General features: G+C 44.0%; 3 protein-coding genes and 1 long non-coding RNA gene across 17 annotated transcripts; 1 reads left to right on the forward strand and 3 right to left on the reverse strand.

The window, feature by feature from the left end:
• Positions 1-16,949: 16,949 nt before the first annotated feature.
• Positions 16,950-23,820, reverse strand: ING1 (inhibitor of growth family member 1). Of its 2 annotated transcripts, none has more exons than XM_048328254.1 (2): positions 22,592-23,820; positions 16,950-18,589 (listed from the first exon to the last, which is right to left on the reverse strand). In XM_048328254.1, the coding sequence occupies exons 1-2, from the start codon at positions 22,731-22,733 to the stop codon at positions 17,886-17,888; spliced, it is 846 nt and encodes a 281-aa protein (XP_048184211.1). In that variant the 5' UTR covers positions 22,734-23,820; the 3' UTR covers positions 16,950-17,885. The 2 variants fall into 2 exon arrangements, with proteins under 2 accessions (XP_048184211.1, XP_048184220.1); XM_048328263.1 differs by lacking the exon at positions 22,592-23,820 and adding an exon at positions 19,037-20,844.
• A 240-nt stretch (positions 23,821-24,060) lies between these two features.
• On the forward strand, positions 24,061-68,410 carry CARS2 (cysteinyl-tRNA synthetase 2, mitochondrial). Of its 4 annotated transcripts, XR_007208159.1 has the most exons (17): positions 24,061-24,164; positions 24,620-25,019; positions 32,884-32,934; positions 37,063-37,180; positions 39,721-39,792; positions 40,386-40,491; positions 41,233-41,316; positions 43,775-43,904; positions 46,199-46,332; positions 49,374-49,441; positions 52,110-52,176; positions 56,804-56,942; positions 58,914-59,037; positions 60,940-61,038; positions 64,410-64,670; positions 65,397-65,623; positions 67,415-68,410. XR_007208159.1 is itself a non-coding variant. In XM_048328217.1 (16 exons), coding segments are annotated over exons 2-16 (1,530 nt in total). In that variant the 5' UTR covers positions 24,062-24,164; positions 24,620-25,017; the 3' UTR covers positions 67,490-68,410. The 4 variants fall into 4 exon arrangements, 3 of the variants coding, with proteins under 3 accessions (XP_048184174.1, XP_048184183.1, XP_048184196.1); XM_048328217.1 differs by lacking the exon at positions 65,397-65,623 and having other exon boundaries at positions 24,062-24,164; XM_048328226.1 differs by lacking the exon at positions 65,397-65,623 and having other exon boundaries at positions 24,077-24,164; positions 24,623-25,019.
• LOC125337967 lies at positions 28,206-28,786 on the reverse strand. Its single transcript, XR_007208162.1, has 2 exons — positions 28,638-28,786; positions 28,206-28,521 (listed from the first exon to the last, which is right to left on the reverse strand). It is a non-coding gene; the product is annotated as an uncharacterized LOC125337967 (long non-coding RNA).
• A 201-nt stretch (positions 68,411-68,611) lies between the features above and the next one.
• Positions 68,612-121,036, reverse strand: NAXD (NAD(P)HX dehydratase). Of its 10 annotated transcripts, XR_007208151.1 has the most exons (13): positions 120,155-120,261; positions 118,932-119,521; positions 117,349-117,720; positions 113,773-113,923; positions 112,672-112,717; positions 111,005-111,093; positions 98,129-98,237; positions 82,781-82,831; positions 82,595-82,699; positions 82,111-82,231; positions 79,029-79,148; positions 73,745-73,907; positions 73,448-73,538 (listed from the first exon to the last, which is right to left on the reverse strand). XR_007208151.1 is itself a non-coding variant. In XM_048328171.1 (12 exons), the coding sequence occupies exons 2-12, from the start codon at positions 119,500-119,502 to the stop codon at positions 70,740-70,742; spliced, it is 1,887 nt and encodes a 628-aa protein (XP_048184128.1). In that variant the 5' UTR covers positions 119,503-119,521; positions 120,854-121,036; the 3' UTR covers positions 68,612-70,739. The 10 variants fall into 10 exon arrangements, 7 of the variants coding, with proteins under 7 accessions (XP_048184128.1, XP_048184099.1, XP_048184137.1 ...); XM_048328171.1 differs by lacking the exons at positions 73,745-73,907; positions 79,029-79,148; positions 120,155-120,261 and adding exons at positions 68,612-70,890; positions 120,854-121,036 and having other exon boundaries at positions 73,418-73,538; XM_048328142.1 differs by lacking the exons at positions 73,745-73,907; positions 79,029-79,148 and adding an exon at positions 68,612-70,890 and having other exon boundaries at positions 73,418-73,538; positions 120,155-120,257.
• Between the last annotated feature and the right edge of the window lie 22,425 nt (positions 121,037-143,461).

The raw sequence follows: 143,461 nt of genomic DNA on the forward strand, positions 1-143,461 counted from the left end.
TTCACCTGGCAATTCCTGCTTCACACTCTCCTCATACCAAAATTGCATCACACTTTCAAGCTGGGCACTTGGCTCTGAACACCCTTTTGGGACAGTGATTTTCTCTCTCCTATGAGCTGAAAGAACAAAATCACAAACAAGTATATGAGAAAATTATTGCCTCAGCAATAACCTCTCCATAACCTAGTGGAGAGGAATAATGTGCAAAAGAGAATTTGCAGTAAGATACAACAGTTGCCAATAAAAGCTTCAGGCCATGTCACTGAAGCTGTATATTATCCATGCAATTTACTGAATCTATTCTAATTTAGCCACTTTCTCAAGAATATGAAAGAGGCAAATAAAAGGCTTCATAGGAGCAGAAACAAAAGTGAAGCTACGGAGGTGTCCGAGTAGGGACTGGCAGCTCAGGCTTCAGGCAAGATGACAAATAACCCAAGACCCAGAGCCCAGCAGCGTGTGGTTTCTCCCAGGTGCCCCCTACTGCAGCATCACTCCTTGCAGGAGAGCCACAGCCACATGAGGAGGGCAGGTGATGGCTGCCTGTATGGGTAAGGCTGGGCAGTGTGCATGGAGAAACTGTCCCCAGACTGAGGGACAGGGCATCGCTCCCTAGGGCTGCCAGCCACCCCTGTCCATAAGTGTCCTGATTGCTAAACAGTGTTTTAAATAATAAAAAAACAGAGTTGAAATTTAGCCAACCTTAAGATAAAGAGGAATAGTAACCACAGCCCCATTTAAGGATACATTGGCTGCCAAAATGTCACCTTCTGCTCTGCCCTCCTCAGAACGTGCTACAAGTTCCCAGTTTGCTCCATCCATGCTTTCCATCAGCTTGCTGTGACACTTGAACCCATTGATACCTCCTGTCTCCTTCAGCCTTCACTTTCACATAGGGATGGTGTGACAAACTTGTTTTTGCAGACCACACTGGAAATTCTCAAATAACAACTTGTTGGTCTTTAAAAGCAAGTATTGATATTTTTCAACTCTTCTAAAAATACAGATTTCAATTTTTCTAACTGGTGCTATTTTTAAAATTTTATTTTCCAAGCACTTTTCAGAGAAGACTTAGTGTGAGAAGCTGCTTGAGCAAAGATGGACTGAGAACATCAGTGTTCAAAGGGGGACCGGTTCATTTAAACCTCGACCTATTCACATTCTATTAAAGCACCCCTTCTAATACTGCATGTTTGCTGATTTGCTTATTTCTAAGAGAGAAAAAACTTACATAATACCTAGTACAGACAAAAAAAAACCTAAACAAAAACCCCTGTACAAAAAATTTATGGGTCTACAACAGTAGCCAACAACTACATCATGGAAAGCTGGCCTGCAATTAATTAGCTTACCAGTTGCACTGCCCAGCTGAACCAGGCTCCAGTCAGTACATGTACTCATTTGGATCAATGGTTATCCCAGGTTGCAGAGATCCCACATGACACCAGCATCCTGGTGTCAACTTTCCACTCATAGAGACCTTTTTTTAAATCTCCCTTTGTTTCCTTCTCTTCCTCTGCTACTAGCTGCTAGCTGTCTCTTTTATTTCATATCTCCCTTAAGGCTGAGCAAGACATAACCCTTGTAGATCTCATTCCTGCACCATGGGGAGGAGAGACCACGCTAGTGCTACTACCCTAGCTCCTGATGCCATTCCTTCACTGTCTTGCCAAAAGGACCAGCTCATCATCTGCAAGATAAACACAGGGTCTGCTGGGGAAGTGACAAGAAAATGTGTAATAGGGCTCGTAGTCACCATGCCTCACCTACACTTACTCATCTGGCTCCTGCAAAGCAGAGCATGGGTGGCCCCATGGGAAGGGACTGGGGGCAGCCAAAAGCTTTTCCTTTTGGGTGTCTCCAGACTCTCTTTGTGTGTGAATGGGGACTTCCATGGGCTCAGCATGGACTGCAGGCAAATCTGCTCTGGACAGAGGTCTGGCTTTGAGCTGCAAACTTCAGCAGAGGGGTAGCTGCTATTCCCTGGATGGCATCATGGGAAAAGGTGTGGGATTCCCTGAGCAGCGTGGCTCAGGTCAGGTCAGTGTCTGGTCTTTCAGGGTGAAAATTTAGGTCTTGGATCACAACATGGTGATAACTGGAGAGGTGTTGATGCTGATCCTGGAAGTGGATCTGATGTAAGGCAGGTGAATGCAGACAGGTCTTTGCTCGAGCGGGTAACAGGACACAGGAGCAGAGAAGTGTTTTGATATGAGTGTCTCAAGGTTTCTATCCATATTACTTCAATCTCTGCTTCTGTCCTTTTGTAAACAGTCACATTTTCGAAGGGCCACCATCCTATAACATAAATATTTTTAACATTTTAACAAGCAATTTCAACTTACAGACACCAATTTATTTTCCTTGTTGGTCTGTTTAGCAGATTTCTTTTACTTTCCCCATAGTATGATTAGAAAATCTGCACTTACCCAGTTATTGTGAGCAAGACATTTCATGATGACAGAGGGAATCATAAGGACCAATTTAATGTGTCCAATCTCATAAAAGCCCAGCAACATTTGCATTGTGAAAAATCAAGATATGCTAATACAACAAAATGAATTCCCAGTTGTACTGAACCTTGTGAAAACAAGACTTCTACTTAAAATATAATATAAAACATATTGTAAATTCCAGTTGGCTTTGGTGAAAACTGTAGGAATTTATTTGACAGCAGATTTGGTCACAGAAGATGGAAAGGATAGCAACGACAGGGTGACAAGACACTGTGTGTATAGATAGTAGAGATGTAAGATATGAAATCAGTAGGAATTGTGCTTGTGCATATGAATGACAGTTTAGTCCCAATTCCCAGTCTTCTACAGCAGCATCTGTTCTTTGGGTTCATTTATGTTCATCTTCACTCTTGATTCTTACAGTAGGCTTCCAGTATACACAAGAGAACTAGCTGGTCTTGCTTTGGGCTAAATAAATTCAAAATTTGCAGAAACAGCTCTCTATTAGCATAAAGCAGATAAGTTGCAGCAAACCAATAAACTGTGGCTTCACAGGCACACTACCACAATCAAGAAAAACACCCCTTGAAGGTCTACATGTTCTCTGGGGCTGGACATGACCCCTTGACCCTCTGGAGCACCTGCCCCATGTCCTTCCAGGGCGTACAAAGGGACAGGGACTTGCTCATTCCATCCTTGGCTCATGCTAACCCTCCACAAGGCTCAAAGCTGCTACTTTTGCAACAGGATTAAAGTCTCCTGCTCCATGACTTTGCCAGATACTTGCACCTCTCTTCTGGCATCCTGAAGCAAAAGTGAGACATAATGTCCAGGAACATCTTGCTGCTACAGAGGGCTATTTCCCAAACCAGTCCCAAACACAACTGTGCACCTAAATAAACCTGCTGTATGGGACCCCCTCCCCAACTTCTCAGACATACTTTGGAACACAAAAGTGGACATGCATCACCAGTGCTTGAGTCTTTCAGGTCCCAGGACATGAAGCCTTGTGCACTTAAGCAAGTGGCATCCCATAGATGTCTCTTGGACCAGGTTCAGCTCCATTGGAAAAATTTCATTTTTTCCTGTAGCCTATAACATCACCGTAGTTTGGGTAGGTGTGGTGGTGCTGCTGTGCCCACCACACACCTCCAGACATCACAGAGGCAGCCAGCACAGCCATTCCAGGCTGGGAATTCACACCTTGCACAGAGGGCAGAGTGGCAGAGGCATCAGCTCACAGTCCACAATATAGGCCTGTGTGCAATTCTATGCTGTCTTCTCTCACCCTTTTCATGAAAAATTTCACCTTCCTTTCTGATAAATATGGTATCTTCGCTGGAAATCTCCTGTTTCCTAAGTTACAGGATATATAGAAAGAAAATTGCAAAGGTGAAAACACCACTCCAAGACCAGACAAGTACCGTGTTGCTCCAGTCATATGGATGGCTAAACTCAGAAAATCCCATTGCTGTGGAATTTTATTTAAGAAACTCAGAAGTAGTCTTCTGGCATGGAACTTCTTGTTACCACTGTGAGCATTTCAAACAGCTCTGTTCACTTCCAGGTGCTGAAGTAGTAACAAAAATACAGCAGCCTGAAATAGTTGTCAAGTTTTAAATTTGTCTAAAATTTATCATAAACAAGATGTGGGGAGCTGTGAACTTGCCTGAGGCACAGCAAAACTAAAACATAAATACTTACATAATGAATTACATAATCCAAGGATTCCCTTCTCCTTCATCCCAATTAAGGAAAAGGTTTAGAAAAGCTGGTGATATATTTTCATCCATTTGTATTTGACAGAAATCACCATGGAATATCTTTGTCCAAGGGAGAAACCAAACAAGGCATTTTGCAGAGCTGTAAACTTGTGTCAGGATCATTTAAGCGTGGGCTAATGGGGTTACTCTGCTTATTTGCTTTTTCTTTATGGTGCTGATCCCCACGGATGGAATAACAAGCTTGTCTCCAGTGCTTCAATGGATTCTTATCTCTGAAATAAGAGTTAGCACGTGTTTCCCTGTGGACTTCTGGAGAGCCGCATGAATTCAGCTGTCCTTGTTGAACTGTGCAAGATTCCTGCCTGACGCCCACGCCGGCCTGTCCAGGTCCCTCTGGATGGCAGCATCGAGCCTATTGATGGTACCACCATTCCAGCTCGGTGACACTGGCAGCCTTGTCAAGGTAAAGGGCTCTACATCACTTCCTCCAGGGTAATGGTGTCAAACAGGACAGGTCACAGCACAGACCTGCAGCGCTCCACTCGTGACCGGCTCCCAGGAAGAAGGTATATTACCCATTAACCATGGTCCTCTGAGCCCAGCCATCCAAAGAGCTGCTTACCCGTCTAGATTCCCACCCATTCAGACTACAAATTCCAAATTTAGATGCATGAATATGATGAGAGACAACATTAAAAGCCTTGCTAAAGTTTACACGAACTGCACCCACATCATTAAAGCTGAAGTAAATGAGATCCAGTGCTCTCCCTACATTCACAGTTGTGGTCATTTTATCACAGAAGGCAAACAGGCTGGGTGGGTATGATTTGCCTGTGCAACGCTGTGCTGAGGGCTCTCATTCTTCTTCATGTGCCCAGAAATGGACTCTGTGATTTTCCCAGAGACTGAAACAAGGCTGATTTGCCAATCATTCCCCAAATTTTGCTTCTGGCTTTTTTTAAGACAATAATATATAACAGCCTCTTCCACATGCTACTACTACAAACAGTCATCTGCACACCTGGCACAGTTTATGCAAAATCCTTTCATCTCTCTCCTGTGGTCATCTTTTTGATTATCCCAGTTTACCTAAAATTATTTGGGGGGAGCGGAGGCGTGGAATGAGAAATGCTCATGTCCCTTTGAAGGGAAATGCTCCTTCAGACAGCTGGGAATTCCAATCCTATAACAATCCTTTCTGCTTCTAGTGAAGAAACCCAACCCTGTCCCCTAAAGTCTGTCCAAGTTCAGTAGTGCTGGACAAGGAGAAGTGGCTCTGTTGTTACCGTCATCTCATGCTGCAAGCATGTACAGAATTTGCCAATCCACAGTGTGCATCCACTGCCACAGACTGTCCAACAGAAGCAACTGACAGGTAAGGAGAAAGATAAGCTTTCAAAGGTTCATTCAGTATATTGCAGAAAATGAAACACATCCACTCATCTTGTCTACGACATCCCTCTGACACACACACCCGCACACACACAGAGAGTGAAAAAAAGAGTGTGTGTGAGATCCTTGTCTACCTACCAGGAGGATGTGTCCTAATTGGTTTCCATAAAAGTACAGAGATCCCAGACAAAACCAAACTTTGTTGACCAGTGTTTTCATGGTACTAATAAAACAGTCTCCAGCAGCTGCTTGCTACAGAGTAGAGATGCCTGACCTATATTTTCACTGGGGGAAATCTCAGCTGTCCAAGAACATTCAGGTGAAGGCCCAGCATAGAAAGGAGCCACCCACACTGATAGCATATCTGAGTCTGTGGCTCTAGTTTTTACTTCAAGCAAGAAATTGATCTAAAAAGCCCTGTGTTAGAAAGGAAGGGGCAATGAACCCTCCTAAAGTTAGATGAAACCTAAAATAATATTTACATCAGTTTTACAAATAAAGATACACCTGTTCTTTCTAACCTTTTGTACAAACCTTTTCAACTTGTCCTCCAGAAGTTCCTTTGTTTTCATCTTTTATCACTAATAGCATTAGATAACAGATCTCTTCACCTAATATTTCCAGAAATACAAGTGTCTGACATTTGCCTCAGTCACCTATAGAAAACATGAACAGTTTACTCATGGAAGTTAATATTTGTGCTTTTTTGAGAACCTTGCTTAGCTATGGCTTGACAGTGAGTTGTCAAATATAATTTTGCCTGTTTCTGCTCTGTCAGACAGAATAAGACAACCCTTGGCCTCTGACTTGAACAGTGAAGGTTCCTTGGCTCCCCTTGAAAACTCCAAGGATGTGAGTGCTACCTTCTGGCCAATGGTGCCTTCCATAAAATAACAACTATAGATGGTAGGACACCCTGGAAACCCACTTCCAACAGTTCCTCAGTATCCTCTTGTGCAGCATGACACAATTCTGGCTTTGCAAAATGTCACTACTGCCCTGACATGTAACAGCCTCCAGTCCCTTCATCAAAGCTAGCAGGAGTGTCACGTAATTTGTGTTTATCTTTTTTTTTGGAAATTCGATGTTCTATTTCCCTTGAAGCCATTTAGATAGAATTCCTTTGAATCTATTATAGCCCAGGGAGGATTACTTTTGATAGCAAAGTGCCACTGTTTACCTTGGTATTGTAGCCTTACTTCCACTCTTTACAAGTCTCTCCCTTTTGTAGAAGTTCCTTTGTGCTGATTCTAAGGGCTCAGCATTAAGGAGCTCTCACCACATCTTCTACATTCCCAGAAAAAAAAAATATTAGTGTGGATAACAAAGATTGAGAGCAGTATCAGTAATTTTAATTTTAAAATAGTACTTTTGTCTTCTTGAAGCTGTCTCCAATCCAAGCAGAATAGGGTCAGCAGATAAAAAATTGAGACAAAACATAAAATAAATAAAATCCTGATAAAGCATGGAAATGAAAAATCAGGGCATTCCAAAAATCGTATTACTCTTCTGCAGTGACACTATGCCAAAATGATATGATCACAATCAAAGTTTTAAAGTAACTCTGACCATAGATTAGAGTTGATTAAAGTTTAAGACACGTTACATTTATTTCCCTCTACTTCCAATGTCCTCCAAAGACACCTACAAACTGAAGCATTCAAACTCAGGGGACTTTCCTGAAAGGATTGCCCTTAATCTTTTAGCTGTTGAATAAAATCACTGTGTGGAACATGAATCTAACAATTCATCTTTTACTGATAGGGCTCTCTCTAAATTGTCTGTTCCCAAAGTTATGAGACTGAAGAAGCTATTATGAGAACAGAGCATTTTATTTCAGACATAACCACACAAATCTCAAGGAGAGAGGAGGCTGGCAGAAAGAACAGTCCCCTGATATATATCTTTTAATTAACATTGCAAAACATTCCTTTCTATGTGCAGGTGAATAATTTACGCACAATTCACTTGTATTTCTAATCCTTATCACTAAATACCTTTTTTTTTCTTCCAAGTTTGATTTATTTTGAAAAAAAAATCGAACTAGTGGAGTGTATTGTATGATGAGGGCGTTCAGGATGTATACCACTGAAGGGACAACAGCCACCTAAATTGCACTAATTCTTCCACAAAGTGAGAGCATAAAGGTGATTCTATCTGTCTTGCCCACGTTTTGCATTATTCACTTAATGGATTCAAGTTTATTTTAAGGTTTTTGGGGTTTTTTGGTTTTGGTTTTTTCCCTAATGCTGAGCTATGAGCTTGGGATATGTCAACCTTTTAGGGCCCCACTTGTCAGCAAGCCAAATGCAAGAGTCAACTCCCTATTCTTTGCATCAGGATCCTTTCCCCAGAGCAAGAAGCACAAGCAGAAGTTCAGGTCTAGTTCAGCCAGCATCAATGTGGGCAACAGATGTACCACCATCATGAGGGCACCTACTGCCTGCATCCCCTGTGGACCCCACAGAGTGTGTTCCAGCCCTCAGTCTCAGCTAATGGCCACAGAAGAAAGCTGACTTATTAAAGTAAGCTATGGAAAATAAAACCAATAACTTAAAGCAGCTTAAAAGTTGGTGTTACTGTTACTGTCCATAGGACTACATGGAGGAATTGCCTTGAAACATTTTTTGAAGGGGACAGACTCAGTGCACAGGCACATATAAACTCAAATTACTGTACTGCAAGGAATTCTGACATTTCAGACACATCTTTTGCTCCCTACATCACTGGTTTCCTAAAATTTGGATGGAGGTTAGATTTTCACCCTGACAACTGAAAAGAATTTTGGCTTCTGCAAAGTGTCCATCCATCTGGGTGGGATTAATTTTACACTCTTTGTTACTGCAGTATCTGTAGGAGTCATCTACTGTGACTACATGTATAGTATGCAAGTTCTTTAAAATGGTTACCCTGAACTATCAAGGTATTGGAGAGGACAGCAAAGCCAACAGTCCTTCTCAAGGGTGTGTAGGGGATTGACCCAGGCTGGATGCCAGGTGTGCCCACCAAGCCACTCTATCACACACCCCCTTCTCAGCTGAACAGGGGAGAGAAAATAAGATGGAAAACCATTCATAGGTTGAGACAAGGCAGTTTACTAAAGCCAAATAAAAGGCGGTGTGCATACAAGCAAATGCAAAAACCCCAAAGATTTTATTCTCTACTTCCCATCAGCGAGCGATGTCCGGCCACTTCCCAGGAAGCAGGGCTTCTTCATATGTACAGGTTGTTCTGGAAGGCAAACGTTGTAAATAACGAATGCCCCCCGCTTCCTCCTCCTTTTCTTAGTTTTCATATCTGAGTAGGCATCATATGGTATGGAATATCCCTTTGGTCAGTTTGGGTCAGCTGGCCTAGTTGTGTCCCCTCCCAAGATCTTGCCCACTCTCAGCCTACTGATGTGGGGGACAGAATGTTGGAGAGACAGCACTGAGGCTGTGCCAGCTCTGCTCAGCAGCAGCCAGAACACTGGAGTGTTATCAGCTCCTTTCTAGCTCCCAATGCAATGGGGAAAATGAACTCCATCTCAGCCAGACTGAATACAATCTCCACCCCTTATCCCATACCATTTGTGTCATACTCAGATCCCACAAAATTTAATCTTCTAACTATTCCACTGTATTTACTTCTCATTACTGAAATCCCTTTTTACCAACACTTACACCTTAAACCACAACCTTAAACCATCTTTATACCCAACATACAACTTCATACATTTTCATTAACTATTATCCCCAGTCCTTTCACAGGTACATATCATTTTCCCATTCCACGGGCTTCCTCTGCCCCTCCAGATGTTCAGAAACAGTCCATGACTTGGATTCCTCTCCCTCAGGATGGGTGCTCAGGACAGGAGAAGCAGCACACTTGATCACTGGGCACCAACACCAGCCTGGCTCGGGTTGTTGTCACACTCGGTCCCTGCAAAATTCACTCTTCACCAGTTCATGTCACTCCTGCTGCTTTACCTTCTGCAACATACAACTCACACCACAGATTATTTTTCCCCCAAGGTCAAATCTCCCTGAGGCAGACACCAGCTCTCCCCATCCTCCCGCATCACCCACCAAGTACACCCAGGTCCTTGGGCAAAGACAATCCCATGAATGGGTTTGCCTTTTCCCATGGGAGGAGAAATCCACCCTGACTTCCCCAGCCTCTTCCCTGTGTGTAGTACAGGGACCTTATCTCCTCCCACAGTGTGTATGGGTTTAGCTTGGGCAGGACCAGGGCGGTTAGCAGATCCCCTAGTGTCAACCAGCCAAGTGGCTTCTGCTAAATTTGCATCCCAGTGCTTCCATGCCCCGTTGCCCAACACTCTCAACATAGTCTTCAGCGGTCCATTATACTTCTCAATCTTTACAGAGGCTTGTGGGTGATAGGGAATGTGATATACCCATGACAGATAATAGGATTGTGTTTCCAACCCCTGGGGCAGTCAATTCCAGGTTTATTTGACACTCTCCACAGCTGGAGTTCTAACATGTCTGATTCAGCAGCACTCAGGGGTGCTTTGACTTCATTTAGGCCACAATAGCCTATGCTAACCTCCATTCTCCATCAGACTTTTGCACTGCCATATGGGACTGTTACAAGGTGATCGAGGCTTGCTGCTGGCTCCTTGGCTCTCCAGTTGATGAATCAGCTCATGGATGGGAGCCAGGGAATCTCAGTTGGTGTGATACTGCTGCTGGTGCACTGTCTTAGCAACTGGCACCTGCTGTTCTTCACCTTGCAGCAATCCCACGAGGAAGGGATGTTCTAAGAGGCCAGGCGGGGTGGACAACGGTTTGATCTTCTCTGTGTTCACTGTAGCTACACCAAAAAGCCATTGGTACCCCTTTAGGTCCTTGAAGTACCCTCTCCTGAGGCAGTGAATTCCAAGGATACAAGGAGCCTCTGGGCTAGTCACAATGGGGCACTTTTCCCACTTGTCCCCTTTTAAGCTCCCTTCAGCCTCCAAAACAGACAATTCTTGGCATCCCCTATCACTCCAGAGATCCAAATGGGTTCTGAACCCCAATGGCACCAGCATGCACTATGCACCAGTATCTACCAAAGCCTTATATACTTCTGTGGGTCTGATGTGCCAGGCTATCAAATCCAATATACTCAGTCATCCCTTTCCTCCTCCTGGCAGAAGGGAGGAACCCTCTATTCCTGTTCCTGGTTAGAGCATTCACTGTCTGACCCTCGCAGTGCCAGACCAGAAGTCTTCTCACCAGGATCAAGAGAGGTAATGTCAGTTCTTCTATGTCTGGGAGGTTGCTGATTGCTGTCTTGTATCTGCAGAAAGTAAACTCACAACTTTCTTGGGTGGCCCCTTCGTAACAGCCCTCTTCTCTCTCAGTTCACAGGCACGGGCTTCCAGCTTAAAGGTGGGTTCACCATCCCACTTCCTCATGTCCTCCCCCTGATCACACAGAAAGTACCAGAGTGCACCACGTGTCATGCGTCTGGGGATCTCTTTCCCTCTGATGAGGGCAGGAGAAGACTGATTTCTTGGACTACCCTTGACAGCTGAGGTGCTGGCCTGTAGGGATGAGGAGGTACAAAGAGTTTCTTCTAAGTTTTGGAGCCAGAAAGACACTCTCTCTACAGTTGGTGTATCCATTTCTGGGTAATACATTGCTGCCAAGCTGTTAGAATATGATGCAGGGGCACTTTGAATTACCTTCCTCCACATGGCCATTGTGCAAGGGACATCCTCTGGATCTTTAGAGATGTTATCATTTTTTAGATCACTATAGATGATTTCCAGCACTGCTAATTCTCTCAGGTACTGGATACCTTCATCTGCAGTGGTCCACTTTCTTGGGGAGTTCACAAGACCTTCCTTAAATGGATGTCTTGCCTTCACACCTGAGAGGAGTCTTCTCCAGAGACTGCAAATTGCTGTCTCTTTTCCAATTCCTCTTTCAATTCCCCGATCTCTAGCAAGGGATCCCAGCAGTTGGGCTTCCCTACCTACCAGTAGGTGACCATCAGCCCCATAATCCCAGCATCGAAGCAGCCAGGCTGAAATCCGCTCATCTGGCTGGCGACTGTAATTTTTCTGCAAGTCTTGAAGTTCTGATGATGTCAGAGACCGGATAATTTCTGTTTCTTGTTTGAATTCTTTCACTCCTTTCTTTGATTTATTTGTTGAAGGACTGGTTTCTTGATCAGACCCTTCCTTTCCTGATGATTCTTCTCCTTTTTCTTCTTCCTTTTCTTCTTTTTCTTTATCTTCTTTTTCTTCTTTTTCTTTTTCTTCTTCATTTTCTTCTTTTTCTTCTTCCTCTTCTTTTTTTTCTTCTTCCTTTTCTTCTTTTTCTTCTTTTTCTTCTTCCTCTTCTTTTTTTTCTTCCTCTTCTTCCTCCCTTTCTAATTGATGATAAGGACTTGTAATTATCCTTGTCCACTTTTTCTTTTCCATTACAGGCACAGTTACAGTAATTGTTGTGGTCTGGGTCCCTATCTCAACCATCGTGTCCTCGAACACAGTTTGTGTCCCTGCCTCAGTCACAGTCCTCTGAGAGTACTGAACTACGGCTCGGTAGGCACAGGCCAGGCCCCAGCACAGGGCGAGAAGCTGCTGGTTTTCACTGGGTTGGGCAAGGCACCCCTCTATCAGCTGATGGGTCAGTTTGTCAGGGTTGATCACCTGCTCAGGTGTAAAGTCCCAGGCAACGGGAGGTGATAACTGCCCTAGGAACCTGCCCAAATCCTTCCATGCACCGTGCCACCCAGGAACTGACCTCTTCAGGGAACATTTTGATATCACCTCACTCAAAATTTGTTTTCTCATACACCAGCAAGACATCAGATTCCACAAACCCCATGATATGCTTACAGTACTAATTAAACAGATCATGTAAGGATGAACAAGGACCACGGGAGCCTGCATAATGAAAGCACCCGCATCAGTTCCGGGTAGGAAGAGAGAGATGTATTCCCTCATTGTCTCCACAGGATAGCTCCCCCAGCACAGCAAGGCCATCAATGCCAGGGAAAAGCACAGAGCCGTTGTTTGTATTAACATGTTCCCAAACTCAGCAAAATAAAGAGATAAGCAGTGCAGCTGACAAACTGTGCTCCACACAGGAGCTTGCTACTGGATAACTAATATTACCATAGCATGTGATGTATATCAATAGGTGCTGTTTTCTCACCCCACATCAGGCAGTAAAAAGGACTGTGGTGGGTTGACCCAGGCTGGATGCCAGGTGCCCACCAAGCCACTCTATCACTTCCCCTTCTCAGCTGGTCAGGGGAGAGAAAAATAAGGGGGAAAAACAGCTCGTAGGTTGCGATAAGGCAGGTCAGCAAAGCAAAAGCGAAAGGTTGTGCATGCACAAGCAGAGGAAAAAAGCCCAAAGATTTTATTCTCTACTTCCCATCAGCAAGCGATGTTCGGCCACTTCCCAGGAAGCAGGGCTTCAGGACACGTAGCAGCTGCTCTGGAAGGCAAATGTTGCAAATAACGAATGTCCCCCACTTCCTCCTCCTTTTCCTACCTTTTATATCCAAGCAGACGTCATATGGTATGGAATATCCCTTTGGTCAGTTTGGGTCAGCTGGCCTAATTGTGTCCCCTCCCAAGATCTTGCCCACTCCCAGCCTACTGATGTGGGGGCAGAATGTTGGAGAGACAGCACTGAGGCTGCCAGCTCTGCTCAGCAGCAGCCAGAACACTGGAGAGTTATCAGCTCCTTTCTAGCTCCCAATGAAAAGCACAGCACTGTGAGGGCTGAGCTCCATCTCAGCCAGACCCAATGCAGGATCTTAAGCCACAAAATTAACCCACAATTCTCAAGTAAGAGAAATTTAAATACTGTTACCTGTTTTTAAAAGTTTGTTATCACCCACCTTTCTTCTCCTTCCACCATTGGCAAGCTGTTTATAAAGTGAACTGAAGGAATAATTTAACCTGCAAATCCTGCCTGCAACTGGGGAGCACCACCAGCCCCCACACAACTGTCCTGGCCACTAATGCAGCTTTTTCTGCTCTGAGACAGGACAGAGATTCCTTCAATTTTTTTGACTACCAACAAAAATAAATGCCTACTGGGAAAAGTAATCTTGGAAATGTAATCCTAAACTCAGGAGAAAACCTTACTACTGTTTACAGCACTTCCTATGCATACTACATTTGCTTTGCTGCTCTTCCTTACTGTATCATTCCTCCTGTTTTTTATATTTGGGATTTCAGTAACAGCTGGGAAGGTAGGAAACTGCATGGACCATTATTAGCTTGATTATTTTTTGACATTACAGTACTCACATTACTCTTTTGATACTCACACTACTTTTGCTTGCACTACTTTTCATATGCAGAAATTATTAGCTCTTTTGAGCTATTCCTGCACAAGGGTGGGGGGCTTTTAGGTACATACAACAAATAGGCCATGAGAATGACGATAAATCTAACTAAAACAACAGACTTCACTACAAAGATATTGATTTGAAGCATTTCTCTTACAGAATTTTAAAATTATATTCTGTGAAACAGTTTACAGTATTTTTATCTCTTTCATTATTATTACAATTTAAAAGATTAACTAAAAATACCCTATGAAAAATTAAAACAGTGGAACAGTTCAATTTGATTGTATTTTTTCTGCACACTCCAAGAAATTAGGATACAGTTTATCAGCAACTGTGCTTAATTAGTAAGAAACCTATTTAAACCTAATGATATGCATGGCAAAGGTTGCTGCTGTTCAGTGGAGACAGAAGTTCTGCTTAATTGGGATGGTTTCAGATGGTACAATTGTTGAAACTGATGCTCTGCTCTGCTGGTTCAGGCTTGCAGTGGTTCTCTCGCTCTCTCTCCAACTTGTTGGGAACATTTTGCAATTGGAACTGACATAGCACCCAAAGGGCTCCCTGACTGATGCCTTTTACTTCCCAGCTCATGCCTCTGGCACCAGCTCTGCACTGCCAGCTGCCCCACTGCACAACAAATCTGCTGCCAAGGACAGGGACGACTCAGGGGCAAGGTCTGCTGTCAGCTCCCTTGAGTGTTGAACTGGCGCTTTTCAGTAGCTGGAAGGACTTTACCATCAGCTCAAGGGTTCAGCAACACAACACAGACATACCTGCTACACCTACCACACAGAGGAGCAGCAGTTACAGCTGCCTGAACAATGATTTCAGTGAGAAGTTTAACAGGTTTGTGACTCCTGCTGCTGTGACTTCCTCCTCAGCAAACGCCTGATGATTTTTATACTTTGCATTACTGCTACAACACCTGAGAGCTGCTCACTAACCTGTGGGAAATGGAGATGAAGCCTTAGCTCAGCTCCTAGAAGAGCCTCACTCAAACCTTTTGTTGGCAGCTCCAGTGGGAAAGGGTCACCAAGAGAGTCACATATTTTCTCAAATCTGCAGATGATCTCCCCAAAACACTCTGCTGGCCAATATAAGGAAGCTTGCAAAGCAGCTGATCTGTCACTCAGAAATAACAAAAATTGGCTCAAAAGATGGAAGTTTCTTGTGGCCATTAAATTCACTCTGAATAACTAAGGCAGCATTTTAGACAAAGTACCAAAGCCAGGACAAAGTTTGCACAGTCTGCAGCACTTGGCAGTGTGTCAGTATAACACGAGATGGCTCCACTTCCATCGACAAAGAGCTTAGTGCCACTGCAGAGTCCCTTGCATCCAACTAATCGTGCCCATCGACTGAAACCAGACCTGTCAAACTGTCCCGTGCCAGTCCACTCAGCCCTCAGGGCCAAGGAGCAGAACACTGTTGCAGCCTGTAACAGGGTGAGTTGGGGAGGTAACACAAGCCTGGGAAAAAAATGTGGAAATGGACGTAACTCCAAGCTGCTTTACAGATCAGCAGCTGTCTTCAGCAACAGACTGAAATACGGGAGACCACATACGGGAGCCAGCCTGCGGTAGCTGGAAATATTTAATGGCAGTATATGTATGATCCATCTTTAGCTGAACATTCTTACCATCCTCTTTTGCACTTTTGTTGTTTCCTTCTGGCTTTTCATATTCAAAATATCCTGCAGAATCAATGCAGACATTTTGTGGAAAAGGCTTGGTTTGAAACCATGTCTGCACTAGTTCCTATACAAAGTTTCACTGGGGTTTTGCTAGTACAGTCCTGCTGCTTTGTATTGATGTTCTCAGCACAGGCTGGTGGGAGGATGACAGAAGAGCTGAAGCAGAAAAGACCAGAAACATCAGCATTAGCCACAACAACAGCAGGTGGAGGGAGGGAGGAGTGGGAAAGACCAGTAAGTGTGTAGGGAGAATGGAAAACCAGAAGGCTTTAGAGAAAAGAAGGAAGGGTAAGAAAGTAGAAAACCGGGCACAGTGTAACATGACAGTCTGTAGGGACTGGAAACACAAATGCAGATGTGCACACTTAGTGCACCTATTTAGAAGTAAAACAGGACTTCTACTTGCCACTGTGAGCATGTCTGTCTGGCAGGGAATATCCATGCAAGATGATGCAGCGCATTTTAGCGCCTGTCAGTACCTCTTTAGAAAACACTGAGCCCCTTCAGCTGTCTCATGTTTGGCTAGATCCAAACCCCTACTTCCAACGGAAGGATCTTCTGGAATATATGGGGGGTAAAGCATCATTTCAGTGGTATGATTCCACTGTTCAGGAAACAAAACAACACCAATATACAGAGAGAAGGCTGTGTTCTAAAAAGTACCAACCCCAGGCTCCCATGTTTTTATGCAAGATTGTTGCCTGACCCACTGGATTTAACAACCTGCACTTCCATGGCCTTCCTACTGCTGGTCCTGTTCCCTTCTCACCTGGATAAAGGCCAGCAGGGTGACGGGGAAGTGAAATCTGCTCAGCCAGAATGGCGGCCCCTCCAGCCACACTGGTGAAAGAAACAGCCTGACCAAGCTTCACTATCCATCCAAGGGACAGAGGACTGGATATCTGGCATAGCACCTGGGTCACAGCAAGTGTTTTTGTATGGGGTGACCATGAAGAATAAAAAGGCCTGGCCTGGAACAGCTGCAGTAATACTTTGAAAATGCAGAAACCCAAAAGATCCTGATAACAAACATGGAGTCATTTATATCCATAGTGAAAAAGCATGAAAAGAATTGAACAAGACCAGCTCTGTACTATTGATTTTCAGATAAATGTATGGGTCTGGAAGCAACTGCAAGCACAAAATGAGAGAATTTGAATGAAAAGTTAAATGCTATTTTGGCTCTCCTCTGACCTTGCTGGCCATACGCTCTATGAAGATTCATTATCAGAACTGTAATTTGGTTACCACTGCAACAGTTTCAGGCATCCCAGCAGCAGCTTGCTGGAGCTGCTGAGGTTAAAGACAAATTTCTTCTAATTTTTTTGAGCTATATGAATGACCATTAAACAAGATTGCTAAAGAAGCAAACTGTCAAAGTCATTTCATTTATTTCTTAATATCACATCTGTACAATTTTCATACATACAGCAGGAAATGCACATTGATTACACAATGGCATTTGGCTGCATTTCCAAGTATAATACAGTAAGTGCAACTCCACTTAAAATGTACATTTATACAACTTAAACAAATTAAAGATTGCTACACCACTATCTGTGACAGTATAAAGCTTCATTTATGTTATGTCTCATTGCTAAACCACTTCCCAGTTAAATATAAAACATATTCAATCATTTTAAAATGGCCTTTGTGGTACCTGGCCAGCATATAAAATATTTGTTGTTTAAAATTTAACCATTAACTTTTTGTTTTAAAAAATAATCCTCTAAGCCTATTTAAACATTTGCTATTGAACTGTTACACTGACACTTTGTAGCAGGAACCAAATTTTACTCTCCTTTTGTTTGCTCTTGCATATCACCAAAAGAAGTTACATTTGCAATGTATTGCAGCTTTATTCAGATACAGCCAGGTGGTTAAACTATTTAACCATTTTGCTCAAAAGGTAAATAACATTTTTTATTAAAGAAAATAAAATTACATTTCAGAGATATTTGTCAAAATTTTAATGGGTAGAGTGCTACTAGCACTAAAAAAAAAAAAAAAAAAAGAAAAAAAGGAAAAAAAAAAGAAAATAAAGAAGATTATTAATTTATCTTTTAAGTAACACCTGAATATTCTTATAATTTTACTTTTGGAATACATTGGTCCACAGACCACATTCTTGTTACAGCTTACCAAATGAAAACCAAAATTGCTTATTGCCATCCCTGTAACAGGAATGGTTCAGTTTTAAACCTCCTTTAAAAATATACATTTTACAACCCTTTCACCTCAACAAAGGCGACACTGACAATAAATACACTGGTTTGGTGGGTTTTTCCTTCATTACGAAAAGTCTACAAACTACCTATTGTATGCCCTTTCTTTTTTAGATTTCTCCAATGCCTTGTCCATAGTTTTCTCGTTTTCTCCTCTACATTTGGGGCAGTACCATTTGCCCTTTGGTTTATGGTTGAGTCCCACACAAGAAAAGTGAAACCATTCAATGGGGCACTCATCATTATCACATCCTATCATTTCTCCGTAGGAGACTTGGTTGCACAAGCAGTATGTTGGCTCGTTAGGGTCAATAGGAAGGTCAGGCGGAGAAGCTTCCCGCTCCGCTTTAGCCTTGGATCGTTTCTTCTTCTTGGATGTTTTTGCTTTCTTCTCCTTTGGTGTTCCTGATGTGATGTCATCATGGTCATGATTATTTGAGGCATTTTCTCGATTCTCATTATTCCTTTGCCTCCTCGACCTCTTGTTGTTGGGCTTTTCAGCCTGTGCGATTGTCTCATTCTTCGACTTATCCTGGCTGGCTTTCCCGCTGTTTCCAGTGGTGTCATTAGTCTCTTGACAAGTCTCAAACAGTTCCACGTGGCTGTCCACTTGCCTTGTTCTGTTCTCAACGAGCTCCACCATCTGACTGACGATTTGGATCTTCTCGTCCCCCAGTTCCTGACTTCGAATCAAGGCTCTCTGTATGCAGTGCAACATTCTTCTCTTCTGCACAGCATCTGTCTCTCGTTTAAATTTTTCATAGTAATCATCCAGGTCCTTCAGAATCTCTGCAAAGAAGAAATAAAAACTATAAATATTTTTGACAGGGAGAATGGCAAAACAAAACCTCCCATTTTTCCTTCCACACAGCAAAAACTTCTTGTAACACGCAACGCTGATCAAAGACAGATTCCCTGAAGCTTGTATCTGACAAGCAGCTCATGACTCCACTGGATTACTTCTGTTCTAGTTGGTCCCACAGGAATGGAATGCAAATGCTGATTTAGAAGAAAAAAATTACTAAATATATTTTTACATATGTTGATAATCCTTCCCTTTAAGCTTTTCAGTAATTAAAAAGAACTAACTAAAGAAATACACATACTATCAAAAGTTCCAAAATTAACTGCAAAATTAGAAGGGAAATTAATTATCATTTTCTGTGTAACAACATTAACATTTTTAGTGAATGACAGACTGGGAGAAAGACAATGGGACAGAAAGAAAGCACAAACCAGTGTAGAAGCACGTTGCTGGGTTACTTGACAAGAGATGCAGAAGCACCAAATACATGGTCTGGACCCAAAGCTATTTCATCCAATACCGAGCTTTTCTGCTGAAAATATGAGGCCATGTAAATCTCTGGATTGCAGAACTAGGATTACAATATCCAGGATGTTTAGATTATTTCCTACCTATACTTTCCGTAAAATACATGTTGCTACTTTTTAAAACACAGAAGTATTACCTTCATTAAATATCAGAACAGGAGATAAAGTTGAAAGACAACATTAAAGATAATAGGCGCCAATGGGAGCAGCTAGAGCTTCTACTTTAAAATGCTGGCACTGAAAATATGTTAGATCCTGAACTGCACCTCAAGGATTGTTCTAACAGTTTATAAGAAACAACAATGCACAAAGTCTAGAGTTTCAAGAATGGCTCTGGAAACCTATTTTATGATAGATGTTTTTGAGTTTCATCATGATACACAAATCAACTAAAGCATACAAGACACTCAGCATTCCATATTAACTCCTCAAAAACACACGGAATGTTTTTCCTGCATCTCCTTTCTTCTCTGAATTTTCCCTTTCTCACAGGTTAGAACATTCTGTCTTAGAGAAGCAAAATATGCTGAGATATAAAATCTGACCTCAATTCATCTAACAGAAACCAGGATCTCTCATATGTGCAACTGGCATTACCAAAACTTTTTAAAAGTTACATTTATTCATTAATAGGAGAATGTGACACATATGCAAACCAAGAGTTACCCTGTGGTTTAGGTTTTGTCTTGCCTGGGCAGAGTTTTTAAACACGTATCATTTCCAGTGAAGACATGGAAATATTACGCAAGCTTTACTTTAGATTTTAGAGCTGCAGCTTGTCCTTCACATGCTGGTTAAGCACGACCTCTCAGCTGGTACTGCAATATAACCTATGTGACCAAATCAGTATTCTGATATGTTATTAACCATCTTAAGCAACTGTTGTGGTTTCTTTCTACCTACAAAAAAATGCCAAAACAAAACAACAACAAAAAAATGTCAAAAAGAAAGCCAAACCCAAAATGCCACCAAAAGACCCTTCAAACATACAGCAGATTCCACATTCAGAAAGGCTGAAAAAGCTGTGTTAATTATTTTCAGCCGCTGAAAAGCAAAAGTTTTATGCTTTAAGCTTTGGCACTTGAGTGATGCCATCAGTTTAACCCATCTGAATTCGGTGGGTGGGCATCTTCCATGAAGAACAGCCTGTCTCAATAGCACGAAACAATTACTGACTGAAGTTCGGCGTTAGGAAAACTTCGGTTCTAGCACTGCACGCTGCCATTCCCGCCCGGCAGCAGCTGCCGGCCCGGCGCTGTTCTGCGGGAGAAGCCCTGGCTGCAGGCTGGGATCCTGCAGAGCGCGGCCCGGCACGGGCGCGTTTGGTATGTGAGACACGGAGCGGGAGCTGCCGCAAAGCCAAGGATGCTCAGCACGGGCGTCGGGAGGGCGCTGCTCGCTCGGTGCAGCGGCCGAGAGAAGCATCGGGGCGGCGGTGCTGCGGCCCGGGGGGGCTGGCTGGGGCTGTCCGCCTCGGGAGCCCGGCTTCACGGGAATTCCAGGAAACCGCGCTCCCGCGCCCTGCTGCAACAGCGGGAGCGGAAAGCTGCATTCTGGGCGACTTGCGAACGCACACTCCCGGCATCACAAACGCCGCTCAGCCGAGGGGAAACCATGCCGCCAGAGCTCTACTCTCAGCGCAGCGCCGCAGCCTCACGGGGGCTGAGACACCGCGGAACGACGGCGAGCGGGACACGGGCGAGAGCCCGGCCCCCTCCCCGCCCCTCTGCGGCGCTCGGGGCCGCCCCGGAGGTGACGGAGCCGCCATTGTTCTCGGGCAGGAAACCGGGGCGTCCCCGCGGAACCCGCCGTGGGACCGGGGGGGGCGGAGCGGCCCCGCCCCCGCCGTCCCGAGCGGAGCCGAACGGACCCGCCTGGAGCAACAAACAAGTGATTGACAGGGAACAGCGACCAATCACAGCGGGCGGGAGCGCGCTCGCGCCCGCCCCCTCCGGCCATTCACGGGCGAGGGGCGGAGGAAGGAGCGGCACCGCCTCCCGGACACGTCAGTCACCCTCCGGACGGCCAAGGTTGCCCCGCCCCCTGCTGCGGCTCCGGCCAATCAGAGCGCGCCGGCCGGGGCCGACCGAGATATTCAAATCAGCCCCACGGAAAAGTTGCTTCTCGAAACGTCACGAGGGGGCGGGGGCGCGAGACGGGACGGCCCGGCCCGGGAGCCAATCCGCGTGCGGAGGCGGGGCGCGGCCGGCCCGTGGGGACGCCCCCGCCCTATCAGCGCCCCCGATGGGCGTGGCGAACAGCGATATGCTAACGAGCGGTGTCTATAAAAGGAGCACGGACGCCCCTTCCCCGCACAGCGCGGAGGTGCCCGCTGAATGTGGTTTGTCGGGGCGCGGTGTCCGCCCTGTCCTTTTCTCCCCTCCCACCCCGACCAGCCCCCCGCGGGCTCCCGAGGAAGTTTCCCCTGGACCCTTTCCCCGGGAGCTGCCGGGCTCTCATGGCGGGCTGCCCGAGGAGCGGCTCAGGGAACGGCAGTCAGAGCTCGCTGCCCACCGCCCCTAAAGCCACATGCACGGGGGCGCGGGCAGGAAGAGGGGGTCCCCCCCCTGTCGGCACCCCGGCTGTCACCGCTACCTGCGGCACAGAATAAAGCGCCCCTCCTCCCCCTCCCTTCCCGAGCGGACGCCAGCGACCAAGTGACAAAGCTGCCCCGAGTCCCGCAAACCGGCCTCCCCTTCCTTCCCTCCGCCCGTGGGGACGGGGACGGCGTGCCCCGAGCGCGGGGAGGGGAGGGGGCGCTTCAGCCCAGCCGTAAACGCGACCGTGTGGTTCCCCCCCCTCACAGCGCACACGCCGGTCCTGCCCCCTCGGCCCCCCCGCCCCGCGGAGCGGGGCTGTTTCACCGGGTGAAAGGAAACCCACCGAGGAGGGAGCGAAGAAAGCACACCCTGCCCCCCACTCTCGCCTAACCCCCCTCTCCTCTTCTCCCTCCCTCCTTCCCTCCCTCCCTCACTAGCTGCCTCTCTCCCCTACTACAGCCATAATGAATACTGTACATTCCTAAATGTTGTGCTGTAATCTCTCCCCCTCTATCCACCCAGCACTTTCTTCCGTACCCCCAAACCCTTCCACCTCAGCCCCACAGCCAGGGACGGCCCCCCTTTGTGCACCGCACACCCCACTTCCCTGCCCCCGCCTTCTTGGCCAGCAATTTACACAGAAAAGCAGAGTCCTTGCTTAATAAGAAAAGCCGGAGACCTTTTGTTCCGCCCCATGACAAGAGCTAACGCTGCAGATCAGTCCCTCTCTCTCCTCGGATCTTTCCTCCCGGCTTTCTTCCTCCTTTTACCTCCCAAAAATAAAACTACCATCCCTGTGGGGTGCAGAGGGGCAAACGGAGCCGAGGCTCAGCTCTAAAGAAAAGAAAGGGAAAGACACCCTTCCCCCCTGAGCCCCAAACCACACACACGGACACACACATATATAGAAAGCACTTACCTTGATATTTGGCGTCAATTTCCCTCATCAAGGAGACATTTCTCTGCAGATCGAAGGGCATAGACTCGATGGAGTCCAGATAATCCTCCACATAGTTCACTAGGTGAAGCTGGTCTCCGTTTGCAGGACTCAACATTTTCATCCGGCAAAGAAAAAAAATCCTTCCCCACACCTCTCTGTGTGAGAGCAAGTGCTGCTCCCTTCAAAGACAGTAACCCCGATGAAGGTCTCACTCCCTGCCCACCTCTCTCGGTAGCTCCCCCCAAAAAACAGAGGGAAGCTACATCTGACTCCTCTTGTATGAAAAAGAGGGAGAGAGAGACACACACACACCCTCCGCTAGTCCCCTACAGCCAGCAGCAGCTGATTGAATGGCTGTCGTTGTGGGTAATTCACGAAGGAGGTGGTAAGAACAATCAGAGGGATTTGTGTGTGTGTGTGTGGGGAGGGGAAGGGGGGAGGAGGAGGAGGAGGAGGAGAAAGGAGGGGGGCTTAAACCAGCTCCTCCGAAACAATCTGGAAACAAAATGTGCTCTGCAAAGTGTCTGTCAGAGGCAGCGGCAGCCCCTCTGCCTGCGCCAGCGCCGCTCTGCTCCGCTTCTCCTCCGCTCCCCCCTTCCCCGCTCTCCTCCTCACCGCCGCCGCCGCCGCCGCTCCCCGGCGATATCAACGCAGCCTCCTCGCTCCCATACGCCGCGCTAGATCCAACGTGGAAAACCCAAATACCAGTTTCAAACACTTGGGAAACATTCGGCCCCGCCAGGCAGGGCGCATGCGCTCCCTCCCAGCGCTGTGTACACACACACACACACACACACACACACACACACTCTCACACACTCACCGCACACACTCAATCCCTTCCCCCGCCCGGAACCTCCGCATATCCATCGTCCCGCCTCCCTTACTCACGTTTGGGGAGGGAGGGAAGGCGGCAGGGATGCGGGCCAAGCCAGGGGGCGGGCGGCTCAGGGCCGGCGTGGGCGTGGGTAGAAGGAAGCCCCGGGGAAGGCGGAGGCTCCGGTGAAGTTGTGCGGAGGCTGCGAGGCGCGCGGCCCGCGTGGAGGCTAGGGGAATCGCGGGGGCAAGTGGATGTTTTTGCGGTAGGGCACCGGGACTTTGGAGGAGTCTCGCCTCCTGCCAGCTCGCCTCGGGATGGAGCGCCTCTGAGTGCTTTCCTGGGAGAGGGGAACACTGAGAACCATGCGACACCACCCCGCACTACGGGCAGGGCTGTACCCGGCGCGGCGCCGGACGCCGAGGGGAAACGGGGAGCGTTCCGTCCCTCCCTCCTCAGCGGGCACCCGCATCCATCACCCCGCGGCGCCTGACAGCCGCCCCAGCCAATCACCGTGCGCCTCGCGTCCCGCCCCGCGGCTCCCTCGGCCAATCACCGCTGTGATACCGCTGCCCGGGATACCGCGCGCCGCGGCAGAGGGGGCGGTAACGCCCGAAGGGAGGGGGCGGGCCTGCGCATGTGCAATTCCTCCGGCGACGGGGAGAAAATGGAGCCGTTACGGACGCAGCGCGCCTACGTTTCCCAGTGGTCCCTGGGCGGTTGCGCATGCGTGAGGTAGAGCTGGCTGGAAGGCGGGAGGGGAGGAAAAGGAAAGGAGGGAGGGTGGCTGAGCGAGCTTGTTGCGGCCCCCTTGTTCCGCACAGTGGTGAGGGAAGGGTCACCGGGGGACGCCGCCGAGAGCTGCGTTGTAGAGGAGGCTGGCGCCGGAGCGCCCGCGCCCCGCATGGATGCTGGCGGAGAGGGCTCACTGCCGGGGAGGAGGAGAAGGGGCGCCCGGCTACAGCCGTGTGCCGCCCGCGCTCTCCCCGCCAGAGTGACCCGGGGGTCGTGAGGAGGAACCCGTCTGTCGGTCAGCGTTGCCTCTGTGTCATAGAGTCGCTGCCATGTCCCGGAGCCCGCAGGCATCCGGCTCTGCCGGGATCGAGGAGCGGGGAAGGCGGGGCTGGAGAGACCTACCCCTGCTCTGGCGAAGCAAAACAACGTACGCTTTCTGCCTCTTGTTTTTTTAGCAGACGTCACTGGCAATCCCCTAATTTAGGGGAGACTGAGTCATCACTTCTGAGCGCCCAGACTCGCTGGTGCAGTCGCTGCTCGGTGAGGCCCTGACGTTCTGCTCGCTGGAGGGAGCGGCGGCCTGGCTGGGGACCTCCGCGTCTCAGCCCCTCTGAAGTGTTTTCGCTGCTGCCATAGGCTTGGTGTGCGAACGCCCAGAGTTGGGGTTTTCGGGGAAGAACAGGCAGCTGTTTACCAATACTTCCAGTATCCTCCTACCCTCCAGTGGGAGACGTGCACCCAAATAATTTCTGAGGAGTGGAGACGGTATCATAGACCAAACCTATTTTGAACTGATACCAACCTGCTGTTTAGGGCAGATGTCAGAGGGCACGTCCTTGTTTTCTGAAGATCTATGTAAGTTCTCCCGTTATTTTCTTCCTCTTATTTTCTGTTTCCATGAGTTGCTGTAAAAAAACGAGCTGCTGAAGTAAACCTCACACACACAAGATCTCAGGTTTTTAACTTACAAGCACCATGGCATCTAGGCAGTGTTCCAAGTCAGTGTTTCTGAACCTGTGTGCTCTGTTTTACTGTGGCATAGAGAGGGAGTTGTCTAATGGCAGCACTAGCCTGGGAATACCTATTCTAGATTGTCGGCACCAACTTGGTAGTTAGAGCCTGTTTCACCCTTGCCTTCAAGAAGGTGAGCCACTGTCAGCAATTAAAAGTAGTTAACAGTCCCCTGGGTAGTGTAAGAATCCAAGCCAATAATTAACTCAGTAGAGGCAAGACATCTGAAAAGAATATAGATGAGTCCTAAAAAGAGTCATTCTTGCAAGAAAAGGTAATCATTCTAGACACACATAAGTAATTACACATGAATAAGAAATGAATTTGTAAAAGTACCTGCTAATTTACTAAACAGGAACTTTTGTCCCTCCTCTTTATAGGCAAAAAAATTAGGAAGGGAAGCTCCAAAGTGCACCTGTAGCCTGCTAAGTTTCAGTAATCCACTCAAAAGTATTGATAGTTTGGATGTGCTGAGGTTAGAGAGCTTGGTATCATTTGCTCTTAAAAGTGCTGTCTACTAGATCCTCCTCTGTTAGCTTCTCATATATTAGTAGAAGAGTGACAGAGAGAAAACCATCATGGGACTTTGCAGAAGTCCCTGGGACAGGGAGGGACTGAGCTCACCTGAGAATGCATTTGGTATCCACTGTGAAGGTCCCCTTTTACAGCTCTCAAAGATGATGCTTAGTGCTTTGTATAGTGCTGTAATCAATTATATACATGTACCCAGAAATACCTATTCTCTGCACACCCCTCTAGGCTCAGCAGCAGGTCAGCCATTGGTTTAGGAAGCTGGGGGGGGGGAGGGAACAATAAAATCAGGTGTATGTGTACATCTCTAGGGTGGAAAGTTTTAGAAGGTGTGGAGCTGATGCCCGCTGCCCATCTCTCCTTTTCCTCCTTCTCTGCCTCTTATTTTGGCCTCTTGCCTCTGAACTACAGTAGGTGAGAGATGGGAGATTTTGAATGAAGTTTCAGATGTTTTTTTTCATATTAGGGGCCCATTTTTTACCGTGGAGAAGAATTCACAAGTAGAAGTGAATGTCACATGTCAAAGAAAGATACTTTTATCCTCTAGTCAAATATAGGAAATAGGAAGAAAATGAAGCCCAGGAGTCTCTATCTCTCCTCCTTTGGCTCCCAAGCCCCTTTGCTCTGTTTACAAGAAATCTTTCCTATTTAGAACCCCAAATCTCTGTGGTTTTCAGAAGTTTCTTGAAGCTGTTGCCTTACTAGAGATCTAAACTCAAGCAGCTGGAATCAAGGGAACTTATAACCAGATCGACAGCTTGCACAACTACTGTGTAATATACATACTTTGTGTATGTATATATAAAATACTATCTACTTCATATAATATAAATGCTTTAGTAATTACAGTTGTTCCCATCATTATGGTTATTCCAGCTAATCAGCACAAAGTTCAGAATACTTGATATGAGGAACATAGAATCCCAAACCTCTGAATATTCCACAAATGCAGATACTGCATAGCTGGTATGAGGAATTCTGTCTGCCTCCTTTCTCTTCCTCTGCCTTAGCTGAATATTGCTACATGAAATACTGTTTAATCATTGTGGCTGCATCTCTGTTTACTAGAAAAGATAGTGTCTTCTGATCGTTTATCATTATACTTTATAGTACGGACAAATCAGATGAGTTATTCCTGCTAATGAATTGCTGTTTCTGCACCATTTAATAGCTCAATCCCTCTCCTGTAGTTACATATGCTTGGAGGGTTTTTTCCTTGCTTGTTTGTCTATTTATTCTTTGTGAGGCTAAATTCATGCTTACGTGGATGATGGTAATAGAATTTTACAAGTCTGTTCATTTTGCTTGTAGTCGAAGGTTTTGAAACAAAGTAGAAACAGTTAACATGCAAGATGAGCAGAGCTGAGGTTTGCAAGTACGAAGACCAGCAGAGAAGTCACGGTTCATCCTTTCATGCACTATGCACTGGCTGTGCCCTGGATAGTATATCATGTTTACAGATATTTAGGCCAGAAATACCTGTTCATGTCAACAAATGATGGTGGATGAATGGATTCTAAAATATGGAGAACAAATCTAGTTGAGTTTGTCCTTTTCCTGCTTCGCAGTAAAGGCTCAAGAACTTTGTGAGCTTTCCACTAACATTGGCCTGCCATTCTAAACGTCTCCTTTTTATTTATCAGTCAAGTTCTATTTAAGATATTTCTATTTAAGATATTTCACTGGATACACCTCATCTCCTCCTCTGCTTGCCCCAAGGCACTTGCACCCACTGCCTCTTCTCACACTTGTTTTCTGGCTACTGCCATCTCTTTGTTGCACCTGCTGCACCAGTGTGCTTCCAAAGCACTAGTGAGCTTAAGCAGCATTACGCTGGCATAAAAGGCGAGCAAAAGATTCTGACTGGAACAAGTAAATGTGCATTGCAGTAGAAGGCCAAAGCAGAGGTACATCTGAGTTGTCCCAGACTGTCCATGGAATGAGCACAGATCAAGGGCAACATATTCCATGGGCTCCACATTCCTTTAGTGAATTCAAGAGAGATACACCTCAACAGTTGGAAACCACTGACAAAGACACCAGTGTGAACCCTGGCTGAATTCACACCAGCCCTCAGACTTGTTTCTGTCAACTGTGGTGCAGGACCCAAACACTTCTGATGAAAAACAGGCAATGTTTGTCAGAGCAGTTGGTGGGTAGGTTTTCTGAACAGTAGTAGGTGGTGTTAAAAGCTAATAGGCTTTTGGTAAGAGCAGGAAAGTTTATATGGTTCTTTATGTCCACCAGTGAAATTTCTTTTGCAGTTCTTTTGCAGACTCCCTGTCCTCAGAATTACTCTTTTCAAATAGGTTCCTCAAGATGATTTCTCTTTTATAAAACATACTCTTTCCTTTATGAATATTTGGTGGAATGTCCATTCAACATTTACAGTATTTCTGAGCCAAGCATTTGTAATAAGATTGAGGCAATTTTTAGTCTCCTTTTAAAAGTCACACAAGATTCTGAAACAAACCAATAAGCACCAATAAAAGGACTATAAAAGGTAAATCACAATGTGTCTGCAATTACAGATTACTACAGAGCACCAACAGAAATTCAGAACACTGCAGTGGATTTAGCTCATCTTCGCTTCTGGTTTGTAACTTGTCTTAATAACCTTTCCCCCTGTATTTTCTCAGGTTCAGCTTCCTTGCCAGGTTTCCGAACTAGAACTTGATGAGAAGGGCCACAGATACTGGAAACATGCTCTTGATAACACAGCAAATGCAGCCTTTTTCCTCTGTCAGCAATTCTAACATGTTGTGGTTGAATTTTTTAGAAGAAAAATACAGCACCTTTAGCAGTAGGGGGAAACCTGTAAAACAGTACAAAGCATGTGTTTCCTAATAATAAAAGGAAATGAAAAATTACTTTTTAGCTTTATTCATGTATGATACAAAACATGCTCTGGGATTTGTGCACTGATCTTACCTCTGGGGACAAATCCTATACTCCTGGGACTGGAAACTGGAAAATAGAGAAGCCAGGTGAGCCAAAATCCCCAAAGATCCTCCCTGCCCACCATAGAAATGTTGCCAGTGCTGTTGGTGGACAGCACACACAGCTGTGCTTCTAACAGATTTTTCCTTCTTGATCAAGGATAGAGGGGAAACACTGCCTTCTTACACATGCAGATAAAGGGACAGAAAACATACAGACCCCTTGTGAGGTGTTCAGGAGCCACTACTTTACTTTAGAGTTTCAGTTTTTAATTTAAAGGAAGTTTTAGCTGTAATGACTCCTAAGAAAAACATGAGAACATGACCTGACAATACTAAATACATGTGTGTCCCCTTGGAACAGCAGTTTACCTGAAGCTCGGGCAGACATGCCCCAGTGGGATTGTGACTAAGAGCTGTACTACTCTGCAGATCACATTTCCTCCTGGGTATTCAGCAAGTACAGAAGTAACAGGAGTACAGCAGGCCCAGGCCTGGCACTGATCATGTGTACCCTGGCTCCAACTGCTGGCAGCCTCTGAAGGCATCTTCTACTCCAGATGGAAGCAAAGGTCTCTTGATGGCATAAAGTCCTTTGCTGCTATTGTGCCTCTCTGGTAGATGACTGTTGTGTCACACACATGTCCCACACAAGTCTCAGAGCAGGAGTAAGGGTACCAGGATAGGTGACATAAAGTAGAGGTGTGCTTACGGCCACAGACTGATTGATTCTGAGAATGCTGGTATTTTTAACATGAATAATTTATGGTTCTAATCCACCAGCATTAGTTTCGTTTTTATTTGAAATTAGATTCTTTTTGTACTTCAGTGCTTGAAGAACACTTTCCACCATTCCACTGGATGTATTCTACTGCATTAAATCTCAAGAACAAATGATGTTAGCTGTTTATTTCAGGCATTTAATAATTGTGCCCTTTCCCACCATCATAAAATAACATTTTAAAGCAGGACATAGAGGTTTCTGGACTAAATGCTAAAAGCAAGTCTGGCTAGCAGAGACATTAAGCCTTCTGAAACCAATGGGAAAGAAAAAGCTCTTGCATTCTTCTGATCTGTTGGCAGTTCCATCCATGATAGCTAAACCTGGAATTAAGGCTCAAAAACATCCATTGTTACTTAGTATTGATTTGAACTCTGTCAAAGTGCTTGGAACCATACAGAACAAAGACAACAGAGTTAATGACAACTCTTAACTAGATGTGTGTTGAACAGCAAGATGTCAAAACCAGCTCATTATGGAAGCTGAAATAATTGGCTTGTGAAGCTTCCTGAGAAACATATAAAGCAAACATTTACAAAGGTTATTGGATGGTGTCTTCAATTTCATCCTAGGTAGTCTTAAATTAACAAGCCCATAAAACAGGTTTCTTACTTGATCAAAAAGTTAAGATTGTTAAATGACAAATTTTATGGAAAGTACCTATTAAAAGAAAAAGGAAACGTGCCACTGGCAGGGCTTTATATCTGATATGCTCTAAAATGAAGTAAGGTGTAGACAGACATCAAGTACTATATAAAAGCAGTGGTTTTAAATGATCTTGTTACTTATGAGAAAAATCTGTTAAAATCATCCCTGGCAGATAGACGAGGAAACAATACAAAGACTTTTGTGAGGCAGCTCACCACAGGCAGACCTGCAGCATCCAGTCAAGAAACACTGTGATCGTTCAGTATTACCTTCCTCCCAAAGGCCAGCAAGGTGCTTCAGCAGGTCACAGTGGTCTGAGAAACCTGAGAAGCCTCCACTCCAAACAGCCTGTTTAAAGGCTCATGTGGAAGACAGTCAGGAGCAGGATAGACAATGTGCTGGCACTGACAGTTCACTCTCTCTTCTCATACAAGAGCAAGGGTGGCCACAATTGGAGCTCACAAGCCTTGACTTCAACACATGCCAAGAGGGTGCTTCCTAAAAATGGCAGTAGACCTGCAGTACACCTTGTCAAAGGCTGGGATTGATGTGGGTTCACAGAGGATGGAGAAATTAATGGTACAGCAATCTACTGAGGATGGGTACAAAAACTTGGGGGTGTGAGGCAAAAAAAATCCCAAGGCATTCAGTGGAGGATGTCATCTGGTTGGAAGCTGGAAAAATATTTGGGAAAATATTCACAGAATCATAGAAAGGCTTGGGTTGGAAGGGACCTTAAGGATGATCCAGTTTCAACCCCTCTTTCATGAGCAGGGACACCTTTCACTTTGACCAGGTTCCTCAGAGCCGCATCCAACCTGAACACTTCCAGAGATCAAGCATCCACAGCTTCTCTTAGCAACTTGTTCCAATACCTCCCTACCCTATGAGTAAAGAATTTCTTCCTAACATCTATCTAAACCTCTCCTCCCTTAGTTCAAAACTGTTCCCCCCTTGTCCTGTCACTATCTGTACATGTAAAAAATTGCTCTCCCCTTTCTTTGTAAGTCCTGTTTAGGTACTGGAAGGTGCTATAAGGTCTCCCTGGAGTCTTCTCCAGGTTGAACAACCCCAACTTTCTCAGACTGTCTTCATAGGATAGCTGTTCCATTCCTCTGATCATCTTAGTGGTTGGAAGTTTGTGGAATTCTCACTTGTTTCCTTGGTACCTGCTCATAGTCACTTTTGGAAACAAGGTACTCGTTTAAAAATACTTTTGGCACCCTTATGTCTGTTCCATTACACTGTTACTCTAATTTAGTAGCTTAGTTTCTCAAGTGGTTCAAGGCACTGCAGCCAGTTAAGCTCCATTTCCTCGATATGCTCTGTAAGAAAGAAAAAAAAAAATCCACAATGAGGAAGCAGACCTTGACAGTCAGCTGGCTAAAGGCCATGGTAGCCGGCAGCACTCTGTATAATTTTTGAAAATATCCAGGTCAGGTAAGACAAGTACGTGGGAGTCAGGGGAGTGCGTGTTTTCTGAAACTCTGATTTATTAAGTCCAGTTTGGGAATAACACGACATGTTTTATTTTCAGAAGCTAACAGAGTGCCAGCCGTTCTCTGACTTGAAAGGCAAAGCAAAAATAGGTTCACTCCTAAACTGACCGAATTGACTTGACACAATGGAGACCACTTTGGTAAATTAGTCACACATTTCCTACAAACATCTCCCTTAAAAACCTCTCTAAGAAGAAGCCGCGCTGGGGTTATTCCGGAGCACAAAGCTGGGTACGCGCTGTTTCAAGGGGGGCCTGGCCAGCCCAAGCCCCGCACCGCAGGCTCACCACAGCACCGCTCCGAGGGACGCGCCGGGACCGGTCCGAGCGGAGCGGCGGCGCTGGCCCGGCGGGAGGCGGTGGCGCCCGGCCCGGCCCCGCCCTCAGGCGCCGCCTCTTCCTGCGCCCCGGCCGCGGCGGCCCCGCTCTGCCGCCGGTCCCGAGCAGGCGGCGCGGCTGTCGCGGCGGGTTCTGCCCGCTCCCCGGCCGGGGCCGGGCGCTGTGAAGGCCATGCTGCGCGGGGCGGCGGCGGCCCGGCGGTGCGGGCTCGGCCTCGGTCCCGGTTCCGGCCGGGGGCAACCGGGGGCGCGGCGGTGCTCGGGCGCGGCGCGGCGGCGGCAGTGGGCGCGTCCGGCGGGGCGCGACAGCGGGATCGTGGCTTACAACAGCCGGAGCCAGAGCAAGGAGCCGCTCGTGCTGGGCACGGAAGGAGTGGCGACCTGGTAGCGCCTTGCGGCGTGGCGGGCGGGCGTGGGGGTGGCGAGGGTGGCAGGTGCGGTTTGTGTCCAGAAACGGCTCCTGTCTCCGGTTCTGGGCTCCTCTGTACACGAAAAACATGGAGCTACTGGAAAAGGTCTAGCGAAGGGTCGCGAAGGTGATTAGGGGACTGGAGCATCTCTCTTGCGAGGAGAGACTGCTGGAGCTGGGCCTGTTTAGTCTAGAGAAGAGTGAGAGGAGATCACATCAACACATATAAATATCTCAAAGGTGGGTGCCAAGAGGATGGTGCCAGGCTCTTTTCGGCATTGCCCAGTGACAGGACAAGGAGCAGTGGCCATTAACTAAAACACAAAAAGTTTCACCTCAACATGAGGAAGAACTTCTTTACATTGAGAGTGACAGAGCACTGAACAGGCTGCCCAGGGGGCTCGTGGAGTCTCTCTCTCTGGAGACGTTCAAAACCCACCTGGACACATTCCTGTGTAATCTGCTCTAGGGGACCCTGCCTTGACAGGGGTTTGGACTGGGGGATCTCCAGAAGTCCCTTCCAACCCTAACAGTTTGGTGATTGTTTGTCTCCCCTCTCCGCAGGTACAGCTGTGGACCGACGGTGTATGACCATGCACACCTCGGGCACGCCTGGTGAGTTGTGGATTGTAGCGTGGGGGCATCCAGGCAGGTATACAGTGCCGGACATCCCCACGCCTGTGGTGCCAGGGATCCAGGCAGATACACGGTGCCGGACATCCCCAGGCTGCAGTGTGTGACCGAGTGACAGAACTGTGACTGGTGACATGAGGCCGAGGCCCAGCCCTTCGCCTCCTGAGCTGTGCAAAGGGCAAAAGTCTGTTTGTTACGTGTTTTTTCCTCTTGGGCTGGGGTAGTACGTAAAGGGGCTGTTGGTTCTGCTGCCTGGCTGAGGCAGAGACAGAGTGCGTGTCTGTGTCTTGGGAAGAAGCATTAGGAACGTGTGCATTTTGTTTGTGTAGGGCGAGTTGTTTCAAATCGTACCAGCATAACATGACCTCTCATGCGGAGGAGTTGTGAGCCTGGAGCGGGGCCTCTCGGCTGTGTGAAAAGATAGTATCGCCTCAGATTTAGTTCGGACATTGTTGGCACCAAGGAAAAGCCTTGCAGGGTTGGCTGATAGAAACGTTCTTTCAAGGTTTACAGATGAACACATCGTATCTTAAATCTCAGAAAATCCAGGTAGCTTAAAGGCCTTTTTGCATGTGGCCTGTTTTACTATGTTAAACATTTTTACTATGTTTAAAAATAAAAAGCCAATCCAGAACAGCACAGGTTTTTCTCTGTAGTTCATTAGGATTGTTACAACAATAAGCTAGCTTCATTATAAGTAACTTTGAAAAAGTGCTTTAAACCACTTGTTTCAAAACAACATACCTGATGAATAGACATGCAGGGTGTCTGCTGTTCCTGTGAAACTGAGAGGAGTTGCAGCAGCTCAGCCTGCTCTTAAGGCTCTGTCTCCTCATTCTTAAAAAGCAAGTTATGTTGTGCTCTTTGGAAGAGCAGGGGTTTATCAGATAATTGCCGTCTGTATGAAGATCAGATATTGTGCATTTCAGTAACTGAATAATTCCCTTTCAGTGTAAGGGATTTCACAGCTTCTTGTCCTGTCTCAACTTCATTCAGAAACTTCTGTTGAATCTTGCTCATGTTGAATTGATCCATTGCAGTACTGCACAAGTGCTGCTTTGTTCTGTAAAAAGGAAGACTTAAAATTATTATACAGAAGTACTGTTGTCAGTGCTAATGTTAATGCTGCTGTACTGTTGTCTATATGTGGTGGTGTCTTTTTCCTCCTTGCTTTTGTCAAGCAGAAAGCTGACCTAGCTTTTTACAGGTGACCTAAAAATCAAGAAAATGATATCTTGGACTTTGTTTGTACTTAGTGCCTTCAGGGGAACTTTTTTTATTTTAACGTCATAGTAATTTGTGTATTTAAAGCTACAGTTGTTGTGATACAGGCTCCATTACAGTTTACCTTGAAATAATTACGATTTAAAATCATTACTTGAAAGTAACTGTGTAAAAAGATGGTTATAAGTTTCTTGTCTTTATCCCTCAGTCGAGGTTCTCTAGTCTGGTAGGGCCTGTCCTGCCTGACATGGTGTCATAAGGGAATTGGAGAGGTGCTTCTGTCCTAAGGGGTATAGTTGATCTAGACCACAAAATGTTTATAGAGGTGGAGAAGTGGTTTCTCTTGCCTTCAGACTCTTTTGATTAAAAGAGGGAGTAGAAAGGCCTTGTTCACTCTTGGCTGGTTTTTTTACCCATCTTCTTACCCTGTGTCTAAACTAGCAATTTCAAGCTTTCCCGTTGTGGAGGTTTGCCATACATCTGTGTCACCTGGGTTTGACCTCTTCACTTGCTGATTTAAGAAAGAATGGCTAGTGCTGAATATTGCCTTTGGTGTATCATGCAGACACACCAGGTATAACTCTCTTTTTCAGCACCTCTTTAAGCACCTTCACGTGTTGTTCCACAAGGTGTCTGCAGCGAAGACCTTTTGCTGTCTTTACTCATCAGTTAAACCCTCCAGTGTGGGAGGAGCTGGCTGTTCCTTTCCAGTATCTCTGGTCTTACACATGTCAGTGTTGACATCCTGTTGGTCAGCTGATTTGTTCAGGATGCTGGAGTACTCTTGGTTCTATTTATTTATTTATTTTTTTAATGGTATTTTTTTTTCCCCAGTAGCTAGGTCCGACCACAGAACAGCTGAAATGTGTGCTGCTGCTGAGGGCTAGGAGATGCGCTGGGAAACAGCATAAAGTCAAACGGGATGGTGGCTGTTGCTACTCTGCCGCTCTTGTTAAATACCATAATTTTGTTGTACTCCTGCCACATGTTCTCTTCTCACTAGAATTCCTTTTTTCCCCCCTCTGTCTTACATTTGACTTGTGTCAAGTACAACAAATGCAGCAGGTAATAATGCAGAAATGGATCATGGAAATGAGTTTGAGATCCTTGAGGAGAATTTGGAAATAATGGCATTATTTTTCTGCTGTCCTCTTTCCACTCAACAAGGAGTTCTTACTTCTCTAAATAATTTAACATTCTCTACCATGTTGTGCTTCCAGTCTTAAAAACAGATGCTCTGTCTGCCTCCATATGACATCCAACACCCATTCTATATTGAAAAAAGTAAGACAGGCAAATAATAGTATTTTTTTCCCCAGTTCTGGGTCTGACCTTGATTGTACTAGTTTGAGCTGCAGCCTGGTTGGCATCCAGGTTCCTGGCCGAGTGCTTGGAAATAAGAGTAGAACCAAGCACAAGAGATTTCTCTTGTGCATGCTCTGTTACCCCGTGATTTTGACTGTCTGTTTTGTCTCTTTTTTTTCAGTCCTGAAGTGGTAAAGACCCTGCTTTCTGAGGTGTCAGGAAATCTGCTCTGGCTCTTGCAGAGTTTCTTCCATTAATTCAGTTGGAAGATGAGAGGGAACAGTGTGAAATTTGTGTCTGCTCTGGGAGCAGTGACTGCAGGGCTGTTAAATCTAATATCAAGCTTTTGATGCTGCCGTTGTTCTCTGAACAGGATCCAAAGACCAATTAAATATTCTTATGGAATTGTGTCACCACATTAGATGAACCTTACTCCCAGTGAGCTGCTATTGATTAAAAACTATCTCCCTGGCAGCAAGGCTTTCAAAAAGTCTTTTTTCATCACGGGCATGGTGCAAACAACAGCAAAATATCTTTTTCTTCATCAAGATATCTTTTTCTTCATCAAGATATTACGCATCCATAAATCAGTACCTTAGTATCACCTGGCACCTGAAGGGAAGGGTGCAAATCCATTTCTAGTAGTTGTTTACATTTCTTTGTTCTGAGGGCCATGGGAGTTGCAGTTTGTGTGATGCTGTGGGTGAAATGGGAACATGCAGGTCTGTGAATCTCCTTGCTGGCTTTGGAGAAAACACAGCCCAGAAAGGCTGAGGATTCCCATCAGCTTGCAGGGCAGACTCAGAGTTTTTATTAACCATCTAGTATCCCTCCTAGTAATTGGGTTTAACTCAGTCTAAGTGTGTTTTGAGAATTACAAATGGAGAGTCTGTGAGCAGAAGGAGCTGCAGCAGCCCTATACAGTTTGTCAGTCTGTCAGCATTCAATACTCTGCTTTGTGACAAAAATCTTGAATAATTTTCAGAATAACTTTTATTCTCAAATGTAAATAAAACGAAATTACCTACAGACCATCTACTCTTTGCTGTCAGAAAAGGTATGTGGTGGTGTGTGAATGAAATAGTTTATTGTTTTATTATTATTGGTTTTCTTAGGGTTTATCAACCCTAATAAAAGTTCATTTGAATCGTGCTTTATTTCTTCCTGTTCTTCTGCCCCATGACTTTTGAAAACCTGTTAGAATATACAAAGCCCAAGGGATGTATTTCAGTACTATCTGATCTCTGTGTCTTATTTTGTCCTGTTGGGTTTGAAAGAGTCTCCTGGCTCATGTAGCTTGTGATGCTCTTCTGTACTTGAATAAAGAGATGCAACAAAAGAAAACTCAGAAAATTTGATGTAATGTGTCACTAATGCCAGAAGAGGGTAGGCCAGTTCAAGAGAAATGTGCTTGACTTCTGTGCAGGTAGCAACTGATTTTGGGAAAACACCTTATGTGCTGAAGATCTTTTCATTGCAAGTGTTGGGGTATTTAGATTGTCCCTGTGGCTGTTGGTTATTTTTATTTAAGTTTATTCTTACTACTGCATGTTCAAAAGCTTACATTTCTTTCTCTTCCAGCTCCTATGTTAGGTTTGATATAATTCGAAGGATAATGACAAGGTTTTTTGGAATTGAAGTTATCATGGTGATGGGGATCACAGACATAGATGACAAGATAATAAAAAGAGCCAGTGAGGTAGGTGTTTGCTGCAGTCTTTGACTAACCTTTTGGTATTTTCTGAGCTGCTTACATAGGAAAATTAGCCTGGGTATGGGGATCTTTTGTTATGTTTCTTTTAATTAGTAGATTTAATTAGAGATTTCTGGTCATCTGGTGCGGCTGTAATGGGTCTGGGAATGAGGAGGCCTAGGTGTCAAGAGTTGTGTGATGGAGAGAGGCACAGAGGGGGGCTACATTGCAGCACCCACAGGTGGGATCCTCCTGCCCTCTCCCACTGCCTGGGAAGCTAGCAGGGAAAAAAAAGCCCTGTGTGAATCTTCAGCACAGTGAAACTATCCCAAAACTTAACAGCCAGAAGGGTTCTGACAGTTCTGGAGAAGTGGTGTGTGCTGTGACCATGAAAGGCAGTACAGTACGTGCAGCACTGCCACGTGAGGCTGAGGGCAGTTCCTGGAAGGTGCCGAGCACCATCTAGCTGCAATATCAGCACCTTGGAAAGCCTTGTCAGGCCTGTCTGTCACCTACAGGAAAGTTAACATTGTGTGTAGGGGTAAGTCTTGATAAGACTGGGGCTGTAAGTGGTTCTCGGTTGAATTTTATTCTGACCTTTTTTACCAGAGGAGCTTGGTGAATAGTTATTGCAATTCTTTTTTTTTTAATTGTTTTAAAAACACCTTTTGAACCCTGAAGCACTAAGAGTGTGTTCTGTGTTTTATTCTGTATTTTGAGTCTTTTGTTTTATTTGTTTTTAGAATCTGTAATTCTTGTCTTTGGAATCATAAGTGAATGTGTTGGATTGAACTGCAGTTGCAAGCTTTAAGATAGTTTCTTGTAGCCAGAGAATTTGACAGCTGTCCCTTTTGCTTAATTTTTAAGTAAACAGATACTTTTGCAGTTAAATATAGGGCACTGCATTCAAATGAATACTAGCACACCACTCCTGTAGAAATATGTCTGTTCCCTTAGTCCATTTACTTCCAGTTTTCTAAGGCAGTAAACAATTTAAAAACAAACAACCCCCCTCCAAAATTCAGGCATCTTAAAATTTTTCCTTAGTGTCAGAACATCTTAGAGATTTTATGTTTGAGGAGGGGGAAATGGCATGCTCTTAAAAGATGTGTTGATTTGCTATACTCTTTGGTTCTATAAAGTCATCTTTTCACGGCTTTTTTTTTTTGGTGACTTTTTGAAATGTTTGCTCAACCATTTTGTTTGGATGGCCAAGGCCCCTACCTCAGTAGCCTGCTTTTGTTGTTGGAACCTGTGCACCTGAGGCATTACAGTGGTAGAATCAACATGCCTAAGCTTGTTGTTCATCCTCTGGGGGAAACCTGAAAGATGGGTATCTAGTTTATGACGAATGTGCTCGGTGGTCCTTTGAGAGAGACATGAGTCTCTTAGTGTGTTGAACGTCCATCTGGATGGGAGGAAATAACCCATCTTCTTTCTGTAGGCACATTTGTTTCTGTCTTGATCAAAGAAGCAGCTGAGCTGTGTAGGGAGATGAATCCAGTCACTGGTCTGTAGGCAGAAGCATGTGTTTGTTTTTCAGTGCTGAGCATTGTCCTCATTTCACTGCTGCATGAACATCTGGACTGTCTTCACCAGAACTCCTGCTTTGTTCAGGAGTTTGTACAAACAGTGGTACCCACCTGCACTCTGAAAATCGGAACCCATAAAGATGCTCCAGTAATGAATTGGAAGTGATGAAATGGGATTTATGTTGTTCATGATTCAGTTACCTGCAAGCTGGAGAGACTGACAGTATGCTGTCTTCTCCCCAGCAATTTATTCTCAGAGAAGATGTAAAAGCATGCATTTGAAACACTTTGATACCATGCTGTTGCTTGCTAGGGCAGGTTTTGCTGTCATGCATCTTTTAATCCCTGGCCTCTTCTGAATATTTGAGAGCAAGTACCTTATCATGTGTGAGTTTCCTTTCCTTTTGGGTTGGATTTTTTTCATCCCCTCTGCAAGAGGAACCTGTTCCTGTCCCATGAATGAAAAATGCAGAGAAGGTGCTTGAGAAACATTGGACTTGACAAAGCGTGGAATTGACTTTCACTATTGAGATCTATGAGTACCCATGATCTGCTGAAATAGCTTATTTTTCCTAATCACTGAAAATTAATATCTTGTGTCATCCTGCAAGTCTCTTATCTGCCTTTCTGACATGTAGGTGGAATCAGTGTTTCCTGTCAGTAAGTTGAATGGATTTTATGTCCTATGTATGGTAGTATATTTTATCACTGGACATGAAAGACCCTCTCAAGAGGAGAATAATAAGAGAGGGAAGGAGTTTGTTATTTTAGTCTTTGGTTGCTTTCTCTTAAAAGATATGTAATAATATTTTGGAAATTGAGACGCATAAATGAAATACTACTGAGTTATTTATAACTTACATCTCTTCTCTGTCAATGTTAGATTAATAAGCCTTTCTGACTCTTTACCTTGGGGGCTCTCTAAGTCTTCCAATTAGCTGTCTGAGAAAAGATGGCCATATTTTATATTATTACTCTGATTTATGATTTGCTTGTCTGCTTCTCTTTTTTCAGATGAATATATCACCAGTAGCTCTTGCTCGTATTTATGAAGAAGACTTTAAACAAGATATGGCTGCCTTAAAGGTACAAATACTTGACATTCTAAATTTAGGAGTATTTCTAAGCAATTATTTTGGTAAGGAATCTGGTTTTGAGAGTTTTATCTGAAAAAATAAATTTGTTCCTTGGAAACTGAGTGCTGATTTACTTTTTCATTCTTCTGGAATGATATTGCACACCTTTTGAGTAAGAAAATGTGGGGAGAAGCAATGCTGAGCTTTGGAATGAACAAGTTAAATTTCTTTAGGAACTATTTTTTTCCATGTTCAGTAGAATCTTGATTCACAGATATTGCATATTTACTATAATGCAGAAATAGCTTGATTGAAAGTATAGGAAACAATCTTTCATTGATTTCAGATGACTTTGCTTCTTGTCTACCTGTCAGAAGCAGGGACTAAGCCACTGGGAAAAATTTGGGGTTTTTTTGCCGCCCCTCAGATATTTTTTCTGTGTGTGTATTATCTTTAATACTGCTTATGAACTTTTTTTGATATTTGCAGTTTTTTTAAAGATAAAATTGAGGAGAATGTTCTTTTTAGTTTATTTCTTGGAGGGAAGGAACTTAACAGCGCTGTGTTTCATACAGATTAATGACATGTTACTCTTCCTTTAAGGTCCTTCCTCCTACCGTGTATATGAGGGTGACTGACAATATTCCTCAGATAATTTCCTTTATAAAAACAATAATTTCCAGTGGACAAGCTTATGCAACCTCGCAAGGTAAGACTCTGAGCACGGTAACTCCTTGTTCAGCACATGTATAGGAAGTCACTGCTCTTAGTAATCGTGTTTTGGAACCAGATGAGATACCCTGTGCCAGGCTTTCCTTGTGTTGCTTAACAGGGTGTGAGCGAATTGTTTGTGATGACATGAGTGGGCAGAACATTTAACTTAGAAATTGAGTAATAGTTGTAGCTCATTACTTAATATAAATGTTTACTGTAATAAACTGCTGTTGAAACTCCTTGGGGAAATCCTGGCCTGGTTTCTACAAGAAAGCTAGGGGAACCTCTGAAGAGGAACTGTGTCTCTGCAGTGTGCTGCAAAAGATGTGCCTGCAAAGCAGAGTGTGTGGATTTTTTTTTTTTAGCAGGGCTGGTGGTTGTAGAAGGATTCAAGTGCTTCTTCATCCTCTGGTGAGGTGCATTGTAACTGGACTAGATGTAGCTTGAGCTGCAGTAGGGGAGGGGATTGCTGATTGTGCATGGGCAAGGAAGAACCTGGGAGATCTCCAGAATTCGAAGTTATGCTATGGGAAGAATGAGCATGTGCACAGAGGTTACTGAAAAGCTGGGTAACATGGAAACGTCTGCTATTATTTTTGCAGAATTTCAGAATTTCTAAATCAGAATTTCAAGTGGGAGTGGAAGAGCACTTTGTTTTGCTTTCAGGGAAATGTTATCAACTTCTCATCAATGTGCCCCCTCTTTGCTATACAACTAAACATTTCTTTTGTATTAGGCAATGTTTATTTTGATGTTAAGTCCTGGGGAAAAAGATATGGAGTATTAACTACTATTAATCCTGATACCCAAGATGAAGCAGGTAAGTTCGTGGCACCAACTTGTTTGTGTTAATGCATTGTTTGAATGCATGATGCATCTATGTGCAAACTTTCATTCAACAGTCTGAAATGGTTTTCTAACCTGGTGTGTATAGCTAACTTTCTGGTTAATTTAAGATTATGTTGCTTTCATAGTTATTTTTTGAGGCGCTAAGTGTTGCCAGTGCAGGAGGAAGCTTGGTCTCTCTTCTTCCTTTCATCCTTCCCTCTGTATCTTTGTTCTGATGCCTTAGAACAGTTAGGATTCTTGAGCAATTGTAATTAAATACTTGGCAGTGGTACATAGAAACTTCAGTGAGGTGGTGTTCTTGCTGTTGCACTAGCCTGCAGTGAGGACTCAAGGGCAAACAGAAGCAAACCTCACCTACCATGTTATTGTTTGGGGCAGTTGCACTCCTCTGAAGCTAACTGGATGAATTGTTTCCTTCAGTACTTGTCATTGGGCTAAGCAACCTCTTTGTGTGAGGGTGAGCAATCTCTTCATAGGCTGTGCTAGAACAGGCCTATACCCTGGGCTGTGGGGTTTTTGCTGCAGTTCCTGCTTTGAAGGATTGCTGAGCCTCTCTGTAGTTTCTATAGGGGTCTGATCAGGTCTCTGTGTCAGAGAATTTAATGCAGGTCTCCTGCTTCCTTTTGCAAACTGAAGTTCAGTATTCATCATTTAAAAAAAAAAATCTGTATGCAGTTATTGAAAATGCCTGTCAGGCTGATGCTCAGGTGCAGCCAGGGCTTCTCACAGTTCTGCTCTGGAGTTGTTTCAGCATTACAGCTCACAGAGGGAATGCATTTTGTCAACAGTTATTTAGAGGTAATTACTGCCTGCAGAGAGCCAGCAGCCTCCTGGGCTGCACAAATGCTCCAGGGAAGAGCATTGCCAACAGGTCAGTGGAGGTGATCCTTCTCTGCTCAGCACTAGTGAGACATGCCTGGAGTGCAAGTCTGGTGCTGGGCTCCCCAGAACAGCAATGGTATGGACATAGTGAGAAAGGCCAGCAAAAGGCCATAAATATTATGGAAGTACTGGGGTATCTTTCATATGAGGAAAAGCAGAGAGAGCTTGGACCACTCAGCCTGGAGAAGAGAAGGCTCAGGGGAGTCCTACCCATGTGTACTCATACTGATGGAGGGAGGAGAGCTGATGGAGCCAGGCTTTTCTCAGTGGTGCTTGGTGATGGGACAAGAGGCACTGATCACAGCCTGAAACATGGGAAATTCCATTTAAAGCTAAGAAAAATCCTTTTGCTCTGAGGATGGTTAACACAAACCATCTTGATCAGGGAGGCTGTGGAGCCTCCATCCTTGGTGATAATCAAAGCCCAGCTGGACACCATCCTGGGCTGCCTGCTGTAGCTGAGCCTGCTCTGAGCAGGGGGTTGGATTAGACTGTCTCCAGTCGTGCCTTCCAGCCTCAGCTGTGACTGATTATGTGTTTTACCCTGCTTCCCCTCTAGTCACAACTAAATGTGTTGTTATTTATAAATATTTTGACACTTGTTTTGCTTACAATGGAGAAGTGGAAGAGTGCTGTTTTGTAGCAGTATACTCAAAAAAGGGCAAAAGAGGGTTGGAGTCAGCAGATACTGCTCAGTCAGAAGTTGGCAATCTCGAGAAAGAGCCCAGGTGAAGATTCAGTGGATAAAACTAGGGTTATATTTCTGTCTCTTTAGTTCTTAGGAATTTTGAATTGTATGGTTCTAAATGTAAGGTCATGTATTTGTCAGAAAAAAAGTACAGAGTCCAGAACCCTGTTCTGTGGCTCCTGCCAGGGAGTGCTGTGTATTTGACTAAGGGGTTAGGAGTCAGCAGAGGTGAACAATCCTGCAGTATTCTGCAGTATTCTGACAAAAAGGACTGCATCCTTGGCAATGTAGTGAAGGAAGGAACAAATATAGCTGGGAGGAGACCTTTGTAGAGAACTCATCGGTGAAAATGGTACCGAAAAATCGTTACTATCCAAGAACAGTTTTGATTCTTACTTTGTGCACTTTGTTTTATAGACCTAAACCACAAAGTACTTGTGTCCCAGAGGAAAAAATTGTGAAGTGTTTGTTTGTTTGTGGGTTTTGGTTTGGTTTTATTACCTTTTCTGCTGCAGTGCAGTCAGTTTGTCCTGGGGAAACTGGCTGATATGTAACTAAATAAATGAAAAACCAGGAAGACCAGGGGAGGATAAAAGGAGGATAGGATGTATTAAGGAATCTTGAGTCAATCTTTGTAGCTTGTCGAAATCTATTTCAATACACTATTTTTTTCAAACGCTTGATTGATCAACTGGAAACCCTGTGTAAGGGGGAAGGGAGGGAAGTTGTAGTGGAAATAAGTTGATCGAAGGGGATTAAAATCAGAGTAGTTCACTAAACACACATTTCCTCTTGTTTTCATTTAGTCATTTTTTTTCTTTGAGACATATCCCATTAACAAATCACTTATTCTTGCCAGTTGATTCTGATAAACGACATGGTAAAGATTTTGCCCTGTGGAAGGCTGCCAAGCCTCAAGAGCTATCTTGGAATTCTCCGTGGGGAAAAGGAAGACCTGGATGGCATATTGAGTGTTCCACAATATCAAGGTCAGATTTCTTGGATTTTAATAAATCTAATGCTATTTTTTGTTTTCAGTCACAGTACAATAGTAGCAGCAGTATTGAAAGTGTTTTCTGGTCAGTAGATAGTACTGGTTTTAATGTGACCATTTTATGCAACTTGGGATGTCACATGTGGCCCAGATAAACTCTGCTTCACCTTACTGTCACAGCTGCCTCTATGTTTTGCCACCTTGAGTCAGACTTGGTACTTAGAATATGGAATGCAGGATCACACAGTTGATTAGCAGTCTTTTAACTTGAACTGAGTGACCAAAGGTTTGATGAAAGTTATGGTACTCACTTCCCTTCCACTTCTAGCAGTCTCCAGCAGACCTAGTTCAGGATGTAGGCTGTGTCAGGAGGACAGGATATGGGATTCCAGCTTGTTCTGTGAGATCTTGCTGGCCTTATCTTAACAGCAGCTGTGGATGTTCATGCTAATAATCTAAGTGTTATTCAGCTTTCTTGCTGAGTAGTGTTTTGCTTGCAGTTGGTTTGATGTAATTTGCTTTTAATTTACAACAGGAGAAAGTCTTCTCTCCTGGAAGATTGGTAGTGGTACTTAGTTTTGGTCTAGTCTCAGATCTTTTTTTGGAAGCTAATAACAAATAGTTTATATCTGAACTTGTTTAGCTTAAATTTTCAACTAAAGCTGAAAGGAGGTGGAACCAGCTGCCTTAGGGTTCTCTTTCATATGCTTTTTTGGTGCACCTAGGATTGTTAGTCATTTCTACCTGCTTGTGAAAAGTGTTTATAAGTGATTTTCTGTCTGTAAATAGTTGCAGCATAGTGAGGCAGCTCTTAAAGCAGTCAAAGTGCACAAAATCATGCTGTGTTTGATGTACAACCTGGGACAGAAGTGCACAGATAAGAAATGTCAGTTACGAAATGGCCTGTCTGCTAATGCAGTGCTGTTTGTAGTCTGCATTTTTTTCTGTAAAAATGTATTTTACTGAGGCTGGATGAGGCTCCTGCCATGTAAATAAAAGCTGACCCATGGAGAGCATAAGTGTAGTAATCTTGGACTGTGAAAAATGGAGAGCTTACTTTGGTAAGTGACCTAAAACAATTTGCTGTCCCAGTCAGGTGTCGAAGGCCCATTGTTAGGCAATACTTATTTAGCTCTAGTCTGTTTTGCTAAGTATCTCAAAGCACTTTAAGTTAGGTGAATTAATTTTGAAAAGTCTGCGAAGGTGAATGAGGAGTCTCTGGTCTCTAGAGCAGCCCTGGAGGAGGGAATCCCCTGCTTTGACTCCCTCAGGTCTGATCTTCTCTCTGCAGTTTCCCTTGTGGTGGCGTGGGCAGCTCCTCCTGTCCCTGAGCATTTGGCAGATCTGTCTGTCACCTTTCTCCAGCTCTTAATGGTTTTGTTGGAGGAAACAGCAAGTGCTCCTCTGTAGGTGGCGCAAGGGAAGGTGAGGGTCAGTCCTGGGCAGATTTGTGCTTTAGCTGGTTTTGAAGCAGGCAGGAGCAGAGAAGGATAAACTTGGGAGATGGTGACAGCCCATCTTTCTTCCCTCCTCTCTTCTCCTCCTTGCCTTTTCCTCCTGTTCCCCAATAGCTTCTGCAAAGCCATCATGTGGCACAGTGTCAGCATGGTGTTTTGTCTCAAAAAGGAATCAAAGTATTAATGTTTAGCCAGCTACCAGCAGCACCTTGTTAAGGTAACATGTGGGAGGCCTGTGTGTGTGTCTGTAGGCCTTGCATCTTGCCCTGCTTGAGCAGGCCTGGTTTCTGAGCAGTTAAGATTGACTTACATCCCTGTGAGGCTGTAAGTGTAATCTTTGTTTAACAGGTAAAGAAAATAAAGTTGCTAACCTGCCCAGCTTGACCTGACTGCACACACTATTGTCTGAATTCCTACAGAAAAGGTACAAGATAAGGAAGAGTAATACCAAATTTGCAGAAATGTTTGCTGCTTCGAAGTTGTTAGGTGTGCAGATAAAGGCACCTGTCTGATACTGAAACTGTAGCAGAACAAGGAAAGGAGACTTCCTGCTTGCCATCCTTTAAACTAAGTTAGAAAAATAATTGCTTCTACTAAGGAGAACTAATTTGGAATAGATATGGGGTCTTGTCCATACAAGTTCTGCTGCAGTTTTGGTATCCAAGTTATGTGTAAAGGTCTTGTTTTAAAACTGCAGTTACCTTGTTTTAAAACTGCAGTTACTAAATTGTACACTTAAATTTATGTTGTTTCATCTTACTCTTTTCTGCATTTCTTTTTACAAAAAGCTTTTGTGGTGTTCTACTTACCGATCAGGAAAATATTGTTACAGTGCAGTGTTTGGAAAGCAGCTGGACATCCATACCGGTGGAATAGATCTTGCATTTCCTCATCATGAAAATGAAATTGCACAGTGTGAGGTGTATCATCAGTGTGAGCAATGGGGGAATTACTTTTTTCATTCTGGTAAGTAAAATATTGATCACTTGAGAGGCCTGTACAAATACAACAGTTTGGGGTTTTTAGGTTTGGCATTTTATGCTATGAAAACTTGTTACACTGCCTGGCAATATGCAGAACTGCTCCTTGCTCCCTCTGCACAAAAGTGCTTCATTCAGTGAAGTTTGTGCTGTACAGTGTTTTGAACTACATCACTGGCTGACGGTTCTAGTGCTGTTCCCATTGATAGAAACCTTGACATTTGTTCTTCCTCTTGCAGTCATGGTGGTTCCGAATGGACAGCTGAAGTCAATAGAAAGTCAGAATCAAATGCAGTCTCTATTTTGGTGATCAGTATTTTGGGCAAGATGTCTCTGTGAACTCTTGGAGCTGCTTCTCTGAGTAGAAGAACTGCAGAGTTAAGCTTGTGGTACATGCTAGGAATTACATGAGCTTTCGTTTTTATATATTTGTACTGTTGGGGATGAATATTGAATTCTAGTTTCAGTTCCCAGTGCAAAGCCTGCTGTAAATCAATAGCAGTTGTCCAGAGGCTGGTGCATCCTCCAGGGTGTGCTTTGTTTCCAAGGCGCTGCGGAATCCTCTGCACTTCTGCTGAGATGCACTGGTTACTGCCAGGTGGAGCCTTCTGTTGAAAACCAGTGAATCTGGCTTTTCAAACTTGGAACTGAAACTGTAGGGGAAATATTTTTTGATACTAGCTAAAAAAAGAGGAGTCAATAAAAAAAAAAAGGGAGAACTTAATTCCAAAGGCAGTTTGTACACTGTGGTTCTGTAGGAGCTGACAGATTACATTCGTTAAATGTAATTTAAATTAAACCAAAAAAAAAAAAAAAAAAAAAAAAAATTAAAAGACAAAAAGTCTTGCTGGAGGATGATGGTGTGAATTATTTAGGGCAAATGAATCAGCTTCAGAAACAATTTATTCTGCTAACAGACTTCAGAATTTTAGCAGCTCAGAATTGGAGGAGCAATCCCCATTAGAGGAAGAAAATCCCTGCACTGGGGATAAATCTTATGAGGACTTTATTTTTAGACTACTTGTACTCTGGGAAGAGCGCCAAACCGAAGTTACGAAAATCCTTGTATTTTGTATTCTTGAATGAAATCACTCTAAGTACTGAAACTCTTGAAAGAGGAATATTAATTCAAATTCAGATGTTACCGGTACCATTTTAGGAAAACACAATCCAACTATTTTAAGCTTGGCTGCTTGAAGTTAAATCAGTCAATATTTAGGCACCTTTGCAAAAGAGAAAAAGTAATCCTACCCAGGCTCTTCCCCTTCTCCCAGGAGAATTTTGGCTGTGGGCTTTACTTGAGTCAAAAGAGCTGCAGGTGTCCAGCTGTGTCTGACAGCCTGAATATGCTTGTTGGGTGTCCCAAGTTTAAAGATGCAGTGGTGAAAGTGGCCTCACCTGCTAGCAGGCAGGACAGACAATGAAAGCAAGATTTTTTTATCATGGGTAGTTGCTGTAGCTGGTTCTGCATCCATAGATCTTTTGATTCATTCCTACTCTCCACAGAGTGTGTTGTGTAGAATTAATTTTCGAGGTGGTCAGGGTAGGACTGGAGGTAGCCTTCTCCTGGTGAGTCCCTGCTGCTTTGAATCATTGTCAGAAACAGCTGAGAAGTGAAACCATGAGCTTTTCAGGTCCAGTTATCAGGTCTGAGCTTGTTGCTTTCGTATCCAGATGAGTGTAATGGGGATTTTATCTACTTGTGGAAGGAAAGGGATTTTCAGGCAAGGCTGCAAAGCAGGTCTGTGCAGTGAGTAGCACAAAATGCAGACAGCTGCACGGGCTGCTGAGCAAGAAATACCATTTCTGCCACCACTCATAAAAGCAGGAGCACGATCACACATTGTCCTTCTGGAGTACTCTGAGGCGTTGGTAACACTGGGTTGCCAAATGTGAAAGAACGCAGTGCTTGTAGGGTATTACAGAGCAAGAGAAGTTTATGCTTAAAAATCTACCTCAAAGCATGATTAAGTGCTGGATGCTGCAGGCCACAGAAGTGCCTAAAAATCCCATGTTAGTTGTGGGTGGTTGGTAACTTACAGAATTACCCTTTTATTAGGAGAAGCCTGTTAGGGCTTTTAACAACATTTCTGAAATTATGCTGAGTAGTCTTTCAGTAGCAGCATGTTTGGCATCTCTCTGGTGCTGTGAATAATTGGTGTTTTCCATCAGTGGTACTGCTGTGGCTCACATGGATGAGACCTGGAAGAGGACAACCTCAGGCTATACCTCTCCTGTCTTTGTTCATCAGAGCTTTCGATCCTAAAGCCAAGCTCTACATACTCTCTTAAATGCAGTGTTACTACCTTTTTCCTGTGCTACAGCCTTGCAAAGCAGTGGTCCATGTGACTATTGAAAGTTCTAGCAGTGCTCAGAGATCACTTTTAAAAATAAACTAATTCAAATTAGGCACTGTAGCTGCATCCCTCCCTCGCCCTGCTTTTTCTCAGTCTCACAAGTCTGGAGAAGTTGAGAACGTGCAGAAAATTCATTTTGCGTTTAAGATATTTTGAACCAGTGCAATAAAACTTCGGGGTAAAAAAAAAAAAGTTAACAGCCACCAGCAAGTAATAAGTACAGAAGTTTGAGTTTTAAGGATTTTTTTAATGTGAGATCACTGGAAAATATTTCTTAAAATACTTCTGAGAAGTCAAGAGTAACAGGTAAGGTACTTGTCCTGTGAAGACTGAAGTATTTGCTGCTTGTTTTTATCAGTTTATTGTCAATTCTGGACAGGGAGACTCATGGTGGTGGTGGGGTGTTTTTTTTTTTTTTAAATGATTTAAATGCATATATTTTAAAATTCACCCAGTGGAAGTTTTGAGGATGGAGAGGTGTGCAGGACTGTAGGCAAAGCTATTGAAAAATGTTACCCATTGCACTGAAATGGTTGGCATATATCCATCATAGCATATGCTGCCTCCAACATTTCCAGTGTCTCAGTGCAGTCTTTCTCATTTGCTCCCTATTCAGAAGCACACTTGTTTATCTTGATTAATTTATTTTTCTTTCTTTTTTTTACTATAGGGCATTTGCATGTAAAAGGAAGTCAAGAAAAAATGTCAAAGTCATTAAAAAACTACATAACGATTAAGGTAATTTCTTTGTTTGCATTGAAGCAATGTATGTTTGTAATATGTAAATACTAATTACAGCCCTCTTTTGAGAAAACTTAGGAGTGTGTGCTTATGCTGCAGTGTTTCTCTAGTACTCATGTATCTGTTGCTGTGGATCTGGATGTAGGATACCTGCTCAGATTCAGGGTTTGCTTATAATGATGGATCTTGCTGAGCTGAAAGTGTTTGTAGGAGCAGAGTTTGTGCCAGTACCAGGATCCTGCACTGTAGATTTGTGGTTGATCTCGACAGTCTCAGGAGTCTTTTCCAACCTGAATGATTCCGTTCTGTAGTGATGAGTTCTCATCTGTCTATTCTTAATAGAATATTAAGAAATTCTTCATGCTTTGAAAAAGCATGGATTAGGAAAAGAGTGGATATTTTTCCTTGTCCTTCTTTAGGTGAAATGGGACATAGTGTCCGCGTTTTATCAGGAAGCTACTGGGCAATCCTGAACCACACTATTGCAGTGGTGTCTCCCATTACCCTTTATTTTTATACAGTGACCTTGCTGATGCACAGAGAGCTTTGCCTTCTGGTACCCACGAGCCACATGGCTGTTTCACTGTGTCCCAGGTCTTTGGTGTGGCGCAGAGCAGGGTTTCTCTGCCATGTATGACAGAGCTGTGCATGGTGCTGGGGTGGCTCCCGTGATGGCTGACGCCTACTGCTGGAATAGGGTGATTTCCTTCCTTCAGACAAAGCTTGGGAAGCTGCTTCAGCACATATGATCCCCTTTGCCCTCTTGGAAGAATTAATTAAAATCCCTTTAAAAAGTTCAATATGAGCTGCTTTATTTTTAAGTCTTCTGATGCTGTCTGGGTACAGTTAAGCCCTGTTTCCCTGGAGCTCACAATTTTCACAGAAATCTCATGAGTTTCAGCAGGTGTTGTGGACAGGGTGGAGAAATTACCACAAATGCAGTGCATGGAGTTAAAAGCAACATATAAAAATGTTCCCCTCCATGTCTCCCATGATGGCACAGCTTGTGTTGAGGAAGCAAAGATTTCAGGCCTGTCTCTCTTACCTTGTGGGTCTCTGCTTTTCATGTCTGCCCTTTCACACGGCTAACAAGTATTAATCCTTCCCTGGAAGTAGTTTTCAGTCCAGTGAAACAATTTTTTTCCTATACAGCTGCCTTGCACCTTGAAAGTTAAGCCCTACATGGAAGGTTTTATGCCTGTGCCAAAAGAGCGGAGGTCTGTCCAGAATCTTCCCTTGGTCCAGCTAGTGGCTACCTGCATCCCAGGCTGTTGCCTGGGCACAGCAGCCCTGCATGTTCTGCATCCAGCTGCCCTGTTTTCCCTCCCCCTTGTACCCTACTTCAGTTCTTTCTTTCCTTTTTTTAATAGCTATTAATTCTGACCCCAAAAATCAAAGAGATTGTGATAACACAAAGCCAAGCAACCTGCTTTCAAAGAGCTGTGAGACTTCATCTGTTCTCTGTTTTTAAGGAAATGCGGAGTTGTTTGTTCTAGTTTGGATGGTCCTTTCCCAAATTTGAATTTACTTCTGTATTGTACTCATATTGTTCTACCTCTGTATATTAGTGTAAAGCTTCTGGGCACATTGGGTACACTCATTTATATCCAGTTTTATTTTAAAAACCCACAATAAACAAAAAAACACCCACCAAAACAATCAGTATCATTATTTCTTGATTTTGATTGCCTCAATTATTTCTATTTTCACTTGAGAGATGGCACATTGCTGATGCTTTTTTCGGTGTTCAGGCTGGTTTAGTCTTGTAGCAGAAGCCTTATTTCAAAAGGTGAGATTTAAGCAAATGACACTTTCCATATTTTCTCACTTGTACTGGCTTCTTACAGTTTTTGATTTTTGTGGCACTTCAGTGATCATCACCAGTTTGCAAATAAAGAAAAAAAAAAAAAGAAGCAGAAGTGCAATAGTCACAGTCAATCTGCACAGTGTCCAGCCTTGCTGAGAGCAGGGTTGGAAGTGATTGAATGTTTTATCAGTGTACCTTCAAAACATTTAAATAGTTCTTTACACTATTAATATAAATTATTTGTACTAGTAGTAATACTAATAGTTTACTGTTTACTGGAGTAAATTATTTGTAAAGCTAGATAAATATTAGAGTGGTGTTTATTAGGCTTCATGATTAACACAGATAATTCTTATACGGCTAGGATTTATCTTTGTTCACTCCCTGTGTTTCTTCATATTCTAATCCTGCAGAAAAAGTACACTCATTTTCTTTTCCAATAAGTCTTTTTTTTTTTTTTTTTTTTTTTTTTTTTTGGTAAAGTTTGCAGAACTCAGGAGCTTTCCTTTCTGTAAGATTGTATTCCAGTCTTAGTCTGATAATTTCATTTTGGGTTTTTTTGCAAAGATCTTTATACAGTGTATGTTTGATGGTATTTGCAAAGTAATGTTCATTGTCCTATATTGGACATTGTGTGTATATTTATATCTTGTATATATGTATGCACGTCTATCTTATATGGAATTGAATTTTACTTAGTTTATGTTTTAAAGCAGTGTTAGAGTTTAAAGACTTTATGCTTATCTTAAACTGCAAAGATGTGTTATTTGTCATGTTAGTTTGAAATGCAAGGGGGTGGAAGAACTCCTGGAGAAATTGATACCATGCTAAAGCTGTCTTTTTGTGCATGGAGTTTAGGATTTCCTGAAGAAATGTTCATCAGATCAATTCAGAATGTTTTGTTTGCGTGGCAGATACAGCTCAGGTAAGGAAAAGCCCCTTACCTGTTGAGGTGTGCGTGGCTTTCCACACACACTTCCCAGCTGGCAATGCGGAGGCGGAGCGAGCTCTCCCTGCGGGGCGTGTGGTTCCCGGAATCCAGTGGGTGGAAAGGTTTTGGTGGTGCTCTGTGGGGCTGCTCTTTGGCTCACCTTTAGAATATTGTCTTTACTGAGCACAGTGCATAACCATTCATCTAAATACCTTCTTGAGCTGCAGTTAGTTGCGACTCAGCTAATTGCACTTTTAATTAATGAATTACCTCTGTCTCTGATTTGCATCTGTTGTAGTTACTTGTATTGCAGTCACAATCGGCTGGTTTTGGACACATACCTAGATGTGCTTTGGCTTATATTCCTGTAGGGTATGATGAGGGCTGGCTAATAATTTTTTATCTCCCTGCTATGTTACCATTTTTGTCCTGTGCAGTGCCTGAGTGTTCAGGCAGTTCTGTGGTGCAGTGCAGCTCGCTTACACCAGCACATAATAACCTAATGATCATCTTAGCCTGGCAGATCATCTCTCTGCTGGTGGGGAGAGGTGTGGGAGATTTTGTCAGCTTCCCTGCTTTTTTCAGCAGATGGTAGTTCCTTAACCAATGTTGGGTCACCTGGCTTGTTGGCTGTCCTGGCACGGCAAGGGACGGGTGGAGCATGGGTCAGCAGCTGCTGTGGTGTTTCAGTGGGCCTCTAGCTGCCTTGGATAAAGCACCTGTAGCAGTGTGACTGCAAGAGCTGGTGTGGTCAAGGCTCTGGGGCATTGCTCATGCCTGTCAGTGTGCTGCCAGCCCTTGTACACATGCAGTCATTGGACTGAGAAGTCTTTCTGCTTGTTAATACCTCTAGCTGCCTTGCAGGAGCCACCCATGTGATCTTCCTGGTGGATCCTCCCTCTCCTAGGACAGCTGAAGGCATCAGGAATGTAATATATCCCTGCAGAATTTCAAAGCATGGGATAGTAAAGAGAGAGGTGGTTATTAACTTCTGACCTCCACTGTGATAGAAAGAGAGGAGTGAATCCAGTTGGAAGGTCTGCTGCAGAACAGCATCCTGTTTGGGGCAGGCAGTGGGTTGGTGGCATGCCTGGCTGTTTTTGGATGATGCTACAGGGCAGTGGCACACTTGGCTGATTTCCTCTTTTAGGAGATGAAATACCTTGTGTACACTTAAGTGGCTCCCTGGCTGGGGGCACCTGGGAGTCATGAACAAATGTGTGTTTAAAACAAAAGAGGAGATAAGACTAACACCTACTACACTATCATATATATATATATATGTTTGACATGTAAACAAGCACTGAATGTCTGGTAGTTTCTAAGCTTGCCTCAGGACGAGGAATGGCACTGGAGCCCTGCAGTGGAGGGCTACCTGCAGGCTTTCTTCACTCCCTGTCAGCTAGCTGCATTTGAACCTCTGCTTTTTGCATTACTTCTGGGATAAACGCCTTCCTGAAGTAAAAGAAGAGTGCTACCTGTGTGGATGTGGGTGGCTTTGATGAAAGGATATGGTGGAGTTACATGAGAGTATAGTGCCAGTAAGCCAGTTGGCAGGTAAGGGTTGCTCAGAAGTCTGCTCTTGCCATCTCTGCCTTACGAGGCCATGTGTATTATTAGCTTCCCAATAAGGAGCCAGAGTTGGTCTCTGCTGAGCCAGGTATTTATTGTGCTGCCTGTCAGCTTGTGTCCCTGCTATCAATTCACTTTGGTCTAAACACAAGTTCACTGCACTCCTTCTCATCTTGCTGTCTGCTCATATTTTTATTAGAAGTGAGATCCCAAGCACCTCCTGCTTGTTTCTTAAAAGGTTTTTATAGCCTAGACCCATGGGTGATGGTTCCTGCCATCCCTGCCTACTAAAGAAAGCCTTTAGTAAAATCTGGGTTTGGGGGTCAGATGGTACCACACACATTGGATTGAGCCTGTAAAAGATCTTTGTAGGCATGGGGATGAAGGCAGCACCTGACAGTTGGGAATGGCTCATGCTTGATACTGTGGTTTCTTGGGCTTGGAATGGGCCTTTTTTGTTGTCTGGGCCAGCCCCTGTATGTGTGTGTGCTAACAGGCACAAACAGAGACAAATGTGATTCCAGAGTGCCCCAGCCTTGGAGGAGCAAGGGTTGAAGGGGTGTGTGCAGGGAGGTGCATGTGTTTCATGGGAGTGGAGTCCGGAGGATAAAGCTGGATGCCTTGCTTGTGGGGAAGAGGAGAAAAGTCAGAGAGAAGAGCCTTTTATCATCCTTCCATAATGTGTTTCTGCACGGGGTCTCTGCTTCATTGCCCTCTCTGCCTGCTCAAGGTGGTGGGGCAGAACTCCTTGGGGTGAAGCTGAGCTCTGGGGGCAGTGGTGATTATCTGGGTCTTTTGCTTTGGCTGGTGCCTCTGGCTGTTCCCTTCTTGGCCTGAATCACCACCCTGTGGCACACCTGAGGCTGTTGGGAAAATGGTTCCTAGGTACCTGAGGCAGCAGCATGGTGACCCTCCACCAAAGTGCCAGCTGCTTCTGGGTGCAGCTTGAAAGGAGAAGTGCCATCTCCGAAGCCCTGTGGGACTCTGCTGTGAGGCACAGGCAGTGGGGTTGTGTCTCCAGAACACTCTCCTGGTCAGCAGAAATGCTCTGGTGATTTTGTGAACCTGAGTGAACTGCAATATTTTGACCCCTCTGGTGTCTAATTACTTGGTGGTGCTAATAAATGTACTGTAATTTGATGATGCATTGGTGATGCCCTCAGTGGCAAAGGAGGGAAGGAGCAGGGAGCATAGTGAAGGTTTATAGGGCCGGGCTTGCCTGTGCTGCGCTGTGGGTTTGCAGTGCCAGCAGGCAGTGGTTTAGGAGTACGCCCTGAATTGGGGATGAGGAACAGCTTGAATCAAAGTAGGCTTCATCAGGATAAACTTTTATCAAGTATTCCTTGCAGAATTCTCACAACGAGGTTAATCGAGTAATCCTAGTGTATGTAAATGCTCTCAGTGTCTCACTGTGTCGTAGAGGTCTGTACATTTTTGAAAGTTGAGTAAAGCTTAATTTTAAAACCAGCGTTAATGAGGCAATAATGCAGATTTTTAATTACACACAAGTGAAAAATCTGACGAATACAGGTTCAGACTTATGCCTTTGCTACACAGGGGTAAATCCTGTGGAAAGTCTGTTTAAACACTTAGGCTTCCTTAGGATTTAGGCTAGTGGAACTGAGATCAGGTCTCACATCTGGCTGCTTTTGCCCTCTTAGATCTGCCCTCTTGGTAAGACTGTCTGCTCTAAAGAGTCTGTCTGGGCAGCTTTGGGTAATTCTGCAAAGCAGTTGGATGTAACATGAGCAGGGCCAGAGGTGAGATTTCTGTGCAAACTGTGGGTGATGCTCAGTGCTGAGGAGATTAAGAATATGCTGGAAGCTGTGGTTTGGATGTACCTTATGGCAGAGGTCAGGTATATGATGGTGAGGCAATACTGCACTGGCTATGAATGGCTCTGGTGTGATACTGGGGAAGGAAGGCATTCAAACTTAGGCCTGGCCTGGGTGGACACAACTTCCACTGAAGCCAGGTGAGCTCTCTTGTGTGGGGTCCAAGAACTCTTCTACAGAAAGTTGCACATTACTGTACAAATAAAGAAAAGTCTCTCACTGATAGCAATTCCCAGTAAAAGTGACAAGGAGCTAGTCTGGCACCTGCACTTCTGAGGGCGAAGGCAAGGCGAGAGGAGTCTGCTGAACTCCTACCAGCAGGAGTGGATGCTGGAAGTTCCTAAAGTGAAATTGCCTGCCAAAGCTAAAGTCCCCCTGAATGCAGTGGAGATGTCTGATGTTTCTGCAGCTGGTGGAAGAGGAGCACTGTAGGGTTCCTGTACAGCACATCTCATTGTAAAGCAGAGCTCAGCTTTGGATACAAGGGCTCATTTACCTTGAGGTTTTATCTTTCTTTCCAGTGGCCATAAGAGGCTTTGATGTGTGTGAGTTGAGTGTGATGAATCCCACCCTAGACATGCCCGTATGAGTTTAAGCAATTTGTATTTTCTCTACAAATAGCTTTCTCAAAATGATATGGTCAGTTTAGCTTTGATATTGTGAGGGATTTGTTTAGGAGCTAGTCCACAAATTTTAGGTTCATCTAGATTTTAGATGTTGGTGAAGCAGCCCTTTCAACAGTCAGTGGTGAGGGTTAGGCCTCTTTGGAGGTCTCCAAATACAGATTGTGTCTACCTAAATTAGAATAGGCACAAAATTAGAGGTAGGTGTTGCCATCTTAAATCTGGGGGAATGCTTAGAAGTCTATTAAATCTTAATGCTTTGGATTGATAACCTTGCAGAAAGATTCAATAAAGGAAAAAAATTAAAGTCAAATAGTGATTGCTTCAGTAAACTTTCAGATGCAACTTTTTCAATCAGTTTGATACTTTTTCCAGTAGGTTATACTTTGTCATATGTAGTGATTGTCTTTTGTATTGATTTAGTTCACCTGGTGTGCATGAAGAATGGAGCTTTTAATTAAGTGTGCAATTAATTGTAAGAAGTTTGCTATACATATAATAACAAACTTCTCCTTTGTCTCCAAATACTGTTCCTATGTATGACAGACAACATTCTCTCCATCATAATGCCTTAATTTCTTTTTTCCTTAGCGGTAGAATTTAGTGATGAGAGCATGGAAGATGCAAAGAACCTTCTTCAGGCGATCTCCTCATTTATTAGAGATGCAAATGCTTATATAAAAGGACAGCTGGTGTGTGACCCTGTTAGAGAAGACATATTGTGGGAAAGGTAAGTGCACCTCCTGTATCTTAAAAGATGGTGATTATCTGAGCAGTAGTTCGCTGACAGGCTCAGAGGTTCTGTTTAAGAAGCAGGACAAGAAGGACTAGGCAGCAGTCCTCCCTCCCAGCCCAAAAACCAAGGGCAGGGTTTTTTTTAATTCTCTTTCTAGCCAGCTGTTTTTGCTCATAGTCTGCTACACTCAGTTCATTGTGTTTTTAAAATCTCTGTTACTTATCCAGTGTGCCTGTCCTAACACAAGCATCTTTGCCCCTTGTGAGCGATGTAGGAGGCAAAGCTATGGCAGTAGTGAGGCTCCCCAGTTTGTAAGTAGAGCTGGGCAGTAGCGACTGGAGAAGAAGTGATACACCTCGGGCATGTGAATTTGTAATCCAGCTGGCTGGCACTGTGGTGTGCAGCAGAGGAGAGAAGGGGCTGCTGAGAGATTTGCCATGGGCAGGGATGTCACAGGGAAGGAAGACATTACAGTTGTTGTGACCCTTACAATGGTGAGGAGAGTCCTTTGGAGTCTGTTGTGAAAACCAGATTATCTTCAGGACTGAGATGTGCTGTGTGTTGGGTGCAAAGCTGAGAGCACGAGCATGGTGCTCTGGAGTCAGGGTAGGAGGGGCATTGAGTGCCCTGAAGCAAGGTTAGTGCAGGCAGCTCTGGGCTCTAGAATCAGAGGTGAGACAGCCTGTAGAGGTGAGGGGCAGCTTCCTTGTGGCTCAGGCACCTCACTGCTGGGGAAGCTTGTGGCTGCACTGAGTGAGGGTTTCAAGGGGCACTGGAGCACATCACAGGAAAGTGGAGTTGCATTAACTTGCTGTAGTATTTGGCAAAAGCAAATCCTTCAGCAGGAGATCTGTTGGTGCAAGATAAAGTTGAGAGGCATGAGGAAGTTGAAATGGATAATCAGCAGGGGATGTGTGGGAGGGCACAACTTGTGTATCCCTAGGTGTAAAAACAACCAAAATGAAACAAAGCTCTTAATTAGCAAAGTGTTAGATACTCAGTGGAGAGGGGGAAGCTTGCAGGGGAAGGTGTTGGGAGGAATGAATTAGAGCAGCAGCCGTCCAGGATCTGAGGGAAGGTAGGCATTCCGGGCAAAACCATTCAGAAACAGGCAAAATACGGAGAGCTCCAGAGATGCTAGGATAGCTTGAGGCTCCCCAGCTGAGCCTGCTCCTTGAGCTCTATTGGGAAATGGCATCCTTGGGCCAGCACGGTGGAGCTCTGGTTTGCCTGGCTGTTGATGGGAGCACGCTGACAGCAGCTGTTTGAAGCTCCCCATTTATCCTTGCTGCTCTCCTCAGCTCCCTCTCCAAGTGGCTGCAGCTGGTGGCACTGGTTCTGTGGTGATCAGTGCTGATTGCCCGCTGGCTTTTGGCACTGTTACACAAATGGTCCCACTGGACCTTTCCATCTGGGCCATGGTGAGTGGAGTCCCTTGGGATTGGGCTCTCCTGAGAAAGGAGGAAGCACCACAGTGCTTGGTTGAGAGTCAGATCCTTATAACAGGATTCTTGGCCAACACCAGGACAGCTTTCTTGCCTAGCACTGGAGTGCTGCCTGTGATGTGCCTCTGGAAGAGAAGCATGCTGTTAGCATGATAAATGGGCTGCTGGAAAAAAAAGCAGAACTCAGTAAGATCTTTGATGTGCTTAATATCAGCCTCATTTTCCATCTGTTTTTAAATGATTTAAGGCAAACTGCTGTGTTGTTGTTGGCCCCTCTGATTAACGATGTCTATGTATTGAATGGATGTAACACTTCAGATTTTTACATGCATCAAGTTTTTCCCTTCACAGCAGAAAGATGTATTCTCCCTGATGAGTGTAGCACTGCCCATCACAGGACAGCTGGGACGGAGATGGCAGTGTCCTTTCGATGCCTCCCTCTGGCTGAATGGCTGATGAATTCAGCATACTGCTGGCATCTTGTTTGTCTTATCTTAAATGTTACCTTTTCTTCTTGAAGGCTAGCCAACACAAAAGTAACCGTGAAGGCTGCGTTTGCAGATGACTTTGACACCTCCAGGGCTGTTGCAGCAATTATGGACCTCATTCACCATGGCAACAGACAGCTTAAGGCTGTTACTAAGGTAACCCATTAGGATACAGAGATCAGAAAATGACAGCTGTCCACTGTCCTACTGCTTAATGCAGACAGATTAGTTTATTGTTCACATAAGAAACCAGCAGAAACAAAGCTCCATAAATTGTTGACCTTAATGGAGCCCATTTGTCCTGACCCTATCACAGGAATTGTGCATGGCTATTGTTTTGTGCTTCGTTGTGTCCAGAGGATGTTTCTTTCCTGCTGCCCTATATTATTTATATCTAAGGTTTTTGAAAGGCCTGAAGCCGTTGTGACATGCTGCTAATTTTTTTGCTGGTTCTGTGTTCTTCACCTGCTTCTTTGCTAAATATCCATGCACAGACATTAAGCTAAACTGGGAAGTGGTGGTGGGGGTGGTTGCTGCAGGGGCTCTGGCTGGCGGCCCCAGGTGCACTGGGCAGTCTTGGTGGCGAGTTCGGCGCTGGGGACCGAATGGTTTCTGCTGTCAGCAGACTGTAACTGGCATCAGCATTCCTGCATGAGTCTGTCTTCAGATGGCTTTTGGCACATTAAGACCCTGTTAAAAATCTCTCATGCTGGCACAAAGAAAGCATCTGGTAAGGACAAGACTTGAGCAATAAACACTATCTGAAGCACTTCTGGGTTCTCCATTTACCAACAGCTCCCTTTGTCACTCAAGGCGAGCATCTCAGCCTTGTTGCTGTGCTCCATGAGTGCTGGTGTCATCATGTTCACCATGTTTGTGCAGTAAAAGAAATGTGTACATGGTAGTAACTGGTTTTAAGAGAGAATTAGTCTGTTGGTTTAGAAATCCTGCCTCCTTCTGGTCCTGTCTTGGCATTTGCTGTAAATTCTGTCCTTAGCCTTATCTTTACAAAATGACACTCTGAGCAAATCCCTGACCTGAAACACTTTGCAGCAGGGATCTGTAATGGCATTACCACTCCTAGATAAAAGTACCCTCATTTTGTCAGTCACTGCTTGTTCTCTCTGAATTCCTCCTGTCAGTCATTCTGTTGAGAATGGGATGGGGCAGCTGACACAGATTTCTGGTTGGGGTGGTGGAGCTTATCTGGGTACAGCCCAGCTGTCTGGAGTGTTCCCTCTTTATGGCTGTGAGTGTAGTTTTTCTCCTTAAGAACTGTGAGTAAATCCACATGACTACTTACTCCTCTCTTTAGCGTTCCTGCTAAATGTTTCTCACATTAGATGGCACACTCCTATTCCTTTCTCCCAGTGGCCTGCTCCAGCTCCTCCCAGTTCAGATCTTCCTATACATTTTAGACTATGGCTTATCTCAGGCCCTAATGAAGATGTCAGATAAAATCCAGTACTAGCTGCAGATTTGCTTGTGCATGTCATCACTCTTATTTTTTAGGCAAGGGTTAGTCCCTTAAATTGCTCTTCAGTCTGTCATTTAATCCTTATTTTATTGCTGCTGATTGCTGGTGCTACCAGGGCATGACAAAATGCCATATGCTATCTCAAAGCGGTCTCCACATGGATCAAATCAATAAGATACTCAAAGAATTATTTCTTTTTAATCTTTTGCATTCTAGGTACCCATGAATCTGGGATTTTGTTCTTTTAATTTTGTTTCCATACACACAGCCCTCTCATGCCCAGAAGTGCTACTTTTAGTTCTAATTTACTGCACACATGTAATGTGTGGCAGCTTCACACATCTCTTCTCCTCGCTGCGCAGGCTGGTGATAAGCTCTTCCCTCGTTTACTTAAATCCCTTCCCTTTGTTCTGTGAGGTGCTTTTATATCTCTGTAAGATTGCCTGTCTGGGCAGGTGCTCTGGTGGAGGTAGATCTATATAATTAGTAATAGTTTTCCCTTGTGGACTAGGCTACAGAGAGATGCTGGGTTCTGTAATACGTATTGACTGGACAATCTCTTTTGAGTGTTTTCTAAACAGGATGCTGGATCTCCTAGAAGCTCTGTTGTGTATGGAAGCATTATTTCCTATATAGAAGGCTTTTTCAATGCCCTTGGGATGTCCTTCGGAGAAAGACAGGTAATGAAATATATCTTCTATGTGTTCTAGTATATGGTAGCAGCCCCAGTGTTATGTTTCATAGAATGCTTTCTGAAAGCATCAAATGTAACAAAGTTATTTATGGTTTTAGTAAACCTTTCTGCACCTCTTGCAGTTTCTCCTGTGATGTTTTAGGAGAGTGTAGAAGCAGGTGGAACAAAGTGTGGGCTTTTTAGTTCTTGGATACTCCCGTGTGACTTCTGCACCAATTGTGCTGTGGAAATGAAAGACTGAGGAAGGAAACAAGAAAAAGTTAGCATTGGAGGCCTTTAAATTGTCCTGTTATGTGTCTGGCTTTGCCCCAGCTTTTCCTCTTCTCCCAGATAGTTGCATTCAGGCTGGCTTTGATAGCTGTGCAAATATTTGCAATTGTGAGGGGTCCCACTCCTCTGCAGAAAGCCAGGGAGAGGGGCTGCTCTGCTTTGAGGTATGGGGAGGGGAGGACAGTGAGTTGGGGATGGGGCCCTTACATAACTAGTTCTTGGAAAGATAGTAATGGGGAGAGAAAAAAAAGGGAGAGAAAAGCTCAAAGCAAAGTACTGAATGGGAAGGAGAGTCATCAATATGGAGGTGATATCCTGATGTATGGAAAGGGAGCATTTAAAATGACACAAGGTGTTGGAGAATAGCAGGCTGTTCTTTGCTCCTCTACTGCTCAAATATGGAGCTGAATGCACAGTAGTGGAAAACTTTCTGTAGAGAAACTGTTCTGCAAAAATTTATTTTGGGGAGGGGGAGAAAAGAATAAGAATGTAAATAACAATTTTCGTCCTTTGAAAATCAGGCAGTATGGCAGTAAATGCATATATTTAGTTTACCTCCATGGATTTTCTCCCAAAAGTTCTTTCAAAACAGTGGCTGGATGTGATTTGGCTGCGTGTTACTCCTCATAGCCTGTGGTTTGCATGTTATTTTGTAGTGGCATACTAAACACTTAAATTTCTTTGTTTGTTGGATGGCAAAGTCATTCCTCCAGATTCTGGGCTGTCTGTATGCAGGCTTCTGCTGCACCTGTATTTTTGCTGAAACAAGTATCTGAGTGCTTTTCTTTGTTGTAGGCTGTGTTAGTCCCTTTCTCTGTGGCAGGAGGATCAGCAGTAGATGCTGGTCTGAGATACACAGGCAAGAAAGGAGCAACTGATCAGACTCTTCTCTGTTCCTCTGCTCTTTCACCTTCCAGTAAATCTGTCAAAATCTTCATCAGAAAGGTCCATGAGTTACCACAATTTAGTAAACAAAATGGTGTAAGAATTGTTTCCTGACCCTGAGACCAGCCACAACAACCCAGCATCCACCCTTTCTTGCCCCTTAGCCAGGTAGCCCCAGGCATGCAGCTTGCCAGGAGCAGTTCCTGACCACAGTGGTTCCTGGTGTGTGTGCTGTGTGGGAGAGGGCTGCCTGGCCTGGACACTGCTGTGCTAACAGTGCAGAGGATACAGGGAGTGGTGTTTGGGCCCCCTCATTTGGATGTTTGCATATGGCCTGTGGGTCTGTCTTGCTCCTGGGCTGGGATTCATCTCAGCTGGTCAGCCTTACAGTCTAATGTAGCTGCCTGTGCTTCTGAAGTCTTTGGTGGGGATAGCTCATCTCAGTCTGGTGGCTGTGTACAATAAGACCGCCTGTCTCTTTCTCTGCATTGGCAAGAGAAGATCTTATCCACAGGGAGGTAAGATGAATCCCTCTGGAAAGGTGATGAATGAAAACTATCATGCCTGTTTTAGAGCTGGGAAGCTTTTGCTCTGCCAAAGCATGCAGAGTGTTGAGTGTATTGCAGGTGCAGCCGAGGCCACTCTGTGGAGTAAGCAAGGGCCAGAAATTTGGGATCAGCCCTGAGAGGCTGCACAGTGTTTTACGTGGAAATCAGATCAGTTCATCTCCTAAAGCTGCTCCTCCTTTTGAAGGCTTTCACTCCAGTAGGTGTCTGGTTTGAACTCTTGCAACGGTGTTTGTAGAGGCATGTTTCTTGCTCCCATCATCATGTCTTTCCCTTCTGTATTTAAGTATTTATCCTGGCACACGTTACTATGGAGCATTTCTGGCACTTAGATTTATTATCTTCTTCAATCTCATAAACTTTTTCTTTGGTATGGTTACATGTTTTGAAAGCTTGGGGAATTTGCTGCATTTCACACTCTTATCTTCAATAGCTTCCCTGTCACCTCCTCCTCCTGCCCCTTTTTGTTTGTCAGTGACCTCTGAAACTCTGCTCCCTTTCATTCCCATCCTGCCATTCACTGACTAAACCCAGTCCCCTCTGGCTTTAATTACTCAGCTGCTCTTCCTCTCCCAGATGATGTTGCTGCCAGGAGCTTCGCCCCCGGCCTTGGTGCGCTTTGTGCTCCCGCTCTCATGTCACAGTGATAAAACACCACACTGGTGTTCTCTTGTTTGTTGGAGGTTTGTCCTTTTCCTCCCCCTTGGGAGTTTGCCTCTAATGAGAAACAGGGATGGTCTCTCTGCCAAGAGCGAGACCAGGAGCCTGGCTGTGCCACTGCTGAGGAGTGGCCTTCCTCTTCAGCTGACTCCCAAGCTCCCGTCCTGGCAGCTGTTGGGCAGGGCTCTGTAGGAGGAGTGAGTCTGTTCCCTTCCTGAGGCATTGACCAGCGAGACTCCTGCCAAGCCAGAGGAGGCCAAGGAAGCTTGGAGGTGGCTGAGGGGAGGAAGGGGCTCAACTACAGCCAGGAAATACCCACAACACCCTGTGTGCAGTAGCTGCAGCTCTGTCAGGATTTTTTGAGTGGCTGAAACTTTGGGTAATATGGATCAGATGAAAGTTCTGTGGATTTGGGAAGGTTTTCTGTAGATGAAAGGGAAAGGATAGGATAGACTAGAGACTTAAAGCCAAAGTACTTATTTTTCTGGGTTTGTGTTTCTTGAAGGCGGTCTGGAGGTACAGAGTAAAGGGCTGATGTATTCTCTGTCTTTGGACTTTTACAGCCAAGGAGCTGTCTGAACTGGTGGCTAGGCTTCCCTTGCTGTGTTGGATTCCTGTTGCCAGGCCTTTCTTACATCAGCTTGTCTGATCCCTTTTTAAGTTATGCACGCTTCTGGCATCTTGGAGGTTTCCTGTGGCGATGAGTTCCCCACTTGGGTTATGCAGTGTGTTGTGTTCATGTGAGAGCACTCTGCTCCAAGGTAAAAGCTTTCTTGTGCAGGAACATGGTGAACTACTTCCAAGTGTGACTCCACTTTTTGTCCAGCATTAGTGAGATGGTGACATTTTAATTCTACCAATATATGGAAGATGCACAACCAAGAGAGGTGATAAGGCCTCACATTGCTACGGAGATGGGGTTGATTTTTTTAATATCATTCTCAGATGTTTGTAAAGCCCCGTGTTTGATTTCTAGGTGCCTGTGGGAGCAGACAAGTCTGCAGTGCTCTCCAGTGTCATTGAGGAGCTGGTGAGGTTCCGCACGAAGGTCCGTCATTACGCGCTGGCTCTGCCGGAAGCAGCAGACGCTGTGCCAGGAGAGGGTGCGGCGGGAGCCAAGGAACCCAAACAGGAGCAGAAGGAAAAGAGGAAGCAGCTAATGCGCGAGAGAAAACCCCTCTTGGAGGCTTGTGACAGTCTGCGTGGAGACCTTGCTGCCTTTGGAATCCACATAAAGGTAGAAGAGAGTAACCCTCTTTGTGAGAGTCTCAGTCACTTTTTAAGACAACACTTATTTTTGTCCTTCATTCCCCTTCAGCAGCTTGTGGTGGTGTGCTCTGCTCCATGTGTGACTGCAGTAGCAGGAGGTGAAAGTCAAGCCCTTGTCTGGCTATGCTGCTGCCTTCTCTTCTGCTCCCCTTCAGCCTGGTGTCTCCATGCAAGCCACTGAAAATCCCATAATATTCAGAAATCCCTAAGTTGCCCAAGTTAATTCAGAAGGAAGGCTGTGAGTAATGTGTGGAGTCTTAAAAAAGATTGCAAAGGAACTGGGAAGTAAACCGAGATGACTTGTGAAAATAAGGCCTTCCTTCTATCCTCCCCACCCAAAATAAGTCTCCATGAGAAAGCCTCTTCCATCTTCAGCAGCTTCATTCCCAACTGTTCCTGAGCCACAGGGGCTTTGCCCAATTCCTGTACCACTCCTCTCTCCATCCTGCTTTCTACTTTTAGCCTACACCTAATGCCAGTGTTCCTTTCCATTATCTCAGTGGCATCTCTGGCTTGAGAGAAGACCCTCTATGGCATTACTGCCTCCTCCTGGTTCCAGGGAGCTGCATTACTTCTTTAAAGTGCTGCTTCTTCCACTTCCTCTTGGTCACTGCCCTTCTTGCCTCCATGAGGCGAGGGTCAGTGTTGCTCCTTGTGCACAGAATAATCCTCCACATTCTCTCCCTCCATCCAGTTTATGCTGCTCATTTTTCCTTTGCTTGGGAACTGATCCTGGCAAGTCTGGTTCCATGGTTTTACCAGTGGGAGGATGGAAAGCACAGTGACATCAGGGAGTGACAGCACACATCCGCTGCAGCTGCCGAGCGTGAGGGCTGTGACTCGTCAGCGCTCCTGTTACAGCGGAGCGTGGTCGGCGCTCTCCTCTCTCAGATGACAGCGAGCGCGCCGACACAAACCAGGGTGAGGGCCAGAGCGTGGTGGTGGTGCTGAGCTGCAGCTGTGAAAGGAAAGGGAAGCTGGAACATCTGCTTCCTCTAACTTGTTTGTAAATCCCCACTAAACTCATCTGTCAAGCAAGTTTGCAAATCCAAACAACTGTGCTGAGACAAAGTCTTGAAGAAGCAGCCTGCCTTTTCATCTATTGGAAAAATGCTGCAGCCCCACCTCCATCCTTTCACAGATTTGTTTTGGTTTGCTTTTAAAGGGATTTACATTTGAAAACCCCACAAATTAGCCAGGATTCAAACCATTCCATTTATTAAAAAAAATTTGTAATAACCTGAAGGTCAGCATAATATGTCCCAGAATAGATTGCTTCAGAAGACAAAGCACACATGCACTTACAAGCACACATAGCAAGCATCCAAAGCTGAACTCCTGCTTTTTTTGCTGATACTGTGAAAGTATCCCAGGGGGTGCTGTGAAGTTTGCTCACACCTTGCTTTTGCAGATCCCAAAGAGTCCTTAAACTGAGTGGTGCAGCTCTGCAGTTCCTCCCACAGGCTCACCAAAGCACATGCGCAACAAGGCATGGCCTACACAAAGCAGGGCTCTCCCCACCCTCTTGCTCATCATGAGTCTGCCTGGCTGGGTCAGCTGATGCCAAAAACGCCCCAGTAAAACAGCCCCTAACAGGGGTCCTGCTTGCCTAATAAGTGCTTGAGGAAGTTACTTGAATTTCTCATTTCTACCCAGCCTCTCATTTACACAAAACTTTTGAGCCTCACACTGTGCATTCATTAATGCCTCTGCCAGCATGCTGCCCTCTGTCATGCGAGGCTCAAGCAAGCCAGCAACTTCTCAAGTACATGTGCTGAAGGAAAAGCAGTGGAACAGATGAAGCAGACAAGCCTCAGCTCCACCCAGTGCAAACCAGGAACCCGTCTGGTTTGAGGCAGGGCAGGGAGGGGGTGGCTCAAGTCGAAGCTTAAATTCCTTTAAAATCAGCTTTGTAGAAAGGGTAATTTCTCCTTCAGGTTCTAGCTTGTGATTTCCCTACTCTGGTTTCGTCTGTCAGGTTGCTCAACGCAAAGGATGCTGGCTGAAGTTACATAACTTGCAACAGACTGATTAAAAAAATCCATGTGTCTTTTCTTGGCATTGTAGCATGCTTGGAAGCTATGCTACTAAGTGAAATGTAGTAATTAGGTATTTAGGCATCAGAAAGTTTTCATTTTAATGTTAAAAAAAAATTTCAACATTTCCACCCACTGTCATGAGTCAGCACTCATGGAATGTTATCATGTGTCAATGTTCAGATTAACTTTTATTTTCAACCACTGCAATCAAACAGCTGGTTTTAAATAGAATGTTCAATTTAGCTGTAATATTGCCTTTCAAAAGTATGACAGTATCTCATTACAGATACTAAAATCAACAGGCTTCTGTCCTGAGTTCAGAAGATCAAACACATTCAGCAGTATGTTCTTACGTATTGAGTGTGTTTTTTCAGGAACATGAGCCCGTGAGACTTGAAAATACAACTGCATGTGTTGAGCAGAAGCTACTCACGTGAGAGGCTACACCCCTCTGCAGCATCCCATGCTGAAGAGGTGACATTTCTACTGTGTATTTCTTCCCTCTGAGCTGCAAAAAATTGTCTAGTTTTGTTTTACAGCTGTGAGCATTATTAGTAGCAGTGGCATTCCTGTGAGATTGTATTGCCACTGGATGAATAGCTCTGCTGAGTGAATCTTGGTTAAAAGCTGTGATCCAGACTGGTGAGATTGACCTGCTTACTTTTTCTTACAGGACAGAGCTGCTGTTTCAACCTGGGAGATTGTGGAAGGAGGGCAGACAGAGAAGCAGACTGAGAAAAAAAGCTGATCCTTCATCCTTGGACTTGTTTTTTATTTCAGCTTCTTTGGCAACTATTGTAAATACTAATTCTTTCAAAATAAAATCTGTTGAACAGAATGGCTAAAAATGATAGCGTGTAATTTGAGCAAAACTGTTGGCACTACTGCTTGGTAAATAAATACAGGCCTTGCAGCACAGGTGGTGGAAGCATCCAGAATACAAGGCAGCATGGGAGCAGCTGCACTGACTTGCACAGACATGGGTCTGTTCTACTGCAGGAGCTGCCCCAGCCCCAGGCACGCTGTGATCTGCCCTCACCCTGCTGTGTTGGTGACCTGACACGGAATTTAAACATAGTGAAGGCAGAGGCAAGAACTTAGGCCTGTCTTTAAGGTGAAAACAATTTATTTTATACCTGTTGGTTTAAGAATTCTATTCCTCTCAGACATAGCAGTGGGGGATACTTTTAACCTTGAATTATTTCCATATTGCAGTGGTGCTGCTTTGGTCCTGTGAAACCTTCACCTGCAATATGATGGTATCCAGTTACCTGTAAGGCTTGGTATCTTCTGTTTGCTTCTGCACTGAATACATGGAGATGGCTCTAGCACTGGGAGTGCAGCATGCTCAGGCTCTCTCCAGAGGTGGGAAGATAAAATTAGTATGTTTACTTTTCACCTGTTCAGTTACCTTTTTGCTGGCCCTGGCTGCTGTGGCTGTGGGCAGAGGTGCAGAAGCCTCTCTTACACCTGAGGTGACCTGTGCTCTAAGGCCTGTGTTGATATGGGGCTGGTACTTACCTGGTACCTGCACTTCCCTTAAATCAATTTATGAAAACATAAAAACCAAGAACCTGGGTTCATCTACAAGGCACCTGTGTGTTTTCAAAGTATCTGTTCAAAAAGATAAACGCTTTCTTTTATACTGAGAATAAAATGTGTAGCTGTTTTTCTGCTGCCTTTCTCCATTAGCTGTACTTCCAGAGAAGCGTGGGCTGTCACTTCATCAGCACTGGGGCAGGTGCTTATTTGACACAGCTGGTATTGTACATGTGCTCGAGGCAGTGTTGTTCTAGCAAAAGAGTGAATGGGGAGCGGGCAGCTCAGCTGCTGTGTGAAATAGGATAGGCACACACCAAACAAAGTCCCGTCAGTTTGCTATTATTTTTATTTCCTACCAAAAGAAACTGCTACATTTCCAGAATTTTTAAAAATTGTAACAATTTGTATACATTAGTGAATAACAGAGTTACAACTTCTGTGTAGTTTTAAAACCAACACGGCATGTTGAAATCTGTACTGAGCTGTTAATTGGTTGAATTCACTTACAAATGTCATTTAGATTATAATACCACTGATGTTCTAATTACAAGAAAAAATTGCTTATTTTAAAGGAAAGGCAGTAGCTGTTTTAAAATCAGTTTTAACTTTCTGATTTCATTTAAAAGTAGTCAGGTTTCTCAAATACATTTAAGGGGAGGAAATAATAGCTTAAGTTTGCCCAAAGTTGTAGACAGTTTACAAAACTGCTTAAATTAAACACTAAAACTTCATCTCTGAAGAGTAGTCTGTGAACCCTCATAGAGCAACACAAGCAAACACTTAAAATCCTATTTTAAAAATAGGTAACTGGTTTAAAAAGAAAAAATGCATCAGGGTGAGGTAGTAGTCACAGTGCATCCAGAAATACCAACTCTAAGGGCTGAAGGGAAATACTTGGAGTAGCCTTTCTGATTCCAGGTGCTTTCTGCAGGCAGCTCTTGCAGGGAATGAGAACACAGTCTGGCTCGTCTGTGAAACACCACAGTCAAGCTGCGAGCACTGCAAGAGTGGCTGTGCTGAACAGGCAACATCTGCTGCAGTAACCGGACGCGTTAATGTGCTTGTTCCGGCGCTTTAATGAGCAGGAACACTTGGAGCTGGATTGGAAGTTCAAGGGCAATACCCACTTAAATTTTCTTTGCATGAACTTGCCTCCCTCTCCACTGTGGTTTAGTCCCCACAAGCTTTGACTAGATCTCCAAAAATTTAAGGAATGGTCCTGTGCAAAATCCCACAAAGTTCTGCTTTACACCTAACGCTTGCCTGCTCTGCCAGTGCACCAGAGTGGTGTGGCCTTGACAGTGTCTGTCTGTCCTGCAAAGATCAAGCAAAAGCCTCTATGCTTTTTGCTCTAAAAACTCCTGCTTTCTGCAGTACTAAGTACTGCACCTGAAGCTCAAACACCGACCACCCTTTTTCTGTTCCTGCCTTTGACTTGCAGCGTACGCTGCCTGCACACTGCTAATGAAGGTACAGGTACTTGCCGTGGGCTGCCTTTTGTTCCCTCAACTTGTATTCCCGCTGGCTCATCACTTCCCACCTACGGATCTGTGTGCTGGTCTGCTCTGAGCTCTAACCCAGCAGGCAACTGGAGTTTTAGCAGCACTTAACTCTTCCATGATCACTGAGAGCTGAACCAGTTCTGCTGGGTATCACCGAGTTTCTTGCGCCGCCTAGTACCTCTCCAAATGATAATTTCACAAGTTCATCGTATCCAGTTCCAGATGAGTCAAGACCAGAAAAAGAAACAGGAATTTATTTCTTTTTCAGGTGAGCCTAATTATTGTTTAATGAATTTTACTGCTAAGATGCCTATAGGTATCTTCATTCTGCCAAGGGGGAACCTTTTAAAAAAGTAACACAAGAAGACATTACAGGAAGGGGTGCCTTGTCCAAGTGAATGCTGCCTCTGGGACTGGGAATGGGAAAAGGCAACTAATTACATTCAAAATCTACAGCAACTCTCATGCATTCCCTTTCCAAAGAGGCTTACTTCTTGCTTCTTACTATACTAGCGTGGCAAAAAATGAAGTGCAATAGCTAATTCTAGACAGAGGGTCTAAGAATGACAAGTGACAACCTTGGTGCAATCCAAGAAATTCAGTTGAGCTGGTGGAAGAATTTTATCTAAATATCAAGTGCATTTTTTTTGCTCTTCACACTTTAGTTATTGCTCAATAACTATCAAAAAGAACAGGAATACTTTCAGTTTAGTTTTATTATATTATAACAGATCTGCAACTACAGCTTATTTCAGCCAAAACATTTTTGTATCCCAAACTCTTAAAAAATATCTACATTAATCATATTTTTCTATTCTTAAAAATAAAAAATATCTACCTAACATACCAATGCTGCTACAGCACTTGAAAGGGTGCATTATGTAAATTCTACGGTACATGTAATTACTCTTGCAGTCACTGTTCTTCCTTTTCTTCTTCTCTGCTGTTTTGGCTTCAGGTTTCAAAAAGTTTGTTAAAAGCTGTTCCAACTTCTGAAACCATGTCAGAGGCTGTCATTGAACGTCCGAATTTTTGAAAGGCTTGGTGGTTAGACTGCCTCGTGAGAGAGCAAGCTCCAAATGCAGCCACTAGAAAGGGATTTTGACTGAAAGGAAAAAACCAAAAAACAACATTATAAAGAGAATACAAACGCTTCTGCGCAATTTATAAGGTGGTGGACATCATCTTTGTAATCGTAAATGTTGGTCAGCATTACCAGGAAGGCCTCTTAAGCAAACACCTTCTCAGACTCTTGCACTGCAGAGCATCTTTGAACTTTTTTTTACAAATGCTTCCCTACCCATGGCACAGCATGTGACTGAGTGAGAAACACCACCAGGGCCAAAGCATGCAAAAGGACAACACAGGCTTAAAAAGTGGGTAAGGTGTTCCATGTCTAGCTTTACTGATGTGAAGATTCTTTCCTTCAGATGAAGACCGAAGTCTCACCTGACAGCCTTTCAAGCCCCTTTTCTCTCCACTCACTGGGTAATTCCATTTAGTTTTGTCTTGCAGGGGTGGGGGAAGGTCTTGGGGATGCAGACAAGAGATGGATGTTTTTCAACAGGGCCATAATGACTGCTCCAGGGCTTTCACTAGATCAGCTTAGAAGGGGTACAGTGGCAGGTGAAGACCCCAACACAAATTAAGGCACACTGCTGAAATGCCTCCTACACACTTACGAACTGCACAAGAGAGTGGACCCAGAACAGACCTCTCTCTAATGCTGAGCCTCGCCTTGAGAAGCCAGCACAGTCCAGAGCCAGCTCCAGCTGCCACCTCCAGAGCACCTTTTCACAAGGCTGGGCCATGGGAGTCACTTCTGCTGCCTTAAAACAGAAAACGACTGCAGAATAGTTCAGCAGCCAGAGCTGCACTCCAGGTTCTGGCTGATCAAAAACCTCACAAAGCTCAGTCTCAGCCGAGCATTGCTGCCTGGCAGACACTAAGGACCTCCTGACTCCTCTGCCAAGTGAGAGTTTTGGGAAGAATCCCAATGTAAAAGACAGGCAAAGCAGGACATGACTTTACAATTAGGTGTTACCTAAGCAGAATTTCCATGCACTCATCAAGGTGCAGGAGTATTCAAGCGACCTTGAGACTTCATCTTGGATGCCCAAATACTGCTCTGAAACAAGAGCTGTGCACAGGCTCCTTGGCTCAAGACAGCTAAAGCACCATACTCCAAAGGCATCAGCATCCTCTCTACTTTAAGTGAGGAACCCTACCTACTGTACCAGTAGCACCCCTGAGAGCCAGTGCAATCTCAAGTGTTTGAAAATCCCTCTGTACAGACCCTCTGTGAAATGCCAGAGCCAGGCACAAACTGGAAGGACTGGCTGGATTGCCTACAGTGCCGTCTCCAAGCAGATGCCCTGACTCACTGAACCCAAAAAGCTCCTTCTTTCCTGCAACACACGAGGTAGGCAGGATTGGTACAGCAGGTGCCTGTGAAGGGTCACCTTAACACCACTGCAGGAGACACAATGCATCGCTGATGCCAATTACACTTTCCCTTCATCTATAAAATAAAGGCGTTTCTGAGCAAGCTGTTTAGAAAAGCCACAGGAGCTCAAGTCAGGAGAGCCTGGAGAACACATGCTGTGTTTGCTAATCTTTCCAACAATTTAAAACTGCTGTGCTGTACCCCATGCAAAAATGAAGTCACTCTTTTAAGGACTTAAAACAGAATTCCCCCTTTAGTGGCAGCTACAACTTCAGATACCCAGAATGACAAAGGAAACCAAGATTGTGTATGTTAGATTTCAGAATTCCGAAGTCTGGTTCAACTGGTCCCTCATTCCCCCCGGGGTACCTCATGCAGTGTCCCTGTGGTAACACAAGCACAGGCTGGATAACTCCCATGCACATCTGATACTGTGCACCTGCATGCAGCATCCCAAAGACTACAGAAGGTCTCCACTCCTCAAGCTTCCAGAACTCATTACTTACTGAGAAGAGAGACTGTTAACTCCCTCACTGCTTATGCTCCTTTCAACTTTATTTAAAGCTGCTGCTTTCACAGAAAGACTACATGACTACCTGGGCCAGCTAGTGTGGCAGGAATTGACATAATTTAACTAAGCAGCCAACAGCCATCTGCATGGCTGCTTTATGTACAACCAAAGTGGACTGCCATTTGGCTTTATAAGAATTACTCTCTTTGAAACTGTATTTTATTTGCAAGTTTCAAAATACCTGCCCCACTGAATTACTCAGGCACAATGCAGGACAATTCACCAGAACAGAAATAACAAAGGCAAACAACATGTCTTTTGAATTACAGAGATGCTATTGCCAATGACCACCACTTATTTATCCTTCATACTTTCTGTCTACATTCAATTGTTTTGAAAACACCTACCTCATACATAAATATCCTTGCAAACAGATCCAGAGGCTGTTCTTCTGCCCCAGACTTGCGAGATGTTAGATTACTGAAGGGTTTGTCTTATTAAAATTATTACTGTTATGTAGACTGCTCTAGAACACCCTTACACTTTTAAAAAGTACATGGATACCTTCTTACCAAAACCTCCAATTTCATTTGGAAATTCACATAGCAGGTCTACAACAGTTGCCACAGGTGAACACAGACTCACAGCAATTAAGTTATTAATTAATATTCATACCCATTTGTTTTTTCAGCTCCAGCAACAAATGCCCAGTGTGCCAAGACTCCAAGAGAACCAGAAAGGAGGTCCCCCTGTCCACCACATCTCCGGCTGCTTCCTTCGTGACTGCACACAAGTACTATGAACAGACAAACCAAAAACAAAGTCATGTGCTTTTCCCCCTCCATTTACAGTGACAGCACTGCAGCTGCAAGGGTGACCCTGTGAGGCACACGGCAACTCATAGCTGAGAGACTTAACACAGGCAGTAGAATACGATGAAATACACTACTCTTAAAAAAAAATAAATTGCATTAACATTTTTAAAAATACTTTTCTCATTACCTTTTAATCCTTTGCAAATAACATTGCACAATGTGCACGCTTTCTCCACTTCACTCAGGCTGCACAGGTGAGTTTAGTTATTCACATGCCATAATGAGCCATCACCCCAAACTGGACCGGGTCCCTCACAAAGTCATTGCACAAACACAACTCTTCAGCGTCTCTGAGTTTGCAAATATAAACCAAGGTGTTTACAAAAAGCAAATGCAATACAGGACTAAAATCTCAAATGTTCTACCACGTCCATCATGAAAATACTTTATTGAAACAGCCTTTTCCTTAGGCTTTGTAAAAACCACATGCAAGACAGATTCGTTTTTTTCTGCCAATAAACTGTGTCTCACCATCCGTGTATGTTTCTGTCAGCAGTGTCACTGTGGATAGACTGTGTCAGGGTATCAGATGTTACATTTCTATTTTAAATACACAAAGGACCTTGGTCAAATTGATCTCTTTGTGCAGCTTTAACTATGAAGAACACGCAAATGGTTTCACTACATTTAACTCCTTTGTTATCCACTCTCAACAAGCCCAAGCAAGAAGCCTAGAGGACATATAAGGCACACAAAAAGAAAACAGCATCAATTCTGCTCCCCTTTACCATACTCTCTCTTGTGGGTATGTACCTAGCCCTTAGCTTCTTTTTTTGCTTGGCTCTGAAAAAAACCCCAGGACAGATTTATTTTCCTCTCCTAGGAGAATGGAAGAGCTGGCAGAATCATGACTGGCCAAGTGGTGATCCTTAGCATCTCCACTCAGCTACTGCAGGATTCAGGACTGTGCACACAATCACTTCTGTGCTGCTGAGCATGCCAAATATACAAGCAAAGGATAAAGCAAGACCAGGCATTGCTTGGGCAACAGCTCTTACCTCAAGCCTGGGCTGGGTTTCTCCAAACTGTATAAACAGAGCAGCCCAGGTGTTTTAGAGGGAGTACTGTCCATATTTTTAACATTTATAACCATTTTTATCTTTCAAACTAATGGAAAAAATTTACACAGAACTGAAGGACTTGCAGATACATCTTCCTAAATAGCAAATGGTAAAAAACTACATAATGCCAATGAACCCCTTCCAGTTCATTATGTGCAGCAGCGAAGAATTGCACTTCGCTCCCATTTCCTACCGATTCTTGCAGCGGTAATTGCGGGGCTCACGAGGCCAGGCAGTTGTGCGTGTTTGCTGCCACTGAGAGGGCAAAGATTCATTAGTCACCACGAGTACAGCACACACCACTGCAGCCTTGCCAGCAGTTCATTTTCCCAATCACTCTTCTCCCCTTCCCCCTCCCCCTCTCAAATTAAGATTCTGGATGTGTTTCTCAGTGAGCAGTAGCTAATGTCAAATTTCACAAGTGTAATGCCCTTCTGAGTTAGCTATCTGAAGAAGGTATGCCCTTTCAGGTGGCACGATTTATTCTCAGTTTTATTTTAAATACAGTGCTTTGGAGAAATTATCTCTAATTCTACTACTTTGAAGATGCTATCTCACCAGATTTTCACTTTGAGGGCTTGAACTCCTGGCAGGAGGCAGGATGGAAATCCTCTGTTCAAAAGCTTTGGGGCCTTCTGACTGACAGCTGAGCACAAGCCCCTGCTTATTAGCTGCATGTCACCATCTGCCACTATTCTGTAGCCCCACAACCTTCCAGTCATTTTTGAGCTGTACAGGAAAGCAAGATCTCCTCAAACTAGGCCAATTATAATACTCTGCTAAATTTACCAAAAAAAAAAAAAAAAAAAAGAAAAAAAAAAAAAGAAAAAAAAAAAAAAAAGAAAAAAAAAAAGTGGTCTTTTGTTTGTGGTTTTAAAAAGTAAGTCTCAAATATGTGCAGACTACTTCACAGGCAACAACAAAAGCAGACCTTTGTACTCTGCACACAGATGCTGGAAAACAAATCCATGGAATACCTTCAAAGAAGCAGAACTAGAGGAAATTCACTCGAATGAGGAGGGAAAGATATAACACACAATTCTTGTGCAGAGGCTTGGTTGATCAAAGAACATCTCAAAATAAAAGGATGATGAACATGACAACAGGCAATGGGAAAAGGATTTAAAAACATCTCTGAATTACAGTCATTATTAAAAGCTTTTAAAATATAAGAAGGAATCCCACAGTGGCATCAAGACAAACCAGCACACTGCCAAACCAACACAGGATGCTTTTCCCAGCCTTCTCCTAGAACAACAAAATAAAACTGCTGTCTTCATGCTCCCCAAGTGCAACATCCCCCACTGAATGTCCGAGCCCTGCTGAGAAGACACTTCCAGCAGTTCTTTAAGGACCATGGGGCTGAAGCCTTTACGTTGCACTGAGCAGTCACAACCAGTGGCAACGTTACAAGGCCTCAGTTAGCTGGACATGGCTGAACAGTCAGCTATGATGCCGAGAAGGTGGGCAGTTCTATTCCCTGGAAACATGCACAGCACTCTATCTGCATGAGGATGAAGCTTTTTTTGATCTGTTGTTCAGTGAGGCTGTAGCATGTTCAGCTAGGGATGGGCATGTACACGGTTCTTGGAAGAGCTGAGGAGACCAAGATGACTGGATGCAGGACAACAAGGAAACTACAAAGACTGAAATCACCACCATGTATCAATTTTGAAAAGGCAGCAGCCAGGGCCACTTAAGGTCAATTAGTCTGACACCAGTCCTGATCAAAACAACAGAGAGGTTCAGTTATAGCTCAACTGACAGAGTGTAAGAGACAGAAACACACAATTAATGCTGGCCAAGCTGGCTGTTAGAGCAGAGTGTCCAGTTCTGTTTTCTGATGGGTCTGGGCAACCAAATCTGACGTCATTACTTCTCACGGTGATGAATCAAAAAAACCCCACCTCAGTATAAGTAGCAGACAGTTTTTAAATGAAAACTGATTTACGCCAAGTAACTCTCAGGGGAAAAAAAACCTACCCAACTCCCTAGCACTTATCCATGCAGCACACATATACTATCAGAAGAAAAGGCTAGATGAAATAAGTGTCATCACTGAAGAAATGCCTGCAAGGAGATCTGCTAGAGTCAGAAAAACCACAGTCCTATTCAACAGTTTCAACACAGTCTCAGCAAGTAAACATCACATAAATACCACCAGAGCTTTAGGCAGCAAATACAATACGTATTTGCTCACATATAATCACACAGATTCCTTATGTACCTAAATCCATGGAAGTAATTTGTACTGAAATGAGTGCAGCAGAAACAAAAAATTGAAGGCTGTCATACTGACAGAATACTGGAAAGTAGAAATTCAAGAGTTTTAGGCTCCAAACAATTCAAAACTTTGCCCCAGACTTTCTGGGTCACTATGGCCAAGTCATTTAGTAGTGCTATGTTTAATATATTTCAGGCCATAAAATATTCTCAAGAAGGGCTGAAAAGGGAGTGATGGCAAGATACACATTAATATTTGTGAAAGCATTCAGACCATGGTGTCACACTTAGCTGTATCATTGCCAAGTTCTAAGCTGAAAAACTCCCAGCCCAAATTTTGCTGCTGCCAAAAGCCCAGAAGAATGACCTATTTATGAGTATTGTGTGCTTAATTAAAAAAACAAAACCACAACATTCTGTTATGTAAATGAAAATAGCTGTCCTCTCTTTGAATGAAAAAAAATCAGAATGCAGTAGTTTTGCTGACCTCAAGCACTACAAGTTAACTTGGAAGCACAGATTTTGATGTGGCTGTATGCAGGCAGCACCATTTGCAATGCCAGCTCCTAGACACATCACAGTTAGAAAACCAAAGTAGTAGAAAAGGCAGTGTGTGTCTGCTTGTTCCTGACCCACCATGTTCACCCAGTAGTGAAAAAAAGAAATGAATCTCTGGGGTGGCTTTTACTGCTGCATTTAGAGCACAGCATGTGAAATATGGTATAGTTTAGCTCTGATGATGGTCAGAAGGCTGAAGAGCCTCTGTGAAATATAACATTTATTGAGACTGCAGACTGAAAGACTGGAGATTTAAATTTAGCTCCTGAATCTCAGACATCCTGAACAAATTTCTTGCACTTGTTTTCCTCTTACAGAAGAGGAGTATTACACTCACCCTAATGTGGTCAGGAATCAATGTATGAAACATGACCATTTGAACTTCTGATATGACCCAACTGGATCGGATCAGCTAACAACAGCCACCCCACACAACAAACACACTCTAGTTTAATTAAAAGGCTTAAGATTTCCATTTTCTATGCAAATAATGTAGCTATCAAGGATCATTTTGCTCCATCAAATACAAGATTTAGACCTTTATCAGATTTTTAGTAAAATCTCTTACTAATATACATCTCTGACCTAGCATATACTTATACTAGTAAGAAATCTATCTTTTTCCTTTTGCAAGTTAGTTCACAAAAGCATGTAGCTGGAGATCATGGACTCCCGGAAACATGTCCCAGAGTGCATATAGACAGGGAAACCAAGTTTAGTGACTCTGGCTGGGGAAACAACTCAACTGGTGCGGAAAACGTAAGTTGGCTTTTATATAAAGGGTGCTTATACTTTTTTATTCCCTAATCACACTTTTAAAACTTAGATAAGTCCTTGAGTGCAAGATAGAGCAGGCAATTGAAGTTAGCCAAAAGTGACCCGAATTTTACACCAGTTCTGTTGGACAGGCACAGGAGCCAGGGGCCAGGTGAACAGTGCCAGGGAGAAGCTGGCTGGGCTGCAGGTGCCATAGACCCCACAGTGGCACCAGGGACAGGAACCATCACCTTCCCATTTTGCTCATTCTGCAGAAGCAGGACTGGAGACAAAGGTGCTGCCTCTCAGTTAAAAATCTCGGTGAGTTTTGCTCAGCAGCTGTGAGTGAGCCAGGCAGTGACAAGCACTGAATAGATTCCTTTTTCCAGCTGTGTAGGGAGATGAATGGCTGGAATTAGAAGTAGTGCTTGGGGACTTATGGCAAGAGTTGGATTTTTACCCCATAGTCAGTACTCAGTATTCTGCCTCACATACTTCCTTGCTTCTCTTCACCATGGCTGCAGCTGAGCAACTGGAGAGAAACCAAATTTGGCTACTGGTTCTTGGGAAAAGTAACAGGATGGTTCCCATAAAAGCCTGCCTTTTGGAAGGTAAGAGGGTCAAACACAGAAAAGCTCATTATAATGCTTAAAAATGAAAATTCAAATCCTCTGATTCAAGGACCTAACCAAATTTTAAACATGTTAGGAACTAAGGCTGGTATAACCACACTTTATTATTGACCAGTTCTCCAAAGAATAATAAAAAAATAACCTTAGAGAGCTGTGCCATAATGAATAAAAGCTGACTTACCTTTTACCCACAGGCTGAGTACTCATTCCTACCCTGGTCAGTGATGGCACTGATATCACCTACCAAGAGCATGGTGAAGCTCATCTTTGTAGAGCAGGGAATCAACAACTGTAGACCAAGCTATAATGTGAAATTGCAAAAGGAAAGAGAAAAGAGTATATAAAACTTAATTTAAAATCTTGGTGATTAAGTTTACAGGCCAGTCAGCAGCTCACTACTGAAATGGAGACAAATTTTAGAAAAACCTCCTTTATAGTGGAGGACTCCTACTGCTTTCACAGAGGCCAGTATGTGACTGAGGCCATAAGCAATCACCTGCACCAGCTAGTCTGGTCTGTGAAAACAAACCTCAGAGGTATCCAGACACTTCAAAGTTTGTGAATCCAGCAAAGTATCAGGTACACTGCTGTACCAGTTAATTTCTTTATCTATTAATAAAATCTTGTTTTGAATTTATTAAACTTCAGCTTCCAATCAGAATTGGAATCAGAGCCTCTCTGTGTAGATTATAAAGCTTTTTGTTGAGAGTAATTCTTCACCAACACCTTATGCCAAATCACCCGGTAACTCTTTCTGTCTTCAGGTAACAGAAGTAAACTGTCTACTGCATTTCTTACAGACTCATGAATAAAAGTACTGTGAAAATAACCACTACAATCACTCTAAGCTATAAAGCATTCACAAACCCAATCTCCCCTACTGCAAAATTTGGCGTCTTCAAAAAGCCTTCCTTCCACAACAACTAAGCACAAAACACTGGAGTTGCATGGTTAAGTTTGCAATTTCTCAATTTCTGTTTTCCCTGGAGAGCACTGAGACTTACTTTATTTTTCCCCCCCTAGAAAGCACACGTGCAGTATATTCCCAAAGGAGAAAGTTTAAAAGTACTGTAAGCAAACTATAGTGACAGTATGCTGAACACAGGAGGTCAAGCAGGAAATGCCTAGTAGATAGGGCTTAAGCACTGCAAACGGATGATGACATGATAAATAAAAGGCAAAAGGAGTACACAGATCTTTTCATAATGTTTGATTGTGCTCAGAGGACATTGGCCTGATCCAATAATCTGGATTTCCCTCAAACTGGAATCATGATGTATGTAGTCTTAGCTGCAAAAAAAATGATAACAGATCAAAAGAAGAGACAGAAGAAAAATAAGAGCAAAAAACCTGGGAAAGAATTCAAGGTCAGTGACATGGCAACATACTCCATGTTGTGGCACAGAGCACACAGTAGAATCTCCTTTCTCAATGTAATTTTGCATTTGAGAAACTAAATGACCAGCAGACTAGACCCAAAGAACACTATTGTTAAAAGGAAGCTGAAGTCTGTAGTTTCTGCAAAATTCTCAGGAACATTCTTGAAAGTCATGCAAACTCTACAAACAGTTTTTGTAACAGACATTATAACCTGCTTTCTTAGCTCAGCAATGCTGCCTGTAATGTCTGTAATCCAACAAAGCATCAGTGATAGTACCAAGGTAAGAACAAGAAAGCAGCCTATAGCTGGACATCAATCAACTGCTATAAAGGCACAGAACTGTTTTTTATTTCAAAACAAAAGCCACTCCACTAATAGAAAAAAATATCAGAACACAACAGAGACAAAGAACAAGGTGGAGGGAAAAAATAAAACCAATAAAAAACCCCAAAAGCACACAAGACATACATGAACTTGTGTCACATATGAACACTCAAAATTGAAACTGGAAAGAGCTTCAGCTGTTTTCTGGTTTTTTAATCCTGCATGACAAGAGATTCACTGGAGACAGTGTCCTGTTTCTCCAGCAGTTGTGGGGACACACTTATCTCAAGAGTTAATAGTTCAAAAGGAGAACAGAGATATACCAGATAATGTACTCAATCTATAAGCGCTCACCCAGTCTTCCCAATGTTCATTTAAAAAGCAACAATCCCGTATAAAAAGAACATTGTTGACATAAAAGCAAAGAAAGAAGACAACTACAGTGCTCTAAAGCTCTCCAGCTGGCATAAACTGAAGTCAAGACATTGTATCCTCCAGCAGAGTTCATCCACCCTTAAGCCTGGCCTGACTGTCCAAGGTTACAAATCAAGTCTGCTATGGGTGCAATATGACACAAGACTTCCTGTGGGGAAACCTGGGTACTATAAGAGGAAGGTCCTTTACCCCACAGATGTAACTATACTGCTTCCAGGTCCCAGCTGTTGCACAATCTGCTAGAGTATCTGCACTAATGGGGTATGTGGAAGGTGGCTCTGCACAAACCAGTCGTACTTATGACATCTGTTTTCTGTTACAAAAGACTTCCATGGCTCCCAGTAATGAAAAATTGACTGTATATACAAAACAGTTTTGAAGCAGCATAAACATTTATCAGAGATTAGCATTTCAAGTAATTAAAAGCAGAGCTGCTGCCTGTTATGTATGTGAAGTAAGACCATGCAGTCAAAACGTATCCATGGCACTTGTGAATAATTTTATACTGATCACAGTAAATGATCAGTATAAAAAGCACCAGACAAGCAGCTAATTTTATTAAGTATACTTTAAACCATATTGGTATGTGACTGTTATAATGGCAATTAACCATATAATGGTTAATTTTTTAATTTGTCAGGGCTGCTGTACAAGTCATATACGTACATGTGAATCTGCAGCCCCATGATGGACAGCACCAAGGAACTGAGCAGGTCATGAGCCTCAAGACATCTCCACTTTTCACACACACTGATACATGGTGAATATTGATACATTGTTTTGTATCAATTTAGCAAAGACAGCTGCACTTACATAAACCACCTCAGCAAAGAACTTTCAAACAGTTCACAAAGATTAAATAATTAATTTCTCAATACCCGTGGAATGTAAAACATAATGTCATTTAAATGAGAAATGAAATTAGCAACTTTTGCCAGCAAATAAATTTAGTTGCACTCTTAAAATATAAATTTACACAAATCATCTAAAGGTGATCTGCAAAGGCAGCAATCCCTCCAACCTTCAGGGGAATACAGCCTATTGCTATACACTCTACTGGACTATGATTGAAAGCAAACAGAACAGAACAATCACATTGCTAAGAGCAGAAGGCTTCACTTACCTTTCTCTCCATCTGAAATAAGATCTCTTTCTCCCTTTTGCACAACTGTCAAATTCCCCATGGCTTGGCTGAGTCTTAATACACATCCATGATGATCACTACTGTCTACGGGGTCTCTAAGCTACAACACAAGAATTCCATACACAGTACATATTTTGCTACTATAACAACATATTCTAACACATGCTACTTACATATGCTTGGGGGGTGGGGGGGAAGGCAACATCATCAGTCTTCCCATGTATTTTTTTCTACACCCACTGCAGTGTTAAAAAATGCATGAGAATGGGTCTTCTTTAAAAAAGAGCTCTTTTTAAGAATATGCATTGTTGTGGCAATTATCCCATGGAATAAAACCCATAGAGTGCTTCCCTCACACATAAGAAACAGCACGTAACATTTAAGCCAGTAATAAGTTACTTATTTTCAAGACAAAAAGACTAAACTTGCACACACTTAAATACCAAAAAGGCAATCAGCTCACCATGGCTTCATACAGTCTGCTGAACTCCATGTAGTTTGGAGTAAGAATAGCTCGCTGGTAGCCTTGAATAAGAGAAGGCTGCTGGGAAATGAGCCACAGTCCATCCTGCAAAACACAGTAAGAAGAGCATTTACTGAATAGATTCTTAAATGTTAAACCACTGACTGAAATCAAGAAAATACTTACTGCATCAATAATGATAGGAATTCCTTTCACTTTCGATTTCTCTATAATACCCTGCAAAAAATGCAGATACTTTTAAGATGCTTGATAATTTCGATCTCTTAAGATACAAACCAAATATATACAATAAATCTGACCATGTAAGTTGTTTTTACAAAGTGATAGAAAAAAATGTTATGTTCTGCAAACTAATGTAAAACCTTTTCGTAGCAGGTAATTTTACAGTCACAATGTTTTCTCCCTGGTTTAAGTGTCCACAGAGCTGGTATGTGTATAGGGTACTCATGGCAAGGTTTTAGGAGGGGGAAGAGGGGCTACAGGACTTCTCTGAGAAGTTGCTGGAAGCTTCGCTCATGTCCAATAGAGCCAATGCCAGCCAGCTCCAAGACAGTCCTGCCACTGCTCAAGGCCAAGCCCAGCAGCGAGGTAGCATCTCTGGGATAATAGATTTAAAAAGGGGAAAAAGTTACTGTGCTGAAGCAATTGCAGCCAGAGAAGAGAGGAGTGAGAATATGTGAAAGCTACAGCCCTGCAGATGGACAGGTCAGTGAAGAAGGGAGAGGAGGTGTTCCAGGCTCTGGAGCAGTCCGTGGGGCAGTTCACGGTGAGGCAGCTGTGCCCATGCGGCCCGTGGAAATTCACAGGGGAGCAGAGATCCACCTGAAGCCTGTGGAGGACCCCACAGCAGAGAAGGTGGATGCCCAAAGGAGGCTGTGACCCCATGGAAAGCTTGCACTGAAACAGGCACCTGGCAGGACCTGTGGCCCCATGCAGAGAGGAGCCCACGCTTGAGCAGTCTGCTCTTGAAGGACTGCACCCCATGGGAAGACCCATGTTGGAGCAGTTTGCAAAGAAATGCAGTCCATGGGAAGTCCACTGGAGAAGTTTGTGGAGGACTGTCTCTTGTTGGAGGGGCCCCATGGTGGAACAAGGGAAGAATGTGGAGTCCTTCCCCAGAGGAGGAAAGAGCAGAAAAGACAACATGTGATGAACTGACCAGAGTCTCCATTTCCTGACCCCCTGCACCACTGAGAGAGGGGAAATACACAATTTTGGAGTTAAAATAAGCTTGAGAAGAAGAGGGCGGTGGAGAGAAGGTGTTTTCAGCATTTGGTTTTATTTCTCATTATCCTACTCTGATTTCATTTGTAATAAAACTCAGTTAAGCTCCCCAAGCTGAGTTTGTTGCACATACTTCAATGTAACAGTAACTGGTGAATGATCTCTCCTGTCCTTATCTTAACCCACAAGCCTCTGTTACATTTTCTCTCCCATCCAGCTGAGGAGGGGAGTGATAGAGAAGCTTTGGTGGGCACCCAGCATTGAGCCAGGGTCAACCCACCACAATATGCAAGCAAACAAGCAATCTCGCCCACTCTGCCTGCTGCAGGAGGCATGTAATGCCAACACAAGCCACACATAGTAAACATACATCTTCAATTAAAAACCCCAGAAAAACCCCAGTGAGTGCTGCCTTGATAGAAATCGGTGCGTAACTGTCAATACAAACTTCAGCTGCTTTGCGGCTCATAGTGCCACTGCAGTATTAGTTTATGCACAAACTGAGACAAGCAGTATGTATGATGTCATTTCACCCATGGTCCTGGAGGTTTTATGCTTGGAAAGCAAAACCAAGGTGGCCCAGACAACAGACCATTTGTAAGAGTGTTTTTTCAGCAAGCAGTATCTCCGAGCAGACTGCCTGCCCTTGTTCTCTTTCCTAACCCAGCAGCAGCAAGGACTGATCCTCAAGCTTTTTAACGAGCAGTGGCCGACAGTCAAGTTCTTTTCCGTGTCAGTTATTACCAACTCATCCTTGAAGCTGGGGGGTTTATCTTTTTCCTGTATAAGGTAACAGAGCATTGTATCCATCCAAAAGTCTGAGTACTTTTGAATGCTATTAACATCTTCAGGTTAGCTATCGTATGGCACTGAGCTTTACAGGTTAGCAAGACATGATGTAAAGAATAAGGAAGCAATTTTTAATTAATGTTTAGGGTACTGAACGTCTCTCTTTTCTCGTACAGTGGTCAAAATGAACACCCACCTTGCTCCCTGTAAATTATTACACATGACATATATATATCCTTACAAACATTACTACCTGATTCTGGTTTTTCCAACACCAGTGGAAGATACTTCCCTTCTATTTTTTTTGGGCAGTGTTTGCAATTTGGAAGCATGAGACTGAAACACCATCCACTGCTCCAAGCCTGAGGACTTGCCTCAACACACAGCTGTGGCTGCAGTAGAAGCTACTAGAGAATAGAAACCTTTCCTACACTTGCACAACTTGGGCTGTGTGTCAGACTGCTCGGTGTCCACCTCCTTTGAGATCCCTAGGGAATACCACAGAGTCTCCTCTTAGCTACTTGAATAATTTTGAACCAATTGCAAATTTTACACAACTCATACTGTTCAGCTACTACTGAATTATTCAAATTTATTAGTAAGTATACTTAACAGCTGTGTGAGGATGGAGTCTTGAAACACACCTAGAATTAACTGCGCCATTCTGAAAACCAGAGTGTCTTACTTTCAAAGCTTTTAAGGAATGTATGAGAGAATAATGTCTTCATTCATTCATGCTAATCTGCACAGATGTGCACAGCTCAGTTTTCCTTCACAGAAGCTGCACTGCTTTGCCCCTGCTGTGTTAAGTTCATTAGCAATTACGTTTAACTCGACTCACTTCGTAACAATGAAAAAAGGCTGTGGATCTAACAACCAGGTTTTGTGTTTTGCTCTGTATATTTTCCTTGTATACACGAATGTTATAGATACAACAGCCCAACTATTTTTGAACCATACTAAGCTCTTCTGATTAGATATCATAGGGTACTGAGACTCAGACCTCAGCAAGATCATCCTCCCCCAATCTTTGAAGAAACAAATACCTTTTACTTCGACCTGGTTTTCTAACTGGTTATAATTACAATATTTTGTACATTAGCAGCTTCACCAAACTCCTTCAGTACACTTAAAATGATTACTGCTCCACTTCCCACTAATATGAATCACCAGTTTATTCTAGTATGTCAGCTTCAGTAAGCCAGTCTTTCATGACACTTCATTTTCTAAAACTAAAAAAGATTCCCCCAACAGTCAGTAAGGAAGTCTGAAGGAAGACACCAGATCTCAGGAGTCCTTAGCCTTCCAAACTATTCTCTTAAATGCATTATGAGCAATCTAGGGAAGGAATTTTGCCAAAGTTCTGTTCCCAAAACAGCTAAGGTTTGGCAGATGCCGTTATTGTTTGGCCCCTTTTCATGTTTCCTCGTAATTGTCATCTTGGCTACTGGAATCTCTTGCTCTCTCCCAAATAAGCAATCTTGAAGATCCATTGTATACCAAAAGAATGTATGTATAAGATTTAAAAAAGTGGAAGTTACAAAGCATGACAGTGTATCTACAGGTAAATAGCATCTGGAAGGCCAGATCACTGGTACACTCCAGAGAAATAAGGCATTTTTTCCTAATCATGTTTTGAGTTCCTACATCTCTAGCACATCTGAAACATCCACAATACTGAAACATTTGACCTCTACTCTAAAGAGAAATTTCACCTTGCTAAGTAAAAGCTACTGGGCAAGCAACTTTTATTGTGCACTAAGTCTCTGAGGTATTGGTTTCTAATCTAACGTACTGAATGATCTTTGCTTGTTCTTTCTCTCCTTATAAAACAAATAATCCGGGGATACAAAGTAATTTGTCTTATTTAGAAAGCTCATTTTTGATTTAAAAAAATGCCAAACAGTACAAAACAAACAACAAACAAAAGCCCCTATCGCAATCATTTTCCTTTCCTCTTTGTTCCTTAAACCCAGACAGAAACTGCCTGGAGATAGACAAGGAACCTCAGAGAGGAAGTTCTGGGAAGGAAAGGGGTGACTTTGAAACTGTAATAAACAGTAAAGATCAGGGAACCCCTGTAAGACAGCCACACGTTTGAAGGACGCAACATTCACAGGAGACATCGCTTCCTACTGACTGTGGACAGCACCACTGGAGAGCAGCTCATCCCATGCAGCTTACACACCACATTCAGGGTGGGATGAATAGCCAACAGATATACCTGTCTCTCCTCAGCTACAGAGACACTTTACTGTTTTATTTTTAGACACCAAGAATTAGGTGAGATGAAGCCCACTTCTAAACACTCTACTTCTGCAGATACTGTATTAAAAAAACCCTTAAATATTTGCATTAAGATGAGTTTATGGCAATAATGGTAACATCTTCAGTGCAGAGTACTTTTGTTCCTGGAAGCAAAAATCAATTTTCAGCTGTATTTGTACCTCAGTATTTGGCATGTATTTCTCTGGTTAATACCTGTAGATACAGAAGAACCTTCACTGTTAATTGCCCAATTACTACATCTCAGACTAACTCTGCTCTCAAACCAGAACCTATTTAACAGTTCCTGATAAGAATTCTATGTATGAGCAGAAACGGTCTGTTCAGTTTTATCCAATGTAACAATTATTTCTATGGGAAAGGATTTAGAAGATAACACTGACAATTAAAAATATTAAGAAATGTCACTAAGACACAAAAGCTGAAATCCAAACACCAATGACAAATGAACAGCAACACATAGAGATATCAATGATAGGCCCAAGACATCACCCCTTCCCTTCAAACAGCATTTTGAATATTAAGATTTTGAAGATCCTAGCTCCAGGATATCCCAGTGGACAATCTTTCTGTGCACAGAATTATTATACTACAACAGTGGTGGTTCAGCTTGGAGCAAGGAAGGAGCACTTCCTTCAGTTGATTCCTAAGCCCTCAAGGACATCCAAAACTGAAGCACTGGACTCACAAGGCAACCTTGGCACGAGTCACAAAGCAGAGGGGACAGTGATGAGAAGAAGAGGATGATACACTGTTCCCACCCAACCTTATGACCTACAGCCACACTGGCTAGCTAAGATATCAAAGTCTGAAATTTGGATCCTTCCTCTGCAATTCAAAGCCAGGGCCAAAATTCAGTCTCTTACCTTTCATATTGAGAGTCTTAATAATGGGGTTTGGGCAATCTCTTGCTAGACATATTCTTCTTTGTATCAGCTGGCTAAATACTTGGTAGTCCTCTGAAACCGTGACATTTGCATGAGAAAATGGAAAGAAGCGTCACCCCCTCTTATTAACATCAGTGATGATTAACTGTATTGCAAGACTGCATTACTCATGCTAGAACAAATCTGTAACAGGAGTTTCCTCTCCGAATAACAAGACCAAATCTGAAGCTTCTATCCTCATTAAGCCAAAGAGGAAATTGGGATTCACAAATCCCATGAAGATGCTCCATGGGACAAACTCTCTCATGGTTATTACCATTTGTTAGCAGCACCAAATACTTGACCTTTAGGAATGCCCAAAATAGTATTTCAGTGATTGCAGTTTTTCGTGGTGGCAGTTGAGGTAAAGAAAGCCAGAGAGGGTAAAATTAACCTGAATCTACTCCTACTCTACTCCTGAAATACACAATTTCCTGAAAAAACTTTTTTTTTTTTTGACTGATTATTCAGGATTTCTACACAAGCAACCTACTCAGTAAGAACTGAAAAAGAAGTTGTATCATAGTAGAAACCATTGGTCTATCTGAGGAAAGGTAACCCTTTACTGTAATTACAAAAATTTACAAAGTAAGGATGAAAAATGTATGTGGGTTTTTTTTTATTATCATGGAAACTATTCCCTTAGATGCAAGGCATTCATTGTAGTAGAAATCTGTTTTCTGTCCCAACTTTCACATGGGAATTTTAAAACAGATTCCCAAACCCAAATTCCAATCTTTAGAAGAACCCAAAAGACAAAAACAAAACACAAAAAAACCAAAACCACCAAAACAAAACTGAAACACACCAACCACCACACTTCCCCCAAAAAAACCTGACAACACAAAACCCCCAACACACTGACACCTGTACAACACATACACAAAGGCAAAATTATTCAGGCTGTAAAGGACTGCGGGAGGGAGAAGCCTGAAGGAACAAATGGACAGGATACTGCTGAAAGAGGGCACAGTAATGCAAAAAAGCATGGTACGATTTAACCATTTGATAGCCTGCAGCTGTGCTGTGAAACACAAGATTCACCGGCACTGTACTAACATGGACATCCAGGACTCCTACACTCTTCCACAAGTATTATGGAAAAGGGAATGGGGATGAGATGAGCCACTGGTTGTAAGAAGCAGCCACGTGGGGAATAGTGGGGAACATGAGAGGGAGGAATAAATTCCCATGGAGCTCCTAAGTACAACCAAAGGATCCCTCATCAGCCATGGAAGTCTTCACAGAGCAGCCACGCTGAGGCACCAGGGGCAGAGAACAGGTGCTGCTCTCACAGCGAGTACCCACAGCCTCTTGGAAAGAAACTCTGCAGTCTGGACTTCTCCACCCAAGTCCAACAAGCCTGTAGTAACACCCATCCTATTTATGCTGCCCACATGCAACAGCCTAAAAGCTGGTTCTCCACAGATCCATGGAAAAGACAATTATGTAGATTTGCCCACACCTAAGTTAGATATACTTTTCAGCTTTTTAAATTAGATGTGGATTAGCAGCAGAATGCCTGCCGTGACTTTTAATATACTAGCAGTTTTATCACTACTTAGGTTTTTCTTGATGAGCTGGTTCAGCTACACAAAACTTTGGCATTTGGTGTTTGCAATGGGAAGAATCAGGAAATCGGAGCCAGTCATTTTAATATCCGATTGAATTTTAATGAAATGTATAGAAAACTGGAATAGCAGAATATATAAAGCAACATCTATCCCACAACAGTAATTAATTTTTACATTGTCATTTTTTTACCTAGCAAAGGAAAGACTGCTTTACTTGATATCAGCAACAAACACTGCATTTCCTCAGTCCCTTCAGCAGTCATGTCTTGACCCACTCCTGGAAAAATTCCTACTCATGTTCTCAAAAAGAAATTCAAGCCTTAACATGCCATAATAATGGACAATGCTGACCACAATGACATCCAAACACTTTAGGACGCAGTATTACCTTGCCTTCAGCCCACTGAAAGTGCAGTCCACTGCAACCTGCAAATGCCAAGTATGTAATTACACACTCTGGTTTGGTAAAGACATGCAAACGTGCAGAACATCGCATTGGGAGTGGCAGCCCTTTTTACAAAGAACCCTCTCCTGAAAGCTAGAAACAGAAACTGCTGTTGAAATGCCACCTATAATTGCTTATATTTTCTGCATGGATGCTGCTCTCATCCAGCAATCCTGAATCCATGGTTTTGTCTGAAACAAGAGAGATAAAAGGAAAAAATAGCTAAAATTTTCCTGTACATGCTGCAGCTTAAAGCATTTCCACACGCCCTCCTCCCCAAGGTGACCTGGAGGAACAAATAAGTTCCACCCCAACACGCTGCAAATTGATTCCTACAATAGGCACTGAAAAGCCCTAGGAAGCATTTCTGCCTTGCTTGCTTCAAGTCTGGATAAATGCAGAGTTAGCAGGGACTCAGCTGCAATAGAGGTCAGGATGCAGCTCTCTGGTGGAGATGCCTGGAAAATGGGCTTGGCAGGCAGGAGTTTGCAATCTTGCACAGCTAGAAGTAGGCAAATATCCCAGGCACAGGCTGTGCTCAAGGCTACAGTCTTAGCTGGCAAGGGGGAAAAGTTGCCCTTAATATATTCTATTTGATGCAAGAAGTTTGAAAAAAATTAAGAATGGAGTTCTACTGTTTGCGATTCTTCCCATTAGAGCCATATTTTCAGTAACTGGTTTTAGGCTTTTTATTGACTCACTGGTGAAAATGAGCAGTTATCTCTTAAATGTGCTTTTATTAGTTCCTACAAACTGATCCAAGGACTCATCCTCCTTTCAAAATTCAGCAAAGACAATCAAAATCTCTCTTTGTGGTAAAGATATATATAAATCACCTTTAACTAGCCTAATTGCCTGATTTTTTCCTTATGTATTTCTGTATGCATACCTATCACTAATTCACTAATCACTCCAGTAAGCCCTCAAACCTCATGCAAGGAATGACCACCACTTGTGAATGAAGAACACATAATAGAGATGACTATCCCTCCTCTGGAGCAAATAGGTTTTTCATCTCATGGTTTATGCTCCATTCAATTTATGTTGGTCTTTTGTCTTTTAACTGTAGTACCACATGCTAGGCCCTGTTTTCCAAAACAGCTTTTCAGGTGCACAGCAAAATATTTCACTTAAGCCAGGCAGAGGGTGTTAAGACTCTAAAGAATACCCCCCTACACCATCAGGCTCATTAAGTGCTTTGGGAGATATTAGAAGCTGTTACAATCAACAAAGCTGAAGACATTGTAGATGGCAGCTAATCAAAACTGTTCTACTCTACATAAAAAAAAAAAAAAGAAAATTATTCATTTGTAGATTCCTTCTTTGAATCCAAATGAGATCATTTGCCTTAACCATGGAGGAAAACTGCAGCTAACGGTTTCTTAATATCAGCTTCAATCACATGCTAAATTCTTAAAGAAGTGACATAAGCCAAAGTAATGCCTGAATACAATACAATATGAAAAAGCAAAAGCCTCTGAAATACTGTCCTAGTTATGAAAAAACCCAGAGCACTCCTTTTTGCCCATGCTCCCCCAAAATCATGGTCAACCAGAGACCATTTGGGAAGCTACATTTATACATACATTTCAGCCCTGAACACATGGAAATCCACTTTTAATTATTAATCCTGTTTATTGCAATCCAAAGTATAAATATCTAAATCAGAATAAATAAAAGCATTAATTTTTCTCATGCTCTCATTCACTGAATGTTTGCACTCACAATGCAAACTCTACAAGGTTTCCAGTTTATAGCTGATTATGTTAACTAGATTTGGCTTAAGATATTCATGGTCAGCTGTTGGTTCTTTGTCTTAAATAAACATAAACTTAAAATGAACTTGTCATGCTTAAAATGAACTTAATGAACTGAATTTATCACTGCCAATTTCTTTTTAGGATTTCTATCTGAATGATGCTCAGAAAGAGTTGAAAAGATATCCAATACCAGTGGTTTGCTTACAAATGCTTTGAAGTATCAAAATCAAGTTAAACAACAATATAAGCCTACATGCAGAAAGCAAATAAATATCCCACTTCACTGTGAATGACTTTCATCAAGACCCATTATACATATTAGAAATAAATTCTGTTTGCACGCTGCATAAACCTGTATTTAAGGTACTGTTAGCAGATATTCAAACACTATTTTTCTAATCAAGACATTTGTGAGGAAGCCACAGAATACTAACAGTTCTTAGCACAAGCAGCAGCAGTTTCTTGGCATAACCAAGAGGGTATCTCTGCCTTGAGCTGGTGTTTCCAAGGTTTATCCGCACCAGTAACATCGCCACAGAGAAAGAACTGCATCCTATCCCAGCAACTGCTTCCCCTTAGGCGAAGACATCTACAAATTCTGACTCTCATCAGGCCTTTTGAAAGCAACAAAGCTTGGCTAGCAAGAGATCAGTTTTTCACTGGATTCTACTTGTGCATCATATGTGCATCAATGCTGGGCGTTGGGTGAAAGCTGACAGCACACATGTTGTCACAGAGAGGCCACGTACATCCCACTGGGTTTTGCCCTTGCAGTAGCCCAAACACAAGACCCAGCTACTAATACAGTCCCTGCCTGGCTCCGTGGGGTCCCGCGTGCCCCCACAGCCGCACGGGTGGGTTGGTGTTACAGTCGGCAGCAAACAGCTGAGAAGGGCATTTGTGTGCGTTCTGCCAGGAGCATTTATTGCTGCTACACTGTCGAAGGCTGCAGAGGCAAATACAAACATGATCCCAAAGCTCACAGTTTTATCTGGGGAAAAGGTGGGACTAGGGAACGGGGACCAATGAGGAAGCTCTGGGGGAGCGATAAGGTGTAGAGGCTGACAGCCAACTGGGGGAGCCAAACTGGGATAAATTAACAGAACAGAACAAGCACCCTGGGAGAAGCCTTTCTGGTCACCCTAACACGGTGTGGTTCTTGTGGTACTAGGGACTTGTCTTACTGAAAACTCTCTGTCCCTTGTAATATATGTTCACCGGTCACCACAATTCCTCCTTTCTGTATTAAACAAAAGGGCCTCTCTCAGGGATCCCCCAGAGCTGGGCAGGGACAGTATTAAATGGCGCCCCAAATTGGGCACCACCTATTACTGGGTTCCCTGCCACCTCCGTGGCTCACATGCATGAGCACACAGATGCAGGGCTGGCTCCACCACTATTAAGCCAACGGCAAGGAGTTGAGAAGGGTTCTTGCTTAGAGTTCCACAGAAAGCAGTTTATTGCTACAACTTGTGAAGGGTTCTAGAGGCAAATGACCCCGAGCACATGACAGCTCAGGCTTAAGTACAGGGGTGTGGCTAGCACCAGGAGCCAACTGGGGAATCACAACTGGGGTACATTACCATAACCAAACATGGCATCCTGGCGAGAGGCTTCTTTCCCTCACCATAACCGATACGTCTTTGGCACCAGAGACTGCCGTACCAAGAGCTCTCTCTCTGTCCCTTGTACCACTGGTCAATCGGCCACCACAAGCTACCTGATCCACTCCAAGCTGAGGGCTGAGAAGAGAAAGAGGCATATCCTCGCTGCTACTTCTGTTCCCTATGAACTGCTGAATCCCCGCAGCAAGAACCTCCAAAGGGTATAAACAGGGAGGAAGCAAATGCACGACACACACTAAAGAATGAAGTTTCTGGAAAATAATTCTTCTGCTGATTAGAGTTGCCATGAGCAGTGACTCCAAACAATAATACATTCCGTCAGTTAATATTTGTACATGGTGGTAGGTACCACAGGCAATACTACTAATCTGTCACCTGCAGCATTCACCTGGGATGCTTCTCAGGTGTCTTACACCTGGTACAAAGAGAACTCAGAGGGCTACTTAGGTATCAAGAGGAAAATCCTTTTCAAGGCCCACAGTGACAGACTTAACTCCAACAGACACATATGATAACAACAGGTGGCCCTGTATTCTGCAGTGCTCTTGATCTTGCAAAAAACTAGTGCAGATAGTGTAGTGAAGCACCTGGTCCCATTCCCACAACTTATTAGGGCTGTGAAGTGTTGCCTCAATCTTTAATGCAGGAGGCTTGAGAGGGGGAAAATAATCCAACTAACCAAACACAGACAGGCTGATGCCTCAGTCAAGGAACTGAGAATCCACCAATCTGAAAATCTCAAATGGGTTCTCTCTGGGCACATCCGATGGAGATGATCTGTGACATGGGCCCAAACCTCTCTCACCATGTAGATGTTAACTACAGCCAAGACATTTTAACAGAACCTTAAGATGATGACACAAGGAGTGGAAAATGGGATACTGAAATTTATATCCCAAGAGACAGCAGAGATCTTTAAGGACAAATGACTGGCTGAGGGAAGCATTGCTGGGCAAGGGAGTTGAGGGAAGAAAAACAGCAACATCAATAGGCACAAACAGCAGCTAGGCAGGGCCTCAGCCGAAAGAAAATCCAGGCTGGTACTCCTGACATGTTCTGGAAGCTAAAATAAAGACTGAGAACTGAGCAAGAGGAACAAGCATATCGTTTGAGAACCCAGTTGATTTTTATCGTGTAATCTGAATTACACAGAGTTGTTCTTGCCATTAATCATTACCTCTCCTACAGGAGGAAAGCAAGCATCCTCTGCTGATAACAGCATTCTGACTTCATGGCTGCAAGGCAAGACACAGCAAGTCTGGAAGACCAGAGTGTGGGACTTAGTGCTGGCACTTCAGGGAGAGAGGCAAGGAACCCAGTGACAAGCAAGGAAGATTCCATCATCGAAGACTTCAGTTAAGGAGAGGGCTCTTCATAAGGATGAATGCCTCTCTACCCAATCCCAACAGTAACTGCTATTCCACCAGCAATCCTGTATCAGTCCATTTGACCTCAAACCCAGGAGGAATAGATGGCAAGAGGGTGGAAACTGATGAAGGACTCAGCCTGTAACTGCCTAACTGCTAGGTGGCAGCAGAATGCAGAACATCCTGGAGCATTAGGCAGCACCTCCTGCCCTCCCAGGTGGCTATGCAAGGAATACTGTATTTTTAACCAAGTCCTCTTGGGAGCTGCACTCACCACTCTGCAGCAGAGGAACCTGGTTCTCACACCTAAGAAAACAGCTCTTGATGGTACAAGCAGAAATTTCCCTACTTCCAAGCTTCTCCTACAAGGAAAATCAGCTCAGAGTAAAGCCAGAAGTACAAACATACATACAACAGCTGATGAAGTAAATTGTGATTGGTAGATATGATAGGAACATAACACTGCTGCTGTGTGAAAAAAATATCCAAAAAAGAATATCCAACAGCTCTAGAAATATTCTGCTTCTACACAGAGCACAGTCATAGGGATCTTAGCCTTGCTTCCACATGGCAGCTCAACTCTTTCTCAACAGGCTAAACCACCAGCAGCAACACTCCAACTGAGCTGAACTCGGTGACATAACATACTGGTATCTCTGGCCAGAATCAATCATGGACACTGAAAGGAAAAAACAGATGGCCTGATGTTCCCTACAGGAAAGTTGACATTGTGGCCAACCTTCACATCAGATGCGGTAACAGTATTTCAAAAGTCTGAAGTAGTATGGGCAGCAGAAATGCTTCAATCTGCACACTCCAGAGCTGAGAAACAGCGCAGAAATGTGTTTTTGCTCCTTTCTCTTGAAGAGAAGCAGGTCGTACTGCTTATTTGCTTCGGATTTGGAGGGTCTAATCAGGCTGAGACTTGAATTGCCACATCTGCAAGGGATCCTGGTGTACAGCTATCAGGACACAACAAATGCTTCCTTTAGGAGAATTTTCTGAGGCTGCAGTTCCTGGTCCTACAAACCCATGGCTAAAAAGCTCTGACAGAGCATCAGCTCCAAGCAACTGAGTAACAGCATGTGAGGGTTCTGGCACAGACCCACACAAGTGGCACATAAAAGAAGGATGTAACTTGCAGAGTGGCTTCTTGTAACAGGACTTGTAAATGGAATTACAGCCAAACCTACAAAATCACACGAAGCCAGTAAATATGCATTCAAAGACTATCAAGGTGATCAAGCAAAAAAAAAAAAACCAAATCAAAGGAAAACGATCACAAGGTGGGTTTTTTTTATCAGACTGTTGAAAGGAGTTCAAGTGCCACAGTGAACAGTGCAGGCATCAAGAATGAGGGAGGCAGGTGACACACTAAAGATGCTGAGGAAGCAAAGCATTCTTTGATCTGGAGATGATGCACCATCTGGTCAACAAGTACTCAGGCTATTCCACAACACTGTCTCTTGGCCATACACCAGAAATTGAAGGTTACTGCACTAGTAATTAATTTCTTAATTTCTCAATGCTCAAAAGAAGAAGCAGCCCAAACAGGACTGTTTGGAGAAGCACATTAATTGGCAATGTGCTGGCACAATACTGACAAGAACTGACATACAAACAGCATCAGAGAGATTCCAGAACAGTATGCCTCAGCACCTAAAAGGGGCAGGAGGAAGCAGAGGGGAAGCTGTATCTCACCATCACCACCACTCTGATACAAAATGCTGACCAGAAAGCAGACACTCACCTACCTCCCAGCCCTGTGTTCATATGACGTATGCCACAGTTAGCTTAAAGGGAAACCAGAAAACTTTATACTAAGCCAGCCTCCTATAAAAGTTTAAAATAGATTTTTTTTCTTGACACTTAAAATTCACTGCTGAAGCAAGAGGGAGACTCAGCTTTCCCTCAGCACAGAAAAGCACCAGTCTTCCTCAGACAGGCAGCCAGGGTTCACTTGTCCCCAATGGCATGTTAAAAGCCTCAGCACTGGGTAACTAATGAACACTTACACAACTACAGTGGAGACAAAGAACTTGAGCTTTAATGTGACTTGAAATTAATAACGCCAGATCCACAGCTCATATGAATGTGCCCTGAGATTTTAGCATGAAGTAACTTCCAAATGCCTTGTCTTTATTGGCAGGGTTTGTTTCTCTAAGCTGGCTTACACAGGACAGCCAGACTAAAGTAAAAGTATGCTTGTAATTCACTAAGAAAGCAATACTAATTTTAGCAATGAGGAAAAAATACAATCAAGAAATCTTCCAGATACTTCTGTAGTACAGATAAGCACATAAACCCTGGATGGAATTCTGACATAAAAGAAGTTTATCTTAGATATTCTAAATGAATTCTTGTTTTCTTTTGTTTAAAGTTATTTTCCTTTAGGAAGAAATCCCATCAAACCTATTTTTTTTAAGCCAAGAAAAAAAAACTGTCCCAAATATTTTTTTCTGTAAAAAAAAAAATTCTGAAAAAGTGTTTCCAAAAAATAATAAAATCTGCTAAAATTTTTCACTCAGAATTTGATTTCTTCATCAGCTGTAATAAATTTCTTTTTCCTTTGTTTTCTTATCTTTATTAGTTTTGCACCTCTGTATCATAATATATACATTTTCCTTCCAAAAAGAATTAAAGAAGCAAGAAACTCCAACAGCAACTTTCTCTAAAAAAATCCCAGCAAAACCACCATTCGCAGTTCTCAAGGTATTCTAAACACTTGGATAGTGTGGTCTCTCCAGTCTCTTGCCTGCTCTGTTTCATGATTTCACTGTGTAACTGTCAACATTTCTGTAAATTATATTCTACTTGTTAGTGCCACTGATTAATTCAGTAATACTGCTCAGGAAAAAAAAAACTGAATTGCACAAAATTAGATTGACATTAGACTGAAAGGTACACTTCAAACATGCAAAGATGTGTTGACAGTAATACAAAACATCACCGGGAAGATGGTCTAAGTACATATTATTTAAAGTAAAAAACAATCTAATCTCCTGTTTCAGCTCTCCACTAAGGCTTGACAGAAAATAGGATTCTCTCTTTATCCAAAGTAGAAGTCTGCAACATTTTATAATTAGGAGTATTATTTCTTATTGCAAGGGGATACAGTCCCTGTTCTTTGGTGCATCTGATATGAGCTGTCAAACATGGTTCTGAAAATTAGGAACTCAAATCCGTATTTATGTACTTACCGTACTGGTGCTTTGCACCTAACAAAACACAGAGCCTTTTATCCAGATATGCCAACATCTGTTTCTTAATTAGTGACTTTCACAAGCTAAACAAAAGCAAATCAGAACAACCATACAGGTGCCCAAAATTCAGACTGAAGCTTACAGTTTAACAATGAAAACCATGGATAGAAACTGTAATTTTCAGTCAACAATATTTTATTAAACTTGATATTTAGCAACTGTATGAAGAACATTTGTGTTATGATGAAAAATGGAGGAATGGTTAATAAAATTCAACATGAAGACACAGGATAAAGTATCAGTATGCACATTACCTTAGCATTCTCAAGTAGAACTTCATCTCTACCTAAGCCAGGTCCTATGACAACCGAGTGCAGCCGTGGTAACCACTTTTCCACCTCATGGACAGCATTGGGACTATCACTGCATGGAAATGTGGAAAAAAAAAACCAGCAAGTTTAAAAAGGCTTCATTTTAGTATTCTCAAAAACTGAGTTCAAGATGCAAGATAGAAAGAGAGATTTCCTGTCTTCAGTACCAGGCAATTTTATCCTCCAAACTACCAAGAATCTGTGACCCAGGAAATATAGAATGGTTGTCCAAATAGCTAAAATGAAAAACTTCTCTCAATTCATTCTTTAGGGGATACCACATAAAAATGAGGAGGTAATTGCAAGTATCCACTATGGTTGTTACAAAATAAAAAAAAAAAAAAATCCAAGCAGGAAACCAACAATTTTTAGAGTCTGTCACAATTCCCTATTTAATGCTTCCTTGCAGAGGTTATACCGTGGAGACAGATCCACCATCTCACAGGTATATATTGCGGCTTGCTGGAAATGATGCAATTGTTTATTACCCCACATGGCAGAATGATAAATCTACTCATATGCTTTTTTGTCAGTTGCTTCATAAGCATTTTTTCCAACTGAATTACAGCCAAATTGTCCCCTTTCCCCAAAAGGCAACAGGAGAAACAAGCTATTCAGTATGGGCATTATCTGCTTGTAAAGCTTAAAATTTCTATAGCATTTTGGTTTATGACTACATTAGAAAAATGATGAGAAAATTCACTGCCAAATATAGCTGCCACAATACAGCATTCAGCCACTGACCAGAGCTGTTTATTTTGTTCTGATCAGTTTTGTTGTGTAAATAGGTCAGAATATTTTGAAAGCACTGCCCAGCATTTCCAGTTAATCCTTACTGACAGTATGGAGGGAAAATTTAGCCTCCCTCCTTCCCCACCTCTGGCATTGGTGACAACAATAAATGAACATTTTAACTGAAGCACAGGGGAATAAAGCTCCCTGTAGGCAGAGCAAGGGGGTACTGCTTCACAGTATTGCTCAGAATATTGTAAGCTTGCAGTGCTTCAACAAAGCTGTATTATTACAGATGAAAACCACTGCATGTTTTTCATAACCAACAGCTGTCCTGATGGGACACACCACTTGGGAACCAGTGTTTAGGTTGTGTCTGGCAGAATCAGCAAATTCCACAATGATTTCTGCAAGTGCCAGGAGGCCAAAGCTTTTGCAGCTGCAGGGAGCGAGGCATCCCACTCAAGGGCGCAGGGATGCGGTGCCTGGCTGCAGCCCTGCAGCCCCTCTGCTGACAGCAGCTGCCTCAGAAAGCCCAGAGGTGCCCTGTGCTGACACCACACAACAGCTCTGTCAGAACAAGGCTGCTGGGTGGGAGCAACGACCTGCTGCAAGGGCAAGGGAGACACTGAACCACGGCAGGACATCGCTGTCCCCAGAGCAGTCCCTGTTTTAGCAAGCTGGATTTCCATTTGAATGCTGCAGCTCCCTCCTTTCTCCTCTACCTTTCATGGAAACCACAGCAGCTTGAGGACTATTAAACAGCTCACTTTTCTTTTTATTTTTTTTGTACCATCACCTATCAGTTTATGATGTATACAGAGGCTGGAAATAAAAATGATTCAAGAAATACCTAAAGAACTATTAAAAAAAAAAGACAGGTCTTTAATATATGGTAGGTTAAATATGTGAAAAACTGCCTGTAAACCAAACTCTCATGAAACATCACCATTTCTGAATGCAGACCACTTTTCTTTGTTCACATACTGAACTTATTTTATCTTTGAAGAGCAATATATATCTCAAAAAATATATGTTTGTCAAATAAATGTATCTATATACCATGTAGTTGTAAGAATACTACTATATATATATAAGGACGTCTGGATTCAACATACCTTTGGATAGTAGAAGCCAAATACATAAAAAAAATCTTCATTAAATATAAGCTAAGAACAGAGCCATAGGTAGTACCATAAATGCTCTGCTCTTCTACAAACATCTCATGCAAATAATCTAATGATAAAAAGTTTGTCAATCTATTTATGTTCAGGATTGAAATAAGATAATTTTGTCTAAAACTCAATTGATAATGTGCACTTTTCAAAACAAAGCCATCTCTTGGGAAATAAACAGTCCAATATTAAGCCACTCCCACACACTTTGCCTCTGGTAATAATAAAAACCTACTGTGGAGCTTTTAATCTTCAAAGCATTTTACCAACATTATGTTCAACTCCACTGCAACTTCACATCAAGAAGCAATCCAAGATGTGAAGGGTCAAGAGATTAAAAATAGTGCTAATGACTACTGCATCGCAAAATCAGCTATAAAAACATGTTGTAAAGTAACTGATGGATTTTGAATCTTCATAAAGAAAGCAGAAAAATACTGCCTCATGGAAGCATCATGCCAGCTTCACCTCAAGACACCGGATGTTCACAATAGCTGCGGCTATGCAGCTACGGACGCTGTACCAATATCCTGTATCTACAGCTGCTCTGAAAGTTGAAGGGCTGTTGTGTTACCTCACAGTTTATGTCCACACATGCACATCAAACCAGTGGCATTTTAAAGCTGATAGGGTACAAATGATCAACAAGCATTTTTCTTTAGGGAGGGATAAACCTTGAATGTTCCTGACCACAGGATTTAGCACAAAGGCAGAAATTCCTCTAGCTCTTAACAGCTACAGTCTACGCATGATTTTAAACACACTCAGAAAAGCCCTCTGAGGTCAGATGGCCTCTGCACTCTCAGACTTCAGAGCAGACAAAGCTCAACCTGCCTGTCAGGCACAGTTCCTGGACTACGGCAATTCCTCATCAGTGGAAAAAGTGGTTGGAAAAGGCTAGTTGGCATGGGCCAAAATCGTTCCTAAGGATCATCTGGATAATTTGCTGGTACAGATAATTGTGCCTGGGTACTGAGGAACAAATATTTCTTGGCAGTATTTGGTTTATCATTACAGAAAAAGTCAATGCATATTCTTGTTTGCCTGTGGATCAAAACCAGACAAAAGTGTCTTTGGAAAAAACTACCTTGGAGGCACCAGCACAGAATACCATGGCAGGTGCTCAGCTGCTCATGGTGTACTACGCTCACACAAAGAACACAGTGAACCTCCTTTGTCACTTCATGCCAATTTCCCAGCCTGGTTACTAACCTGATCTCAAACCTCTCCTTTTAATTATCACCTCCATTGTGCAAGACATTGAAACAACAACTGAAATTAGCGCTGTATTTAAAAAAACCCAACACCTTTTTAGAAAGGTATGAGGTATGAAGAAGATGTCCCCTTGATCAAAAGAGATGTAATCTTCAAGCTTTGACAGAAATTAATCAAGTAAGCAAGAATCACTATAGCCTTTAGAGGAGCAGAGCTATATCATATCCAACTTTATTTCTTTCCAAAAGAGACATCACAAATGCAATACCCCCATTCTAAAGCACAAAGCTAGTAATAATATAAAGAGGAGTAAGAAAATCTCTTAAGGCCAGGAGAAAACAGCATTTCAGTTTCTGAGAAGAGGGTAAAAACCTTTGAAAGAGACCTCAATTAAATAAAAATCTGGGATTTTCCAAAATAAAGCAAGGTTTTTTTGGAAAGTGATAGGGCAAGAGTTAGGGTACTAGTCTGGCTTTCCCATAATATAAAAATACAAACTCTGCACCACGGGCATACACAATAGGAGTAATTGGGAACCTGAATCCTAGCAGCAACACCTGCAAACATGGAGAGTGAAATACAGTACCATTTTGCAGATGTGTGCAAAAAAAGATCCTAGTGACAAACCACATCAGGGAATAAATGGGGAATGAGCAGATACTGAACAGCTACTTCCAGCTAATCACTACATGTTATGTGACATGTTATCAGATGCCATTCTGATGAAAATCTAGATTATGACAGCTCACTGCTGCTCAATCAAGCAACTAAGCAACACCCTTCCAAACTCCCAAAAGCTTCCTCAAAATCTTAGGTTGTCTGCAAAGCAAACAACGAAGTTCTCACTGCACATAGAAGAGAACTATCACAGGGTGAACACATAACTAACTACAGGACACCAGAATAACTAGTAAGAAAAATTGAAGGAGCTTCTATAACTTGTGTCAGATCTGTGAAGTTGTATAGGTAAGAACAAGTCTAAAGCTAATGTCAACAATCATTGAATCAACTTCACACATTGTCCATTAGCCACATCTAAACAAACAAGCATGCAGACAGAGAGGGTTACACAGAGGCACACAAAGGCAAAGGACCCCAGAGATGGGGTCTGATCAGCTTTCCTTGGCTGTTAGTGAGAGGTAAGGGGAGGCTGAGAGACTGATGATCTCTTGGGAAGGCAGAGACAACACCTTTATCATTTGCTGTCCCTGAAACTGCTGCATAGACAGGACCAAGGTATGGTGTTCAGTATCTTGCATGCTTATCTTTTTGCTCTTTTCTCCCAGAATGTATTGAGATAAGTACTTCCTATGGCAAAATAGACAAAGATTCTTCAAACTAAACATCACTGAGTCTCTAAAATGGTGAGGAAAAATTTTCTTTGTAAATTATTAGTGGCTTAAGACAACTTTTGCCACATTAACCTCATAAAGTTCAATGCGTGCAAGGTGCTGCACCTGGATCAGGCCAATCCTCGATATGAGTACCGACCCGGAGAAGTGATTGGAGGTGAACAGCTAATACAGACCTAATATAGAAAGAAGAACTAAGTTAAGTTTTTTGCTCTTCAGAACTCTTCTGTATTTCACTATCACACAATAAAAATTGTCCTAAAACACAGTTCTGTAGATCTTCATCTTAGAGAAAGCTTGATGTAATAACCTTTCCAAAAACAAACAAGCAAGCAAGCAAACAAAAACCCCTAACATAAAAAAAACCCAAACAAAATACCCCAGCAAACATCTGAAAAAAAGAAGGTGGCTACTGCTCTAATACCACCCACAGTTTGTAAGCATCTTCTAGAGCTGTTTGTTACAGATACCTGACAGGTGCCATCTGCTTGAAAGTCTGCTCTAGATTGGTCAGTGCCCAGAGTGGGGGGACACTTGACAGCTAGGACCTAAAACACCACTCCTATCCCCAACTCTCCAAAGAAATAAAATTTTGTTCTATGCTGCATTTTATTCAAAGACTGGCTTTTACCAAATGATGAAAAGCCACCAAGCAATAGCTTTAAATTATCACAGAAAGCTCTAAACACAGCAGCTTTCCTCATTCAGGATGACTGACAGTTTCTGTCATTGCTTTCTAGAGGAGGGAAAGGAACAAGTGATAAGGTGCAGCCCTGTCAAATTTTACATGGAAACAAGAAAATGTGAAGCAAAGTCAGCAAGGGTATAACCAGGAGCTACAAAAATAGTAGATAAGCATGAATGACAGCACAAACAGGAGGCAGGACTGCAGCTCTTCATATGGGTTTTAGGCAGAGCTGGTACCACCTTAGTAATCAGAGATGTGGTTTGGACATCAGAAAATGCCAATCAGTGGAACCTCCTGCTAGAGAAGAATTGGGACAAAAGCAAGACTGCTGTCACCCAATCGACTATATGGCTCCTCGTTGGAGAGTACATTATTCAAATTCTGCTCGTTATCTGTACACACTTGGTATGACTGAGGCAACTCCAAATGCATTAAAATATACCACTGCACAGGTCTGCTTATGCAAACTCAGACAAAGTCACACTAAGGGGGCAGTTCCATAGCAAACCTACAGACTTATCTTCAAAGACGGGAAGGAGTTTCTGATCTGAGGATGAAAGACTTTCAGTTTTGTTTGTCCAAATACTGCAGGTAATTATAATTAATGTGAATCAAATGTTAGCTCTGCTGACACTTGGAACCTGTCATGTAATACATCACATCAAAAGAGCCAAAGATGTAGCTCTAGAACTGAAGTAGTTATCTCAGAAGCTAATTGTTACCAATTGTGGTAAACCTTGGGTGAGGTATTTATTGGAAAGTAGGAAAACAGGATAGGGAGTGAAATTAATCCTGGAAAGAATGGGTCAAAGGAATGAAAAGCAAACCCAAACAATGCAAAAAAAAAAAAAAAAAATTGAGCATAAAATTAAACTAATTATCTATTCCAAGAGTGGCTGTATTTGTTAATGTTTAAATCATCTTTCTCATAAATAAATGACAAATTTCCAGAAGCCCAAGGGCTTCAGGCAGCCTCCTTCAGTCTCATGAACAGAACTGGAAATAATAGCTTATTCTAGAGAAGCTCATTGAGCCCATTATCAACTTGTGTGTCTCTCACCAAGCACCTCAATCACTTAGAGCAAATCACAGAGACAACATGCTGGCATGGAGCTGTCTGGATGCAATTAGAGAACAAAAAGAGATATATTTATTAAAGTAAGATTAGCATATTAAAATGCCCTCCCAAAATATTCAGAAGAAAAAAGGGTCAGTTTCACCTACCAGGCTGTTTAAATCTTTGAATGTGTACAATCTGTAAACACTGGATAGACAATATGTATTTTCCAGCTACATTAAATAACAGGGAAGAAAACTAAAGAAAAACAAAGACCTTAATGAGAGAGGGATTGAATTCTATTCAAACCAAGTCTTCATTTCCAGACATTGAGTAAGTTAATCTAGACACTAGAATTGAATCTGGTAGGCTTCTTCTGAGTATTAGCAGCAGCAGGAACAGCAACCCGTTATCCAGGAGAGGCAGGGGTGTCGCAAGTTCATCAGAAGGGACCGCTCTTAATGTGCAGATACCAGAGTCTTTACTTGCTCCATATTCTACCTTCAAGGCAGTAAAAGTGCGAATGACCTATCAAGGTAAACATTTAGAAAAAAATGCATATTGGCCATATCATTGTTTTGGGGTTTTTTCATAAGGACAATGACGGAAAGTGTTTTCCATAGCTGCTGCTTGGACACTAAGACTCTCACTTAGGTATCAGATGTTCTGCTTCACTAGGAATTGGGTGGTCACACACTACAGGCATTGGAACTCACAACAGCCTCTTTAATAATGAGCCAAAATGCACTAAACAAATGGGATCACCTCTCTTAAGCAGAGCAGAGCCTCCTGCATTCTGTGAGAGAACCCCAAAGGAGAAGAAGCTGTTGCCTGACTTTTTTCTGGGACCTCTCACACAGACATGACAACAGCACTGAAGGTCAACCTTATCTAGCCTTGTAAAGATAGCACAGCTACCAACACAATCATTTTATGACTGGCATTTAGATATATATATATAAATACTTAAAGCTGTTGTAGTCTGTTTTGATCTCAACCACATTACCAACGTGTATTATGACAATCCTCCCCAAAAGCGTAATGATAACCAAATGTCTTGACCTCCTATTTTCAGAGTTCATGGAAGTGGTCTTGACCCCATTATACTTCCTGCGAATTGACTTGATAAATAGAACCTGTCAAATATTTTTCAAATGGACTGCAATCAATTGAACCTGTGACTTTCAAAGCAATAGAATCAAGACAACAATGTAATTTCCCTCAGAAAGGAACACATTTAAAATGTCCCTAGAAAAAATAATGCTTTTTTTTTTAATGTTAAAACCAGTAAATAAAGTGACAAGCTTGTATCACATCCATAGCCCTCACAGTCAGCTCTTAAGGCACAGGTGATAGTTGAATTAATATCCAGAAGGCTAGAGTACTTCCAATCAGCTGTGGATACATGAGAAGACAGGACAGGTCTCAGCCTGTCTGCTTTGCTTGTTGTCATCTGGGGAGAAAAAAAAGAAAAAGGGGATCCTCAAACCTTCAAAAACAAACCCCAGGGACGCCTGCCTTCCGTCAAACGCAAGAAAGATTGAGTATCAAAGAAATTTGATCCTGGTTTCAAATCACAGCAGTATGGCAAACATTCAGAAAGATAAATTTGGCCAGATCTAACTGGAGTACATCTCTTTCTGACACATCAGAAAGCAGCAAGGACAGCAGCCCTCCCTGCAGCAATGCTAAAAATCTTTGGCTACTTCTCACATTTGCAGGAGGTGACAAAACCTCCTCTGGAATCACATTGGACCTCTGCAACAACCACAAGGAAAGGGACTATAGTACAGGGTGAATACACCTCCTAGCTTTTATTCCCTCTGAAACACACAGCAAAGCAGCAGCAGCTTTTTGCCAAGAAAGCCAGATACAGAAAACAAGTCCATAAGCAAGTTTTGGCCATGGCATTGCATGACAGAACAAGAAAGAGTTTAAATATATAAATTCTCTGAGTCAGCACATACAAACTGACCTTTATCTCTCCCTAAGTACTTAAGAAAAACCCCAAACTTTCTCATGCAATTCCTAGCTAGGCTGATGTCTAAATAAAGCTTTGGAAAAAAGATCACAAAGTTTAGGTCTTCCTCCTTCTCTGCAGGTGTATTAGGGACCCAGCAGCCAAGTCAATTGTGAGACATCTTTTTGATTGTTGGAGGAATCTCTGCTTATTCCCTGACTTTCCCTGGTGACAACAACTCTGCACTTCTTCCAGCAGCTGATCCAAAAGAGGTCAGTGCCAGCGCTACACCACAGTTGTGTTTAATAGCTATCCTCAGCTAACACAAATGAAAGGTAAGAGCATCCTCCCACACTGAATCAATGTTTTTGCATCTCCTCTCCACGTAATAAATTACAGGGGGCCAAAAATCTGAAGATTATTCCTGGGCCTTCTTTAAGAGATTTAGCAATGGTTAAATGTGCTCAAATAACTTATCAGGGCCTCAACTACCCATGATTCACCTTCACAATTTTTTTCAAATGGTCAAAACATAGCCAAAATTCAATAAAACTAGGTAAAATATGTTCCAGAAACCCTGATCTTCATTAAGCTTCTTCATTAAAGGTAACTGGCCTGAACACACAGTCTGCCCTTGTGAGAATTTTCTCCCCAGTTATTCTTATTTCAAACTGAAAATAATAATCTTTTTGAAAATCCAACCCAAAACCTGAACTCTGCAATTAACTGTAAGACTTCTAGTAATTCTGACAATCTTTCCTAGTCCACACAAACCCAGAGATATAACCAGCTAAGAGGAAGGTATTAGTTCTAAATCCATGCCTAGTTCAAGGCTGATTTTTTTGGTGGATAATGTAAAATCACATCACTTTTTTGGCACCACAAGAAATTAATGACCTGACATCTCATTCTACTTCTCTGATAAAACTCTGGAGATTAAGGAGTATATCAACTGTTGACTTTACAAACTGTCTGATAACCACCTTACAAGAGGGGTACTCAGTAGTATCTGGCTCTTTTCTGGCCTACAGAGAAGAAAATCTCCGTACAATTATGAAAAGTCCTTGCAAGAGGGGAATATAGCAGAATACATTTATTCTCTCTTCTTTTAACATACAACCAACTGGTTTCACATAGCTCATTTAGCTCTGGGATCACTTGCCTACCAGGACAGGATAAGCTAACCCAACACAGGTATCCAAGAAGTCTATTCAACCTGACCTGAGCCAGACCATTACCATGGCAAATATAAAAAAGCTGCTGAAAACTCTTCCCTAGAAGTGCCTGAAGGAAGTATGCACACATCTACAGCAAAAATCCACACAGAGAAAACCTGCAATAAAATAATAAAATGCAAAAGCTAGGTTTCATCTTGCCTGTATTTGTGAAACATTTACAGTAGAAGCACATTAGCTGACAAAACAGGAAAATGCAGCACAAACCTGGGGTAGCAGTGACAAGACCAAGGAGAACAGATGTCACCACGACTGGGTATATTCCACTATTCAAAAGACCCCAACTTCTGCAACACACATTTTTCTCCACAGGAAAGCAAAGTCGGACAGCAACAATATTGAACTGGTTAGCTGGTCAATTTTTGAATAATACCAGTTCATTGTGGAAGGGGCTATAATGCATTTGACAGAATTCCTGAATACAAAGGAAAAGGTTACTACTGATAATATTGACTATTCACAGCCTCTAGATACCCTGCTATCATTATTCTGCTCACGTGGTGAGGACACAGAGCCAGGTGCTGAAGCTTTGTCTTTCTAGATCCCAGGCTGTCACGTGCAGTCCCAGATCTCATGTTCACTCACAGGGAATGAAGTCAGGAGACAAAAACCACAGAGAAAGTTGCACTATGGGTGTCCCCAGTATGGAATGTTACACCAAAAGGATTCCCGGGATGGTCTACATCTGGGGTCACATGGAATTGCCCTGGCAATGCTGCAAGATGGATGTTAATTTTCATAACCCTCCTTCTGCAATCCTAGTCAATCTTTCTCACATAACATTCTCTGCATCCTTCAAGTGACAGACATCTGCCAAAGACCTGAAATGCTCCAGTCCAGCTTCTAACTCTCACATACCTTCACCAGTCATGCTGGCAAAGATCTGCAACAGCAGCTCTAATGAACCAGAAGAGCCCAAGCATTCAGAGGTGGCAAAAAAAGAGCATTTTCTTTCCTTGAGGTGATCGCCTGTGAGGTGAAGGCAGTAAAGAAAGTAGAGGCAGCTAAGATGATAAAATGTCAGATTCCCAGCAGCACAAAATGGGAGCTGAACCTTGGCAAAACGCCAAGCTGCTCAAACAGGGAGTTGAGTACACGGGGCCATAATTATGATTAGCATAATAAGAGAGTGGTACAACAGCTACCTAGTTACTCTGAAGGGTCATGGAGAAATCATAACAAAGCAAAGTTTTAAGGGGAGACACAAAAGAAAACAATGACATAGCTGCTCGTGGGTTTACCCAGAGGTTCTTCCATGCATGAAGTGCGGCCTGGGAGAAAGTACAAAGACTGTTTAAGAGATCAGGCTCTGAATCAAGAGCAGCCGGCCATGCCTGCAGAACTCAAATGGCTCCATAACATATAAAGGATCATATGAAAAGTGTGACACTGAAGACAAAGGACCTCACAAGAAAAATAGGCTGTTAGCGCAAATTTCAATAAAACCTGGGCTCAATAGAGTCAGTCAAGATTTTTTCCTTTCTAACCAGAAAGGACTGTTTTCTCTCCCCCTCAAATGAAGCAGAAGAGATAAAAAACCCGAGAAAATTTAATAAATAAAGTCTGAGCACTCAGATATTTGCATTTTTAAAATTTTGAATGTCATGTAAACAATATCTACAGATCCACTGCATCATGCAATTAGCCCAGCTGGGTGCATGAAATTAATCAGTTTTAATAAAAGTATTAAATACTCAGTTGCAGACTTAAAGATATATGAAAATCCCTAGATTCACTGTACTGGGTACATCTGAAGGAACTCATAGAGCCTAAGTTTAAAATCAAAAGTTCTCTTTGCAGGTAGAAAGATCAGAGTTTTCACTGAAATCTGAATTCCACAGAAGACACTGAGAATCTGCATATAAAAAAATCCCAGCCTTAGCAGGCATGATCTGATCCTCCATGAACAGAAAGTTTACTGTTAACCCTATTTTCACCTCCCCTTTCCTCTGTGCTGCTTCTATTTCTCCAATTAACCTTTTCCATTACCAGACATCAAGAACCACCGTGCACACAAACAATGCTTTTCCCAAGGCAAGGTCACCTTGTTACCATACAAGATGACCATATGCTGTATCTCAAGTGCAACACATCAAGACACCCCAAGTTAAATGTTAATATTGCCATCAGGCTTCTCCACTGTGTTTGCTACCATATGATACCAGACAGAACATCAACTGAAGAGATGCTTTTTTGATTAAAGAGGCAAACAGTCATACTGGTAAAAACCCTACCCATCTCTCCCTTGCTTTCAAACATCATTTTTATTTTGTCTGAACTCTGTGAAGTTATGGATTTGTTCTGTCTTTGGGGGGCTGGGGGGAAAAAAGCAACCAACAAAACACAACCCTGTTTAACTGTCTTCCTTCTAAGCACCTTTGTCTACAGCAACAGGAATGAAACCCACCTTCAGAAAGCAATAAACTTATGACTTCCAACCGCAGCCACCCCCGTAAGGAAGATCATATTCTTGTTCTCAGACACCAAAATATTTCTACTGTCATAAATCCTTCCTGACAGCAATATCTGACAAACACGTTTTTAAATTATGCTTTTCCTACCCTAATCACAGCTTTACTATGTACACCAACAGACTTTGACATGCACTGGTGTGAGCCAAGCTCAGAGGCATATACCTAAGGCACACATCTTAATTCTCATTTGCAGTGCTCATTGCAAACCATCATAACACCTAATTGAAACAAATTTATCCTATGAAAGTTCATCCATCAATAACACATTTCAGAACAAAAATTCAGAAAAGCACACACACACTGATTTTACCAATTAGGAGGACAGTTACTTATTAAACTTTTCATCTTCTTGTTAAGTAAGTCCTGTATTTTATATCATTTTGGAAGATCTATTTATTCCCAAGAACAGGTGTGTATCTCAAGCAACATATTCATGAAGAAAAAGGAGAATAAGCATCTCTCTTGCCTTGTAATTTTGCATAGGTGTCTACAAACACAGTACTGAGAGAAAAAAAGGCACACTACTGTTAAACACTATTAGGGCTGAAGAAGCAAGAGAACACACTCCATTTGCCTTTCGAATGCAGATTTCAAAATGCTGACTTGTAGTGATTTGTAGTTCCAGATCTTGCTACCGTTCACTGTTAAATGCATTACAATCACAGAACACATCAGCAAGTAGCAGAAAGAAAGATCTCTGCTTTTTAAAAATTGTACTTTGACAGACATGAAAAGAAATTCACAACTGATTGTCCTATATTAAGTATCTAACTGTTTGTAATGAAAGGACAAAGCCCAGAGTTTTGTGATCTCCAGCTCACCCATCCAGTAACTCAGCGAAAGAAATAACACAAACTAATCGATTATCAGACTGAAATATTAAAACTAGTAAGCCTGACTAGCTCATTTAAACAAAACATAAGTCACTTACAGAACTGGATGAACAATCAGCTCTGGACTATATGATTTGATTACTGATGCTGCATCTTTGGTACAAAACACATGGGATAAATCTGCACCCTAGAAAAGAAAATTTGCAAACAGTATTATAAAATTCGTACTTACTAATAACTCTATCATTCCAAAGACTAGTCAACTAATAATTTAACTGAATTCTTATTTCTCAATAGTTTAAACAAACTTTATTAATTTTTTTCTATTTTCGCTTAGACTAGTATGAAATGTTCTGGGTTTTTTTGTATCTAATTTCCAATATAATTTTTTTTGTTTCTCACTAATGGGATGACTGAAAACACAGATCTTGAATTTTTACTCACTTGAGATATGTTTCTCATTAGCAGTTCTACTGTAACATACTTGCAAAATATAGCTATGGCAATCCATGAGTACATTTCTAGTCCTACCATTTTCACTCAATGGGCCAAATTCATACAAGAAAAAGGCTGGCACAATTTCAGCAACACACCCTATGTTAAATAAACATTAAAGCTGAAGACTTGAGTCTCAAGCTTCTGCTACCAACTCAAAAAATCAGAAATACACATAAAATTATGTAACCAGGAAACCTGATCTTGTACTGGTCATGCACACTGAAATTTCCCATTGTTAAGGAATTGTCTTCTCTGCTTTACTACTATACATTTAACATTTCAAGCTACTATGACTGTTTATGTGCAGATATAATGGTCTGAAATCAAGTGACCTCAGTAAGAAACCTCCTAGTATTGCCACTGTATTTGCAGATAGTGGACAGAAATCTGAGTGGCCTTGGGATCTTATAATAACATGATGAAATAGTATCATTTCAGTTTTAAATCTTTGAGGGTTTTCATCCTGAGGGAAGAGGTGGTTGGAAATAACCTGGGTTTGTTACCTACTTATTGAGAGAAATCTTCAAAAAGAGAAACATACACAATGAACTGAAAGTACTGATACACTATATATAGCATTCTGAAAATTAGATGTATTATGTAAGCATGATTTGTTTACATTTGAACAATCACCCTGTATTTATGTACCCTGCAGTAAATATGTTTAGCCATTTGATATGTCAATAAAATAAGGAAGTTCATGCTTCTAGGGAAAAAAAGCTTAGAAAATACTTCTGCTAAAGATGAGAATGCAGACAAAATGTGCTATTAGAGATCACACTGAATTCCACCCACAATCTTTAGACTTACAGCACGTAAGAATTTTACTAGGCTAAAGCTTTAAGTTTTGAAAGAAAGTTACTTCATTCAACACAGCCATCAGGTCCAGAAAAGTTCCTGAAGAACTCACTATAGTCAAAAACGTAACTTTAAACAATAATCTAAGGTTACTTTATTGTTCACTTTTGGAGAAAATATTTCATCAAGTCTTGAAATTTCCTGTCCAAGTCCCTGAAATTGTCAAATTCTGGACATATTTCTAACTTCATCTCACATGGAGAAAGAAAACACAGTGAATGAAACACAGTGAATGACATTTGCAAAGTATTTCTACAAATTCTGGATGAAGGATTTTCTTTGCTCAAGAGAAGATCTTCTAGAGCTCAAAGTTCATGTGCATTACAGAATGAATGCTATTTTTAAAATGGCACCTGGGCAACAGAAATGATGAAAAGTTCATTTTGGACTTGTATAGAAGAACACGTACCACTTTGAGAGCTGTAATTGCAGCAAAGTATGGTGCTCCAGTGTATCTAGAATGAAATAAAATTTATGTTAGGAAACACAGCAACAAGATTAGATAATGATCTTTCATGGAAATATTTACAAAGATCATGCTATAAAACCAGCAAAATTTTCTCAAGTAGCTAAAGTAAAACTTTAGAGACCAACAAAACTGAGGTCGAGAACTGTTTGCAAGCTAAATATGGGATCTGTGACCTGGATCAATCCCATCTGGCTTTAGATGCTTAACTGAAGTGCCTAAACTGTGATTCCAGTTGCCCTAAATTCTCTTTATGAAGACTGAAGAGAGAGATCTGAACAAGATCACCCTCCAAAGGTGCTTACTTCAGCCAAGAGGTAAGAACCTAGGAGCATTAGGTTCTACCATTCAACCCAGCTATGAGACATCACCTTTTTGCTCTTATGAAATGTTTATTAATGGCAGATGTCCAACAGCAGATCTCTCTTACAGGAGAAAGATGTCATCTCTCTTTCAAAATGGAAAAATGAAAAACAGGAAGGTGCAGTGGCTCATTCAAAGTCTTGTGGCCAATATTATTTCTAGGTCAGTACAGCATTTAACTGATTTATGCAGTACCTCTTTCTTCCCCTGAAACAGGGTATTTTCATTACTCCAGTACATAAAACAAGGTATTGACAGAACCTAGTAAACACCAATATTTATCAAAATAAAAAGCCCACAAGAAAACACAGCTTAAGAAAATAAAGAGACCCAGTTCCCAAGATTCCAGAGAAGCAGATGTGCCACTGCCTTACTCTACCCTACTTACTCTATAACCTCATCATGCAATGGGAAAAGACTAACACTGAAAACAGAGAGTTTGATGGTCAAAAAAGACAGAGAAGGTTTTTTAAGTTCCCATAACATTCAGTATCAAAATTTTGCAACATATCTGCAAGGTACCATGTTCTTTCCTAAGTATGGATGGTCATGATGATGGAGTATTAAAGCTCTCTGGAAAATTGTGGTTTAAGTGTAAGGTGAGTTTGAATGGCTTCTACAAATAGCTATGACATCCTGAAGCTTTATCAGAAACAAGAATCAAATTTCTATTTAACTTACTCTCGACATCCTCCAACAATGCCTATACGACCATCTTGACCTTTATGCTTTTTCCCTGTTAGGGGAGGGATAACATTGCGCACCAGCTGAAAAATATTCTCCATATCCTTCAGAGTGTGTGTTCTGTGCAGTGAAAAAGATCTCTCTATAACTGAAAAGAAGAAAATAATTGTTACTTCAAAGAATGTTCTTTCTTAAACTATTGCAAGCATTTCTTTTAAGAACTCATGTACACTAATAAAATCACACAAAGAGACATGAAGTGACATACTTCTAAAACCCAAATGCTTTGTCACTTAAAGGCCTTTAGAACAGTAAGTAACTAGGGAAGGTGATGATTTTAAAAATGAATTCAAGGTCTGATGCATAGAATGCTCTCACTGACTGTTCACAGTCCTAATTTAGGGCTCAGGTACAGAAAGAAACAACAACCCAGAACAGTTATATGAACACTTTGTAACCAGAAATACCTTCTTAGTTCAGCCTGAAATCAATTCCATAATTAAACTCAACTGAAATAGGAACACTTAGTAAGGACTAAACACATCCAGACACAGAGCAAGCACAAAGCAACTGAAACCAAATTTTAAAGGTACACCCTACCTTATATTTCGCTTCCCTTAAAGACTTCCACCTCTTAGCAGAATCAGGGCCTATCTCACTGTTTTTTTATTTTGGTGGGTGGATACAAAGCATAGTGAAAGTCTTTCTGCAAAACTATAATCCAACACACTGGATGCAAACATCACAAATATCACACAAAGATCATTTTTAGCTATAATACATCTCCAGATCTTGGATGCAAAGCTACATGTCAAGCCACATACTAAAATGACTGCACACTCAGTAGGCTATGTATCAAATGAGTCTTTCAAAAGGCTACAAAACCTTGGAAGAAAAAATTATTTCAACAATTACAACTAGAAAGAATTAAAACGTTTACCCAACATGGGAAAAATATGAAGATCACTACTTCTATCAACAATGTGTTAACTATAAATTACAGCAAATACACTAAAAGAGCAAGTCCTTAAAAGCTCCTCATTACCTGTACAATTCTGTTCAGAAGAGCAGTTTATGTGAATGCTAATATCAGTGTCCTAGATCACAGCCATGCTAACTTTCTTTTTCTTTTTAGTTCTTCTAAAAAGCTTTCAAGGAACTGCTATACATGTATAACATAATTATGCAGAAAATAACTCCCATGAGACTCCTTACTTTCAGCTGTATAAAACTCAGTAACTCTACCCCACAACTCCAAAATACAGAGGTGGGAAAAGGAAGGGGGGGGGAGGGGGTGGGAAAGAAGAAAAACTGTTCCAGAAATACTGGGCATAATAAGGGGGAAAATGTAACAAACAAGAAAATTCCAAATCTGCGTGCTATCAAGCAAAATGCATCTTTTTCTCTGTCTTCCACAGACATGCTAATCTTCAGTAACAGTATGCTTTAGTGTACAATAATGATAAATACTCCTGGCTGATCTTTTGCTTTTGAATATAGGCATCCCACTCTTACTGAGAAATAATACAAAAGGGAGGAAAAAAAACCCCAAAGGAATGAAAACAGAAGAAAAAAACCCACAACCTGTTTTGGATTATGGCCAAACTAGTATTGCAGTGACCCAAAGGAGAACAAAATGCTCATCTCCTCTGAAAATAGGGCAGATTGTTTTCTTTAAATCACACTTCATACACTCACTGGTTTTCAACCACACAAGAATATTATATAGCTTGGAACCCTTAAAGCACAATGTTGTTAAGAAGGCTTTCTCTTTATTTGCTGCTGGCTTTTGTTCATGTGTGAATATAAAGTGACTACATAATAAAAAGAGAGAAAACAGAGAATTATGCAAAAAGCAGATCTTAATATAGCCCTATTCTACCTACAGAGCCACTATAGGATATTCAGCTCTTAACAAATGAAATCCTAATTCCTTAAAAGATGTGTTGCCTGAAGCGTTATGTTCACATTTTACCATGCAAACTTTTTTACACCTTTGCCAACTAGAAGATTCTAATCTTGAATTGCTCTTGCTACAGTTAAATAAATAAAATTCATTTTTGCATAGTGCAATATGCCTGTACACCTATATGATGAAATCCAGCAAGAAAAACAGAACCTCAGTTCCAGGTTGTTACACATAATTAAGCTTTTCAGGAAAAACCTTTCAGAAGTAATGGTAAGGCCTTGTAGGTACCTTCACCCCAGTCTAGAACCTTAAATTATTTCCTACAGGATTTTCTAAAGCACTCCAATTCTACTTTATTTTAGAAGTGAAAACAACATTTAAAACACTGCATGCATTCAGATCCCATAATTTATCTACAAAAGTCTGCTGCCACCAGGAAATCCTACAGACCAGCTATCTACTCAAGAAGAAACACAACCAGACCTGCCAGCCTAAACCCTCAACATGCTGAACAACCCAGTCTGCCATGCATTTTACAGGGAAACACAGTAAGTAACACACAACCAAAACGGCTCCAACAGCCTCGCCGGACTCAGAAAATGCCCCTTAGGATCTGGCAGGCCAGATTATTATTCAACACTGAGGCTGGGTGGTTTCTTTTTTTTTCCTCTTTTCAAACTACGCTTTTTTTCTTCCAAGCAGTATAAAATTCAGAATTAGAACAGAGTAAGACTTGTTTAATTTCCACGTGGCAGGCTACAATCACTAAGCCCTAATCTGACTCCAGTTCCAGCACTGATGGGAGTATCCCTGATTTCCTCCTGCCCAGGCAGTCTACCTCCACACACAAAGAGACCGTGATAATGATAAATGCCACAGGCGCACAGATCCCAAGAAGTTTGTTAATGATTGCTACCATCAGCTTCTGGCCCACACATAAGGTACAGAAGGAAGAGTTTGTGCATAAATACCAATTCTTGAGATACTGCTTTGCCTTTTTAGTTAAAGTAAATTCAGATGCCCAAAGAATTTATAAAGAGCTGGTGTAGAAAAAAAATTGTAAGCAAATATTTTCATCTTCTATTACACCTATTACAATAATACAATGCTTAATTGGTAAGATTCAGAATTTTGTTGGAAAGATATTTATTTTAAAGAAGCTAGATCTTAACATCTGACTTACTTCAGTGTAGGCAAAACTCCACTCTTTTCCCAGCCCTGAAAAAACATATGCACAGCCTTAACTTCATATACTGGGTTATGCTTGACAACTTCAAGCAGAACAGCAGCAAAATTTCTGCTACAAAGTAACTACTGTTTCCAGATTGCTTTCAGCAACTGTCCTACTTGCCTTTTACATACAAAACTCCTCCTAACTTCACTGTACAGAGACATGAATGTGGAAAGAAGCTCCCAATGTTTACAGGGTTCAAAAGGTATGATTTTGCTCATCAAAATTTGTTATAACTAATGTACCTCTATAAATAATCAGTACAATGGTACGAATAATGAATTCATTTCATTTGATATCAGAGAAACACCTTCACCACAGTATTAAATAATTCCAATTAGCTTTTATTTTCAAAAGCTGCTTACTACCAGTGCTTTCACACAGAAGTTTTAAAAAGTACCCTAGCTTTTATTTATGCTGTAGAAGGAAGTACCTATCGGTGGAGAAAGTGTTGCTGTCATAGCATTATAATTAAAGTTATCCGCATATGAACGATGGTTCGCTCTCCGAGGTGGACTTCCTGGTATAGATTGTGACCTTTGTGATACTGTAGAAGAAATTCCAGCCAACATCTGTCCCAACATCTGTAACATCTGGAGTTCTCGAGCATGCTCAGCTTCCCGACGCTTGTCCTCAATTTTGAGCCTCTGCTCTTCAAATCTGTAAAATTTCTCATCTGTATCCATGCTCTGCTGCAGGAATTTTTCCATCATTTTATCCAATGTTAAATTTGTATGGCGTTTTTTTGATCTTTTAGGCTGATTGAGAGGTGGGGTAATAGTTGGAGCACTGACTTCTTTAAAGCCTAAAGCAAGGAAAGAATCAATTATTTTTCTGATGGAAAACAATTTTCTAAGAGGAAAGCAGCAAAAAATCTCCCTACAAGATATGACCTAATGCCTCACAAAGCATTAGGTTACACTTTCTCAATGTGAGCTGTATTTATTTGAGATATTTTTCTTTCAGAGCACTAAACCAAACCCACGAACTTCTAACAAGTTGCAAGGGTAACACAAAAATCACAGAGACATTTTTTAATTGTTGTAGTACTAAACTTCAACAATAGGAGTCTTTTTCATCTTCTAAAAAGGTTTAAGTGAAGGTTATTAAATAGTATACCCTCATTTGTGTATTGCAAGTAATTACATTAATCTAAATTGAGTTTCAGTCTGTTGGCATTCTAGATTTGCATTTCAAAAGAACATTAGTGTAAACAACTCTTTGATGGGGTTTATGTGTAAAAAGAAGGTTGGTTAAACGTCAACCAATTGGCTGATTTCTCAGTGATGTCAACTTCTGAAGACAGGTTCATGTTTGTATTAAAACTCCTGCATTAATCTAGATTGAAAACAAACAAGCAACACTTCCCCCACACCTCCACAATACAAACGTGGAGGGTAAAGAACGCGCAGGGAAAGGACAGGCTGTATCGAAGTGCTGCTTCTGTCCGCAAGCCCGATTAAGTTAGAAGCAGTGTTTCTGAAACAACCCATGCAATTAACTACGTAAAAGCTCTCCCCTAGCTTTCTGGCCCATCTGCAACAATAAGCAGATTTTTCAGGTATTATCGTCATCATCGTTTTAATACCGATTAGCAACACTGCACGCAGTCTGCAGGGAACAGGAAAATCCTCCACCGAGAAGGATGCTTATTTTCTTGTACAATGCCACCTGACACTTTGTCTCGATAATCTCTGCGCCAGTTTTCCACGGGTTTCCCATTGATAAATACCGATAAAAACTCACTAGGGTCCCTGTCCACAGCATCTCCCCCTACCCGGTACGCAGCATTTCCAGCACCCACAGCAGCTCGCTCCCCTTCCGGGCTCCCCAGTTCACGGGGAAGCGCAAGGTGCAAGAGTTGGGGGAGGCACGGGCGGATTTCAGAGTGCAGAGGACGGGGCGGGAGGGAGCAGGGTAAGGCAGAAGCCACTCAGAAGCGCGCTAGCTGGGGAGAGGCACCGGCAGTCGGGCTGCGAGAGCCCGCGGGGTGAGGGGAGCCCGCCGGCTACTCACCGTCACCCGGCGGCACGGGGATGGCGAAGGACGGGCACTCCACCTTGATGGGGTGGTCGGCGTAGGAAGAGCACTCGCCGGAATCCTCGGTGAAGTTGTCGCGGGGGGACTCCGGCCCGGCGTCCTCGTCCAGCTCGGCGTCCAGCTCGCGGCTGTTGTGCGGCGTGCCCGGCGTGGGCGGCGCGGCGAGCGGCCCCGCGGGCGGCTGGGCGCCGTCGGGCGGCGGGGCCAGCGCGGCCAGCGGCTCGGGGGCGCCGTCGGGGCCCCCCCGGCAGCTCAGGATCCGGTCCATCTCGTCGTAGTACTTGCATATCTTGCGGGCGTGCCCGTTCTTCTTCAGCCCGTCCCGGGCCTGGTAGTACTGCCGCTTGAGGCCCTTGATGCGGATGCGGCACTGCTCGGGGGTGCGCTCGAAGCCCAGCTCGGCCAGGCGGCACGCCACGTCCCGGTACACATGGCTGTTCCGAAAGTTGCCGTCCAGCGCCGACTGCACGTCCGCCTCGCCCCAGATCTCCAGCAGCGCCCGCGTCTCCAGATCCGACCACAGGAAGCCCCGCGTGTTCGTAATCATCCTTGGCCGGCCGGGGTCACTGCAATGGCCGCGCACCGGGGAGAGGGAAGGAGGGAAGGAGAGAGGGAGGGACGGAGGGGGCGGAGGAGGGCGGCGGGGAGGAGGGAGGGGGTTTAATGCCCGCACGCGGCTCTCCCAGGGGGCGCCTACGCCAGCCCCGGCAGCCGCGGTGCGGCGGGAAGCGGCGAAGAGCCGGGCCCCGGGACGCGCATCCCGGGCCGCAGCCGCTCGCAGCCCGCACGCACGCAAACAAAACTTTCCAGGCGCCGCTTTGCGCTGCGGGCACCTGCAAGAAGAGCGGTGGTGAGGTGGCAAAAAAAAAAAAAAAAAGAAAAAAAGCCCCTTCCCCTTGACTCGCCCCCTCCGAAAACGATGATGATAAAAAATAAACAAGCGGGCTCCCGGCGTGGAGCCGCGGTCCCCTCCTACCCCTCACTCAGGCAGTCATCCGTGCGCGGCCGCTCCCCCGCCCCGGGCTCCGCTGGGAGCGACAGGACGACGGCGCTGGCTGGACTTGGAGGCCCTGCTCATCACAGTGCGCCTGCCTCCCTCCCTCCTCCTCCCTCCCTCCCAGCCGCAGTGGAGCGCGATCCCTGCACACACACACGCACAGAGACACACACAGGGCGCTGCAGCTCCGCTCGGCGCCTACCTCACCCCCGCACACCGCCGTGCCGGGCCGCGCCGCGCCAGCGCGGGCAGCGACATCGCTGCGCCCTGGCCGCCGTGTCAGCCAGCCCGGGGCGGGCGGGTGGCTTTCCCCCCGCACCGGCGCGCACACGCGCGGCAGCGCTGCCCCTGCAGGCCGCCACAACAGCCGCGCCGCAGCCGGCGCCGCCCGCAGGCCCGCGGGGACCCGGCAGCCGCTGCCCTCGGCAGACCCTGCGGCGGTGCTGGGGGTCGGGTCTGTGAGCGCTTCCCCCGCCCTCGGCCGTCCCTCCGCGGGGCAGGTGAGCGGCCCGGCCGGCCCCCGCGGCAGGCGGGGGTGGGCTGCATCGTGCCGGGCCCCGCTGCCGCCCCTTCGCTTTGGTTTTGCCCTCCGGTAGGAGCGTCACGAGGCCGCCACCGCCTGCCTCCCGCCCCGGCCCAGCCCCCGGCGGGGCTGCCCGGCCCGGCCGCTTTTCCTTCCGTGGGAAGCACGCACCGGCCCGGCAGCACCCGGCGCCCACCCGCCTCCCCCCGGAGCAGCCCCACCCCCCTGCCCGCCGGGCCGGCGCTCGGAGGTTTGTACCTTCGTCACGCCGCAGCCAGAGGGCCACGGCCGCGGCCAGTGCGGCCAGGGCGATGACAGCGCCCCGTGCCCGCATCCTCGCGGGGTACCGGGCAAGGCCGCTCCGCGCTCTGCTCTTACCTCGGCACAGCGCGGGGCTCCGCACAGCCGCTGCCCAGCGCGCACAACTCATCGGCGCGGCTTCCGCCTCCGCTCCGCGCCGGCGGGACCGGGCAGGGCTCCGCGGGCGGGCGCGCCCTTCTGGCACCGCTCCGCGCCTCCCGCGGGCTCCCGGGGCAGCCACCGGCGGGCGGGGCTGCCGCGGCAGGCTATGTGTCAGGGCCCGGCTCGGGAGAGCTTGAGCGCCTGGCCCGGCCGTAGCGGCGCTTTGGAGCTGTCTTCGCGGCCCGTTTAATTGGCAGCTCTTAAAAACTCCCAGGGATTTAGCATTTATTGCTGCCGGCATTTAAAACTCTTCCCATCCCTCACGTCGCCAGGTGTTTCTGGGCAAACTCCTTATTTGCAAGTGTGGTTTGCTTCTAAGGTGCTATTTCTTGCTTAGATACGTAGTTTTCTCGCATACGCAGCATTTGCCTTGTGCTCAACTGGTGAGGCCACACTCGAGTACTTTGTCCAGTTCTGGGCTCCTCAATTCACAAAGGACACTTGTGCTGGAGCAAGTCCAGAGAAGGAAAACAAAGCTGGTGATGGGTTTGGAACGCTAGTCCTGTGAGGAGCAGGTGAGGAAGCTGGGGTTGTTTAACCTGGAAAAAAGGAGGCTCGGGAGAGACCTTACCACTCTATGACTATCTGAAAGGAGGGTGTAGCCAGGTGGGGGTTGGCCTCTTCTCCCAGGTAACCAGTGACAGAAGAAGAGGACATAGTCTTGAGCTGCGCAGCAGGGGTGGCGTAGGTCATACATTAGAAAGAATTTCATCACAGGAAGGGTGATCAGATCTTGGAATGGGCTGCTCAGGGAGATGGTGGAGTCACTGTGCCTGGAGATGGTTAAGGAAGGACTGGATATGGCATGTAGTGCCGTAGTCTAGTTGACATGTGTGATCCTGTGATTTTATAGCAGCATTCCATTAATATTTTCTTTAAAAGACACCAGAGCTAGTGAAACTACCATCTGATGTTCACCTCTGGTCCTATGGCACCTGCTTAATCTATATAATGAATCAAAATGCAGCATTACCCAGGAGAGACTTAACAAGATTATATGCATGAGAAATCTGAAACATTTTTTTAAAACTCAAACCAGCTGTAATTTATACTCTAGACTCCTGGGTATTTCAAGAAAGTGTTGTTAATAACTTATAAAAGCTTGTAGCCTAACTGGCAGTAAATTGTCAATGTTTCAATTAAAATTTTGAAGGGATGAAGACAGACAACATTTACTGCCCTGGGTTACATATGAGCTGCAGTCAGAAAGACCTGCTGGTGTGACCTGGACCAAACCCAAGTGTGAGATATTTATGTCTTTCAGCATCAGAAGCACCAGTTAAAACAGACAGGCTCTCTGCAAGCTACAAGACAGATAACCTGAACCTTTAGTGACCCAGGTTGATCAGTAACCCGTGTTCTGAAGCAGGACCTTGGATACCTGATAACTTCACTGTCAAGAATTAACTTGTTTATTGAAAAGTTGCTCTTCTATAGGTCCTGGTATCTGGTATGATTTTAAAGCAAATACCAAGTCAGTAAAATTTGCCCTTCATTCAGTCAGCACAAATAATGCTTTTTACCCTCAGATTATAAGTGGCAGTTCAAAAGATAGATTAAACAGGCAATCATGTTTAGTTTGCACATGAATTTTAACCCAGAAAGAAAATGTTGAACACCTAATTTCATACACTCATGTTTTGATTCCAACTGGGAGGATAATGACTGTGTAGATTCTCATAACTCCAGCACTGATTTAATGTCTGGAAGAGAGGGGGGAAAGAATGATGAGGATGTTTTCTTCATCCCATCAGATGTCTCCACCAAAAGCATGTCTTGTGCCAAACAAAAGAGAGAAGAAAGATAAAACTAATGTTTTTTGCTGGGTTCTTTGGTTTCCTTTGTAGCAGAAATGGAAGGAAATTCTGATGCTGCAGAGCCCTCAGCAGTTGTTTGTGGAGGACCCAATTCTCAATTCATGTGTAGAATGAAACCTAAGGGTATCTGTGGGCTTCCCCTATGCCACAGTTCTTCAGGTTGTTATGCAGAACTTTGTGTAACAGCAGGAGTGTAAAATTGTTGAGCAAATCACGTTGCCACTCCTCCAACATTCTCCTGCTCTGCATCTAACTCAAGGTACCTTCTTATGGTGTAGTACTGGCTGCCATCTTCATACCTTGCACAATATAAATCCATAACTAGTAGTGCCATCTCTGAGTGCAGCAACAGCAATACTACTTAACCAGAGAATGAGGCAGGGAAACGTTCTTCTTTAACAGAACTACAGAAGGTAGGAGGTGTATGAGGCAAAAGTTCACATGCCCATCATAGAATTAGGGGAAAAGCAGCTGCAAGAGGCACTTACTTCTTCAGGTATATACTGTGCTTGTCCAATTTTTTTAAATTGAGCTTCCTGTTTGACAGTCCCGTCAATTTCTCTGCTTGTCCCTCTTACATGGAAGGAGGAATGACCCTGCAGAGTTCCATTTCACTCTTTGTCAGTCATTCTGGCTCCATTGCTTCTTGCTCTGTTGCTGGCCCCTACCTCTTCCTCAGAATCTTGTCCCTCCTTCCCTAGCTCTTGATCTCAACCTTCAGCTTCCCTAGCTGCACTGTCATGGCAGCATATCCTCCTCATTAGTGAATTAACTACTGCAATCTCTCCCTGCCCTGCTACACAAAAAAAAAAGGCATCAGTAGCCAGCCCGAGAATGTCCTACTGCTGTCAAGACAGACAAGAGCTTGGAGGGTTGACTTTGTAGTAGATGGCAGCAGTCACTGACAGCTGGTGCTTGCTGGGAACAGTAAGGTGAGGGATGGACTGTAAGCTAGATGTCCCTAGGTGAAGACCCCAAAACAGTGGCCATTCAGGACCATCTTTTCTTCTGCAAGTTCCTGATGAACCTTTGTTTACATTTTGGCTCTTTGCTTCTGATCACTTTGCACCCACTCAGCACTTCAGTCCTTTCCATCCATTTGGTAACTGTTGTGCAACCCTGCCTACCAAAGCCATTCCAAGGTGCATGTGGACAGCAGGTGGCAATAGCAGAGTTTGCAACATCCTTTGATTGTATTCTCTCCACTCAAATAATTGTCATCCTGTACTGGAATCACCATTTAATATCATAAATATTACAAACATATCCCTGTTAACATATCCATATTGATAATTGCAATAGGAGGCTTAAGCATACATGTGGAGAAAGGTGATGGAAGAACTTGGAAGTAGTAAGTAGCTCTAATTGAAACTGCCCATAAAATATGACCGAGGATTTCTTTGTTACTGAAATGGGAATCGAGAAGAACCTTTCATTGTAAAAGATAAAGGAAGTCTTGATTTCATTTGAATGATTACCTAGCTAAAATGCAGCTGTTAGAATTGATAGTGTGTTGGGGTTTTAGTTTAGTCTTAGGTTTTCCTGTTAAAGGAATTTTCTCCCATATGCATGTTGCTAGGGGACAAATAGCTGTACTTAAGAAAGACAAAAAGGGGAGTGGGGCGGGCCTGGCTACTCTTTTATCTACACCTGGGTGTGGGGACAGTTCGCTCTGAGCGTCCGGAGAGAGAAGCTGCAGAGAAAGGAGCTGCTGCTGCTTTCTTTTTGGCCGTTCTTTCTTCCTGCTGGAAGCAACGCCGGGACCCCAAAAGCCGCTTTCCCTGCCCTGCTGGAGACCGAGCTGTGGCTGCCCTGCCCCGCTGCTGCTTCGAGCTTTCGCTACGCTGTAGCCCTGCTCACCCTGCCTGCCTGGGCCTCCGTGGTTTTTTTTCCCATCTGGATACATCTCGTCTGCCACCCGGGATTTGCGTTCGTCCCTGCCATTCCAGCCTGCTGTTCCTGAGAGTCCGGGATCGGCTGCCCAGCGGTTTGTGAAGCCTTTGTTCCATCCCTTCCCGGGATCCCAGGGCACCAGAGCCGCGGGTTTCCCGAGCTCGCTCCGGAGCGCCCCCTGCAGCCGCGGGGGAACCATCGCACCTGCCCTGCTCACCGGGAGCCGCCAGCGCCCCTGCCGGCTGCGAGCGGAACTGCACCCGAGGGGAAAGGGCCCGACAGCCGAGAAGGCTGGCACTGGGTTTATGTTTGCTGTTACTGCCAGAGTTGTTGTTGTTTTGTTTGACTGGTTATATACATATATATATATATAGTAAAGAACTGTTATTCCTATTTCCCACATCTTTGCCTAAAGGCCCTTGATTTCAAAATATAATAACTTGGAGGGAAAAGGAGTTATATCTGCCACTTCAAGGGGGGCCTCTGCCTTCCTTAGCAGACACCTGTCTTTCAAAACCGAGACAGATCTTGGCGCCCAATGTGGGGCCTGAGGGCATTAAGAGATAGAGGTGAAAAAGGAATAACAGTTCCTCGATAACTTTATTTTGTGTGCTGGATATTGGAACCTTGTTAGGCAGCACTATGTGGTCTAGTTTACCCTGGTTTGGGTGGCATGTAGCCGTGGCTATATTCTTCCCCTTTGCAGCTCCTTACTTGAATATGGGTCCTCTGACTAAGGCTACCATTGCTGTTATCCAGCTTGCGTTATGGGTCGAGAAGGTGAGGAATTCATGGGTTTTTAACTTCCTCCAGAATGTGGGCACATGGATAAACAGCTATCACACACTGAGCACATGTTTTTGGGGTTATGTTAACAATGGTACCTTCTGTGAGGAAATGACACCAGGGGAAGTTTTCTCCCAACCCCTCAACCAGTTCTTTGGGCCCACCCCATCAATTTTCGAAGGGTTTAAATTCCCTCTGAATACTAACCATCTGCTGCTGATGGGCCTACTCTATTTAGCATTCAAGGATAAGTTGAGATTGGCTTGGATATCTACCCGGACACCAGCCCCAGAGACTAGAGATCCTGCCCCAGAACCTGACATGGCCCCAGAGAGTAGAGTTCCTACCCCAGAGCCTGATCCTGCCCCAGAGCCTGACACGGCCCCAGACACTAGAGATCCTACCCCAGAGCCAGAGCCTGCCACAGCCCCAGACACTAGAGATCCCGCCCCACAGACTGATACTGCCCAACAGTCCACCTCAGAAATGGACTACCCAAACTGGGTGGGGGTACTGGAAAAAGGGATGCAGGAGATGTGCCAAGAGATGGGTCAGGTGCGCCAGGGGATATGCCAGGAGATGGGTCAGGTGCGCCAGGAGATATGCCAGGAGATGGGCCAGGTGCGCAAGGAGATGTGCCAGGAGATGGGCCAGGTGCGCCAGGAGATATGCCAATTGCTAAGGGAATACACCTCCTCAGCTAGTGAAAAACCCTCTCCCTGCCCCAAAGAGGGTGAGTCCGATGGTGCAGCAGTGGAACCCACGGATGTTACAACCGTCCAGGCTTCAGCTGAACCACAAGGACAACCACAGCCAGCAGCAGTCGCCCCTGTGCAAAGGAGGAAGTATAAGACCAAATCAGTACGACCAGTTAATGATGATGGGCAACCAGGGCCCTCACAACCAGCAGGAGAGCCAGAGCCAGAAGTCATCACTGAGTCCCTGTCGCACGACAGTCTCCGTGCTATGCGAAACGACATTGTGCGAAGGGGGCGTGAGCCTTATACCACCTGGCTGCTTCGGGTTTGGGACCTTATGGGCACAAGTGTGCAACTGGATAGTGGTGAGGCAAGGTATCTGGGATCGTTGACCCAGGACCCAGGTGTGGACCAGATATTTGTGAGGGAGCCAGGGCCTCTCTCTCTCTGGGAGCGGCTCTTAATGAGTGTGAGAGAAAGGTTCATTCACAAAGAAAGAATGCAGGAGTATCATCATAGAATGCAGTGGAAGACACTCGAGCAAGGGATCCAACAGCTAAGAGAGGTGGCAATATTAGAGGTACTCTTTGGGAAGGATGGACAGCATGATAATGACCCCGATAAGGTCAGGTGCACAGGACAGATGATGTGGAACCTGGCAAGGCTAGGGCCATCGCAATACACCACCTTCATTGCAACGATTGATGCTGACAATACCCGAGAAACAGTGGGCTCTGTTGCCAACAGGCTCAGGCATTATGACAGCATGATCAATGGCCCGCTGAAAGCTCATGTCTCTGCTGTGGTCCAGGACCTCAAAGAGGAGATGAAGGAGATGAGGAAGGAAATGAGGGAGGAGATGAGGGAGGAGATGAGGGAGGAGATGAGGGAGGAGATGAGGAGGGTCAGTGTGGCACCAGTGCGAGTCACAGGCCCCCAAGTCAGAGCCCGTCGTCCCCCTGCTAGAGAGAGAGGGTACACCCCACGAGCTGAGCTGTGGTTTTTCCTGTGTGAGCATGGGGAAGACATGAGAAGGTGGGATGGGAAACCCACCTCTGCCCTGGCAGCGCGGGTGCGTGAACTCAAGGAGGGAGGCACTAACCAAGGGGGTTCCGCTAAGGTGAAGGTAGCCTCAGCCTCCCGTGACCGAGCTGCCAGGTATTACAGAAGGGAGGATGATATGTCGGATCCCCTTGAAGGTACCTCGAGCATGTACGCCCAGGGAAAGAATGATAACCAGGGCTAGAGGGGCCCTGCCTCTAGCCAGGAAGAGGCACGGGAGAACCGAGTTTTCTGGACGGTGTGGATCCGATGGCCTGGCACATCAGAGCCACAAAAATATGATGCATTGGTTGATACTGGGGCACAGTGTACTTTAATGCCATCGGGACATGTGGGGGCAGAACCTGTATCCATCGCTGGGGTGACCGGGGGATCACAGCAGTTGACCCTTTTGGAAGCTGAGGTGAGCCTGACTGGGAAGGAGTGGCAAAAGCATCCGATTGTGACCGGCCCAGAGGCCCCGTGTATTCTGGGCATAGACTTCCTCCGGAATGGCTACTACAAAGACCCAAAAGGACTCAGGTGGGCATTTGGGATTGCTGCTGTGGAGGCAGAGGGCATTAGGCAATTGAACACCCTGCCTGGACTATCTGAGAATCCTTCTGCAGTTGGGCTCCTGAAAGTGGAAGAGCAACGAGTGCCAATTGCCACCTCGACAGTGCACCGCCGGCAGTATCGGACAAATCGAGATGCTGTGATCCCCATCCACAAGATGATCCGCGAGCTGGAGAGCCAAGGGGTGGTCAACAAGACCCACTCACCCTTCAACAGCCCCATCTGGCCTGTGCGCAAGTCTGACGGGGAATGGAGATTGACTGTGGACTATCGTGCCCTGAATGAAGTGACTCCACCGTTGAGCGCTGCCGTGCCAGACATGTTGGAGCTCCAATACGAGCTGGAGTCCAAAGCAGCAAAGTGGTACGCCACTATTGACATTGCCAATGCATTCTTCTCCATTCCTCTGGCAGCAGAGTGCAGGCCTCAGTTTGCCTTCACCTGGAGGGGCGTGCAGTACACCTGGAACCGACTGCCCCAGGGGTGGAAGCACAGTCCCACCATCTGTCATGGACTGATCCAGACTGCACTAGAAAAGAGTGAGGCTCCAGAACATCTGCAGTACATTGATGACATCATTGTGTGGGGGAACACTGCAACCGAAGTGTTTGAGAAAGGAGAGAGAATAATTCAAATTCTCCTGCAAGCTGGTTTTGCCATCAAGAAGAGCAAGGTCAAGGGACCTGCCCGAGAGATCCAGTTCCTGGGAGTAAAGTGGCAAGATGGACGACGTCAGATTCCCACTGAAGTCATCAATAAGATCACAGCAATGTCTCCGCCGACCAACAAGAAGGAAACACAAGCTTTCCTAGGTGCTATAGGTTTCTGGAGGATGCACATTCCCGAGTACAGCCAGATCGTGAGTCCTCTCTACCTGGTTACCCGCAAGAAGAATGATTTCCACTGGGGCCCTGAACAGCAGCAAGCCTTCGCCCAGATCAAACAGGAAATTGCTCACGCCGTAGCCCTTGGCCCAGTCAGGACAGGACCAGAGGTGAAGAACGTGCTCTACTCTGCAGCCGGGAACAATGGTCTGTCCTGGAGCCTCTGGCAGAAGGTGCCTGGTGAGACTCGGGGCCGACCACTGGGATTCTGGAGCCGAAGCTACAGAGGATCTGAAGCCAACTACACTCCCACCGAGAAGGAAATCCTGGCAGCTTATGAAGGAGTCCAGGCTGCCTCAGAAGTAATCGGCACTGAGGCACAACTCCTCCTGGCACCCCGACTACCGGTGCTGGGGTGGATGTTCAAAGGAAAGGTTCCCTCCACGCATCACGCCACCGATGCTACTTGGAGCAAATGGATTGCCCTCATCACGCAGCGCGCCCGAATTGGAAACCCAAGTCGCCCTGGGATCTTGGAAATAATTACAAACTGGCCAGAAGGTGAGACTTTTGGGTTATCTTCTGAAGAAGAAGAGGAGCAGGTGACACGTGCCGAAGAAGCCCCACCATATAACGAGCTACCAGAGAGTGAAAGACAATACGCCCTCTTCACTGATGGTTCCTGCCGAATTGTAGGCGCTAGCCGGAAATGGAAAGCCGCTGTATGGAGCCCCACACGACAAGTTGCACAGGCCACTGAAGGAGAAGGTGGATCGAGCCAATTTGCTGAGCTCAAAGCTGTCCAATTAGCTCTGGACATAGCTGAAAGAGAGAAGTGGCCAAAGCTCTACCTCTACACCGATTCATGGATGGTAGCCAATGCTCTGTGGGGTTGGCTGGAAAGGTGGAAGAAGGCAAACTGGCAGCGCAGAGGAAAACCAATCTGGGCTGCTGAAGAGTGGAAAGACATTGCCACTCGGGTAGAGAAGCTATCCGTGAAGGTCCGTCATGTAGATGCTCACATCCCCAAGAGCCGGGCTAATGAAGAACATCGTAACAACAAACAGGTAGATCAGGCTGCGAAAATAGAGGTGTCCCAGATAGACTTGGATTGGCAACATAAAGGAGAACTGTTCCTAGCTCGATGGGCCCATGATGCCTCAGGCCATCAGGGCAGAGATGCCACCTATAAGTGGGCACGAGACCGAGGGGTGGATCTAACCATGGACAGTATCTCCCAGGTTATCCATGACTGTGAGAAATGCGCTGCGTTCAAGCAGGCCAAGCGGGTGAAGCCTCTGTGGTATGGTGGGCGATGGTCCAAATACAAGTATGGGGAGGCCTGGCAGATTGATTACATCACACTGCCTCAAACCCGCCAAGGCAAGCGCTATGTGCTCACAATGGTAGAAGCCACCACTGGGTGGCTGGAGACCTACCCTGTGCCTCATGCTACTGCCCGGAACACCATCCTGGGCCTGGAAAAGCAAGTCCTTTGGAGGCATGGCACCCCTGAGAGAATCGAGTCTGACAATGGGACTCATTTCAAGAACAGCCTTATAAACACCTGGGCTAGAGAACATGGCATTGAGTGGGTGTACCACATCCCTTACCATGCACCAGCAGCTGGGAAGGTTGAGCGGTGTAATGGACTGCTTAAAACCACCTTGAAGGCACTGAGTGGGGGGACTTTCAAAAACTGGGAGATGCATTTAGCAAGAGCCACCTGGTTAGTTAACACTCGAGGTTCCACCAGCCGAGCAGGCCCTGCCCAATCCGAACCCCTACAAACAACAGATGGAGATAAGGTTCCAGTGGTGCACATGAGAGGTATGCTTGGAAAAACTGTTTGGGTAAAGTCTGCCTTGAGCAAAGACAAACCCATCCGTGGGGTTGTTTTTGCTCAGGGACCAGGTTGCACCTGGTGGGTGATGCAAAAGGATGGAGAGACCCGATGCTTACCTCAAGAGGACCTTGTTTTAGGGTGAGCTACCCATGGCTCTGCACTTGTATCAATATCAGCATGTATATTTGTATATAATTTGGGTAATGCATAGATTTATATGGTTAAAAAAAAAAAAAAAAAAAAAAGTTAAGTTTCATGTAACATGTTAGTATGGGAAAAATTCGGGGTGGATAATGTTGGGGTTTTAGTTTAGTCTTAGGTTTTCCTGTTAAAGGAATTTTCTCCCATATGCATGTTGCTAGGGGACAAATAGCTGTACTTAAGAAAGACAAAAAGGGGAGTGGGGCGGGCCTGGCTACTCTTTTGTCTACACCTGGGTGTGGGGACAGTTCGCTCTGAGCGTCCGGGGAGAGAAGCTGCAGAGAAAGGAGCTGCTGCTGCTTTCTTTTTGGCCGTTCTTTCTTCCTGCTGGAAGCAACGCCGGGACCCCAAAAGCCGCTTTCCCTGCCCTGCTGGAGACCGAGCTGTGGCTGCCCTGCCCCGCTGCTGCTTCGAGCTTTCGCTACGCTGTAGCCCTGCTCGCCCTGCCTGCCTGGGCCTCCATTTTCCCATCTGGATACATCTCGCCTGCCACCCGGGATTTGCGTTCGTCCCTGCCATTCCAGCCTGCTGTTCCTGAGAGCCCGGGATCAGCTGCCCAGCGGTTTGTGAAGCCTTTGTTCCATCCTTCCCGGGATCCCAGGGCACCAGAGCCGCGGGTTTCCCGAGCTCGCTCCGGAGCGCCCCCTGCAGCCGCGGGGGAACCATCGCACCTGCCCTGCTCACCGGGAGCCGCCAGCGCCCCTGCCGGCTGCGAGCGGAACTGCACCCGAGGGGAAATAGCCTGACAGCCGAGAAGGCTGGCACTGGGTTTGTGTTTGCTGTTACTGCCAGAGTTGTTGTTGTTTTGTTTGACTGGTTATATACATATATATATATATAGTAAAGAACTGTTATTCCTACTTCCCACATCTTTGCCTAAAGGCCCTTGATTTCAAAATATAATAACTTGGAGGGAAAAGGGGTTATATCTGCCACTTCAAGGGGGGCCTCTGCCTTCCTTAGCAGACACCTGTCTTTCAAAACCGAGACATAGTGGTAATAGAGAAGGCAAAAATGGTATAGGTGTTCTGATCAAAAGGGCGCCTATCCTGCAGGTGTTATTAGTAGTGCTGTTTACTGTCGTTAAAGTGAGTGGAATGAGCATGTTTTACACCATTAATATGTTTATCTTAGTACAGGACAAAATGTGGTTATATGGTGTAAATTTTAGTTTATTAGTTTGACGTCTCTCTAGGCTGCAAAGAAACTAGGAAGACCTGAAGCTATAGTAATTACTCCTGTCACTTCACTTCTGTGCATTTTGATATTCAAGAGGAAGGATAGCAGCAAGCGATTTACAATAAGCCATTACAAGAACACATCAACATAGCTTTGGTTTCCCTATGAAGTTCACTAAACAGGAACGTCATATGGGCTGAAGAAGGAAAAGAAAACTGTATATGAAAAGAAACATACCCACACCTAATTAAATACTGTGTAATAAGTTTGTCCCTACAGCTTCTGTGATGCTTCATATTCTTACCAGGGCAGTACAGATATTTTCACTTCTAGACATACTCAGTCCAATAACATCTGTGAAGCCCTGTGCTTCACTAGGTAATTTTTGTTTTACTCAAAGTGAACACTCTTTTTGCTGAGTGCTAATGGTGAAAAGAGAATGTTTCTGGTTTGTACTCTCCTTAGAGCAGGCAATAAGAATGATCTATGTAGTGCAATAGAAGTGAAGAGGGTTTTTTAGGGCTTACCCAAATTCTTTAAACAAGTTCCTGATATCTAGTCCAAACAATCATGTATAATCTCTTAAGCAACAACCAAAATGTTAAAACAAATGGCCTCTTTTCCAGTAGGGAATAATGAGACTCTCAGAAAGTTAATACTGGGGAGTTATACAGTTTTCTTTAAAAGTGCTTTATTCTGTTCTTTGGTAACATTTGCCAAATCCATTAACGTACATAATTTATAACACTGCTATTATTATGAAACACACCGTTTATATGACTTTTTTACTGTTCAGTAAAGTCATTTAAACATGATATTTTATTTTAGTTGTGTTGTAGCTGAGCCTGAAGGCTTTGCCTGAGTATCGCCTCACCCATGGTACGTATACAAATGTCAGGCCCTCGCTCAAAACTCAGTTTTATGTGCGTCTGAGAGAGACACGCATACTCAGAATGATGGACAGATTCGTAAGAAGTAAATTTGTTTTACCTTAAGTGATACAGCTCAGTTCAGTCTTGGAAAATCATAGTGCATATTGAACATGACTGCTGGAGGAAGGCTACATGCTGTATGCAAAAGGGATTTGAATGCTGAAAGGTTCCTCTTTCAGATGCCTTGCTTCCTTTTTTTCCCCTGTAATGTGTTGCTAGTTATCTCATAGATCCAGCATATGAACTTTAGCAGTTGTGTCCCCAGGTTTCTCTGAAGACTCTGTAGTTGCTTCCCCTGCAGCCCCTAAGCCTTGTGTTTGTAGTCAGGCTCAGATGCTGTAATGTGACGGGTGATGTCTGCCTCCAGTTGCTTCTGGAGTTGTGCGTAATCTTGTTGCCCAAAGGAAAAAGCTGTAGTTCTCTTTCCTCCCTGTGAGAGCTGTTCCTTTTACATATTCCTGAGCTTTCATATATAGAAAATATATTCTAGTCCTTAGTATGCCTGCACTTCAATTTACAGGTGTTAAACACACATACCCTGTGTTTGATTACAGCATCCTCTACTTCAAAGTCAGCATATATGCATGTACGTTATTTCTTCCTGTGATTGCCACAGCTGTATAAGTGTATGGGCAGCAACAATTCATTTTCTTCATGCCAAGGCCAGCTCTTCAAGTTCTACTGGGATAATTAATCCTATTGTGGGAGGAGAAGGTTATGTAAAAATAAAAGCTAAAATAGGGTAAGAGGGTGGATATAACTATGTTGTTATAAAGATGACACACCCCAGTGATGATTTTCTGTGCTGTATGGGAATAGCTATCCCAGTATAAAGCACCTTTATACAAATATAGGTATGGACATGACATGTCAGAAGTTGAGATAGCAGGGAAATTGTATTGGTTTAGTTCTATCACATTAATTAAAATAGGACCTATTTTTGACAGACAAGCCCCAAATAACATATGGCAATATAAAATTACTTCATTTGGCAAAAGGTTCACAAAGAAGCTCATCCTTTCATGTGAAGTAAACTTTCCCCCCCCCATTTCTGTTTTCTATCCTTTGTCACTGTTAACACCTTTCCAGAAGGACGCGCCACGTCAATGATCCAGTTGTCCTACTAGCACGTGTTCATGAAGAGTAGTTAATGAAGGAGCAATAAAGATCAGAAGGGGGGAGGATTTTGTGTGAGCGTGTGGAAAGGAGAGCCTTGACGGGTGGCTCTCCAGTACTGGGTCTGCCAAATGTCATGTGTCAAGAAAGAGGATGCGTGGCCAGCAAGGGAGGCAGGTAGCCCTTCTGCCCTGAGCTCCGGCTGTCACCTTTAGGTTCATTTTAGGAGTTCAGACAGCCCATGCCAGGGTCACCACTCTGTACCAGCCCACCCCTCCTGCACTCCCCCACCATCTTCCAGTGTCTTCCATCAAACCCAAGTCTCACTGACAGATTAAATTAAGACTGAACTCTCAGTGATATACAATTAAGGGAAAGTCTCACTGCCCTGAGGACATCCTGCTGGTGCTCCCTGGCTCCAGGCCTTTCCGTCCAAGCCTGTCCACTCTCAGCCCCTTCCCTTGCCAGCCGTACTATGGCTCAGCTGGCCCCAGCCTTCCTGTGCCATGCACTGAGGCTGTCCACAGTGACCTTCTGCTCCCATTCTCCCTGTGCAAGAAGAAGCAGCTCCTGCTGCTGTCAGTCAGGCAGACACAGCCTGCACTTCCCCAGAATCCACCCAGGCTGGATCCTGATGGATGGGAGGAGGTGGGTGTGGTGAAACTCGGACACTTTAGCAAGGAATAACCATGCTAACCCCTGGTACTGTGGTGGGGGAAACTGTGACAGAGTGATAACTGGAGTGTCTTTGGAGGCCAAACCTCAGCACGAGATGCAGAGCTCCAGTGAGGGTGCAATATGACTGTGCATCATCTTCAGCCTGCAGTGTTGGCTGATCTCCTGTCATGCTAACTCTTCAACACCACGTAGGGAGAGGAGGTACCCCCCTCTTCAGCTACACCCACTCTGCAAATAAGAATTCCAGGACATTGCTCTTACCTTCCCCATTCTTTAGTGACATATCCCACTCCCTCAGGCTAGCACCCCTAACATTGCATCCCTACTCACCCCATTCTTTTCTCTTGAATACCTCCTTGTCCCACTGTAGAGCCGGCTTTGATCCCTGCTCTGTGTTTTCTTTTGCAAAGTAGATCCCAGCACTATGTTGAATGTGAGGGAAAAGCACCACAGCTGGGCAGCCTCCCACACTTCGACCAGATTGCTGAGCATTCCCATACAATACTGCATGTGTCACAGGTGAGCAGTTCCTGCAGCTGGTGACAACAGAGGATGAAAGCAATAATCTGTAAGCTGCCTTCAGTCCAATTGTCAGCTGGTGAGTTACCTGCTGTAAAAGTTTTTTAAGGCACTGCCTTCTGAGTGGCCATGAAGGCTTTCTCCCATTATATGGAAACCAGATTATTGCTGAACTTATTTGATCCATTCCTAGGGAGTAATAAAATATACATTTTGCTCAGTAAAAACTCCATCTGGTCTCTGAGATATATTGGCATGGCAAGCATCCACCTTCCGTTGCTGTCACTTGCAGTCCCCATCCAGCCACTTACCAGTTCATCTGTCACAAGAAGCAGAAAGATTTCCCTTGCATAGACAAAAAGTCACCTCCCTGAGGCATCTAGTAACTGGTCCTGCCTCTATTGTGGCAACTGGAGTGGCACATTTTAAGGCTGTAACAGCCTAAAAAGGATTTAACAGACTGCCCCTTCTGCACAGGCATTCAGAACTGTCTCTGTACAAGAAAACTGTGTAATGGGGAGGAAAAGCATTGGGAATTAAAAATTAATCACTCTTGTTTTTTCCTGTAAGAGCTCTTTTGTAATGCTTTAGAGCAGCCAGGAGTTAGCTGGTTAGGAAGATCAGCAAACTGAATGCCTTCTTTTGAGATAAAATGTGATTCATTTGCAGCTGTGCAGACACAGCCTTAATCGACTCCATGTTTATCAGGTTCAATAGCGCTTTTATCAAATTCACCGAGCAAAAGAAGTGCTGCAGGTTTGAGCTTAACTATCCTACAGATACCTGTAGGTCAAGGCTGAGACCTCAGGTCTTTCCTTTCATAGAGGGGGACCCACTTCCCTCCCTCTTGGTCTGAGTTTATTTAAGCTTCTGGCCTGCTGCATTGTGATTACAAAAGTGACTCAGTTACTTTTCAGAAGCATCACATTATTTCAAGACAAAAGTATTACTGAGTAGTATCAAGACCTGTTTGTCGAGTTTAACTGATGCTTGGGGTTATTAGTTTTTATGTCATGTGTTTCTGCATTTTTCCTGCTCAGACATGCCCTGTCAGTGTGCCCTTCTCCCTCCCTGGTTTTCCTGCCCTGTTGACCCAAAATCCATTAGCACATTGCTTGAGGGCATTAAGCTTCCCAATCTTGTTCAGTTGGAAGATTACTCTTAACTACTCTTTTAGGACCTCAAAGATGCAAAGAACACCTATTGATCCATTAACCTATGAACATTTAATGTGTGGGGGGTCTGGAGATAAAATTTTTGCCTTTTTTGTGCTTTCAAAGTCTCATGTCGTTTTGTAAAAGAGACTTAGACCATTCAGTGTGAGTAAAAAGGCTCAGAATTGGAGGTCAGAGTGACAGACAACAAAGTTGACCTAATTGTGGAGGTGTGTGAGGACTGTTTCAGAGTAGTGGGAAAAAATGGAAATAAAGGAGGTCAAAGAGTTTCAGAAGATGCTTCTGACTGATTATTTTTGCCAGGTCATGAGCTGTAATGGGAAATATGGAGTGTAATTCAGCTCCAGATTGTAGACATCTAAATTTAGATATTAAATGTAGGTGACTGCCTGTGAGCCACATACCTCAAGTTCCATTTCAAGCAGTGGAGATCAACTCCTTAGAGTTATTGGGGCCTGGAGAGCTACTGAGCTCATCCTAAATTAGACACCTACCAGGCCAGTCAGCCAAAGACCCAGCTGTGCTGCAGCTAAGATACTTCTTAAACTTTGACAAGTCTATTTGGTACATCCCCAGGTGCCCAGGGTTCCCCAAAGGCAGAATAATCACACACATCTCTCTGGTGACTGGGTTGGCAGGGAGAAACTATGACTGTGTTTGCCCAGCCAGAAACACCACAGATGGTCAGAACAACTGAGTGCAATGCATCCTTTAGTGCAAACCTCCTTGAATTTCCCAAAACCTGCTCATATACTTGCTCATTATACATGGTAGACACATGAAGGATGTAAACATGGCATCAACTGATCCTGGGCAGCCAAAGAGCCTCATCTGTTCAGAGTCTCCCTGCCAGGCCTTCTTGTCATGAGGCATCAGTCTCATCTGTGGGGCTATGGACAGGAGCAGTGGGACTCAGGGCTCTTTGGTAAGAGTGGCTGGATACCTCTGCAGTAAACACTATCAACTGCTCAGACATGGCAGGACAACCCTGGCACCGTATACACAGGAAGTATATATGGAATGTATAGGGAAGGCTGAAACAAAATTTTATAGCTCCAGCACTAACATCTATTGCTCACTTGTTTGCAAGAGAAAGGGCATGTTCAGCATGTATTTCTCTTTTAGCTTACCCTCTACTCAACTTAAAAGGTAAAAAAAGAAAAGAAAAAGCCCAAACACACCCACAATGACATTATCAGAGCTTATTTTTATCTTGTTTGTGGAGTTCACTTACAAGGTTACAAATCTTTTTGGTATATTGCACAAGGATTACAAGAATTCAACTACTAATGGATTTTCTCAGTAGAACATGAGTACTGAACATTTCTGGAAATACAGTCTGTTCATACTGTTCGACATAAAATGTGTGAACACATGAATACTTAACAGAGTATATTAAGAATAGGTATTAGCAGTTAATATAGGAGGAGATACAGGTAATTGATTCGCACGTCATGAGAAGGTTCTTGGTCCCTTGCTGCTCATTGCACATTGCCTTCACAAGGTACTTGTGGTACACATCTGCCTTGGAAACATCATCAGCTTTGTCTGTGCCACTGTTTTTACATGGTCTTGCCCTTTCTTGCTGTTGTTAGGTTTCTGTTTGCAACTAAAGGCTGTTACTTCCATCTGCTGTGGGCAGAAATGTGCCTCTGAAAGACTCTCACTGTCCCTTGGCAGCATGCCACAGAAATGTTTCTCCACAAAAACAGTAGCTGTCAGTGCTGGATTTTAGGGACTGTGGAATCATCTTGAATACTTTACAGTGTATCTTTAGACAAATTATTATTAGGTTCCTGCAGAATTTTCTGGGCCTGGACTTCTCAGTCTCTTACATTTTCCAGGTGAACAAAGTGACTGATGTACAGCTCACTGTTCATGCAAACACAGAGCAGCCTGGCAAGCTGAAGTGCTATGAATCTGCTTCCTTTTCTTACTTATAAGCAAGAGATCTTGAAACAGAAGTGTTTCATCTTTTGTAGCTCATATATATCACTGTCCTATCCCACAAAATATTTCTTCTCCCCTGTACCCTTTGTAATCACTATTGACAGCACAATTCTTCTGACTGTCACTCAGGTTTATAACCTGAGACAACACTTGAGTGGATACAAACTAGCAGAAAGGAAAATACAGAGAATAAAGAAGTCATTAATGGTCAGCATGGGGAGGGCAGTATGTCCAGCACACCTCCAGCATAAGTTTCAAGATATTTGCTGGAAAGCTTTGAAAAGCACAACGCATTCACTTCATAAACGCTTGTGCACCCTTCACTCATATGTGATGGCTGAAGGAGAAAGTGCCAGAGGGATGCATTGACCAGTTATTGGCAGGAATCAGCATCTTTATGGAGAGTGAGGGATAACAACACAGTGCAAACATGCTAAAGAAGTTCTTGGAAATGAAGACAAGGATATATTTGATGAGCAAGAGAAAAGAGCAGAGAATAAATGTGTAGAGTTCAAAGGCAAATTGATGGAAAAGACCTGAAAGAAACAAATGGAAGGCAGGAGCTGTTACATAAGGTGGTACGTTTCACTCAGCGAGTCCCTAAGCTGCTGGTTGTAGAAGAAAGAAAGGGACCTTCTCTATTTCTAGGTTTTTGCTCATGCTATGAGCATCTCTGGCTCTCCACAGGTGATTTCAAGTAATGTAAATACAAAGGAAAAGTCTTGCAAGTTAGGAAATGTTAGGAATTTGCATTGTGAGGTATTTTGGAAATTTTGCACTGAAAAGTAATGGTCTCTATATTATTTTCTCTAAATACATTTCTCTAAATTTCTCTAAATTTTTTCACCTAATGACCAGCAGTACAGTATGTGTTCAGATGCCATGTTTTTGTTACGAGGACAAATAGGAGAATAAAGAATGTATATAGGATGTGGAACTCAGCACCAGAAACTTATCTGTATTAGTCACAAATTTCTTAGTCTTATTTAGCTTGCTAGAGAAAAACTGTGACATCTGACTAAGACACTGGTATCCAAATAAACCCAATTCATGCACAGTCCACATTAGATTATTTGTATGATACAGAAGTGTCTCTTAAATTTGCAGAGTTTTCCCTCCAACCCCTCAGCACTTTTGTGCTACATCGTGTTACCCCCAGAGCTTCTCTGCCGTCAGAGCTGCTTTTTTCCCCTCTTAATGTAAAATGAAAGAAGTTTTGAAGCAAAAATTCTCAGCTTTTTTCCCCTCTTAATGTAAAATGAAAGTTTTGAAGCAAAAATTTAAATGGTGAAACTCTCTTCACCTATATCTTGTCTTTTAAAATTTAGCCTAGTAATCTAAAAGTCAATCTACTGATTCAGTTCAGGGTGAATACATTGAGAGTGGTTCATTTAATTTCTTAAAAACAAGTATGTACTTATATCTGCAAAGATATTGTGAGCTCTTTAATGTAGGACTTGAATTTTTCTTGACCTTGATATCAAAGCCATGGTTCAGGTGCACTAGAAGGAAAATCCTGTATTAATAGTGTCTCGGTTTTGAAAGACAGGTGTCTGCTAAGGAAGGCAGAGGCCCCCCTTGAAGTGGCAGATATAACCCCTTTTCCCTCCAAGTTATTATATTTTGAAATCAAGGGCCTTTAGGCAAAGATGTGGGAAGTAGGAATAACAGTTCTTTACTATATATATATATATGTATATAACCAGTCAAACAAAACAACAACAACTCTGGCAGTAACAGCAAACATAAACCCAGTGCCAGCCTTCTCGGCTGTCAGGCCCTTTCCCCTCGGGTGCAGTTCCGCTCGCAGCCGGCAGGGGCGCTGGCGGCTCCCGGTGAGCAGGGCAGGTGCGATGGTTCCCCCGCGGCTGCAGGGGGCGCTCCGGAGCGAGCTCGGGGAGCACGCGGCACCGGTGCCCTGGGATCCCGGGAAGGGATGGAACAAAGGCTTCATAAACCGCTGGGCAGCCGATCCCGGACTCTCAGGAACAGCAGGCTGGAATGGCAGGGACGAACGCAAATCCCGGGTGGCAGACGAGATGTATCCAGATGGGAAAAAAAACCACGGAGGCCCAGGCAGGCAGGGTGAGCAGGGCTACAGCGTAGCGAAAGCTCGAAGCAGCAGCGGAGCAGGACAGCCACAGCTCGGTCTCCAGCAGGGCAGGGAAAAGCGGCTTTTGGGGTCCCGGCGTTGCTTCCAGCAGGAAGAAAGAACGGCCAAAAAGAAAGCAGCAGCAGCTCCTTTCTCTGCAGCTTCTCTCTCCGGACGCTCAGAGCGAACTGTCCCCACACCCAGGTGTAGACAAAAGAGTATCCAGGCCCGCCCCACTCCCCTTTTTGTCTTTCTTAAGTACAGCTATTTGTCCCCTAGCAACATGCATATGGGAGAAAATTCCTTTAACAGGAAAACCTAAGACTAAACTAAAACCCCAACATTATCCACCCCGAATTTTTCCCATACTAACATGTTACATGAAACTTAACTTTTTTTTTTTTTTTTTTTTTTTTAACCATATAAATCTATGCATTACCCAAATTATATACAAATATACATGCTGATATTGATACAAGTGCAGAGCCATGGGTAGTTCACCCTAAAACAAGGTCCTCTTGAGGTAAGCATTGGGTCTCTCCATCCTTTTGCATCACCCACCAGGTGCAACCTGGTCCCTGAGCAAAAACAACCCCACGGATGGGTTTGTCTTTGCTCAAGGCAGACTTTACCCAAACAGTTTTTCCAAGCATACCTCTCATGTGCACCACTGGAACCTTATCTCCATCTGTTGTTTGTAGGGGTTCGGATTGGGCAGGGCCTGCTCGGCTGGTGGAACCTCGAGTGTTAACTAACCAGGTGGCTCTTGCTAAATGCATCTCCCAGTTTTTGAAAGTCCCCCCACCCAGTGCCTTCCAGGTGGTTTTAAGCAGTCCATTACACCGCTCAACCTTCCCAGCTGCTGGTGCATGGTAAGGGATGTGGTACACCCACTCAATGCCATGTTCTCTAGCCCAGGTGTTTATAAGGCTGTTCTTGAAATGAGTCCCATTGTCAGACTCGATTCTCTCAGGGGTGCCATGCCTCCAAAGGACTTGCTTTTCCAGGCCCAGGATGGTGTTCCGGGCAGTAGCATGAGGCACAGGGTAGGTCTCCAGCCACCCAGTGGTGGCTTCTACCATTGTGAGCACATAGCGCTTGCCTTGGCGGGTTTGAGGCAGTGTGATGTAATCAATCTGCCAGGCCTCCCCATACTTGTATTTGGACCATCGCCCGCCATACCACAGAGGCTTCACCCGCTTGGCCTGCTTGATCGCAGCGCATGTCTCACAATCATGGATAACCTGGGAGATACTGTCCATGGTTAGATCCACCCCTCGGTCTCATGCCCACTTATAGGTGGCATCTCTGCCCTGATGGCCTGAGGCATCATGGGCCCATCGAGCAAGGAACAGTTCTCCTTTATGTTGCCAATCCAAGTCTATCTGGGACACCTCTATTTTCGCAGCCTGATCTACCTGTTTGTTGTTACGATGTTCTTCATTAGCCCGGCTCTTGGGGATGTGAGCATCTACATGACGGACCTTCACGGATAGCTTCTCTACCCGAGTGGCAATGTCTTTCCACTCTTCAGCAGCCCAGATTGGTTTTCCTCTGCGCTGCCAGTTTGCCTTCTTCCACCTTTCCAGCCAACCCCACAGAGCATTGGCTACCATCCATGAATCGGTGTAGAGGTAGAGCTTTGGCCACTTCTCTCTTTCAGCTATGTCCAGAGCTAATTGGACAGCTTTGAGCTCAGCAAATTGGCTCGATCCACCTTCTCCTTCAGTGGCCTGTGCAACTTGTCGTGTGGGGCTCCATACAGCGGCTTTCCATTTCCGGCTAGCGCCTACAATTCGGCAGGAACCATCAGTGAAGAGGGCGTATTGTCTTTCACTCTCTGGTAGCTCGTTATATGGTGGGGCTTCTTCGGCACGTGTCACCTGCTCCTCTTCTTCTTCAGAAGATAACCCAAAAGTCTCACCTTCTGGCCAGTTTGTAATTATTTCCAAGATCCCAGGGCGACTTGGGTTTCCAATTCGGGCGCGCTGCGTGATGAGGGCAATCCATTTGCTCCAAGTAGCGTCGGTGGCGTGATGCGTGGAGGGAACCTTTCCTTTGAACATCCACCCCAGCACCGGTAGTCGGGGTGCCAGGAGGAGTTGTGCCTCAGTGCCGATTACTTCTGAGGCAGCCTGGACTCCTTCATAAGCTGCCAGGATTTCCTTCTCGGTGGGAGTGTAGTTGGCTTCAGATCCTCTGTAGCTTCGGCTCCAGAATCCCAGTGGTCGGCCCCGAGTCTCACCAGGCACCTTCTGCCAGAGGCTCCAGGACAGACCATTGTTCCCGGCTGCAGAGTAGAGCACGTTCTTCACCTCTGGTCCTGTCCTGACTGGGCCAAGGGCTACGGCGTGAGCAATTTCCTGTTTGATCTGGGCGAAGGCTTGCTGCTGTTCAGGGCCCCAGTGGAAATCATTCTTCTTGCGGGTAACCAGGTAGAGAGGACTCACGATCTGGCTGTACTCGGGAATGTGCATCCTCCAGAAACCTATAGCACCTAGGAAAGCTTGTGTTTCCTTCTTGTTGGTCGGCGGAGACATTGCTGTGATCTTATTGATGACTTCAGTGGGAATCTGACGTCGTCCATCTTGCCACTTTACTCCCAGGAACTGGATCTCTCGGGCAGGTCCCTTGACCTTGCTCTTCTTGATGGCAAAACCAGCTTGCAGGAGAATTTGAATTATTCTCTCTCCTTTCTCAAACACTTCGGTTGCAGTGTTCCCCCACACAATGATGTCATCAATGTACTGCAGATGTTCTGGAGCCTCACTCTTTTCTAGTGCAGTCTGGATCAGTCCATGACAGATGGTGGGACTGTGCTTCCACCCCTGGGGCAGTCGGTTCCAGGTGTACTGCACGCCCCTCCAGGTGAAGGCAAACTGAGGCCTGCACTCTGCTGCCAGAGGAATGGAGAAGAATGCATTGGCAATGTCAATAGTGGCGTACCACTTTGCTGCTTTGGACTCCAGCTCGTATTGGAGCTCCAACATGTCTGGCACGGCAGCGCTCAACGGTGGAGTCACTTCATTCAGGGCACGATAGTCCACAGTCAATCTCCATTCCCCGTCAGACTTGCGCACAGGCCAGATGGGGCTGTTGAAGGGTGAGTGGGTCTTGTTGACCACCCCTTGGCTCTCCAGCTCGCGGATCATCTTGTGGATGGGGATCACAGCATCTCGATTTGTCCGATACTGCCGGCGG

This window comes from Corvus hawaiiensis, chromosome 2, assembly GCF_020740725.1.
Source record: "Corvus hawaiiensis isolate bCorHaw1 chromosome 2, bCorHaw1.pri.cur, whole genome shotgun sequence".
NCBI lineage: Eukaryota > Metazoa > Chordata > Aves > Passeriformes > Corvidae > Corvus > Corvus hawaiiensis.

Bases quoted from the DNA above. Each gene is read 5' to 3' on its own strand.
- ING1 (XM_048328254.1), bottom strand. From the start codon at position 22,733: ATGAAAATGTTGAGTCCTGCAAACGGAGACCAGCTTCACCTAGTGAAC. The intron at 18,590-22,591 runs GTAAGTGCTTTC...TCTTCTTTGCAG, and splicing joins AATTGACGCCAAATATCAAG to AGATTCTGAAGGACCTGGAT.
- CARS2 (XM_048328217.1), top strand. The intron at 49,442-52,109 runs GTAATTTCTTTG...CATGGAGTTTAG, and splicing joins AAAACTACATAACGATTAAG to GATTTCCTGAAGAAATGTTC. The intron at 56,943-58,913 runs GTAAGTGCACCT...TTCTTCTTGAAG, and splicing joins GAAGACATATTGTGGGAAAG to GCTAGCCAACACAAAAGTAA.
- NAXD (XM_048328142.1), bottom strand. From the start codon at position 120,210: ATGTCGCTGCCCGCGCTGGCGCGGCGCGGCCCGGCACGGCGGTGTGCG. The intron at 119,522-120,154 runs GTAGGCGCCGAG...CGGCCATTGCAG, and splicing joins CGGCGGTGTGCGGGGGTGAG to TGACCCCGGCCGGCCAAGGA. The intron at 82,232-82,594 runs GTGAGCTGATTG...CTTGTGTTGTAG, and splicing joins GCAGACTGTATGAAGCCATG to CTTAGAGACCCCGTAGACAG.